At 37.2% G+C, this 121,896-nt stretch overlaps 2 protein-coding genes across 3 annotated transcripts; both read right to left on the bottom strand.

Moving 5' to 3' along the window:
- Positions 1-3,813: 3,813 nt before the first annotated feature.
- SCFD1 (sec1 family domain containing 1) lies at positions 3,814-56,625 on the bottom strand. Its single transcript, XM_064460192.1, has 25 exons — positions 56,520-56,625; positions 52,228-52,298; positions 51,371-51,459; positions 50,277-50,367; positions 49,332-49,454; positions 48,017-48,104; positions 43,878-43,967; positions 42,664-42,719; positions 41,615-41,700; positions 39,745-39,844; positions 36,266-36,405; positions 35,762-35,852; positions 35,331-35,404; positions 33,013-33,094; positions 25,920-26,016; positions 23,481-23,551; positions 22,482-22,561; positions 21,845-21,907; positions 20,750-20,825; positions 18,520-18,573; positions 14,020-14,072; positions 11,274-11,307; positions 9,949-10,014; positions 6,092-6,160; positions 3,814-5,130 (listed from the first exon to the last, which is right to left on the bottom strand). The coding sequence occupies exons 1-25, from the start codon at positions 56,548-56,550 to the stop codon at positions 5,107-5,109; spliced, it is 1,899 nt and encodes a 632-aa protein (XP_064316262.1). The 5' UTR covers positions 56,551-56,625; the 3' UTR covers positions 3,814-5,106.
- Positions 56,626-57,325: 700 nt separating this feature from the next.
- On the bottom strand, positions 57,326-80,899 carry G2E3 (G2/M-phase specific E3 ubiquitin protein ligase). Of its 2 annotated transcripts, none has more exons than XM_064460189.1 (15): positions 80,792-80,899; positions 77,238-77,287; positions 76,118-76,215; positions 74,071-74,172; positions 73,338-73,462; positions 71,457-71,622; positions 70,654-70,760; positions 69,495-69,611; positions 68,097-68,221; positions 67,859-67,991; positions 66,072-66,382; positions 65,208-65,389; positions 64,881-65,053; positions 62,387-62,586; positions 57,326-61,769 (listed from the first exon to the last, which is right to left on the bottom strand). In XM_064460189.1, exons 2-15 carry the CDS (start codon positions 77,266-77,268, stop codon positions 61,525-61,527), a joined length of 2,115 nt encoding a protein of 704 aa, XP_064316259.1. In that variant the 5' UTR covers positions 77,269-77,287; positions 80,792-80,899; the 3' UTR covers positions 57,326-61,524. The 2 variants fall into 2 exon arrangements, with proteins under 2 accessions (XP_064316259.1, XP_064316261.1); XM_064460191.1 differs by lacking the exon at positions 80,792-80,899 and adding an exon at positions 80,337-80,545.
- Positions 80,900-121,896: the final 40,997 nt, after the last annotated feature.

Below are 121,896 nucleotides of genomic sequence, written 5' to 3'. Positions count from 1 at the left end.
TATGAGCTCTACACAAAAAATCGTGTGCTTGCCTGTGAAACCTTTTGTGTCATAATACATCATCTTTGGCTGATATCTCTCCCTCATACGGCTTTGTGACCTGATCTGATCGTCTTTGTTACGGACACATAACAGACAACACCGATGCATAAAAAAGTGAACAAACAAGTAGGAAGTCACCAATCATATGGGACTTATAGATGGAAGAAAATGTTGCCCTTATTCAAACTATTTCATATGGTGCATATCTGTGGCCTAGAAAAAGTGTATAAACATCGTTATTTGCATTTGAAACAGATAAAAACTGTCTGTGTTGATTTATGTTTTAAAAAGTCTTTTGAGAGGTATATATCCGATTGAATGCTTGGATTCTATTTTTAAAGCGATTTAATGCTATGCTTGCATTACAATAAACATTTCAGAGCAGAGCTCCTGATGTCATTCATGTACAAGGTGCCAAATCTGGCATCTTATACAAGGTGTTGCAATGATTCTCCTTGTTAGAGATACAGTAAGAATGGAGAAGGCTTTGCCATTGTAGCTGAATATACAAATGGTCCCAATTCATTTCAGGGAGTAAATTAAACAACAGCTTGGTGAAATCCACCACCACCACCAAAAAAAAATAAAATTATTTGAGCAGACCTGTGTAATTTTAGTCCCCAAAATTAAGTAGGAGTAACCCCACTATTTGTTAGAACTAAATCTTCAGTATAATTTCAAAATCTTTTGAAGGTCTATATGTAGAGGGAAGATATAAATGTATTTGGGAGTGGGGCGGTTTTAGCTTTAGGAAACACTATGGAGAATTGTATTGATATCGGGTCATTACTCCTAAATGCAAAACAAAACCTCCCAGCAAATGTGGAAAGAATCCACACCAATTCTTGTTAAGGGAAGCTACATGCCTCTCTGGCACTTTATTGTCATCCAGGTTAATTTTCATCCATTTATTTTCATGATACATACATAATACAAGTAAGATTGTCGAGCAGTAAATAATAGTTACATTGCATGTCTATGCTGAGGTGCTGAAAAGTAACTTTCTTTAAAAGCATTATGCTAGATTTGCTAGATGTATTTGGCTAGATTGCCAAAAAATGGGAATGTATGGGCATGAGATGGGAAGACTGAAGTAGGACTCGGGCCCGATAGCCCTCAGGCTTTTGGGGATGTGTCTGGTTTCACAAGATAAAGATCATGCCTGCATTGCCAAACCAAGAAAGGCAGCCTATGCGATTATGAGAAGGAGCGGGGATAAGTTCAATATAACATTTTAAAAATGTAAAATTGGGTCCTGCTTGGTTTTCAGAAGGGGAAAGGCACTGGCAGATACAGGGAAAGCTACGAAGGTCATAATTAGAATTTCAAATTCTTGTGGCAATTGAACTACCTAGGGGTTTATAATTCTAGAAAGAACATTATGATGCATTGGTAGATTAAATATGCAGACTTTTGGATGCCTTTGAGGGAGGGCATGCGTGTCTCTGACACATGACCACACTAAGGAGCAGAATATAGCTGAATGTTGCTGAAAATTACTTGAGATTTCTATGTGGAGTAGGGTCACTAAACCATTTCCAAACAAAACAGATGTGGGTCAAATTATCTACTGATTCACTGCAATAAAATTATTTTCTCTCATCTCTGAAGTTATAGAGAAATCATTGTCACTGTGGCTAATTTCTCTGTCGCACTGGAACACTGAGCAAGCTCGACTTCCGATGAGCCAGAGCCAGGCGTCAGCAATGAGTAACAACTCATGGCTCATCCAACCAAAGAGAGCGAGTAGGTCTCTCCACCGACTGTTGGTAAACAAGGGATAGGAGGTTGTTTTGGCCCAACACCTTTTATTTCAGATGTGAAGAACTTAGCTGACAGTTTTGAGGTTAGTTCTTATGTACCTACTTACAAACCTTTTACTCTTAGGATTGCTCCAGTCAACGCACTGGGCTCACCATTAAGCAAGTCCATTTTGGACTATATCATTTAAGTGAAAAGGAAAGTGCTGCACTTTTTTCAACTCTAGTCATGGCGCTTCATATGCAGGGTAGTGCCAGATCTGCAACGGTGAATGACAGCAGCCTTCCCGTTATCCAAAGTACTGATGTATTTTGGGAAAAAGCTGCTATTTTACATTCCATTCAGATTGATGTAAACACTGTCAATTGTAGCAAAGTTTTCTCCTAACATAGGAAAGAAATACTCACTTGTATCAGATAGCATTATACCAGTAAGGGCATTTAAATCAAGTAGTGGTCCCCAGGGGTTTCTTTCTTCCTCATTCTGATTATTTCTTTTTATTGTTACTTTTTAAGTGGCCAATTCTGAAAAACAAAGGCACTAAATTCATCATTAATTCACAAAATAGCCATCTAAATATTCTAAAACCTTCAAATTAAAACAAAAAAGCAAGTGAAGGGTTACTGTTTCAAACTGTGAAGTACTTCTTAAGTGACAAGTATTTGCAAACATTTGTAAGAGTTGTCTGTACTTCCTGACAGGCAGACGTGCCAATTTTCCACAGCTGAAGACCAGACTCCTTGTTTTCTTCCTGAGAACAAGGACAGCACTTGAAACTCAGCCTTGTGCTGCTTTTTCTTACCTAGCTGGGAAGGTAGATCCTGAGACAGAAGCTGGAGCTGGAGTGCTGGAGGCCAGCGCTGCCTGCCAGTCCTGGCTGTCCGTCAGGCTGTCCAGTGCCGTCAGGCCAGTCAGCCCTGCCTGAGGCTTATTAACGAAGTGGAGGCTAGGAAAGGTCCAAAACTCCCTGGTCCTGCATGCAGCCACCTAAACTATTGATTAGCAACGTGAATGCTGCTGGTACTATTTCACTTAAAAGCCTTGCTGAGCCAGGCATAACCCCCCCTTTAAGCGCAGGCCTTTGCAGGCCCTTTGAGGATGTGAAGGGCGTAGCGACAGATTATAAATGGAATAAGCTTGCCAAAGCGCCAGCTTACTTTTAACATTGGTTGCCTCTAGGTAAACCGTGGAGAGCCGCCTTGTACAACCTTCTACGTTCCTAATGCCACAAGAGGTAGTCGGGGAAAGGGCCACGTAACAAAAACCAGCAGGCCGTAACTCAGGTTGTGTCAGAAGGGAAGCAGCATAAGTACACTGTTACGGAGACAGCGTGGTAAATCTGAGATTTTCACGGTAACAGACAGCTTTAGGACTACTAATACAACAAAAGCAGAAAATGAGTTTGCAGGGAAAAGAGAAGAATGTTTCAACTACTAAAATTGTATTTATTCTTTTTTTTTTTAAACAAACAAAACCTGACTTGACCAGTGCACGCTCACAACAGATCTGACGATCCAGCTATAAAGCAGGGCACAAATGAAACCTGTCTCCAGAGGCAGTATAAAGACTGCCAATTAAGTTTTTGAACATAGCCATCAAAGCAATTTCTGCTCTCCTCACATAGTTTACTGAAACTTTGCAAATTTTGTAAGCTGTGTTTTAGGAGTGCTTCTGTTTTAGCTAGGCAGGGTCCATCATATCACAGGCTGCCACAAGATCTGGACAAGAAGTCAGCAGATTTTTCAGGAGTCTACTGTCAGCTGCAAGGTTAAACCTCTTTGGAGAGGAAGCACAGTTTTCTTGGGGATGGATTATTTCAAGCTCCTGGAATGAACTCCCACAGGAAGCAATAAACACCTTAAATGTCACTTTCTTTTCCAAACGCACTTTGACCTTGTTTTTACTAACAAATATAGTATATATAGGGAACTAGAATAACAAAACTGCATTTGACACAGTGAGTCCTTGCTGACTGAAGTATGGGAGGGTGCTCATGTACAACAACTATAATTAACACCACAATAAATATATTTATTGACTTGGCAAAGTTAGAATTTTATAGTAGTAATGTGGAGTAGCTTACAACACTCAGCTGAGATAATCAAATAACATTATTACTCTTCGGATACATGGTCTAGATTATGCATAATTTTTATTGTCATACTTCTAAGGAAAAGACCAATTGCATTTCTTGTATAGATGTGCTGAAAAAAATCTAGCTCGGGGAAAAAAACGTTGCTGAAAAATTTACAGTAAGCCAGTAATTCTTATGATCTCACAGTTTGTTAGTAAATGCACAAGTGTTTTCTTTTCACTTTTTGAGTATGTTAGGCCTGATTTTTGAAGACATGTTATTGCTTCACTAGGAGTAGTGGTGTTTTCAGAGGGGACATTTCTAGAGGCAGAGACATAAATCTATGAAGAAATTTTGTTACCTCCTCTCAATTCCTGTACGGGCTCTCCAGAGCTATCATTACTGGCAAACTTAATTATGCCATGAGATCCTTTAAAGTACTAAACCACCCCCACCTAATGCAGTTGTTAAAAACTGTATTTTAAGTATGTGACTAGAAAACAGTTAAGAGCTGTTCTGTGAGTATGACTTGGTTTCTTCCCAGACATAACATTCAAAGCAGTTACAATAAAAAGTGCAGAAGAAAATTATTAAAGATTTTACAGTTTTACAGTTTGAAACTGTGACTATGTAGGCAAGCAATTTTCTCTTAACCTTAAGAGAAAAGCTAAATTACTGTATCAGAAACTTGTACTGAAGGTAGCTTCAAGTACATCTTTGGACCATCAAGCAAAGACTCCACAAATCTAAGTACATGTATAATGACTTTGGTAAAATAAAAGGGTAAGAACTAGAAGTAGTAGTTCTCTTGCAGTAAGAGTATTTGTCTGTGATCCTAAAAGACAGTTTTGTCCTTTTCAATTTTGTTAAATAAGGATAGTCTGGCTTTCAACAACACATCTCCTAAAGACAGACTCGGTCTTTTCTTCAAGCTATTGCTTTTTTTACTGTAACAGAAACTATATGTAAGGACTTGAAAATGCTATGCTTTTCAGCCAGCTCTGTCATATACCATAGCTAATACTGCATTTAGAATACAGTAATGTGAAACTGACCCCCACCAAAAATATAGCAGGTTTTAAGGTTTATTTCTGAAATGTTAATATACACCATATTAATGAAACGGGTTTAAGTTTTAACATAATGACAAAATTGTAGATATGAAGATATCTGAATGTTGTAACAATTCTCTGTTGTCACACTGCCATCCAGGTAACGGTGCTTCAGTCTTATTTCTGGCCAAGTTGGGACAGCTAAACATGAAGAGACAGAAAACCATTAGGTTGCTAATCTTATTCTTTCAGTCAAACTAATATCCAGTTCATACAGTATATATTTCTGTCTATGAAATTTGTCTCTTACACCAAAATGATGCTGGTCATAGAGTATTTAATGCATACTCTCAATGGAGAAGATCTGAGGTTCAAATCTTAAAATTTGAATAAATCTCAGAGGGAGAGGTGCAGCCTGCGCGCTCAAGTCGACAAAAAAAGTTAATTAAGCTGACTGAAGAGTTTGAAGCTGATAAGTACCCTTTATCTCCTTCAAGTGCAACAAGAATTAATTTAGTTCTTTAAAATGTAGTTTTGAGTAACAATTTATTCTCATTTTAGTAGGAAGTAAAAGCATAGGTGGTGACAGCTACTGAAGGCCTGTTATTTACTGACCACCGTGAATAATTTTGATTTTGCATTTGTATTGGAATGAGGCACAGAGAAGTAATGGTGATGATAATATTTTTAAGAGCACTGAAAGACTGATTTTAGTATAGGTATGGACAACACCTAGCTCCCACTAGGCCACTATTATAAATAGCAATATTTAGGACAAAGGTTTAAAAGATCACGGCTGAACAGCAGTGTTTTACTTGTCGAAGTTGCTAGGATAGCCTGGAAAGACTATCTACTGTTTGTGAAAGTATCGAGAACTGAGTCTTTTTTTCAATAGGATTTATGTTAAGACAATTATTATGAACTTGTTCACCTGCATTCCCTGTGATGTCACATTGACAATACAGACTCTCAAAAGTTAATGAAAAGTAATGACTCCAAACACCCGTTTCCATGAATTGACAATAGATAACAAGAACATGCATTAATCTTTCATAAATCAGTTTGGTTTTTTGTAAAAATCCATGGAGAGATGTCAAGGTAATTAAGTCAACACACAGTTATAGAAGTAATAAATATTACAGAGGTAATCAAAGGTACCTACCTGTTTTATAAACTGTGTAGCATTAAAAAGTTCACTGCAGCCATACAGGACATGTTTGCCTTGTTTACCCTAAAAAAAAAGAAGACGGGAAGAAATCTAGTATTTAACAGAGTAGCAGAAGTGGTTTTAACTAATTGTATTAAAAAAAAAAAGTCTTGATGATGTTGAAGTCCTACACATTTGGCTGGAAAAAGGATAGTTGTTCTACCAGAGAGCAAAAAAACATGTAATTAGACCAAGGTGGAAAATGGGAGACCAGAGGCAGAAAGTAAGTGGAAATACTGGGGCATTTTACACATTTAAACTTACTAGAACATTAAGTTCTCTGATGTATCTACGAAGCCATGGGGAAACTAACCACCTCACTTGAGCAAACCCTACCCTGTAAAATAACTGGGCACTGTGCTAAAAACAGTAACACCTTATTTACTGTTTCTGTTGTGTTAGAGCCTGAAAAGTTCCATCTGTAAATCAATCATTCCCATATGATGACGACGCTAAAGCCAGCATTTTTTTTGTAAAGGGATTCTGAAACAAAATATTCTGTTGATTTCAGTCTGATGCATAATAAACCAAGTTTTCAGTTTAACAGTATTCGCCTGGCAGTAAGGCTACCAAAGTGCTATATCGGCATTTTGGAAGTGAGAACCAGTTCAATACATAGTTTCAGATCGCTTTTATTTCAGAGTTGGGCTAATAATCCCATGGTTCCTCAAAGTTCAAGCATAGGCTTGAGAAATCTGGTTCACTGACAATTACCTTGCATTTTCCTGTATTAGTTAAGTAAAACCTAACAGGCCTGGCTTTGATCTAAACTGGGATTTTGACAGATTCCAATTCTAGCAGTATGACTGAACAGCATTTGTTTCTGTCTAGTACAAAATAAAAAAAATTATACAAGTAATTGTGAAATGGGACTGTTGCCTTCTGGGCAGCTCCAAAAGACATTAATGTACACTTCCAGTCTGTCATATATGTTCTTCTAGAAGTGTAACTTTTAAAATGTGTATGCTTTTAATTAAAGTTAATTACTTAGTCCATTCAGATAAAGAGCTAGATTTCCAAATAAGCAGTTTCAACTTGGCTCCAATAATTAACAACCGAAGAAAAAATAACCTCAGTATTCTTCCAAGTCCAGTACTTTTTAATGACTGGAAAACTATGCTGGATTTAAATTTCTTCTTATAAATGATAACGTCTTTCACAGGTGGATTGGAACAGATTATTAAGCAGTACCTTCCTAACCTTCTACAAAAGGAAATTAAAGGACATGCTAAATACTTTTCTACAAAACAGTGCGCTAGCCTCCTCTCGGAGGCTCCCTATGGCTTGCGATTTTGATGACACACTTTCAGCATGCTGAATTTAACTGTGCCTTAAAATAAATATATTGGCCAAATCTGCCTTACTGACATTGTAACTATTTGCTTTTTCGTGATGTGAATTAGTCTGTTCTAGCACAGAACTGCAAATAACTGGATTTGAGGGTTCCTCTTAATTCTCCTACAAAAACCCCAGAATGTCAAAGCTGAATGAACATTGCTTCCTGTTTTAGAAAGTTTTAAAATACTTTCTCTGTGCTTTCAGAGGCAAACTGGCAAAACAGATAGTGCTTAGAAAAATAAAGCAGTGAATAAAATCTTTGTAGTATCTGCTTTCAAGAACAGAGCTGTTGATTTTTCTCTTTTTATTCTGGAGGAAGACTGACTGAATATCAGAATAATTAATAAGCTACATCTGTTGAAAGAACAGATGCTGGAAGCGTACCACATGGAAAAGCAAATTTTATTGGGTAAGCCTGTAAGAGTCACCTGGGAGAGCCAGACAAGTCTCTGGGGGGTGGCAGGCAGAATTAAGGTGTTCATTAACCTTTCTTGTGTTTTGAAGAGCAAACAGCTAAGTGGAGTAAAGGTGAGGGAGTCTTCCCTCTTGGGAGGTCATCTTCCACTGTTCAAGTGCGCAGTCTGGTTGGAGAAACATACAGCACCCTTCAGTTGTGACAACTGATGGAGAAAACTTGTCCATGTGTTCCAGAAGAAAAACCATGTCCACTTCTGGCTCTCCAATAAGATCTAACAGTATCATTTCTGTAGGTTTCAGTTTCCTCTGCCCGCTCCAGCTGTCTACCAGATGACCTCCTGTTTGCCCTCTTACTCCTCCGAAACTCCAGCTTCCTGCCACTTGGAAGGGCTGAGTGTTTAACTTGTCATCGTACAAATGCTCTCTATATGCACCTATATACATATATGTATACACAGCAAAGCTCAGCTCTGTCAGTATGCAGCTACATATCGGAGAAGCGTAGTAGCCTCTGTAGGATTCAGGGGCTTATTTTAATAGGAAGTAACAAATATACACCACAAATACCCATGCATCTTTGGAATTGATCTAGCACCTGAAGTGGCTTCGGGTAAACTAAGGAGCAAGCCAAAAGTTTGTCAATGTGCTCTGCTACAGGCAGATGCCCCACTGAATGCTATGATTAGTTATCAAGAATAGTGATAAGTGCTAAGCTGAGCCTATATAATTTCTTAACTACATTCCTCTTCCTCTCCTTTTCCCTATCCAGACCAGCTCTGTTCCAAAATGTCTGCCTGTTAGAGGGGGAAAACAACTCAGCTCACATGTTCTGACTTAACGTTCTTCAATATTTACCTGGACATAAAATTCTCAGGTGCTTGTTTTGTAGAAGTGTTTTTCAGTTACTAATGCTCCATATTTATTCTTTTGTGTCAAAAGCCTCCATCCAGTCTACCACAGGACAGGATAATCATACCATGAATGAGGTTCAGCTCAGGAAGGAAGAATGGTACGTTGCTGCTCTTAAATAATTTATTACCTACTTCAAAAATGTTATCAAGGTTCCTTATGTAATTATTTTTTTTTTTATTTCTGGAAAGCGCTTGAATCCCACCCCTGCCCCCAAGAACTGCAATGATGTAGTTACTTTTCTCCATCCCAATTTTTGGTATGCATGAGTTTGCTGCTAGGCTGGACAGCTGGAAATAGAAAAACTAAATCTGTTTTACCAGCATTACATAGTTTGTGACATATTTTCTTCTTTGTGCACATGACACCTCTTATGATTTCTACACAGAAGCAAATGATGCAGCATAACAAGAATGAGCTTCTATTAACTCATTAGAAGTTTTCACTAAATGTGGGTAAATAACTGCTTAGATATTGATGCCAACCTGATCTTTGCTTTGACAGATAGCATAGTATTTGTACTATGCTGGTTTCTGAAACAACAGACTATGCTCAAGTAAGGTTGTAAAACAACATACTGCTAGCTGTAGGCCTTGCTCTGAACTGACTTCATGTTGCTAAGTTGCATACAAAAAAAGCACTGAGGTATCTCTTTTGTGAGACTGATGAAAACTAGAGAATTCTGAGCAGTTTCTCACTTTCGAGGCTATGATACGCTATAGCTGCTTTATTTAACAACAGCAAATGAAAACTAGTAACAGGACTCTAAAATAATATGAACAGCCAAACTGACAGCATTTGATGTATCAGTACAGAAGACAGGTTAATTCAGTTAGCTACATCTGCTGACAGTTTTCAACCATGTTAGTGTGTACGAAGACAAAATAAAGCAGAGTGCAGTTTGTTTACTCAATTCAAAAGTGCAACATGAGCAAAAATACCATAAACAGTAACTCCTTGTTGGTCTGAATTAATAATCCATATTTTCTACTGGTTTCTTATGTACTTTTTCCCTAGACTCTGTGTTATAATAAGGATAAGTCTAAATTCATAGACTTAATCTTCTCAATACTCAATGTTTCAGAAAACCTGCTAAAACTGGTTTCTATCAGTAAGTTATAGACTATAACTGACAGAAGTGCACATACCTTTATGTAGTCAATAAGATTTTGATATTCAATATAGTTGCCTCCTCCAACCACAAACACTATTGCCTAAAAGGCAATAAACGCACAATCAGAGTATGCATTCAAATTCTTAACAATTCAGTAGTAAAATATATATCAAATCATTAAACCTACAGCAAAAATCATCCTAATCACACTGCAGTCTAATAAGAACTGGATACAGAACCACTAGCTTCCTACCTGAAAGAAGATAATAAAAGAGTTTTAGTAGGATGCAGAATAAGAAGCTGAGAGCTTTTAACGTGTCACTATCTTCTACTAAGAAATATTTGAAACATATGCTGTTTCAACATGTTACTTTTTTGTGCAGAGATGGCTCCAGTGTCCCTAGGAACAGTTAAAATATTTCCATGGATGCTGAAGAAGTAATTTGGGACACAAATAAAATACTTCTCTTATAAAGGAAAACACTTTTTCATTATTTTTCCCCCTCCCACTTCCTACTGGTAATAATCTATAATATTACAGGTAAAGGTCATCAGTATGTTCTGGGCTATGTTTAAAAGAGAACAATTAATGAATAGGAAAAGGAGACTTAATACTTAGATCATTTTTGTTAACATTCACTATCCAAAATTGTTTGACTAGACTGTATGAATTTTATACAGACTTTGTTACTACTGACATTTTTGCTATGATCATCTGCTAAGCACGTATATGACACCACATGGTACTTTTTTTGTTGAGGAGGATAATTAGGACATTTCAAGAGAAATCTGAGACATTTGTTTATTGCCAAGGCAAAGATTTTGCTTATGAAACTTGGTAGTAAGATCAGATAAGTAAGACTTTTAGTATTTGCAAATATTTATGTTGAAAAATACTGAAAGTTACTGGCATTTGTATAAAATGACATCATTTGTTGTTTTGCTCCTTTTCTTTAAGTGCAGTGACTGTTTAAAATACCGTCACTTAAATTGGTGGCCAACGCTGCTGTTTAAGGCCAGACAAGGGATTAAATCTAGAGAGCATTCTAAAGATCTGGTATAAAAATGGGGGTTTAAAATTGCTGAGTACCCAATTATGATATTAATAAATCCCTGTAATTACCTCCAGAAGAATTTTCTACATTTTTTCTCCAGTATTAGTTAATGCTTACATAGTGCTTTGAAGATGAAAAGACTTTTTCAGAGTAACAGCTAATTATAATTAATACTAGATATAATTAGTTTAAGTGGTTTTTGCAAACAAGACCTCTCGTTTTCTTAATCATGATCATCAGAAATGACTGGTGCTTCAAGATTTTTAACACATGAACATTGAAAAATAATTTCTATGTGACTTACCTCCTGGAATGGATTTTTATTTCTTGGAACTGAGCTATAAAAAGAAACACAAATCAACTACAACTTCAATTTTATTAGACCTTAATATAAACATGCCAAATAAGTATCATGTATGCATCATATTTATGGAACACTATATAATATTATATAAAGATAGAACTAGAACAATAATTGCCTTTCTGCACTCATTCGCCAAGTATTTTATTTAAATGAGTTGTTATGGAAAATCGTTCATTCTACAGGACTGAATGCATGAGTAAACAGCAGTTTTACTTCATCAGTTTTAAGGTTGCTGTCTGAATCATAAGCTTTATGACAACACTTCTTTTACAGCTTAAAAGCTCTAACTATAGTGCTGCTACTAGGAGCAAATACAGTGAGTAAAAAATTTCATCAGCATTAGCACAGTTCATGACAATTACAGTAATCCTGCCTGCTGGAACCTTAACCAGGCAAGCCAGGCAGTTTGCAAGGCCTGCATATATATAGTTACTGGTGCTTCAAAATCCCAGAAACTACTACAGGCAGCAGGTATGTGTTCTGCTGCCAGGTGTCACAGCAACAACATTAGGATTAAAATGATTTAAGGAGGAAGAGGTAAGTTACAGTTTGGGTGGTACAGACTCTTCCTCTCCATTTGAATATACAGTCCCAGCCACGGGGAGGCAGGGAGAGGGGAGAAACCCCCTTTTCTGCATCACCTTGCACCTTCAGGAGGAAGGGAAGAAGCAAAGAGAAAGCTCTGAAGGGTCAGTCTGGCCTCCTGCCCTTTGCTCACATGCTACCACTACCGTCCTGCCCCGTACTGACCTGCAACCCCAGGCTGCATCTTATGCTCTAACACAGACTAAAAGCACTGCATTATTCTTTTCAACTCACCTTTTCCCTTATTTCAAGAAGTCTTCTCTGAGTGATCAACAATCGACTCAACACAGATTCCAGTATATCATAAAAATAGGTTTTAAGAGGGAATGGCTATCTCTAAGATGTTGTTTTGATCTGTCATAAAAACTACTGACTGCCCGTAAGTAGAACCGTTACCCCAATTCTCTTGTCATTTGAATAGGATATAACAAATCCACATACATTTTGTCATCCTTTCAGAGGGCAAGGCCTGTTTATACTTGATGTAGGCTTTACACAGGATATAAAGATACTGTTTTGCTAAGACTGAATTACAGTAATGCAGTTCCTACATGATTTTAAAAATAGCAAGTATAAACGCCAATATTTCTTAAAACAGAACTGGGTTAGAAAAAAAATTAGTAACTTTTAAATATAATTCCATTAATTATGCTATTTGATGTAGTTATTTTAAGCTAGTAATATTCTGTCAAGCCAGCTAACCTATGTTTTTTTATCTTCTACATAAATAAATAGGATTAGACAAACCCCTGTATGGCTATACTAGAGTTTTGCTGTCATGCTCAAATATGATTTAAGGAATATAACTTGAGTTTATATACAAAACCCAAACAAACCCCAAACCAGAAATTAAAAGTTCTTCCCTGTGACGATTATCACAGCTACATACAATGGCACGCTTATGAACTTCTGTAAATGCATATCTTCACACTGCTTAAAGCAACCTAAGAACTACCTACAGTGGGTAAAAACGCACATTTATGTGAGAAAAACCCTTCGACTTTAATCAAACAAATCTTAGCACTTTTGCACAAAATCTTCCAAAAATGCTACAAAAGCATAACAAAACAATGAAAGTTGCAATTACAGTGAAACATAAAATACCAGCAATTGTCTTTTCTGGTGCTTTCAAAATTTACTTATCTTTGAAATTATATAGTCTGTAATAATACTTTCCAATAAAACATATATTTAATCTGAAATTTGTTTCCTATTACTACTTCTGCTGTCAGGAATATACTTTCCAAATTTCAAGAATAGAGGAAGCAGGGGCAGATTTTAACGCAAATAACTAAAACCAAGTCTGGACCTACTTTATCCATATTCATCCTGTAATAAAACCCTGCACTTAAATGAGCCAATTGTTTTCTCACAGATTCAATGACAATTATTTTTAGAAGGTATGTTCAAATTAAGTATCTTCTCTGTCTGGGATATTAGAGGTGAATTTATCAGCCACAGTTATTGGTCAAAAACATAAAGCAAAAGATATAAATTTATAAACCTCTAGCGTAATTTCCCCTCCTCTCTTTTACTGGCAAAATAAACTACATCCCACTCTCCCTTCACATGCACATGAATATAAAATGTACACCTGCCTATATATGAGAAAATGCAGTCAATTTTTACTGATTCTTTTTTGCAAAGTTATTAACAAATTACTAAAGAAGGGTTGCATTCAAATTAAAATTTTAACTGTTTAAAAACAAAAAAGAAATTTTGTTGCAGTATCTGATGACTATTTAACTTAAGAGAAAAAGCACAAAATTTCAAAGAAACCAAGCAGTACAACTATAAAGAATTCTAACATTTAAAGAATTCTAACATTTATTATTGCTAAATCCTAGTACACATTCCTGTGACGGAACAGATATAAGTATTAGTGGCATGTTCAGTCACTGGAACAAAAGATATTTTTTTTCAGTGTTATAAAAATTTGTCCAGTTGATCCAACTACCTGTTGTGAATTCCTTCAACACCAACTGTTTTGACTTGGAATTAATGATTAAAATTAATTACTTGTAGTCAGCATGTAAAATAAAACCCGATTTCTTACATTAGCTTTTTCACAGGGTACAAGCAAAACTCCTAGAGGACTCACCTGTCACTGCCTCGTAGCATCTTGGGGTCAAAATACCGGTAGTCATCCGTCTCCTATTAAAAAGTACATTTTTATCTCAAAAGATTGGAATTTCAGCTTACGAATTTCTGCTTGTATCTATTACATTAAACATCATTCAAACCAATGTAATTTCCTATTTAGCAGTCACATTGTTCAAAATTAATTGTGGTGTCCACTAATATTTATAGTATTTGTACATAACTGAACCAGTACAGAATAAACAACTGTGAGAGCGCTATGAAGGGCGCTACTGAGCTTTGTTTTTCTGGTTCATCTAAAATTCACTATTACACACTTTCCAAAAATCGCACTGGTTGCATAATAAATCCCAAAAGAAAGGCAGTATGCAGAGTCAAAAATTAAGGTGTTACCAGCGTTAGAGGAACATCACATGGTTAGTTACGAATGCTAAAATTTTCCAAGTTACAGAGATTTGCTACTGATTTAATATTCTAAAACAAAACATTTCTATGATAATGAAGGCTAAATAATAGATAGATGAAAATCTGCCTCCCTTTTCATTTCATGATTTATGACTACTATTAAACCAAAATTAAGCTCTAGAAATGAGTTCCACAAGAACTTGAAGTCTGACTGGCTAAACTATACAAAAATGTTTTTTCCTTCACACAGAACACTGAGGCACTTTCAATATTTTTGTTGGCAAAAAGCAGAATTTTTGTCAATTGTTACGGGTGAAAAACAAAACTTCTCAGTAACTCCTTCTGACAACTGCTTGGCTTTCTTCTGTTTCTATACTACATTTCATCCAGGTACTGTGAAGTTCAGTTTGTGGATAAACTGCATGCAGGACTACGGCTGATTTCATCTGGGTGCTTACATGCAAGATCTCTGTGTTTTGATGATTCTGTAGAGCAGAAGTAATTCTTCTTGAGTAGTAGACAGATTATCTGGGGAATTTATTAGAGCTCACAAAGCATAACTATCTCTAATACTACAAAATATTTAGTATACATGTGGTGGTTACACACACAGAAAATAAATCTATTTGATATTAAGGACTTTTATGTAATTACATAAAATAAGTCTCTTATCCTCAAGTTTGGCTTTTTCAAAAATTTAATTTAGATCTAATTTCACATTGAACCTCTGTAAAATGCTTTTATACGCTCCACCAGGAATTTCAACTGCATTTGTAAAGTCTGCCAGCATTTTTGATTTTGGCAGCCTCGTACATAAAGGTGGTGTAGAGACTTTGAAGTAATGAAAGAGCTGGGAATGGACAGATATTGGTAGACTGAAACTGAGAGGTATTTGAGAAGCCTTTAGCTCAGATAAAGAGCTGCGGCTTCCCTGCTTGGTAGAATGAATTACAGATAAATGCCAGAACTAAAATCAGAGTTTTAAAAACAGCGTTACAAACATTTCCTCCTGAATGTATTACTGCTGTGTATTTTCACTGTGGGCTTCTGTAAGTAGACACATGAAAAGTGGTAAAGCAATAGAAATGCGATAAGCTAGCTTTTTGTTGTTGTTGTTTAAATACACCATTCCTGCTGAAATCAGTTCCAAGGGTGCAGGGAAAGAAACCCTACTAGATTTTATTTGCTTTAAGAAACAGCCAATAAAAACAACAGAATAGCAGTTTCCTTACACACAAATGAATTTGTGACCTCCCCAAGCAATTCAAGAATAAAATCTGTACTTTTGACATAATAAATTTAATTTTCAAGTTTTCAAATTAAAATGGGAAAAGAAAGTCCTTGACTTTCAGTCTGTGTTTGTTTTTCTGCAGAAGCTAACATGACTGTTTGGACTAAGGAAATCTATTTTTAGAAGTTTTTCTTGTAATGCATGAAAGATAATCACACAGTATATCCTAAGCCTGAAAGATACCACATTTACTGAAAGGGATGATATTAAAGGTTTACTTATCAAAGACTGTCCTTACTCGAGAATCAAGCCATTTTGTGGAAGAACCTCCACAATTCTACAGTAAGTGGTGGTCAATTCCATACCTATGGGCTAAAATTTGTATAGACATGACAATGTGATATTTTGTGTGTGTGTGTGTTAGGAATATTTAAGGTTTTAATCTCTAGCAATATCAAACCAAAGCAACTCTGTTATTAGACTTACGAACAAAACATTCCTTTATGAAAACATAATCCCAAAAGCAACTGCTTAAAAACCTGCTTTGACCAATAACTGTTACTATTAAAGAAAAACAACTTCATCAAGAAGAAGTGTAACTATAGTTAAACAATCTAGACAAATCTAAAAAATTACAGGGTGGTATTATTGCCCATAAGAACTGTTCTATCTGTTCCTGCTTCTGAAAAACTTGGAAAACACAGGTTTAGACTCCTTTGTCCTTCCTGGTAGCCGTTTTTGCAAGACAAAAGAAGCAGCAGGGCCAAGTAACACACAAAGTGATTCACAGACAACCCTACAGAGTTTTGCACAGCATATCATTCTGAATAGGTTTAAAATTTCAACTGACAGTATTTGCGAACGTTGGTGGTACAAGTTGTACATTTCGTATATGTACTTTGTTGTTGCATTTCATATTTAGAAAATAATATAAATAATTTTAATAGTTGTTTGACTTCTCAATAATCTGTTCTAATCCTGCATTACAACTTTGGTCTGTATGTACATTTCATACACTGATCACTGTGGTTAGTAAGATTCAATGAACTATGAAGGAGATTTTTTTCTGTGTGGTTAAAAAAATAAAATCTTAAGCTCTTTTTTCCCCTCCCTTTGTATTTTTCTTGCAGTGAAACAGTCTTCTATTCTGGGGAACGGAAAAGAGCCTCAGTCATCAGAAGATGAACAGAGGCCACAGTGGTGTATTTCTACACATTTCCCTTTTCCAGATACAATTTCACTTCTGTTGATGGTACAGCAAGACTAAACATATTCCACAATGACTCTCCGGCTTGCTCCTCTTAGCTGAAACTTACGCAAAAAGTTGCTGTCCATTTTCCTGCGGGTTAGGAGGATCATCCTTTAGGGTTTGCCTGGTCTCCTATGACTTGAAAAGCAGGACTCCCTGTTTTGGGCCATGAATTCCAGTCTCTGACACAGCAGTGAAACACAAAGCCTCTGTCTGACAGACTGGCTCAATCTCTGCTTTTTCAAGTGAGAAGATCAATGTTTTCTCCAAACTATCATAGTTTTCTACTAAGTGAAATGTGACAATATTGTCAGCAAAAAAACTCCATATGACTTGTAAACTTTTCCAAATCAATCCCTAAACTTGTAGCCTGAGGAAAGTAGTGTTTATTTAAAAAGAAAAAAAATTATTTCATTTTTCACCTACTTGTAAATTATATGACGTTTTTAATCTCAGCTTTCTGTATTGTGTTCTGAGTGACCTCTACTGGTTGACTAGATAAAATTAGCCCTGTACATCGTTCCAAGTCTTGCAAATAGGGATAACAACCCACTGCCACTGAAAACAGTGTCATTTTCTTTGTTAGGAGAAAGCAAATTTTCTGCTAACAATTGTGTCATGTATTATCTATGAAGTACAGTTTAAGACAAGACAGGATTACTTGCATGTTGATCATTTCCATATTTTACCACTATTTATCTCGCTTTACATATAGGTAATACCTGAAGGTGAAAGTGGACTACGAAGAATGTTTTAAATCCACTAACCAGTGTGAGATATTACAATTTTATCTGCCTGACGCTGATGTCATTAAAACAGGAAGACTGATACGATGTGGCAAACATATTAAAGCTTTCTAAGTGACTGTTAACAGGTGATTTTTCAGAACAAATTTGTGTGCAGGATAGTTGTATGCAAGAGTTCTGAAGAAACAAAATACATAGTAAGAAAAAAGACTGCTTTGACTATACACTATGTGTAAAAAGGACTTAGGGCTCTTTTTAGCTGTAAATTCTAGCAAGTGTCTTGACTAGCTAAGATTTAAGTGTTTGAAAAGTTTGTAACTTATGTAAGTCTGAGTAAATTTTCACAGAAACAAGGGGAAAAGAGGACATTTCTGACACAAAACCAGCTCTGCTTGCAAACTGAAAGACTGCACAAGTACTGAAATGTTTTCCTCTAAATAGCAAGGCTTCAAAGGTGTCAGAAACGAAATTTTCTCTAACAAACCTCTCTATAACGACTTTACTTCTGAAATTGCACTCTTTTAAAAAAAATCACCTTGATGCAAGAAAATTCCAGCCCACAGTTTAACTTCTAGAAATTTAGCAGCAACAGAAACTCAGTATAGCACTACAGTAATAGAAGCTCAGAACAGGAAAAGACCTTAAAACCACTAGTTCCAGTAAGACATAATAAATTGTCGTTGCATAGAAAGTATTTTTACACAAAAAAAATCTTATGAAGTAGTTATGAAAATGATTCTACTCTTGAGATACAGCATGATTAGATTTAACTCCATTATCATGAAAAAAAATAGCCACAGCATATTACATATCATGGCCTCAAGATTTCATTTGTTCCACCTTTTTCCATGTGAAGGCAGTTATACTCACAGGGTTTGACTTCATCTCCATAAGGTTGTCCAATATACGTGTGACTGGTAGATTCTGTAAAACATAATGTGAAACTAATGGAATGCTGAAATACTTACTAAGGATTATTCACAGGGCACACTATTATTTATGAAATAGCTTAAAGAGCATTTGAAATACTACTTTAAACAGTTTTTCTATTTTGTAAAGGTTGAGCATTTTTATCATCACCTAAATTGCCTTTCTGTAGAGAAAATGCAAACATCTGAGGAGCATCTAGCTAGAGGATGAACAGAAAGTGCAAAAAAGTGTGAAGATAGGAACAGGGTTGTATTTAGGTATTACTGATATATGCAGACATCTGATGATGTATGAACTCTTATTAAAAAATACTTTGCAGTTTAGGGAAAGAATTTGAAAGCTGAAAATGAGAATTAAAGGTGTGATGCTAAAAAAGAACTAATGTTGTCAAAGAAATGGGTAAAAAATGCAATCCTGGCAACAAATGTTTAGATGAACTGGAAAGGAATAAACCAGGGTGAGATTCAAGATGACTTTTCCTGATTTAAGATGGGAAATATTAGCTTGGAGAAAAGATCTGAAGTATTAAACAGTCAAACCACTTTAGTTGTAATAAACTGAGGGACAGTTTACATAACAAAAGATTTAGAAATGTGTCTTGTTGACAGAATATATCAAAAAAGGACGATCTACAAATAACACTGAAAAACACTTAGTAAAAAATCAACGTACATCCCCAAATGACCAAATGAGAAATAAAAAGTTAACTTTAATAGAAATACCACAGACCTACATCAGGCTTAAAAATATGAGGAAGAACAGCATTTTACTTGGCTACCCCAAAACGCCTGGAGAAGGAATTAAAAGCCAGAAAAAAAATCCTGAAAACTTTGACATTGTGGCTTCTTACTCACTCAGAACCCAGAACAAAGCAAGCATTTTTGTCAAGGATAAGACTAACTTGTTAAAGCCACACATGTTAAAAGAAATGACAAAATGTTTAACACAAGAAAAACAGGAAGTCTCATTTAAAATATAATTATTATCTATTGTTACAAGTAATGGTTTATCTGAAGATCTCTCTAGAATATAACACACAGGCAAGCTCCATATTTAAAAGTTTCCTCAACTATATTTCATGACACAGCACTGACTTGTAACTGTGCGATGCAATTTGTATCTAGTTACAGTGGAATTCCCACAGAATTCACTTCATTGACTACTCTCAAAAAGCCAGAGAAACAATTTTTTAAAACTTTTATTTGATAACTGATACTTTTCATGCATAAATTATGCGTATAACAGGATGACTAAACAATGGTAATGATTAGGTTAACTATGTCAAAAAGATGCACATTTAATTAAAGATGAGATTTCATTTGATTTAGTTCTGATATGCTGTATTTCTAAATTCAATTCTGGTTCTTCCACTAATAATGATAATACGACAAACGATATTTTTCTTAGAAATTTTCGTGTCAAAGTATTACAGAATTAAGATTTTTAACTGTAAATATTTATTATCATCTGCTGAAAATGTGTATTGAGGAAAACAATGCGTCCTCTACAGGGCAACAGGTTTCTGGGAAGCACAATTCAAAATTTCAGCTACAATGAGTTATACAACCAGTGCCTTTTTTTTTTATTGTTTTGTTTTCTTTTGCAGGGTGTACACTGAAATTTTCATGCAAGTTATGCTCAGAAATATTTTCTAAAGTTAAGTACATATTAGAAGGTGGCCAAGTCATTATAAACACACTTTGATTTTCAAGATTGTGGTTGCTGTACATACTATACTGATGTGGGAAAACAGGGAATGCTTGAATTGTAACCAAACAGAGAATGAACACCTTCAGCCTTGCAATCACTCTGGAATAAATACATTTAACACATGCTGTTCTATATAAAGACACAAAGGGGTTTTTGTGTTTATGCAGGTCTAGTCTATTTCAAGTATTCCACAGCTGCTCTTCTTATAATGGTGAAATCAGCCTTAATCGCACATATTGGAGTCTAATTCCTTACAAATGGAAGTATTCAAAGAAAATTTGAACATTATTTGTTACTTGTCTACAACTGGAAGCTACAATGTCATAGATATACCCACCAGCAGAGGCTGATGGTTTCTTCTTACTGTCCAACTAATTTGACTAAGAGAGAGGTACTGAAAGTTCTTTTTCTAAATGTTCACAGTCCTCACATGGTAGACTTCACTAGTTTTTAAACTTACTTGTTGCTTCAGTACCAAGTTCTTCACTCCTTCCATCACAAACTGTGATCCTGTATTCATAACACGTGAAAACAGACTGCAAAACAAAATAAAGATGATGAGTAAGACCTTCTTTTAATATGCAGTCTTAAGCTTTATGCTGACATCCAATTCCTATTAAAGTCGATGGGACTTAAGTACCAAGGCATTCAACTTGTCATGAAATATATTCTTCAAACCACACGGCAACCAAGTGTATGGGAATACACCTATAATCTAGCAGTCAGATCCTCACCTATCAACAGAAGTCTTGAGTTCTAGTCTTTAATCCATTGAACAGTTTATTTTACAACTGTGCAAGGATTTGAGTGCTCCTTTCAAGCAGTTGTCCTAATTACCAGAGTTAACAGAGATGCTCAGTGTCTCCAGCCAATCAAACAGTAATTTTTCCAAGTGAGACAGCACTGGAACTCTCTCTAACCATACTGTGACACATTTTCCTTATGGCAGTGCATTCCTGATAGTAAAGGGATTCAAATCCTCTCAAGCATGGAAAGACCCAAGTTCCATATCCTGTACTATGTATGGGACAGATGTACCCTTAGCACAATCATTATCTGTTCATTTCATGTCTTGAAATAAATAACTACACCTTTCAACAAGCAGACAGATATCCAGCCCAGGACATCCTAATGAAAAAGTAGTGTTCTTGCATCCCTGATGGTCTCCAAGCCCTGGACAGAATCAGTTTTGAATACACAGGGATGTTCTTATCTTCTGCCGTTGACCAAATAAGGCTTAAAATGATGGCTGTCATATCCATTTCTTGGTGCCGAATTCTTCTTCTATGAAAGCCTGTACATTTAACGTGTGGGTGTAGATATCACCATATTAAGTTACTTTGTGGATTAGGTCACAGATCCCTTTATTTTCCTGTGTGTAAATCCTATGCACTGTTAAGAGGAGATGAGTGATTGTAATTGTCTGTAACTTAACACTTTTTACAAATAGGGAAATGTTTTATTCAGGGCCTTGTACGGCAATAATCACGCTTTCAGTACTACTAAAATAAGCTAAAGGAACACAAAGGCTTAAGAAACTTAATCAAAAGCGTACCCCAAAGGTTTAGCTGTAGTGTTTCCATAGCTGGTTGGAGCCGAAGCCATCTTAGTGAAAGCCCTGTGAAAGCAGGGAGAGAAATCAAATGCTTATCGCGTGGCACATACTGCTGTAGAATGTTCCACTCTGGTCATCTGAAAGTGAAAACAACTTCTGCTTCTCAAACTCTTTCAGAAAGTAACTATTTCTTACATGCATCTCTCCTGTCTGTAATTACAATAGTTAAGGAACTGAAAGGAATTAGGTTTTATACTTAAAAGACAATGGCTTTATTTTGATACCATGTAAAACTAGAATAACAGATAGGCAGCACGGCCCTTTGGTATGAACCAAAAAAACCTGGAGTCTGTACTAGTGCAACTTCTAATTTAATTCAGTAAATTGTTTTGGTCTTGGATCATTAAGTATACTACTATCTGTCATGTTCAATAGTGCTCTGGCATGACTGGAGTTTAGTTTTAAAATAAGATTTGCATGTGTTATCATAACAATGACAGCAAAAAATTACACCAGAATGAATTTTTGAGGATAATTTATGATGTACCAGAAGTAACACAATTCTTTGATGACAATGGTGAGTTCTGTAAAATTACCTAGTTATAGCCTCATGTAGGAGAAAAAAGAAATTACTTACTTCCATTGTTTTATGTAGCTCAAAGGAGCTAGATTACAACCTGCATCCGTCAATGCTTTTTTATACTGCTCCAAATCAATCTGAAATTATGGAGAATTGCAAAAGGTTGAAACCACTCTTAACTCTCTTTATGTGGAAAGACAAGATATCCTTATCTAAACATTAAATAAGCAGTGTAAAGTTATAGCATTGACCAAAGTTAAGAAGTACTTATGGGTCTTAATCCTATCTCCTACCAAGTATGAAAATGTAACTTAAAATGCAATTTGCTGTGAGCATCTCTCGTTAAACTTGACAGTATTTATGGAATTAAATCCTGTGCATTCTCAGATATGGGAACAGTTTTTGTATCAGCATCTTCAAAAAACCTGACTGAATACTGGTTTCTGTAGAATACCACAACAGCAAAAAATAGAAATGAAGAGGAGTTAATATATATTTATAAGGATACTATCTCTTTGCCTAACCCAACATATTTTTTTTACCACATAATATTTCTACAGTATAATAAAAATCTTTCTTGAAATAATCATTGTAAGGTCAAAAGAAATACTAGGAAATTGTTTCCTGGATTATTCAGATACTGGCACAAGAAGCATTTCTTCTTTATTCATCTTCTGGTCAACTGACCTGTCTATTTTTGAATATACAAGGACAGAGTGAAAAGAGTCATATTAACATTTTGTTTTATCTACTGCTATTGAGCAGTGGAGCAGAATAATAGGAAGTATGCCAAGAAGTGTCATGCAGTAACTCTGAATTATATATTTCAAAACAAAACTTTCCTTATTAGTCACTCATATCCTTTGAAATAGTAGCTAAAGCTTTGTGAGCAGATTCCCTGATAATACTACAAAATTTATTGTAAGTTTTAACATTTCCTGGGCATTTCATACTTTGCTTCAGAGAGAAGTAGAAATACTTATTTAGTACTGAGAAGATACAGAAAAATCCTGTGTGGTACAATTTGGTGTTGGAAGCTGTGAAGAATACACATACCTCTGAAGGTGCCTGAGCTGAGCTTATGTAATAGATAAGAAATAACCGCATTTTATCTTCTGGAGTTCCCGCTGCAGTGAAAAAGAAAAATTAAAAACCCTAAAATTGTAACTATGCCGCTATGTTAATTGCCCGTCAGTAATAATATATCTGTACATTCAGACCTTTAGTTATGACAATAATTGTTATCTATAACCATGGTCTTGTTCAGTGTATAAAATGGTAGAAAGGCATTTAGCAATTTTATTAAAAGTTGAGTCAGACAGGCTTCCCTTTTCCTTGTAGGGAATATTATTCCTCATATAACATACTAAATAAGTTATGCAGTAGCATTATGTCTTATTTTATGTGGGGATTGCAAGTATTAGCAGGGAGTAGATCCACGAAATAGGAGATCAGAGAAAAAACATAAAGTCAAAGTCACAGCACATTATTTTTTTAGCTCTATGATTTGTTTATGCAGCTCTGTGGCTGGCTGTACTGAAACACTTGAGGGCTGCAAAAGCACTTATGTGAATCTTTGATCGGGGAAATATGCCATACTTGCAACTTGTCTTCAGGAGGGGTTTCACCTCCTGAATCACCTTTTGTCACACCACTTGCTGGAGAAGAATACTGCTACAAATTCTTGGGTAGCATTATCAATGGCAATCAAAATTAATCTCTGCCAGATGAAGACGATGATGTGGCCATCTGTTACTTAGACTACAACCTACTATAATCAGATTTTGAACACCATCTACTTTTTTCTAGAAAAGAATCACTATTAGTAAAGACCACAGTTTCAAAGGAAGATTTCAGAAGTACACCTTCTCAGAACAAACATTTCAAATTTGTAATCCAACACTTCATTAAAAAAGCTTGATACCTTTTGATATAGTGTACTATTTCATAAAAATGCACTTACTTGTACTTTTGGGTAAGAAAAAGAGAATGTTTTCTGGTTTTTTGTCGTCCCCCCCGTATGGGATGTGGATCATGTCAGCAGGGGATCATCTAACCTAATTTGCAACTTTTTTTCATATGTGAGTATATATTTAGTTTAGTTAAGAGTAAGCACTGTCATAATGAACATTTACGAGTTGGTACAATTTTCTTCTGGGAAATAAGTTATATTAACCTTTACCAAATACCAGTAAGCCAGAAGATCAAGAACTGAAGAAACTTTGTATTATCTGAACCAAAAACCAGCTGTCAAGGTGGATACCCATTTGGTGTACACCTGAGTAAAAAAAGTACTTAAACATTCTAAATATACAGTGTCACTGACTTTAGTTTCTGTAACTGACTTGGAAACTTAGTTTCTAGCTTGTTTCAGTACTTGGCTGATCACTAAGTTTCAGTTTCAACTGGAATCTACTGGTGCTCTATGCCATTTCCCTCGCTGGGCCTATTTACCATGTCTGCAAAACCCCTGGAAGGTCTGTGCTCACAGGACAAGCTACACGACACATAAGCATGCAGTAACAAAACATCTTCTTAAAGAGCATGCTGGGAAGAGAGCAAGAACCCACGGTCTCTAAATGCTTGAGGTTTGCCAATATACTTGCCAATATGCAGACAGGGCAGTGGTTGTAACTCAAGTTTTACAATCCCGCTCTGCAGGTTATTTTGTTCCTGCTGACTGGTATGAGATCATACTGAAATCGGTCAGAGGGTTGTGACATACCTGAGGTTGTGAGGGGTTGAAGTGAGAGTTGATATTATGATATTATGAAAAGCTGAGAACCCATTCTGGTTTCAACCTTTTACAGAAAGACCCCTAGTGACTCCTGCTAATAGAGAATCTAAATATCAGCCAGTGTGTAAAGCTTTGTTATGTATGAACCATATATGAAACAGAAGTTGGGATGCACTGCCCTTAGATGATGAAAACAGGCACGCCACAGCTGGGTCAAGGCATGCAAAACTTCAGGCGAGTCTCTCAGTGAACTGGCCAATTTACGTCTTGCTTCCCTTCTCTACACGTTCTTCCATCCATCTTTTTCCTCACACAAGCAAGAGCTAACTACGTTACAACCCCTCAACCTAACCAAATTCTATGAAACGCCCTTTTTCATTCTGTTGTGAGGTATGCGTGTGTTACAAAACATGCAGTAGGATTCTAAAGAATCATTATTGTTCAGACAACACAACTCCATGCTATACTAATAAATATTGGAGAAGCACAAAAGTTAAAATATTTTGACCTTCGGAAAAAAGGACTTAGGAAAGGATTGTGATGGAGCTGCACAAATTGCCAATATTTTGGATATTACTCAATCGAAATACTAAACTACTCTCTAGACTGCTACTAAAAATCAATAAAAAGCTATTTTCTTTACAAGTTTTATTTATAGCTTGCACATAAGCTCTTTACCAACCCTGAAGTCCCAACAGGTATGGATTTACTGTATAACTTAATAAATTTTATACCAAGTTCAGATTTGAAGTACTCACCATCTGGGTCAGAAATCATATCCAGAAGAGATTTATCCAGAGTGGATTTGCTCATTATTTTTTCCTCATATTCAAAATACACATCCAGCTTTCGACTCTGTTTAAGTATAAGTGTTAGGGTTAACATCTTAACACTGTGAAGGAATATGCATTTCCTTTTTAAAAAGGTATCTAGTTTTAGTTATCAACAGTGTTTTAAAAAAATTTAAAAAATAAATTAGCAGTAAAAATAACATGCACCATTAAATACCTTTATTAACTCTCAGAAAATTGATGCTTATGTATTTCTGATATTGGAAGTCAAAATGCAAGTTAGGCAAGGGATGTCTGACATGCAAATACTAAACTGGAAGAGGAGCTTTACTTTTAACTACGGTTTTGCTATAGCTGAAAATGACATGCCATCATACGTAGTGTTATGCTGTAATCGGAAAAAATAATGTTCAAGTGAATATTATGTCAAATTTATGCTGCAACTCCAGTCTCTCAGTCAACAAGGCAACGACTCAATGCAGATAAATGTGGGAAATTCCTAAATATATTAAGGCATCATCCCTGAGAAAAGTTGGCAACTGCCAGCTTGGGCTGGTACTGAAATAACTGCCTCAGATGAAAGGCTTGCAATAATTTGTTCACACCAAAGATGGAGGACTCCATAATTAGATTATCTTGCTAACCCTGGAAAAGAAGTCTCTCATACAATGACACACGTAGACCATGCTGTGAAAATCCTTTTTTAGGGAGGAAGGCACAGGGACTGCACAAAATTAATTCAGCAAAAGCTTTATGGAAGACATCACATGGCCATGCAATTAATCACTGCATTGCAATACATCTGCACGAACAGCCAAGCTTTGCACTTCTTGACCATCCTATCACGAAATTACTACCTAAAGATAGAAAAATGCATTCAAGAAACTTATTTTTAAAACTGCTGTTACATCACAGATCATCACGAGCATTTGAACATTAAAACATAGCATCACAACAAATGTTACAACTACTCAGCTTAAAAAACCTTAATATGCAGTAACTAACTAAATCCTGGTGTTTGGACACATTGAGCTATATATTGGCTCAAGGAGGAGACCGGCAGGGTGGATCTTCCCCTCGCTGTCTTGGAAGTGTTTCAGCTCCACATCACACCCATTGAGAGACTGAAATGACATTGCCAGAGGGAGGCAAGAGACACCTGGGCTTTTTTGGGGTTAAGAGATTCAGGAAATTTTGCCTGATACTGCTGAGGCATGCAAAACTGCTATGGCACCTTCTAACCCAGTGCAGTGATTGTTGTAATGACAGCAACATAAAAACTGTGTAAGTCTGGTTTTCACATGCTTTTGAATTCTACTAAAATTATTGCTGAGAACACAAATAAGGAAATGGGATTTTAAAAAACAGTTATTTCACCACTCCCTGAAGTAACCATTTCACCTTCTGAGTATTGTAAGTTCATCAAAAAAGAATTAGAGATGAGAATACAAAATAAAAGAAGAGTCACAAGAATATTTTAATATTGAAAGCCTTTGGCAATCAGCTTATGATGCAGGTAGCTATATAACACTTCTATTTCTCATTCACCAACTACTGAACTCATGGAGAACATTAAGAAGAGCAGTTACTTGCAGAACAGCAACTTAATTTAAAGGCTTTGTGGAAGCTTGTAATTACAGCTTATAAAGTAAATTACCATGAAGAGTGCTCAAAAAATGACCACTTGCTACTTTCAGGGGCAGAAGAATGTCTTCTGTTGTTTGTCATAGTGATTATGACTACATATAAGGTGTATGAAGTGACAAAGAAAAAAGAGCTAGAGCTGCTTTGAAGCTGTGTTTACCTTGAGCTCATGTTGAAGCGTAGTTACAGCCAAATTTTTCTAGTTACACTACTGTAAAACCTTGGATTAATCTTGTATTTAGCCAAAGTTCAAGTGATTATCAGTAGCTATGTTACAGTAGGTTAAAGTCTGAATAGAACGGAACTACCAGCCTTTTTCCATGTCCTACTTCAGATGCAATTTGGTATCCAGCACATCAGACACATTCTGCAAGTTCAGTTCTACAGCATCGTGGAGACTATCTTCTGCGTTACAGTTTCCTTACCGCTCTCTGCTGCAATGTTTCTACTCTTTCCATTACAGTAACTTGCTTTTTGTGTTTTGACTACATTTGTATCTTCCTACTTGGAGCTAAATCCAATGTTTTTAAGCTTAAAATATTTTTCCCAGACAAAAGGCATCAAAAACAAAGGACTGTCTTGAAACACATAAACTTCAACTCATTAAGATAAATACATTATTGTTGAATTTGGCAATGCCCATATTATGTTAGCTGGTGAACTAAGACAAATTTATTCAGATGGCATGTAAAAATGTACAACAAAATTCACTAATTCACTATATTTGTTTACAGATCAACTTTTAAACAGAATTACATAATTCAAACATGAGATACTTTCAATTGTAAGAACAGATTTACAGTTGTTAACTTATGTGGAGCGCAAACTAGGTAAAATTCTTCTCAACCCTGTGCAATTTTATGACTGTTTGACTAAGACTGCCGAACAAAACAGACTAACCGCAGGAAAGAAAACTCACTGGTTGTATATATTTGCTATACTTTGAGCCTAAACTGAATGGTACATGTACAGTCACTCTTTTAAAAAATTTTGGACAATGAAGTGTGAACTTAGCACTCGTTGGGGGAAAAAGAAACCCCAATCTGAAAATCCTAAAACTTCAGGTCCTTTATTTCTATCCACAGTAGGGACATCAGAGGTAAGCAGCAATGTAACATTTTCGAGACTCTCTTTTTGATGAGACAAAAGCACAAACTAAACAGAGGGATCAATATGGTGAGACTATTCAGCTGCTTCTTCATTAGACAACTAAATGGAGGTTATTAGCAAAGACGCTAATTAGGGCAATATTTTTCTTATACTGGTTTACTACAAATTAGATGGACACCTAATCAAATTTCATATGGACTACTGGATAGCCTTAAACACTACTAGTTACCTTTTGACAGATTTCCCAGATATGCCACATCAATGAGACAGTTACTTCCTGAAGAGCCAACTTGTCTAAGTAGTGCTGATAAGAAGCAGATCTCCCATTTAATTTAAGCAACAGTAATTTTGCTCACTCAATGACACACTCACAGACATGCCAAGAGGAAAAGCTGCAGAATAGGAGCTAAACAATCCTGTAGATTCAATAAAAAAAAAAAAAAAAAGACAGCAAAGAGGTTCTTACGGGTGCCAAACTGGCAAGTAAAGTGAATAGAAATAATAATAAAAACCAATAATAAAATCAAGATGCATTTACATTTACAGTTATTCCCTTTCTGCCTTCTGCTTTTGATTTCCTACTATGACATCTTGTTCCACGCTAACCTCATTCAGGAGACCTTTCTGGCTGTCAATTCAGGGACAGGACCTGTATTGCAGTTAAAGTGCTACACTTCAGACTACATTGCCTTTTTTTAAAAAATATATTCGTGAAAGCTTTCAACTTAGCATCTTTAGGAACAGGCTGTTAATAAGCCAAAACTTATTTTACGAAAAACTACTGAAGCATATGGGAATCTACCTGAGCACTGTTACTCCAAAATGAACACAAAATTCCTTCTTTTTTAAGCAGAGAAGTGGAGTCAGGACCCACTGAAATCTCTTAGAGGGTCATTTTTGTAAGGACTTGTTGGAGGCTCTCCTATCCTCTTTACAGTACAAAGGTTCTTCCTTTGAGAAAGAGAGAACATGCAGAAGAAGAGAAAAGAAATTTTGTAAGAAGTTACGGGGAGGAATTTCTCACAGATACTGACAGAAAACAACCAGAAATAACAGCCCCTAGAATGAGTGAGGTTGATCAGGTAACTATAGCGTGCTCCTATCACGAGGAAGAGAAACTCTGGGAGAAGGCTACAAGTGGCAGCTACAGCCAGTTGCCTTCGACTGAACTGCACAGAATATTGCCGGAAAGGTCACTGTAACTGAATTCAGAAAAAGCTATTGTTTACTGGAAAGTTACTCAATTATCAGTTCTGAACTATAAAAAAACCAGCCTGGACCACTGTGATAGATATTTCACAAACACATACTGCTTCTGTTCATGTGGTAAGAAAAAATGTAACCTCATTTAAAACAGAGTGGTTAAAACAGTGGAATTCCTCTACAAGATATGAATTTGATAATTTGAAAGATTATTGGCAATCCAAGTCATTGAAACTATCGGGCCTTGAGATCAAGCAAAATTGGACATACATGATAAGAAAATTATGTACGAATTAAGAAAAAAACAAATCCTAAACCAAAAAAGTATAAGTAATCTAAGACAGATGCAGAATATTCTGATTCAGATAATTCACTTAAAAATCTGTCACTTAAATTCATATGTACAGAATTCTAGCAAGATGTTATCTAATCTATCACCTCTCTAATTAATAATTTTAGAAAAGTGTACATGTACACATTTTTATATGCCATGATTTAACAAACTTCAGTAATCCTAGTATTCACATTAGAATAACATGCAAAGATAAGCATCTCTTGAAACTCTAAAGCAGCTAGAAAGATAACCATAATTCTAGTCCTAAATGTTATCTGTTGGGTACAGTCCTTCAGGCACCGGCTTCTTCAGAAAAAAAACAATAAATGCAAAACAAGGATGCATTTGTTCTAAGCACTGACAAGGAATACTTTATGCTTCACTTTGTGAAAAGAAGTGATGCATTCCTTCCACTATTTCACTAACACTTAGATATGCCAGAAAACTGCTAGGACCCCTGAGTATGGGATTAATTTCTGGTTTCCTCTTACTGTGTCTTAGAAAATGATCCAAGAGAATGTGGAAAGCAGCTGTAAACTGAACACCAAAATATGACCACAAGAAAAATTAAATTCGCTTAGTGTATCTAAAGCAGGTTTCATAGCATTCTTTGCACTGATTCTCATAAATGTAGTGAAGAAAAATGCTCTGATACTTAATGCAGTGACAAACCATAACGGACAATGCAAACAGTCTATTTTGAAATATGAACGTGCTTTCAGATTATTTTAAGAGTGAAAATACAGAATAGTGAAGAGCAGCATGGTGTCTCACTAGCTCCTCATGACCAGGCACTTGCCAAAAAAAATTCTGACTTATCCTGATCTGGTTTAATTATTTAACTTTATAAAAAACCTATTAACCACAGCCTCAAGACACCACCAGAATTTCTTTAAAAAGTACTGGCTGAGATATTGCCCTTTCTGAGAGTATTTTTGAGGAATCCGTTAGGTAGCATATCATCCTGCATGTTAAAATTCCACAGCTCGAGACACTTTTTGTAACATTGCTGAGTGAAAAGAAGGGAGAAAACAGACAGGATAAAGCAGTTGGAAGAAACTGCTACATTCATTCAGTGAAAAGGCTTTAACGTAGGTAAATTCCCAACAGAAAAAACCATGTGCTTCTGCATTAGCTTGAGTGTAAAATGGTTTCCTAAATATCTAGAGATGAAGGAAGTGATTCTTTCTAAATCAAAAGATTATACATATGCACACACCATCAATATATTGAAGAAACTGCATGCCCATTTGTCTCACAATCTTCTTTGACAGCTATACAGTAAGAAGGTAAGGCACCCGAGCACTTCACAATACCAGAATTAAGAATCATTTATGGAGAAATGGATCACTCTGCCTGGGAACTCTCTAATAGCAGGCTCCCTGTCGGAGGAGAGAGCTTAAGGGCTAGTGGAGTGCTATAGCAGAGGGACCCTAAGGGATTTCCTTCCACCTCTAGGTAACATGAAGGTGTGTCACTATTGCCTAATGGAGAACAAACAAGACACTGGTGATCAAAACTGATGTGATTGCCATTCTATGTCCTGCTCTGAAAGTTGGCTTCTGTCCAACAAATAATAGATAAAATACTACTGGTGTAGGCCTACCATTACCATCTCAGTATCTTTCTCAGAAAAGTGAATTTACAGAAAAGGCATCAAATAAAATATCGACACTGTCAACGTCTATTTTTTTTTCAATGCTATTAACGTACTGCTTTTAAATTGCCAGATATGAAAATTGGCACGCCTAATACTGGAAAATCACATAAGTAGCCCCTATAGGAATGAGCCAAACATAGAGACACACTTATATATCTTCTCCAATTTTATAAACATGTAAAATTTATTTATTCATTAAAATTCAGAATGAATCCTTTGTTCATTTATAGTACTTTTAAAAAAAATCAGTAGCTGTAATAACTGAGGACAGATCTTATGCACTTTACAAATGTTAAAGGTAGCTTCAAAACACATTGCCTTCCACGAGTTCTAAATAGTATGGGGTAAAATTTTCTAAATATTGATTTTCAGTGAGCCTTGGTACTTGAATCACTTTCAAAAACAGAATTTCAGTGTTTCTGAAAGCCTTATGTATCATTTCTGTTCTCACACTGTGAAAACAGATCCATCTTTCAAGCTGTCCTAGTAGTAACCATAGTCTTTACTTGATACTGAAACCATCTGCAAGTTCTCTGATACAAGAGCAGCAGACAAACAGAAAAGATGACAAGCATCCTTCTGAAGTGCTTACATTATGCACAAGACATCTGACTGCATCCCTGCTGGAAAGACCAGTTTAGTAACTTGCATCATTATCGCCACACTTCTGGGTATCATTTTCGTTGGTGAACAGAAACAGTACCCTTCTGACAAACACATACAGAACAGAAAATCGCTTCAACTGAAGCCATAACTTGCCATGACACATCTCTAAAGTTAAGTGAAAAGATTCCATCATAAACTTATTTTGGAAAGACTTCAACCACAGTAAAGGTTGCAGCCATCATAAAAAAAATAAAAGAGAGTATACAAGTAAATTGGGGGGGGGGGGGGGGGGGGGGGGGAGGGTTTACTTTGCTTTCCATGCAGTGGCATTAAAAATTTATTCCCTCTCACTGTTCAACACTAAGAAATGTTATACAGTGATTTCTGTTAAAGGTAGCACAATTGAGAAGGCTCACTTTCTTATCTAACTTCACCTGCACAAATATATTTCTCCAGGTAAGGAGCACTACTGATAAAAAACTGAAGTTGGAAAGCAATCATACCTTTATATGCTCCAAAACGGCTGTTGCAACATTTGTATGAAGATCAATGAGCCTCTTCTTTTCCAGAAGTTCTGGAAGAGAGCTGAAGAGATTAAATACAAACTAACCTGCTGAGTTGCACAGTTAGTTGAATTGGGTATTGTATACAGTCAGTACAAAAAGATTTATAGAATCCTAGAACCACAGAACAGTTTGGGTTGGAAGGGACCTTTAAAGATTATTAAAATCTAAAATTATAGAATACAGTAGGATTGGAACTATGTATAGATGATAATGATTCTTATAACAGAAGGATGTTATCCACATGTAATGCAGTAAAACAGGTTTTTACCTTGACTAGCAAAATTGTACATATGTGGGTAAATTAATATATGCCCTGCTTACCTAAACAAATACTCTGCTAGAATTATGGCTTATATAATCAACATTTAGTTCATGTATGATACATATAAAAGTGTCAATATCTGCCAAAAATATAATATGTCAAAATTATCAATATTAAATAATAATAATACCCGTCAAATAAACACAGAAGCTCTGGATGCTCTAGAGTTTGTCACAGGTGCTTCTGCACAGAACACAATTCTCTACGCAGGATTCAAGACTGAAACCTTTTCTTTTGTGAAATGGGAAACTGGTGAAATTTACTTTGCAGAAGACGTGATACTTAAGGTGTTGTGATTTACATGATTCTCACTCTGGCGCTTGGGCATCACATGTATCAAAGACTGCTCAGGGTCACATACTTTCACATCCAAAAGCACCCTGGACAGCTCGTGTCTTGCTCAGTTTAATAATAAGCAGATGAGAAGGCTCTTAATGACATTGACTGCATGTCCTGAAGAACCATGAAGTTAAGTAACCATACATTATTTCCTCCTTTAAGCAATTATAAAATCAATGTTATCTACGATGACTGGCCACTAATAACCTTATAGCTGGAAGGTTATTGTGAAGGATTGCACTTAAAAAAAAAAAAGGGGGGGGGGGGGGAAACAAGACAGCAGATCCTCTATGTTAGAACCTCTTGTTTTTAATTACTAATAGATATTCCAAAGTTTTCTAGAAATTGTAAAGCCTGAGACAACTCTGAAGGGTATTTTCTTCATGCTAGCAGATAATGGACAACAAAACAGCAAAGCCTAGTCTAACCCTTCCAGCAGAAACATGCCTAAATGGAAGATCTTAACGGTACTTGGACTTCTCAGCATAATCCTAAAGATGAGAGCTGGAACACTGCAATAGCAGTTTTCCGTGTTACACGCTTTTCTGAAGGGGAACAAGATTTTCCTTAATAATGCCAGATGACAGAAAACAGTTGTATAGAGGCTAACTGAACATGAAAACTTAACTGATGAAGCTTTAGTCATACGATTATTTTTTTTGCTATCAGTTTAAAGCTTTTGATGCTTGTCATTTTCATTCCTTGCTGCCTTAACCTGAAAACCAGCATCTTGAGAAGTACAAAACTCTAAAACTTTATAGGGGAAGCTTGGAAGCATCTCCTCCCTTTTTTGAAACTGTCTGATCCATCACACTTCCTTTGTAATTCCAATCAAATTCTAACCAGGGCATAGCATACAAAATAACTTCTGAAACTCAGAGAGACAACTAACTAATGCAGAGACATGCTGGATTTCACAGGATGCTGGGCATATCACCCCATCTATCCTCAGAATAATTATGGTTCCTTCTTCCGAGTAGGTCTTAGCAAAAGGCAGCAAACTGAACATCTCCCTTCTCCAACGCACCAGTGGAATGAAAAACAGATTTGCAATGAGGAATAAGTCTAATTCTCAGGCTTTCAGTGTCATCCATGGTGGACAGATCTCCAAAAGCAGGAAAGTAAGTTTCTCATGCAGAATTCTTAACGGCTATAATCTTGCCAACAGATGTTACACTAACTACATTAATCAAAATGTAGTTAATTACACACTGTGCAAAGCAGACATGCTTCAGAAAGTGGATTTGACTATCAGTTTTCTTAAGGAAAGAAGGCAGAGCTAGGTATTTGGGTCTTTCTGGTGGAAGAGCGTAAACAAATCTATGATACACTTAGATTATTCAGCTTTGCTGAAGAAACACTCCAAAGCCACGTGTAGAAGGCTCACACACACATGCTGTGGAAGTTACACGTGCAACCACTTGTCTAGGACACTGCATTAAACTTTACCAGAATTATAAAGTATTTAAACTCTATTAGTGAGCCAAATAGCCTACTTTTAAAGCTATTTATTTCAAAGGATATTAAAAATGAAATGACAGAATTAGAAAAGGTTCCCAATTAATTAAACAATAATGCATTATTGATTACTTACCTGACAGCTGAAGTCAGCTTAGCTGTATTATCAGAAAGCATACTTATTGCTCCTTCATCCTCCCCTTCGATACCCTGGGTTTTGGGAAAGGGTTTGGAAAGAGGAATAAAAATATAGTCATAATAAATACAAAGATCACACATGCAAATACAGTCAGTACATTTAGAACCCATTTTCTCATAATGGTATTATGGTTTACAGTTATTATGGAGGTTATATAAATGTAACACCAGTAAATCCAAGAAATGGAACCTTACCATGAAATATGGTACTCCTAATCCTACTTTAAAATTGTATTATGCCTAAAATTCAGTGTGTGCTGATAATTTCTGTGGGGCGGGGGGGGGGTGGTGGGGTGACAAGAGTGGGCTAAGCATCTCTACAAGTCCTGTCATACCTTACACAAAGTACATATAGGTGATAAAACTTACCATGATACTTTTAAGTCTTTTGACTTCATCTTCTTGGGCTCTGTAGGATTCCAGTTCTTGCTGAACAGACTCAGCTACCTCTGGAAAAGGACTAATGCAATACTCTGCATTAGGCTCAGTTAAATCAACGAATTAAAATGTTAGAAGCAGACAGGCTGCATGATCAAGATGATCATGAAAATGTTTTCAGAAATACCAGCACACAAATCATACAGCAGTATCAAATCAGTGAAAATAATGACATCTTACTGCAGGTTTACTTAAACTTTCTATGATGTATTCACGGTTTTCAATATTTTTATGTAATTTTGATAAGAACAATTTTGTGCTCTGTAACAAAACACTATATACAATGAATATTGACAATGAATATTGACAATGAACACTCCTTAAAAAAAAACTTCAAAAATACTTTCAAAGAAGCTTAAAAATAGAACTAATATGAAGAATATTCAGAATTTATATTGGCTAAATTAATATAAACTCTGTACCGATACAGCTTACCTGCCCTTATGCTTTTGCCAGAATTTATCAGATGCAGTTAAATCATAGGACTTCTTATTTTTTTTCTTAGGTCTAGCACCTGCTGGAGAACTTTCCATTCCACTTGATTCTTCCAAGTTAACTCTATTCAAATGGAAATCCTAAGAAAAGAGAAATCTTATGTAAATATTTGACAGTTTTTAATTATTTGAGTCTCTCATACTCAACCAATTATCTTCTAGAGTATTTTCTAAAAAAATATTAACACAGCTATTTATGAGCATTTTGTAAGAGGGCAGGAAACACTTTACTAACTAACCAGATAATAACAACAGTAATGTAAGAACTCCAAAATTACTCACACTGAAAAAACACCAAACAAACAAACATTAAGCAAAGACATCTGATCATCTCACACGCAAGCAATCTTCTGCCACTGAACTCTGAACACCGTTTTCTGTATGGAAAATAAATTATTTAGCAATAACTGAGCTCTAACAGCTGATGAAAACTTTAAAGTAACAAAAGTTTGTGCATTGCAGACAAACATTTCTAAGGCTGGATTTCACTTATACAACTACAGCAAATGTATCAAAGCTGCAAAGCAGCTCACAACATCAACAACAGAAATATCCACTGTGAGGACTATTTAGCTACACCTTCACAGCTCTTTACCTATTTTTTAAGCACTAGTGAAAGAGTGAGTGCATTACAAAGCAACAATTTGCAACAAAGCTGCTATTTCTCATATAGCTTTTCTTGTTCCGCAGATGCATGAATGTAGAAACTACATCTTTTTGCTAGAAGACACAGTTATGCTCACGTGTCAGCAAACTGCTCCCTGTATGTCTTCTGGTTATCTCCCCCATTACTTTTGCAATGGACAACTTTGTGTTTTCTGCTGCATACATATTCTCTCTGGTTTTCAACAAAGATTAACAAGTACTCCACTTGCTGGCTTTATTCTAACCCTTTTCAAGGACACTTAAAATCTCAAAGGTGCTCTTTGCTTGGCAAATAATGATAAAGAGAGTCAAATCTTCAACTATACAGAATCTGCCACAAATCTTTTAGAACAGATATTTTTTTCCAGAAATAAAACTCTACTTAATTATGTTCATTACAATATGCAGAACTAGATCACTGTAAGTGAAATTGTCAAATAAAATTTAAAAATATTTCTAGTTATCCCTTGGCAGAGTCCACACTTAAAATGAAATACTATAAATGATCCATGCCAGAATAGAAACAATACCATGTAGCTACTCAAAGGAATCACGCGCAATGAGCACAAACATCATCTTACAAGACACGTTTAATGTTTCAGCAAAAAAATATTATTTTTCAAAGGCATATGTTCAATAAAAACTTAAAGAAAAAAGGAATAACTTGATTAAAAACTCAGCTGTGATTTTTAATGGAGATCTATGTTTTGGGTCAATTTAACTCACCAGTGACCTGAGTTTCCAAGTTGGTTTTGGCATTTACAAGTTTTACCAAAATGTCTCCTACTGATTAGTGTTCTAAGTGTGCTTTCACCTCCCCATTTTGTCTTTATAAGGCTTTCTATTCATGCCTCCCATTTTTCTATATCTACTCCTGAAAGACTTTTATTCAGAAATGAGAATCAATTCATATAAGCCTATTTATGTGTAGAAACACCACCATTATAACCTAAATGGATGCAGCACACAACTTTGTGGCTTGGTTAGCATTTAGTTCAACACCCCACAGAATTCCTGGACTACTATAACTGGGAGCTTAAAGGAAAAACAATTTATTTGAAAGTAAAATTTACACAATCATCACCTTGGTAACACTTTCACGGTTACAATTTATGGCCTTTTAAAAGGCTATTGTGGTTATTTCAGAAAATATGCTCAGTACATGAAGAACCTGTCGGGCTTGCCTGGTTTTGAAATTAAACTTTTGCCCTTGATGTGAAATCACAGGCCACTTATTTACAATTTCACTAGACAAATTTATAATCCTATCAACTCAGTGAAAAATTAGATGCAACACGCAACATTTAACAAGTTGTTCCAGAGAAACTGCTGAAGCCTGATGCAGTAGAAATAAATACCCAGCGACCCTCATATCATTCCACTAGTGTTATTCTAATACCCCTCCATATTTGTAGCACTAGTTGTCCTCAGCTTCCACTACAGCTTTGATCCCTCTGCATCTTGATTTGCCCAAGTCCTACCCCGACACTACCTTCTCTACCTAGCAGCTGAGTAGGAGGCAAGTACATGGAGCTTTGCATGGATTTACTGTCTAGTAAGCGAGCATTTGCTGATTAAATGGTCGGCAGGTAACAAACTGAAATAAGTGTAGACCTTGTGCAACAGCATTTACACCTGTAAAAATTCTAATTCGGGTTTCTATCCCCTATTCTTTCACTGAGTTTCAAAAGAAACCTGTCGAATTTCAGTACTTCTGTTTGCAAGGCTCTAGCCAGTTCAACAATTATTGGAGAAAATACAGTGCAAACCATGTTTTTTTCATATATGCCTTTCTTAAAGAAACCAGGCCAAAAATTGTGTATTTGTAAAAAGCACTCTTAAACTTAAGAGGAAGGGACTTTTCATAAGGAACAAACTACATAAAATAGAATTTACAAGTGTCCTAAAACATCCCATTAGTGCTAAAATATTTTCATCGTAGCAATGCAAGTTTCTGGTCAATGCTGTCTGTATGACTGCACAGTTCACAGCCAACTTTGTATACAAACACATATGTGCACGTGCATAATTTACATATTCCTCTAACAGTCTCAGTAATAAAACCAAAATATTTCTCGCAGCTAGATATTGATTTGCATGACTAACTCTACAGTAAAAAAAAGCCTCCAGATAGTAATTATTCTTAGTCATATTATCTTCTATTATTTATTCCATAACAATATACAAAATGCATAAATCTTAGGTATCGTATTTGTTTTAATCAAGCACATTTCTACTAGTGGTTTTATAAAATAAACTTCAGGAAATAAAAGTGGTTTAAGGCTATCTGAATTTCCAAATAATTATTTAAAAAATCTAAAATAGATTCCTCACAGTATGGTCATATACCACTTCTATCTCTATATTGAACACCTACACCACCTTGCGGACAAAACCAGAAATAGGTACCTTCTGAAATTCAAACTAATACTAAAATGGGTTTAAAAACTCACTTAAAGCATTTATTTTTCAGAATTGAATTGCACTTAAATGAGTTTGGAGTTTACATAACAAAAAAGGTCACAAACTACTGAAGAAAAAGCTAGGTTTGCTGAGTTATCTATCTTTTGATATTATCAAGTTTTCAACTTTTTAAGCATTTTAGAAGTTATTGCTGAATAAACCTTCTTGAGAAAATCTTCCAAGTTGTTTTTTCCTAATCAACTTCTAACTAAGACAGAACAGATTTTGCATTAAGAGAGAATCTGGTGTTAAGTTTAATAACAAACTGAGAGTGAAAAAATAGTTTCGTAACAAAATCAGATTTATTCTTACCAGAACATCATGCACTAAAGCTTGGTATGTCCAAGTATGATGTAGAGGAGTTGCTAAATCTATGTTTCTGTCAACAAGGACTAATAGGGGCCTTTGGAAGCTGAAAAGATGACACTGTATTAGTACCTCTTTAAACATGTTTAGAACACCCCAGTAACATCCTGAGTGATATCAGCCACCTTTTATGTCATATTTCAAGTAAAAGCCAAATGGCCTACTGCAGAGTTCCTCCAGCCTTCCCCAAAGCATCCGGGGCTGATCACTGCCAGAAATTCCATGAATCACTGTCTTAGTAATGATTAAAAAGATTATTTTATTTAGTACTAAGTGAAATTACCAATGCATAAATATTGAGTAAAAGTCAGTAACTAGCCTTTTAGGCATTAATTAATATCTCTTCATGTGGATACACATTTGAGTTCCAAACAACTGTTTGAGTGGGTAATATTCGACCTTAATCCCCATTATAAACCTCAAATATAAAATCTCTCTCTCAAGGGTTTTTAATTTCATTTTTCTCTTTGCTTGCATATGAAGTCAATAAAGAAAAAAATTATGAACTGCTGAGATTCATTGTGGTAATTCCATCAATACTCAATTTCGTGGAAAAAGAATGCAGACATACCTAAATGTCTTGTGTTATAGCTACATGAATAATTTATAGTGAAGACAGGAAGGCTATGAATTGACAGAATACTACTGCAACCATTTCCCTTAAGCACATTAACCCTCAGTAAATGCGATGGCTAAATTACACCACATTGGAACAGAGTAAAAGCACGTTAATTCCATGCTCTGGATTTCCCTTCAGTAAGTATTTTCATGTAGATATATAATCTCAAGAGACTTAGTCACCGATTCTGAAAACCAAACTAAAGATCTGAAGCCATTTAATTGGTTAAAGATTCCTATGTTTTCCTCTCCTTGCATTTTGATATTCTGAGGTCAGTGATGCTATACTGTCAGGAAAACAAGGCACCCCTCTGAAGGAAAAAGTGGTTACAATACAAATGAGGGAACTGATATTTCACAGCTATTCTCTCTCCTAATATCTTTCAGTCTCATTCCATTTTCCCACCCTTGATATTTTTTGTGTCTTTTATCCAAGTTCTGCTCTTAACTTGAGATAAAAATATGATGAATACTTTAGATCCAGTCAGGAGACCATAATTGATTCCTTCAGCTACAGTCTTCCCAATACACGTCCTCACCATGTAAACTCCTCCAATATGCTTTCCTAAGGCAGCCTGTGGAGTATTCAACTATCTAGGGGCAATGATATACATGGGAAGCAAGCATCCACAATGTCTCTTCTCACCCCTCTTTCCCCTCAAAGGATTCGAACGGTCACGACTTAACAGTCCTTAACTATCCAATTACCCAAGCGGTAGTCCTTAAGCAGTCCTCCCCTGGTAGATGTAGGTATCAGCTGAGAAACACTTGCTTTTGACATAATTACAACTGATAACTGCTCACAAGTGAGAAAATGTGTATTTCTTTCTTTTTAATGGACTAAAAGTTGCTAACAGATATGTTCAGACATCCATCTGCATATCGTGGTCCTGTAGACTGAGTGTATTTGCAGGGCCTTGGCTCTTGCTGGCTTTGAGGTTCAACGAAATTAGCAGGTCCAACACATAATTTTTGTCTTGCTCTCCTACGACTGCACACTTATTAGCTATTACTTTTCCAACCGGTTGTGATAAGAGATTGGAAAACTCCCTTAAGAGTATATAAATTCTTTTAATATAGAATTTTTAACAAATTTTTGTAAATACAGTTTTTGGTACAGTGGTGACTTATCCTAATGAGATATTTCAAACAACTGAAATACGAAAAATAAAAATACGTAGTTATTACTAACACCTACCTGAACTGGCCAGCTCCAAGTGTGTCACCTGTAAAAAGACTGTTTCTGGCATCTCTTAGATTTTCTCTGAGCTTCTTATCTAATTTCTGAAGGGGGAAGAAAAAAACCGGAAGTTTTTAGCAGACCAATGGTTTCCTAACCTCTTTATATGATCAACATTTAAAGATTTGTTGTGCTGTTTTTTGTAGTTCATAAATGTCTTAGCTGCAGGAAGACTAGGTCCACTGCACATAGGAAAGAAAGAAATTTCTTATTTTCTCCCTCCAGCCAGGACTACACAGAAGATGCTTCCTTTATGTCCACTAATCTCCTCCCAGGCAATTAGCACCCTCTCCCTAAACATGCAAATAGAAAATACCTGTAGGAGGCACCAAGAGGGAACTACAGCGGTAACAGCAAATTGGGGTGTCAGAAACTGCCACACTGTTTCATAAAAATGAGATTACCCTCTATGAATGCATGCACACTGAATGCTTAGGTTTAATCAGTATTAAGGCTTCACTGACAAAGAAAGATGTGAAGAAGATGGAAGAAATGAAGCACAGTGGCTCCTAATGAAGACAGCGCTGTACAGTTTATAACTGTGATGTAGTTTGGTAATTTCATCCCCACTTGATGATGAAGTTCAATGTCAGTTTAGTTCAATATAGTAAAAACATCTTGTACTTACAGGGCTTCCCAGTAAGATAGATAAAAATTTCTTACTAAGACACACAGAAAAACCCAGGCCAGACAGCCGCTTTAAAAACTGTGTAGATATAGCTTAATGGTAGTAATTATAAAGCCTGTCAGAAAACCTTTATAAACTCTACATTAGGAACGATTATTGATGTTTAAGTTTCTCATCAGCTGATTCCATAATATTACAATTTCTACAGATAAGTACCATGGGACTGAAATCAGAAAGGAAACTGATATATCTCCTTTCCAGTTTTATTTCCTTCATAAGGATACAATGATACTAGATCTCTGCCTACTATTGAGAAAAGTAAACAAGCTGTTAGGAAAGTTTTAACACAAAGATACTTGTTTAGAAAATAGTTTCTTACCACTGCTACCATTTCAGCTGCAGTTCCTCTCGAGCATCTGATTATAGGAATAGCTCCTAATAAAAGATATATTGAATTCTACTTGCATTATAATTTTCACATTATAAATTAGTGTACTTTTCAAAAAACAAATTTTTAATATTTTTCTGAGATTGAATTTTTCAAGTGGACAATACAAACTTACATTAAATTTGTCTCTTGCAGTCTTTATGAAACAAAAAATACTACATGGAAATAGTAAATAAAGTTTTACAAAAGTAAAGTGAATAACTCATACAGGAGTTTATGAGAAGTATGGTGCACACTAGAAAGATGGCTAATTTACTATGGATGGCACTATCTATCTCATATAGAAGCATTAAAACTTAGTTTCAAAAGGTTAGAAGTCTCTTGAAAACAGTAATAATAAATACTACAAAACCACCACCACCACAATACATCGGTTACAACTCACTGCAGGGCCTTATTACTCTCAAAACCACGTTTTCCATTGGCTTTCAGGTTTCAAAATCTTTAGCTACTGTCTCTCACTTATCTATATAAATATGAAAATTCCAATATCATAGCGTTCAAGTGACTGAATAAAAGAGATTTAATTTGTATCATGCTAACACTTGAAAGAACTCAGTAGATCCAAAGGAATCTCTCTTCAACAGACTGCCCCATAGCAATCACCAGCTCTCCTTGTAGGAATGCTCTCTCAGACTCACTGATTTCATCACTATGAAAAATGTATGAGCTAAGCATCAAGAAAAATAGGTAAATTTAGTATATCTTCTTATTCCCTGAGTTATTTCAGTCAGATCTTTGCAGGGTTTGTGTAAGGTGTTTTTTTCTTCTGTTTCTGTGGGTTTTTCTTTTTTTTCAGAGCTACAAATCCAAACTCAAAGCACTACTGATCTTCATGGCAAACTCGGATTTTGTAAAAACAGTGAATCCAAACCCCTGCATTTCAGTATTCTTCTCCCATTGCTACTGAAGACTGAGACTCAACTCCTGTGTAGGATAGCCTTTATTGCCTTTTGCAGTAATGTATAGCAATAATTTGAGCAACATCATTAACCCACCCTGCAAACTATTAAGATTTCTGTCACAGATCTAATTTGGCCCTTAATTTGCTATATGAAATTACTAAACTTCTAGGCAACTCACTGAATATGGATCTTTTCTAAAAGGAAAACATATGGAAAATATGCTAAAATTTGAGAACTTACCAAGTGTAACAAAAAAACAGAAGAGACTATCAACAATAGTGTCCATTATAGTTTCCATTTCTGTGTCCGTTATATCTGGTCGGTTAATGGCTAAAACAGTGTGGAAAAGAGTTAAGAATAGGGTTAAGGAAGTTTATGCCACTTCAATACTGAGAAAGTGATCCTCCTCTTACCTAATGGCAGTTAATAGCCCCTCGTAGCACATCCATTAGGTTTTTTTTTCCTTTTTTTTTTTTTTTATTAGCAAAAAATTGGGAGAACTTCATTATTGCTAGCTGTATACGGTCAAGCACTACACAATCTTTTCCAATTATCTCTGACAATGCATACTGTAACTTCTGGATTGTGTTAGTATTGCATTACTAAAAACGTCCTAGAAAACCACGTTATGGAACAGAAACGGCCATCCACTTGGAAACCGTTTTTCAGATACAAAATCTTCAAGAAGTACTTGTGTAATTTAAAGAGTATTATACTATGCAGTTAGCTGTATTTAAAGATTCCAAATCCCACCTTTTGTAACGGAGATTCCTTTACTCTTTAAGTTTGTTGTTTTTTGTTTTTTTTTTTTTAATTTACTGTCAGTCTCTAGGTTAGGAATAATTCCCAAGTTCTAAAACATTTCACACTACAGATAGAAGGATCTCCCTCACTTATTTAGGTCAGAACAAGAGACATGTAACAACATTTCTATTAAATAATTACCACTAACAAGAATATAATAGTCAACAGGAAACATCAAACCTCATCACAGGTCTCAAGTCAAGCACTACCTCAGGACTCATGCAATAAATCCCATCCTCCTTTTTTTTTATTTTACCTTTAAAAATTTCTCACATAATTACCCATCTTATACTCTTCCTTCAAGAACAAACTTCAAAGCTCTGTCAGGACATTAATAAGCCTTCCATCCCAAATTTATGCATGGCCAGCCATAATCATTCCCTAACTTTAAAGGGGCTTTTTTCTCCCGCAGCTTTTGTCCTCTAAGAACTTTAGAGAGATGGATTATATTAGCAATTTCTATCAGCAGCTATATTTAGTAAGCCAAACTTTTTACTAGGCTGCTAGGATGACAGCAGCATTAGAAGTGTCCCCCTCAGCATTTTTTTTATTCTGAGTTCAAGTTTTTGAAATATCAGCACCAAGAAAGGCAGACTGTTCCCAATATCTGTATTCTTCTATAACGACAAAGCTTTGACATTAACTGCAACTATCATTCTGTAGTTATCTCCACTTAATGGTCTGCCAGCTTAGAGTGGGCAAATAATCTTATTTTTACTCCCTTGTCTTTCTCAGTTTTAAAATTTAATTCCCTCCCTATTATTGTTTAACGTACTCATTTATGATGTTCCAGTAATCTGCATACTGTCAGTGCTTTCTAATTTTGTGTAACATGCACATTTTATGAGCACATTCCTTTTTTTTGTACCATAGCAATCAACACAAATATTCAATATTACTGCTCCTTAGGTCAATCTTTGAGAAACTCCATTAATAATCTTTCAGTAGAATCTGTCATGATTTCTATATATTCCTCTGCCTCCACTGTAACAAGCTTATGTGGGTGCACCTATTACGGAAAAGTAAGCTTAGGTCTTCTACATTTACTTGTTGTTTTAAAAAACTGATCCAAATTTGGTAAAGAAGCATCATAGCATCAAACAGGATGCCAGGAACGTTGACTTTATACCTATATAATCCATTTACTCTTCCTTCTACAGAGTCATCGAAAAACAGAATCAAAGGGAGCCTGTGGGATTACCTAGTCAGTCCTGTTGCCCAAAGATGAGTTAAACCTATGTTATTTCTGTGTCTAAAGCAATTCCCAGAGCCTTCCAGTCATGAAAATGCCATAACGTTTATAGGTAATCTATTCTAATATTTCACTATCTGTTATGTTAGAAAGTGCTCCTAGTATCTGACCAGAAACTTTCTTGCTGCAATTTAAGCTTACCACTTCTTCTCCATTATTACTACATGGACAGAAAAAATGTGTTATCTCCTTTCTGGCTGTGAAAGCCTTTTCCATAACTGAAGAATGTTACCATGCTTATTTGTCCTGACATTACCTCTCTGTAAACGCAGTCAAACAGCCACAAAATCAGAAAACTGAAAACTAACCTTTTTTCTTATATCTGTTCTTAGTTCACCCATTCAGCCTCATGCGTGCCCACAGATGGCAGTACTGCTGCAACAGCAGCAGCCATCCTTCATCACCATCAGATTTACATTGATTTATGTAGATTATGAAACTATATGCAAACTGGCCATTTCCTGCTAGGGTTACTCTCCAAAGGCAAAAAAAGACCTTCTTCGCCCCTGCACGTGCCAGATCTAGAATTCCCACAGAGCGATGGATTCCCTCAGCGCTCTAATGGAAAACTAAACACTATGGGAGATTAGATTTCTGTTCGATCAGCTTTTGGAAACAACCCACGTCTAGGTTGGTTTAAACACAGTGTGATGCCACGTGTCATGTGGCAAATTTCAGCAGCCCAAGAGGGGAAAATGAACCACATTGAAACTGATGGGTGTGAAACATTTTCAGTCATTTTAATCCAAATTCCTTGTTAGCTAGCAGGAATCTTATGAGAGCCAGTCAAGTATCTTTACATACACACAAACACATCACAAACCAATTATTACTAGAAGTCTTAAACTCAGGTTTTAGTAAGAAATATGTGAGTCTGCTTTTCAAACAAAAATGCCCTTCATTCTGACAATGGAATCAATCCCCAGCATGAAACAGAACTCAGTATTATGGATCCAGTTTAAAAGAAAGGTACTGACTTTGGAAATTGGGCAAGAGAGGAGAAAAATTTCATTGCTAAATGTAGGGATACAGAGACTTCTCATCGCTACTTGGTCACTAGTGAGTATTCTGTGCATCCAAATAAATCCAGAATTAACTGTGTCACACTCTGTAGACACTGTAACTACACTAAAGCAATGAGGAGCTGCTGCTAAAAAAGGTCTATCTTGTCTCTGACTCACACACTTCTGCTTCCCTTGCACTGGATTTGTAGGTTACACAAATGAGCTGGTATTTTCTATGGTATTTTCAACTGAAAAAATACTCAGCAGCTCCAAGATTACTGGTTCTGATGTAAAAGGAGGAGAAGATGAGGGAAACTACAGCAGGGGCAGCAAGACAATCCACCCTGTAATAGTTAGCTATTTGAGTAAGAGGGGCGGGAGAGGTAGAGTGATAGTTCTCTGTTGATTTAGCATATTGAATGGGTCAGGGGAGCACCATGTGGACAATTATGACAACTAGAATACGTTGTCTTGAGCTGCCGTGGCACCACAGCTGTAGAAGTAACTGACCTAAGGCAGCCACTTGGTTTTCCTGCTAGGTTCCAAAACAGGTCCAACAGAAGTCCCAAAAAGAAAAATAGAGTTCCATGAGGCTGACTTCTTGCAACTCTGAGATTTTACCAAGAAACTGACATGCTTGGCTCACATGCTCGCAGAAGCAATCAGCATTTCGGATTTTCTAGAATGCCCTTTCCCAGATTCTTTCCTGCGTTACTCCAGCCCCTAATCCTAACCATCTCCCCTTGCACACCCCCATGTTTTCATGTCTTGAATAAGAAAAGCGGGTACCAACTGGTCACTGTCTAGAAGATACAAGAAACTCTATCAGTTACAAGTCATCCTTCTTGCTTTGCATTCCTTACAGTAATTTCCCAACTGACAATTCACAAAGAAACAAAATATATAATTCCTCAAGAACTGTAGAAGGGATTATGACTGAATGCACAGTGGTACCTAACACAGCAGCCACCCACAGCGCCTATCTGCATGTGTAAACATTAAATTTCTCCTATATTTCCTATATTATTCCATGTATCATAAGCCCTACTATCCATATATGTCTATAATGCAGTTTTGCTTCACTAAATTTGTTATTTAAAAATACTTACTTTTCAATATTACAATAGCCGTGTAGTAACAATGCTGAAATTAATATCTAAGAGCAGTTTCTGTAATGACTTTAAAGTACACATCTAACAGATTATCCTGAATTCTAGCAGATCAAAGCAAAATAAAAGCACTGATTGGTATTAGCTCCAACTTCAAAGTAAATTTCAACTTTAGACATTCTGGTATAATTTTATACAAATTTTACTTACCACGATATGAAACAAGTTCTTTGTTTTGGTTACATAATACGAACATGTCATCTTCTAAAGTAATAAAATTAAGATATTGATCAAACACCTAGAAACCAAGGAATAATGGTCAGAACAGTCCAGAATGAAGCATAAAAAAAACCCCAAAACAAACAAAACTATCTGTGATTTGCTACTTCTTTTTGAACCTTTTACAGAACTACCTATTAAAAGAAAGAAATGCAAGATATAATGTATGAATTAAAAGGACTGTGTAAGGACTGAGTGATAACACAAAACATCAGAGCACTTGAAAAGCGCTAAAACAATCCAACTTGAAGTATTTCTGTGAAAGAATTTTTAGTAGCCAGTCATCACTGAAAAAACACATATGGAGGACATTATAATATTATAGGTTTATTTTTCATTAATATGAAGGACTACAACATAAACAGTGCTGAGCTCTCAGGCAGGAAAGGGGAAAGAGGACAATATCTACACAACGAGAGACTATAGCTCACAAAGTCTAATTGTTCATTCCTGTACATTCAGGAAAAAATTAAACCTCTCGATAGCATAAACAATTAATGGGACATCACAACAGAAAAATATATTTAAGAAAGTTTGCTCACAGTGCTACACCAGTTTACTCTTGCTGAAGACCTAAGGCCTAAACAATACTAGCAGTTTTCATTTCATTTCACAAGTTTCTTTCTCTCATGCCAGTAGTACTCCCCAACAGGAGTGAGAAAAAGTGAATGTATTTAAGCATATATGAAAATAATTAGTTAATAATTTGCAGGTTTTGGTACAGGCTTTCAACATAAATAAGAGGGTACATACCTGACACCTGCCTTTAAATCATGAAGGTATAGGAGTGTACTGAGTAACAGTGTGTATGTACGAAACATCCACCTCTGCAGTCCACTGCCTATTTAAAATGACAACTGCACTCATACTGCACTTTTTGTGTATTTAGGAGCTAAAAACTCAACCCCATTTTATAGGCACTGGATGCACTCACTGAGCTGATGAGATCGTGAATACTCCGAAACTACTGTATTTCCCATCTTATCATTTAGCACAAAGGTCTTGCAACCCTGGGACCTTTGACTAAGCTGAAGTATACTACTAAGCTGCATTACTGAGATGACTATGGATTCCCTTCCCCCCCCCCCCCATTAAATCTATGCCTGACATTGCATCTAGCTAAACATCTATTTTTCGCATGATTCGGTCAGAAAAGCTGTGTATGGCACCAAAGTGGCCATGTAAGAATGCAATAACACCTGTTATGGTAGCATCTTTAACATTAGAGACTGGAGGATTTTCTTACCTTTGCCACTTGAGTTACTGCATTAGCACCTATGGCAGCATTTGCAATATCTTCCAGTTTACTTCTTGAAATGGCAGAAATAAAGTTTAAATAATAAGATTCATAAAGCTGGTTTCGAAGATCCTAAAAGGAAGGAAAACCACAGCCTTTTTCCTGAATAAGTACTAATATATTTCTAATTAAGAAACATTTTTACTTTTACTATGTGGTGTTCCAATTTTCCACAAACTAAACTTTTGGAATTGCTTAGCTGTCTGTTCACACAGCCCTGTACGCAGTGTTTTGACTGCATAGCTAGATGTAACTAACCTAACAGAGAACTGCAAAAACCAGGAAATGAAATTTAAGCTACCAGATAGCAACTACTACTCCACACCTCACCGCTGACTAGAAGTACCCTTTGCTCTTCTTCCTTCTTTTGATGAAGATGTCAACCTTCCATCAGTTCCTCCCAGATGATGAAAAACTGAGGTTAGTCTAGCCCAACGCCCTGCTCAAAGCAGAGTCAAACAGAGCAAGTGCCTCAGGATTGTGTCCAGCTGAGTTTTGAACATCTCCAAGGATGGAGACTCCACAAACTGTCCAGGCAATCTGTTCTAGCCTTTGGCCATCCTCATTAGAACAGCTTTTTCTTATGTTTAAATAGAATTGCCTACATTTTGATTTGTGCCCACTGCCTCTTTGTCTTTTCACTCCCAAATCTCTCTCTCTGAAACACAGAAGACATATTTACCCTTCTACTTTCTGGAAAACTGAAGTTTTGCGTGTAAAAAATTTGGGTAATATTTTTATGACAAATATGTGCTATTGTATAAAAAGTGCAAGCAAAGATGTTCAGACACGCACAAGAACTAGATATAGAACGGTCACACTCTGGTGAGTGCAGATTACTTCGCTCTACTTCTGTTGCATCTACTTACTTGAAACATTAAGCATGCAAGTTACCTGGCACATTCTGTCAATATTTTCTTCTGTTGGCATTACGAAATAAACAGCTGGAACATCTGGAATAGCATCCCGATCTGAATGCAAAAGCCTGAAAGGAAAAAAATACATCTCTAACATGTTCTTCATCTGATTGTGTAAAATTATAAAAGTTAAAGAAATTATTTATTTAAACAGACACTTTTAATTTTCTTCAATTTCTCCCTATATTTAGCTGGATTTTACCAAGAATAAAACATGAAAAAATAGCAAAATCGTATTTGTATAATTTTTGGCTGAATATATTAATATAAGTTTACCCAAATCTTGGGAAAAGGCTTCACAAATCTTCAAAAATAGATTAATCCATCCAGAGGAAGGCAAAATACTGCATCCACAGAGTTCATATACCAATTATCAGTAGTTGTCGAGACAGCAAAACCTGCCTGTCTCATGCTATTAAACTTGCCTTTCCTGCTCACTAAAACAAAGACAGGCAAGGTGCTTACATGTTTCTCTCACATTTCTGCTGATATGTCAGTGTGTTAAGCTCTGTTTCCATTTCTAGCCTTCACTTAGTAAAAGTTAATAAACCTTTGAAAAAAATAAACGTATCTTCAAGGATCCTCCATGACTACTACCACAGTTAAGGAATGACAGTGAACTGAATAATTGAAATCTGGAGAAAGAGAAATGGGAAATCTGTTAAAATAAAACTTCAAGATTCTGTACTTTTGACAAGAGACAATTAAAATCTATGGGCAAAATGACAAGCAGAGAATATGCACAGTCCCATGAAGCAGTTTGTGTCAAAATAATTTTAAGATATATGAATACAGAGACAATTTTACAGACAGATTCCCCAAAACACCTGTTGGATAATTCTTATTTTCCAGCGAGGGCCTCCTCTACTTTGTAAGAAGTCTTACTGAGCAGTGTTTGGAATGACCTTTCCATTCCCTGATTCTGAACAATACAACCTGATTTCAGAAACCAGTCAGAGTATAATCTTTATTTTAGTAGTTATTCATAAAATGATTTTCAACGTTTTGTTTGTGATTTTGGAGCAATAATAAAGTTCTTTTGGAAAAAAAGTCCTGATGTTTTGTACTTACAGGTGCAAAGTGATCCCCATATCTCTCAGCTCCTTCACTGACAGCAAAGGTGAGATTATATCTTGGCCAAATCTGTCATAAATGAGAACCTGAAATAGATACACATCTTTTTACAAAGTGGTGAAAAGCGCTAACCTAACCTGAAAAGTGCTAAACATTTACCCATTTATAATGCATCATTAATCTGTTATGGACTTCCGTTGTGCTTACTAATGCAAAAAAAAAAAAAATAATGATAGAGGGAAATAAATTCATCGCTTCCACCTCCTGGAAAGTGTCAAACAGGAATCTGCTATCATAAATTTGTTACTGTAGGTGCAGAATTCCTCTGACTGCATTTGGGAGGAACACCAAAAGGAGAAGTGGAGAGGAAAAAAAGGAACTAGCAAAAAAAAAAAAGACAATAGAATGGAGGAAGAGACAGAATTTATGCTTTGTAGCAGCAAAAACTTCTCACAAAGTACTTTTTAAAGCTAACAAAGGTTGCTTGGGCTCAGTTGTCCTAAATTTAACACTGTCAATAGTTCTTCCCTTTCTATGGGCTTCTTTCTGACTCTGTGAGTATCAGGTACGTTTCTGCCAACAGAACCTAAGTATATTCCAAAAATATCCTCCTCAGTTGCTCATTAAAATACTGCCTGAAGAATCAGTCATTGGGTCTTCAAGCAGCCAATATCTCAAATATTATTTTTCTCAGCAATTCTGATACTGAATTCTGTATATTCATAACAGACAGGAAAATTTATTTTGTACAAGTTAAGAACACAGAGGAGATACTAGAGTTAGTTAAAATTTGAAAATCTGAACTTATTTTGAACACTATAAAATCCTCCTATTCTTGATCAAATAGCTCTTACCTTCCATACTGGTTCTCCTGTGCTGTTTTTAACAGGAGGAACATTGAAGTTCAGCATGCGTTTCAAAGCCACTGGAAAACAAAGCAGAATAATGCTTTACTCTCTTTACACTTTAAAGATAGAGATTAAACACATTACCAGGTTTTGATTATATGTTTCATTTGAGAGGAAAACCATCATAAAATATAGATGCAACAAGTCATATTTTCATCATTTTTGTGCAGCTTTGACTGACAAGTGGCACATGTCAGTTAGAATTTATGGGCCCTGGAACACACGGCAAAAGGAAAAGCAGCAAGTCCCAAAACACGAAGAAAGGATCTCTCTCCTTAGTTACACAGGCTACGTTCTGTCACAGTTTGCCTTAAAAATAATTCCAGTATCTTCCTGAAGATGCATTCTGTACAGCAGGAATGAGTTTGTTTTATTCCCCTGATCTGCTTTTCCTATGCCACAGGACCAACAGTATATACACAAGCAAAAAATACCTTTTCACCTGAGTAAAACTGATACACATTTTGAAACATTTTCAGAACTCACTGGAAGAAATTGCTGCTTTAAGGGGTACAAAAATACCCCTAATCTGCAGCAGGAAAACTCTCTGAAACCGGAATGAGTGTTCATTTAACTTCTCATTCAACACAGAAACCAAAGCAGATTCCTTCACCTACCTCTAACGAAATACTATTTGCATCAGTGTAAGTTAGTGGCTATTCACTTCAAACTTATAAGCAAAATCATCACAAACCTTTGCAAAGAAGAAAACCTTTCAGAAGTCAGGGCAACATACACCAATTTGCTCATAAATGGAGAGCAGCAGAAATGATTAACTTCTAACTCTTCAGCTGAATGAGGCTTGTGAGCTTACTCAGTGTAGTTCCCCTGGGCTTTACAGTATCACAGGACAGCTCAGGCTGGAAGGGACCTCAGGAGATCTCCAGTCCCCAGCTCAAGCAGGGTTACTTGTGAGGCCAGGCCAGGATGCTCAGGGATTTATCCACACAAGTCTTGAAAACCTCCAGGGATGGAGATGCCACAAACACTCCACGCAACCTGTGGCACTGACTGCCCCTGTGGTGAGAAAGTTTTTCCTTATACCCAGTTTGAATATCTCGCTTCAATTTATGCCTGTTGTTCCTCACCCTCCTGCCATACACCATCCCAAGGATCTCAGGTACCATCTCCGTAGGTATTGGGGAGCTGCTGTTAGGTCCCCCCGCAAAGATGCCTATTCTCCAGGCTGAACAAGTCCCAGTCCTGCAGCCTCACCCACGCAGGGCAAGTGCTCCAGACCCTGACTGTCTTGGTAGCCCTTCGCTGAACACCCTTCCTGCACTGGTAGCCACAAACTGGACATGGTACCTAGATGTGGTCTCCTAGGGCTGAGTAGCAGAGGGATAATCAATCCCCTCGACCTACTGGCTGTGAACCTGTGAATGTGGCTCAGGACGCTGCTCTGTGGGGGCACACTGTGGGCTAACGTTCACCTCGCTGTCAAGCGATAGCCCTCGCAGGTCTTTTCGGCAGAGGTGGTCTCCAGTCTGCCAGTCCCCTGCACTGTTGCCTGTACACTGCAAGGGGTTTCTCCTTTCCAGGTGCAGGAATTTACATTTGTGATTGCTGAATTTCATCAGGTCCCTGTCGGCCCATTCCTCTTGCCCATCTAGGTCCCCCTGAGCGGCAGCTCTGCCCTTGAGTACATTAAACAATTCCCCTAGTTTGCTGTCACCTGCACACTTAATGAGCATGCACTTTGACACTTCCTCCAGGTCACTGATAGAGATTTTAAACAGGACAGGTCACAGGACAGACCCATGGCATGCTCCAGTTATTACCAGCCTCCAGGTATAGTACATCTGATTAACCACAACCCTCGAAGCCTGACCAACCAACCATTTTTTTACTTTACTTGCCTATACCTCCAGCACACAACATCCTAACCTGGAAATAAGAATACAATGTCAAAGCCTGCCGAAGTCCAGGTAAATGACATACTCTGCTCTCCTGTTGCCTAAAAATCCAGTCAGTTTATCACTGAAGGCAATCAGGCTGGTCAGGCACGATTTACCATACATAAGCCATGCTTGCCTTCTCCTTCATGTGATGAGAAATATTTGCCAAGAGGATTCACTCCATGATTGACTCCAAATGACTAAATGACTAGCTCCATTTAGCAATGATCCAACATTTTTCCTTATTCATACTTTCACTACTAATATCGCAGCATAAGCTCTTTTCATGTCTCTTGGCATCTGCTGCAAGTCTCAACTCCAGCTGAACTTTGGCTTTCCTAACGCCATCCATCCATGCCCAGACAACGTTTCTAAAGTCCTCCTTCGCAGTCTGTTCCTGCCTCCTCCTTCTCCTGTGTACTGTCTTTTCAAATCTCATTACCTGCAGTGAAACTTGACCATGGGAGGAAGCAAGTTAGCAGTGAGTGCTGGGTCCCCCTGGAATCCAGCCCTTCACTTCCTTAACACTTCTTTTTTTCTCTCTTTTTTTTTTTTTTTTTTTTTTTTAACCACGGAGCAAGCTGATTACAGACTGCTCCTGGAACCTTCGCTCCCTCACTGCCAGTGACACCTTCCATATGTTTCAGCCACACGAGCAAGCTGTATAAAGCTGCATGGTTATGTATTTTGGTATTACTGGATCTGAAGCAGCTGCTTTGTAGAGTTTACCATTTAAGTTAAAACTCAGCATAAGCTCTCTACTAAGGAAGACAGCAATCAGACTAGTGATGTGCTGCCACAATCATGACAAACATTCAGCAAGCCTCCGGGTTTCTTTTTTGTATTTATATTACCATTTCATTTTTGTTTGGGCTGAATACTCTCTGGGGCAAAGATCGGGTTTTTACTGTGCTTGCACAATTAGATGCTTTGACTGGTTATGAACCAGGATAAAGGTCACAACAGATGGTGCATGTACATGGTAATACAAACACTAAATGATAATAAATCATCTCCTTTTTCTGAGTATCTTTGTTCAATCTACTTCTTTGCAAATAACCTCCCCCAATGGAGGAAAACATGGACTCAGTGGTAAAGGCTGACTGAAATAATCAAGTAACAGGTGAACCACAACAGAAAAGAATAAAGCTGTACAGAATAAGGGCTCAAAGGCAGTGGACTTTATCAGAAAAGACAAGAGAAGTAAAGGATTGCAAAGGAACATCAAATAGCATTATTAATGGTAGACGGCCACAGGAATGAGATTATAGAAAGTAGACTTCTGGTACAAAAAGAAGATGGAGAATACAAGTCAATATTTAAGGTCTGCACAGAAACTCAGATTCTTAGGCAGATAATTTCAGCCATTTCACCCAGAACCCTCTATACCACCAGAAAGATACTGCAGTTACCAAGGAGAAGGTGACAAGATTACAGCTCAATCTACTGACAGAAACTTCGGTAAGCAAGGGAAGTAAAGGACTATGGAGTTGACATGCTCTATGCTTTAGGAGTATGTTCAAAGGGGTGGCCCAAGGCTCCACAAGGCAGCATCAAGACAGGGAAGAACGAGTCAGTTATGAACTTGTAGTAATGTGTAAGGGGGGACTGAATAACTAGCCCTTTACCCACAGAAAACCTCCTGCATAATCAGCTGTAGTCGTTAATCTCGTATTCTCATGTCTTGCGGGTCAGGACACGCTCCGAGGCACCTGCGCCGCCCTAACAGGAGCACCACAACAGAAGCTTGGCTGTTTCACCATTACACGATACTTCCCGTTGATCCCTGCCACGGGCAGAAAGGAAGCTGAAACGGAGGGCGAGCACCCGCGCTCCCGCGGCCCCGGGAGGAGGGAGGGCACCACTCACGTCCCGGCCCGCGCAAGCCTCTGCCCGGAGGCGATTTCCACAGCGCGGAGGCGGCGGCCGCGTCTCCCTGGCCCCGGCGCCGCCCGGGCAGGCGCACCGGCCGCCCTGTGCCCCACAGCGGGGCCGAGACCCCCGGGCAAGAGGCCCACAGACCCCCACGTCCCCGGCCCGCCGCTGCCGAGGCAGCTGAGCGGCGCCCCAGCCCCTCCGCTGGGGGTACAAGGAGGGAGAAGGCCGCCGTCCCGCTGCCAGGAGACCCAACCCGGGCGAGGGGACGCGAATCCGGAGGAGGAGGCGAGGCGGCGCGGAGGCGCCCGCATCCCGTCCCGGGGCCCCGCTGGGGGAAAGGGCGACGGGGGCAGGCAGGAGCCCCCCGGCCGCGGGGTGCGGCCGGCCTTGCCTCCTCCCTCCCCGAGCCCCGGGGAGCGCAGCTGCCGCGCCGAGGGACGGAGACGGCGGGAAGCGGCTCACCTGTCTGCTTCTCCCGGATACCGGCCGCCATCTTCCTGCCGCGCCAGCCCGGCCGCGGCGCCCCGCCCCGCCCACCGCCGCGTACGCAGCCGCCGGAGGACGTGGCGGCCCGGCCGCCGGCGGGAGGCGGGTCCGGGCCGGCCTTGCGCGGGCGCTGCCGGCGCCGTCCCCCACCCCCGGCCGCGGCGGCAGCTCCTGGGGGCCTACAGCCAGCCCCCGTTCGGGGCGGGGGGGGAGGCTGTGCGCAATAAACTGCGTTTTAGGATTTAAAATTTGGGCCTGTGCTTCGCCCCAGCTGAGAACACAGAAGAACAGGTTCAGACCTTTCAGACAAGGGTCTGGTGCTGCTCTTCTCCACCTTTTTCCCCGAGCAGAAAGTCGCATTAACAGTTTTTACTCTACTCTCAGACTGAATTTTCAAGAAGAGAGAACGGAAACAGTCCCTGGAAAATAGCATAAGCATAACCCGAGCAGCTCTGCGGCACTTCAGTAACTACCTCAGAAGGACTGATGCTCCAAAACCAGGCAGCTGGCTACAAATGAAGTCATCGAGTTTTAGTAAGTTACTGAAAAGGAAAATACTTAAAGTTTGCTTGTTTCTGCCACAGGTAGCCTATACCAACCTGAAATTCTGCGGTGGGAAGAGCCCTGCTCACCCCAACTCAGTTCTGCATACAAGGGGATCTGGGTAACCATGCTATAGCTGAATACAAATGTCTACATAGGGACACAAATGAAACCAGAGAACACAGTGACAACACTTCTAGAGCTAAAACCCATTAAATTACTGAAATAAAAACACTGAAGAAAGCTACATATTTATTCCAACAGAAATTTAACCCTTTATTGCACTTTGAACATAAACATAGACTTATTTCCCGCAGTTATGGATTATTTCAACACTGATGCTACACCTGTGAAGTATAATGTTCCTCAGAGATGCAACATTTCAGGCACTGATCTGCAGTTCTAATTAGAGCTAGAAATATTTACAAAATTATACTTTCTTGCATAATATTCTAATTACCAGAAGTTTAAACAGAACATTTATGGAATACAAAATCAGAGGGTTGCATTTTCTTTTTAACAGACATTAATATTTTGACAATGATTTTCCAATACAGAAGACTTGAAATCTCAGAAGTTTTTGCATTTTAGTTTTTCTTTTATCCAGCTAGTGATTCTCTTCCTTAAGTAAAACACGATAAAGCCTGAGCTTTAAAACGCTTTACCATATAATACAGAATCAAGATAAACTTGAAAAATGTATTTTGTAGCCTCCAGAGTTACAGTTTCTTCTATTTGAATGAGAAGTTTTTATACTATTTTCAAAATGCACATGAAGAATGTGAGTGTGAATTAATGACCAATGCCCTGCTCTACATTTTAAATATACCTCTGAAAATCCTCAAAATCTTCCAATCCCAAGACTGAACATCTTAATGAAAAAACCCAGACCTGCAACACACAATGATTTAGACCTTAACTATAAACTGATATTAATTTCTTCTCCTTTTGACTATATTTCACTTATAAACCAGTTAAAAATACTAACAGCTTTGTCTAGTAAGCATCCTTTACATGGGTGAAAGCAAGTCACAGAAATTTCTTCTCTCTTCGTTTTTTCAAACATAGATCTAATACACTTGAATTTTTTTTAAATTGCATGTGCTTTAATTAAGGAGACCATACTAAACCCACTAATCTATATTCTATATTTGTTTAACTAGAAAATGTTCACTCTAGAAAATAAATAGCTTATTTGATGTCCTAATTCCAGATGGAAGCTTAGGGTTTGATACAGAAACTGCGAGGTAAAGTTGTTTGGCCAAACACAGTCCAAGAGGACTGCAAAAGTTCTCTTGTGGCCCTAACAAATCTTGTAGAAGATGTAACTTCTATAAAAGTATATTTAATACACAACAGCTAATGTATATGCTATTATTCTCCGTGTATTACAGAAATATTGAAAGTAAGCAACTTCCCTAATTTCCACATGTGCCTCAGGTTAAAGTTTATGTAAAATGAAAACTACCCAATAATATTGCACTTCAGTGACCAACTATAGCAATATTAAAAACCTCATCATCATTATTGCTACAGAAATTCGTCTTATGGTTTCCAAACAAGAGACCTTTCTGTGTTTTGGTGGATTGGAAGTCAGCTTATTCAATGGATTTTGAATGAACAGTTAAGAGTAAATTTAAGATTGGTCTATATAAATAAATGCTGAAAGCGAGAAGAGAGGAGGTTCTTCTCCACAGTAGCATTTAGGAACACAATTTGAACATATCAAGGATTACGTTGGAATGTCTAGACAGCGCTGATCAACAGGAAAGACAACTTGTCCCAAATGTGTACTCATCAGTATTAGAAAATGGGAACAAGGAACAAGTTCTGAATAAGAAAAATCTTTTCAAACAATATTAGAGACTAGAGGATTTTATGAATTCGATGTTTTGATATAGCATTGTATAGCAGATAGTTTTAAAAGTTAACTTAAGATTTCTCTTAGAACAGATAAATAGGTTAGTTCTACCTTTATATAACACCTAGAAACTACAGAATTCAAAAGTAATAAGCAATAAAAGGTGTGAACCCTATTTTTCTCTCAGATACTTTTTGAAGACTTACATTCACATTACCTTATTATTTCTTTCTCCGTTGAAGGTTTTAAAACACAGTTTATTTAGTTCCAAGTCTAAACCATTTCCCTTGCCACTGCAGGTCCCAAAAGTTCAAGAATTGTCCTTTAAAGTTATCCAGACTCTGCTTGCTACTTTACACCACTCATTTTTAAAGTATAATACTCCATCTGCAGGGAACTCATTGCTGTATTGTAAAAATACAATCATACAACATGAATCCTTATTTGCAAATATATTTGCAACAAACCACTTACTTTATAATGGTAACAGACCATTCTGAAGGGGAAGAATATAAAGAAGTTATTGGCAGTATGACATTCAAAAATTATGCAATGACAAACTTGGAATATTATCGGAGAAAAAAAAAATCAGAAGAGTATGAGAAAATACTTAGTATATAAACAAGTGAGATGGCATTCTCCAAGAGCTCATACATTTATTTTAAAAGGGACTTTAATATGCTCTTGGCTCAGAACCAGAAAAACACCACTAGCCCCGTCTCAATTTCAAATATTCTTAAATTTCTAACGATAGGACTTTGATGAGATAACATTGTTTTACCCATTTGAAAGTAGTGAGAAATGCCTAATCTAAGTCTTGCAATAATTCAGTTAGAGACTTTGAAATAAATAAAAAAAATTAACATAAAAGCTGCATGTACGCTTTTGCTACCCAGTGATGGCAATAAGTTTCTATAAAAAAAGATTAGCACCTCTCCCAAGATCAAGAAAGAAAGAGAAGCTGTAGCAGTTTAAGAAGGATTTCAAAATATCTGCATATTCTTAAATGAACTGTGTAATTTAGACACCCATCTGCGTCTTTGTCTTTATCTCTTTATTGCATGGCCTCAAATTTAGTGAGTCTTGACTGCCACTTCCACAGTTCTTGCATTGCAGTACACTGCTATGTAATTAGCATTTAGTAATACAATTTGTTAATTAGAGGAATCCTTGCAATGAACCATAAACCAGAATCTGCAGCCAGATTAGTTTGGATTATTCTTTTTGAAGCACCTATCCATTTATAATTGACTGTGGACGTATTTTCTTGCCAAGGCATTCAAAAGTAAAGCAATCTGCTTCTCTTTTCAATTAAACCCAAGCTATATTAATAAAAAACAGTGTGTGATTACTTTTCAGTACTTTGAAGAATGTATAGCACAACCTATGTTTGGGACATAGTATAGGTAGTCAAACTGACGGGAGGGGAAAATAGTGATTTCAAGAGAGACCTGCATACATTTTAAAAAACTGTACCAAAGTGTCCTTTTAGTTTCATAGTTTTAGTATGTGACATTAAAGTGTTACTGTGTAGGAATTTCACTACTTATCTTATATGGCTTAATGGTGTTTACACAAATACTTCAGAATTGAAATATATTTTATACAGCTGAAGTTGCTCAGAATGCACCTACAATTGAACAGGAAGAGTTTACACTAAAAGCTAGAGAAGTGTCAGGCACCGACAAGCCTGACAGTAGACTGCCTTTAGTTTAACAAATAGTCTTAGTGCATATCCCTGTGAGAATACTGACTTCCATGGAAGACAAAGCAACATCTTCTAATGAGCAACAAATTCTTACACTTTCATACTCAACATTTAAGTCTAACTCTTGTATTTCATCTTGAAATACCACTTATTGTTGCATATTCAAGATTTACTTCTAGTTTTTACTATTTTGTCTATATGTAGAACTAAAAACTAACGTATAACAGTAGAATGCAGAAACGTGTGCAATTTGTTTAACAACAAGAAACTCAAGTTCAACCAGATTTTGTTCTTGTGCCTTATTATTCTGCCTAGGTTTTCTCCAGACATTATATTTTAATGCACTAACCACAATGACCTTAAAACTCCAAATTTCTTAGTTTTCATAGGTTTGTATGAATCATCAATATAAAAAACAATCACTGAAAAAATATACATGGAACAACTGAGGAACTGCATCAGAGTTTTACTTGAGACAAAGCTGTACAGCAGTTATCTTCAAAATGTACCTGATTTGACTTTGATAAATAAGCTACTGAAGTATGTAATACAGTCAACATACTTACCTGTGGGAAATAGCTAGAATGTTACAGAGTTTGGTAACCTTTCATACCTGTCTACAGCAAAAGCAGACATTTAAAGTACTTCTGCGAGAGATTGCTGATTCTTAAAGCCAAGTTCAAACAGGAAGATGATTCAACAGATGAAGCATATTTTCATTTGAAAATTGTTTTCCATCTTACAGGATTACTACTTTTAGCATATCTTTGGGGGGAAGTAGGAAAAGGCCGAGAGCTTGCTGTCCAAAAATACAGTAGCAATTTGCAAGCAGATGTTCCTGGAGAAAATTGAAGTTTCCAACATCCAGTTTAGTAGCAAAAATATTCTCTTTCAACTCTTAGTGTGTTTCTGATGGTGAACTCCATTTTATCTTTAAACTGCTCGTATGTCTGTGTTATAGGGAGCTCTAAGCAATTAAGGAGTCTGTTTCCAACGGGATACACTATATGCAAAAATTTAATAGTAGGTTCAGGATCAAAACCAATGGGCGGTATAGAAAAAGAGCCTGTTACGAAGAGCAGAATATCCTCCAATGTCACTGCAGACTCACCACCTGAAAAAACAGGATTAGGTTGTATCATTTATTGCCTATTACCCATTAACCATTATCCTGCATGTTAAGTGTTAGAGGAAAAAACCCTGAAATCAGGAAACCCCAGGTCAATATGCTGAATGAATGTGCAGTTTTATGGCCAAATATGAAAAATTTTAGGAAGAAAAACCCACTTGGGTTAGTTTTGAAAAAATCTTAAGCAAATAGAAAAAAAAACACTTCTGCAAGAACAGACCACTGTTTTCTATTGTGTTTGAGACATGCTATCTAATAAGTTCACATCAAAGCTGAAGAGAGGGGATTAAAGGGTTGTGCGTGTGGAGTTCTGTTTTGTTGGTTTTTGTTTGGCTTTTTTTGTTGTTTTTTTTTTTTAATTCATAGGAGTTCCAGTACCAATCTTTCAGATATTTACTCCTTTCAAGTTTGATTGTAATTGGGCAAGAGTTTCAGAAATTATAATTAGTAAGGAAGACAGGGAAGGAACAATTAGGAACCAACAGTGTCCCCCAAAACCTTCATTTATTTACCCCATTGAACTCTAAAAACCAAATCCTCTATATATATCTGCAGCTAAATACTCTGAACAGGGAAGGGGAAAAAGAAAAAAATTTACTTACGTTCCACATCTTGCAAATAACCCATCCAAAAATCAACACTTTCAACTTTATTTACTTCTGATGAAGAATGGATTGTAAAGAGATCACAGAGAGTTTCTGCTGAAAGTCTTTCAGGTTTGTGGCACAATATACTAGAGAATGCATCCGGATGCATTTGCATTTTCTCTAGCACACCAAGAGTTTTCAAACCTTGCCTAAAACTAAGAGGGGAGAAAACAAAGAGAGCAAGCATGCATCAGAAAGCCAGTAGGTAACTAATTAAACTCTGCATAAGGCTGTACGACTGGACATAATAAAGTTTCCCCATCTGCAGTCTCCAAGTCTTATCAATAAGGTGTACATAGTAGTCCCATTTTATTTTAAGTCTTGGAAAAATGTGTTTACTTCTCATTTTAACAATCTAAGTGTTTCTGTGGAACTTTTTAGGCAGATGAAAGAAATACTAGTGATATGTAGAAATTAACTTTTATTTCCTGGTACTGCATACTTGACTGTATGTGCTTAGTTGACCTTTAACTTTTATGTAAGAACATAAGGAATTTCTTTCTTACAAATTTCCCTTTAGAAAACACACTTAAAATTCCTTTTCCCTAGGCAAAATGAGGTGTCTTGAAAGATAGCCTTTACTTAGCTTCTGCTGTCTGCATGTGTTTACATGCCATTATTTCTCCCTGTGGCAAATGCAGATAACAGCATCCTGGGCTGCATTCAGGAATCATGGTGCCAGCAGATCAAAGGAGCCACGCTTGCAGAGTGCTGTGTCCAGTTCTGGGCTCTCAAGTATGAGAGAGATACGGACATACTGGAGAGAGCCCAGCAGAGGGCCACTATGATGGTTAAGGAACTGGAGCATAACCCTATGAGGGACGGCTGAGAGAGCTGGGAATGTTCAGCCTGGGGAAGAGAAGGCTCAGGTAGAAACTCAATGTGTAGAAGTTATCTGAAGGGAGTGTGCAAAGAAGTCAGAGCCAGGCTCTTTTCAGCAGTGTCCAGTGACAGGACCAGAGGCATTGGACACAAACTGAAGCATAGGAGGTTGTGTCTGAACATTAGGAAACTTTTTTACTGTGAGGGTGACCAAGCACTGGTAGAGGTTGCCCAGAGAGGTTATGGTATCCCTCCTTGGAGATATTCAAAAGCTGCCCGGACACGGTCCTGGGCAGCTGGTTTAGGTGGCCTGGCTTGAGCAGGGGGTGGTGGACAAGATGACTTCCAGAAGTCCCTTCCAACCTACACACCCATCTGATTCTGTGATTAACTAAAAAAAAAATTAGTTAAGAAAACTAAACCAAACCAAACCAGCTCTACAGGTTGAAAAAATTTCATTAGTTACTGTGTACTGGATAACAACATTTCAATCAACTGGCTTTACAAATTTAACTACCATGTTAAATCAGAATTAAAATTTTACTTTTTTTAATCATCTTCTCTTAGGTAGATAGGCTGAATGAGTAAAACCCAGAATAAACATGTTGAAAGTGTAGACAACGGCGTGTAACATTAACAGCTAAAGTGACTAACTCTTAACTTACTCTGTCCTTGATACTGACAAGCAAATTCTTGCTCTACTCACTTTTGCACATTTTAAGCCCATCTCCAAAAACGCACAAAACCACATTTTCCCATAAACAAACAGGCTACTTACTACCTTTCACTTTTTAAATTACTAGTTTTAAAATACGATATGGATTGGTCAAATATGTCACAGAGGGCCTTGACTGAAAGACTAATTACTCTCAACTTTGTTAAAAAAACCCTCACATTCAAAATTAGTTTTGCATAGCTCTTGGAGATTCAGTTGATTCAAGTTTGTCAAAGATAACACCATAAATGTGTTGAGTATAAATCCAACTATACTTGTTAGAAAAATTAGCATCCAATGCCTTTTTACTGAGCAGATGAAGAATGAAAATTGAAGTAAGGTCAGAGACCAATCACAAAAGTCAATGGCTGCAACTTTCCCAGCTATGTGAAGTCGTCGCTACCTCATGGAAACACCAATGCAATGCTTACATTCTAAGTAGGCCAACTTACACTGTGCACATCATCACCCTCCTAATGGCACACACAAACTCCCCAATTAGAACTCTAGAAAACTCATTTAAATTGTAATCACATTTAACACTTCTAAAATGTAAAGAGTCTAAATTCAAGTAATTGTGAATTAAAAATGAACATAAGCTAGAGAAATTTTGTAGTGCAAAGTTCTTTGTCATGCTGTAGTCTACAACTGTGAATCTGCCATCTTCATAGCTTTGAAAAAAGAATGTGACCAAGGAGAAGTGGAATGCAGTGGATACGTAGAGAAATAATTTCAGTCTTTCAGTTTAACTAACTAGTTAACAGTTGCTACTTAATCCAATGAAAATTACAGGACATTTCATTGCTTTAAGTGGAGAATAAGTAACAACATGTGAAAATTAGTTTCAGCAACATATTTAGTATTTCAGTGATAAAAAAATCAAGGAAGTTTGAAAACTCAAACTAAACAAACCTTTCTAAGGGTGAAATAATTCTCTTGATTACATGATGGATCAATATATCATTCACCAGCATATTCTTATCACACAAAGCCGTTATAGGTCTTAAACATCCAGCAGCAGCAAGGAGCTCGTAACAATCGTGTATTGTAGACTGTAGGCTCGACAGATTATTTGCATGTTTTATCTGTATCAGAAGATAAAAGTCAGGTATTACATGGGTGTATGTATATATTTTAAAATAAGTTTTTTAATTTGAACTAAAGTTATATTAAATAAACCCCTCTATCTCCAAATATAATCTTGAACAAGAATTTGCTGATAAGTTTAGTTTTATTTACCATTTTTATTGTTTGTGCTACATCAACATCAGCAACATCTTCCAAAGCTGGCTTCACATTCTCTGGACCATAGACAAGACAATTGAACAGTGTTTTGGAAAAGAAACCAGGAGATGGGCCACCGTGAACTAGAGAAACTGCAATCATTTTACCAGCTTCAAAATAAAGATTCTCTCTTATGGCTGCAAATGAAACAAAATATTTACTATATATACATAAAAAATAATTTGTGATCCTCAATTTCTAATTAAAAAAATCTCATAATGCAATTCCTTCTTACTTTAGGATATACAACAAATGAGATCTGCCATCCCCTGCTGGTTGAAACAGTAAGACCAGTACTTTTTACATAGGAGTACCATATTCTTTTACTCCAGCTCTTCAGCCACTATCAAGGTTTGGAAGGAGATGCTACTTCCTCTTCCACTTTGTACCCAATGCATATTTAATTCTGAAGCTTAAGACCTCAAAGAAGCTAACTTCTGGTCTTCAGGGAACATGCTATCAGAGATAATATTCTAGAAATCTGAGTAAAGGAAAATAAGTAACAGAACAAGTGAGTCAGGAAGAAATAAATTAACTTGTAGAGAACGAATATACTAATTAAAAAGTTCCAAGTCTAATTATATGTTGTATTTTTTTCCTTGGTTGTCATCAACTTTTCCAACTAAACCAATGTGGTTTTTTGTAATTACAAATCCACACCCCACCCCCCTTTAGAATTGGAAAGCAAAAAAAAATTCAAAAAACAATTTCTATCCATCAGGACTATAACTGTGAACTGACAATCATACTGGCTGAAGATTTAAAAACCTTTCAAGTTAAATAGTTCTTAATGTATTTTTGAACAAAGCATTTAATTACCTTGAAAATCAAGGGACAAGTTCTTTGCAGAAGAGCCCTCAAACAATGATGAATTCTGAAGCTGAAGCATTAATAATTGGAAGAAATGGTGTTTTGATGCAGCAGAAGTATCTGTCTTCGATCTATTTTTGCAGTTGGTGAACTTTATTTCAATGGTGTTTGTAGGACTGAAGTGGCGCTGTCTAAATCCTTTTAAAGCACTATTCCAGATATTTTCTGCATTGATGTTAAGCCTTGTACTTTTTGTATTAACTTGTAGCTTTAACTCCTTCAGTATATTAGAAACTTCAATTCTTTGCTTTCTTAAATGCCTACAAGAATATTGCACGTATTTTCAGATGAAATCTATGATTCAGAATTAGCAACAGTTCACAGGAAACATCCCAAAATCTATTAAGAAAAACACCTCTTTAAACACTTTGGTACATTTAGGTATTGCCTAAATTATATCAGTAAAATATTTGGTGTAGATGCTTCAAATTTTAACTCTGTAGTGGCAAATTTTAAAGTACCTCTAAGAACTAGAAAAAGCAAGTAGAAATAAATACTTTGGCATAAAATGAATAGTTATTTTCCTAATCCAATTACACCAACATAGTGCCAAACAATTCTCACGCCATCATTCTGCATTTGAACAATGTGAAACAAGTGAGAAATTTAAGAGCTTACTGTGTTACAGATGTTTTGCAACCAAAATACACTGTCAACTAATCACTAATATTTAATCTTTGTCACTATAATTAAAAATACATTTGAGCACGAGAAATGTTGCAGTTATTTAAAATAAGACACTAGTCTAAGACCCCTTCTTTGCCTTCTAACTTGCAGCCAAAATTATTTCAAATACTCTACCTACTAGAAGTAATTCCCTCATCAAAATTTTTACCACATATTACAGGTAGAATTCATGAAGTACAACATGACAAAGAATTTTGTATCCTTAAACTGATTAGCCTACATTAAAACATGTTATTTTACCACTGATTTCAGCATAATCATGAGCTATTCTTATGGTGCAAATGCAAAAACATTGAAAATTCAGGACATGTCTAATTTGTAGAAAGTAATTAAGATTCTTATGTCCCCTTTTCTATATAATGGCTAGCCATGCTCTGGTAAGGACAAATAGGTGTTTGAGTTTTGATCCCCATACTATCTAAACTAAAAATTCTCAGCATCATTCTTTCCTCCTCACCCCACTCTAGCATTTAGAAACAGCAGAAGCCTTTATCAAATTATGACTTCAGCTCTTCAGTGTACTTATGCCATTCTTCCAGTGACTATATACACACAGAGAAATATATATAGCCACTATATATATATATATGTCTACATGCACACACCATGTTCTGGAGGAAATACAGCATAAAGCCACATGCCAGATTACTCTTCAACGTCAGAAAAACAGAAGCAAATACTTTCTCCTCAGGGACCAGTTCCTGTTTGACATCAGAGGAGATAAGGGCATTGTCACTCTGTTGGATGCTGGAAGTTCTAGGTGTGAACAGGGTGACAAATTGTTCTGGCACATTATCTTTGGTGATGTATAAGCCGAAACAGTATTTTCAGAGACACAATTGAAGAATGCATAAATACTTCTTATTTGAAAGTAGCAATATCATTTCCCCCAACTTTTAGTACTGAACTTCACTCCAAATTTATTAAGTCTTCAATTTAGTGTAAGAAGTTTCTCAGGCAGGATAAGCCATGAGGAGATTGTTCTCCTCATGTTTAAGTACTATTTTATGTTATAATCAGTTTCTGCCTGAAAACAGAAGATTACGCACTGGAGAAGAAAAGTGCGTGGAGATCCAGGTGACTGCCGAGGGCACTTTGGAGATGGCTCTTCCAGCAAACATGTTGTCCCATCTGCCTTTTCAGAGGTAGCCAAAGAATGCGTCTTCCGTTTCCTGTAGTTCTCTGTATGATTAGATTATATTAATTTAGTGAATTTTCTAGCTGTAAAATACATAGTATTCAATTTTTTTTCATTTTAAGAAGTCACTGTCACATTCATAACTTTACCTGATTTTGCAAAGATACTTCTGCATTCCACGCACTCCCAGTTTTGCTCCCATGATTTCATAGATGAACAGGCCAAATGAGTTCCACGGGAGCCACAACACTGACAACGCTTTATTTCCCATTTACTAAAATAAAAAACTTATGTATTTAGAATTAGACAGAAGAACGAGGCTAGTTAAAACAGAGATTATTCAACAGAAAGTGCAATCCAGACACTAAACTAAGCATAATTTATATCAATGTGGTATGGCTGTATATAATCAAGGGGAATTTTCTTCAGACAAGATGTACTCACAATTCCTGGCTGCGACAAGAAAAAAAGCTACCCATGTTCCAGCACTATGTATTGAATGAAGCTATGAGTTAGTGTGCTCCCCTCCTGTCAGTAGCTTGCAGCCAATATTTTCTCCCCATGTTGCTAGCCAGCAACATCCTCTGTATTTTAGGAGAATCCACCATTCAGCTTTTCCAAATGGTAAATTTTTTTAAGGAGCATATCTGATTATTCTTACACATTCTGAATAAGACTTTTCATTATTGACAGTGTTTAAGTATCTGTTAGGTCTTTGTCTAGATTTCTTCAATTTTGCTTAAACTTACAATGGAACAACATGACTGATATTAGTTCAAAAATTAAGGTACAACTCTTAAAGGCAAAGTAAATCCCGGGGTACACACATACCATGAACCAAGCAATGTTTGGTCAAATCTGTGCAAAGCAAAGTTAATGTCTACAGGGAGTAACCTCAAGGTAGAGCCTCTGACAGCTTTTAGTATATTTACACCAATGGAAGATGTAAGTTTCAGAAGCACACAGACAAAACAAGAAAGAATGCAGAAAATGAACTTGTTAATCAAAAACTAAACAAGTAGTAGAGCAGAATAAAGCATTTTACATGATCACTCAAGCATCTCATTAAGCTATCAGCAATATTCTAGCTGCCATTTGCATGCAGAGGGACAGCTCACAGCTAGACTGATTTTCAGGTAAGTCTAATACTTTAATGAATTTCTTGTAAAGGTATTAAGCATTCTAGCAATCACTCAAAGCTTAATTCAACAATTTAGTAAAAGACACACAACATTAGTTTAGGCACACGCTATTCTACATGTTACGTGGATGTGCAAATTCTACTTCCGCTCTGTATCAAATGAGAACAAGGACAAGGTAACTGATAATTGGTATGGTTTTCTTGGCTTTTATAACCTGATTAAAGTAGAAAAAATTAGTATTGAAATATTTTTGTTATGGGGAGTAAACCAAACATTTTTTTGGGGCATGGTGTCTTGGCTTGACATTAAAACCTGATGCTGAAAAGTATTAACCCATTTTAAAAAAATCCCAAAACCAAAGAACTATTCCATCCTAGGTTATGCTTTCCTGCAAAAGTATCATACCTATCAGGTTCATTATAGTCTCTTCCTTCCTTGCAGAGACATCTTTTAATGTCACAGTGTTGATAACATTGCAATAGGTCTTGATACGCATTCTCTTCAAGTTCCCAGGATGCATCCCTATAAAGAAGGCAGGTAGTCTGTTATTGCAACTCAATTTCTGATTGTTTAAATGGGTTACTTGGTTTTTGGAAAAGATGTATGTCATAACCACATGAAGATATTTCAATTATGTAATGTTCTAGACAACAGCTAGACAATGGAGAGTGGGAAGAAAAAAGTCTAGGAAGAAAAAAAAATATACAGACTTTTTCTTGTGTATAGTTACTTTGATTAAAGCATTTATTCTTCTTTGCATGGCCTCAGTGCATGCTTGCTCTGTTTCATGATTCCACTTTCCCTCTCACAGCAGACATGGATATTTGTTTTGGCAGTCTACTCAAGTTACCACTGAAAATGGTCTCATGATGAGTAAGTCAGAATTCTCCAGGCCAGTACGGCAAAGTTCATCAAGTATTTTGACTCTTCTTCCTCTCCAAAATCTTGAGCTTCTGTCTCTGGAGGAAATTAATGGTAGTCTCTGAAGAGACTAATAGTTACTAAAGAATAATAGTTTTAACAAAGAATCATCATTCTGATCACTTTGTCTTACTTTGAGGCCCATCAAATGGTGGAAACTGATAAAAAACAGCCTGGAATTTTAGAAGCAGCTGTTACACTAAACATATCCTTAGCAATCCCTTGGGAGAAGATGGAAGCTGTATAGCTGAGTATTCAGTCAATTATAATACTGTATGGACAGAAATTCAGATCATTTAAAAACCTGGGCACAGAAAATACACTTCTCAGCAACCTCTACATTAATGCAAAATCATTGTATTTAAGAAGTGTTTTGACAGGTCCTTGGTTGAATCACGGCATTAAAAATTACTTTTCAGAGCTTCCTGTTTTATGTTTGAGATTACTAATTTGGCCTTTGACGATTTTTATGCATAACTAAAAAGAAACAGGCTACTCCTTACCAAACCAAACAATTCTACAACTGAAGGTAGAACTGAGGTTTCACATATTAATATATGTAGTTCTATAGAATAAATAAATAATGGTTTTAACATACTATCAAAGTTTTAACAGAAGCACAATTATTTACAAAATTACTTACTTTTCTGGAATGTGTATGCCCATTCTTAGCATTTCTTTCTGAAAGTTGTCCTTGTTATTACATACTGTGCACCTAAAGAAAAATATCCCAGCACTCAAAGCTTGATACTGTGTCAAGAAAAAAAAAAACAACAAAAAACCAAACTAATTATTGAATCCTTAGAATGCCAATGAATAATGCCTTAATATCTATAACCATTACATTCGTGGATACTGTTCTGACATGGATGTTAAAGCTGATACCAGTCATGATGTCCCTGGACACTGAAGCAAATGGAGAGCATTTTCTCTTCCTTTAAAGGACAAGAGCTGACATACTAGAATCAGGTTCATAAACAAAAACACAGTCCTTTTCAGTCAACCTCTCCAATTCTATAATGAGTTTACAAAAAGAGCCTTATTACTTTTTCCAGCTCTGGACCTAGGCAAAGAGAACTAATGATGGATAGATGACATTCTTAGCATTTAGATTCCACACAAAATGACTTGCAAGATGGCAACTACCTAGGCTGGACTTCAGTTCCTAAAAATAAGTAAAGGCATGAAGTGTATCACACATGCAGAAACATGGCAGGGGTGGGGGGGAGGGGCAGGGAATTAACAGCATAAGAAAAAATTCCTTCATGTAAGACACTAGCCTACAAAACAAAATTTTAGCATTGTCCTTCAAACCTAGTATATTTCCATACCTACTGGCTACATTAACCCTAAGCAATGTTACACAATTTTATGCAATTACCCCATTGTTTTTATACGCAACAGAAACGTGATCTCCATGGACACAAAGAGAAGAACCTGTGTTACCTGCAAGCATTCTCGATGAAACCAAGCGTTTTTACAGCAAGGACTCTTCAATACAGTGTACATTGGAAGCTGTTCAACCAAATCCAGGCATATTGTACACTGTGAAGTTCCTCTAGATTCTTTATCCGGAAACTTTTGGACTGGTTTATGTTCCCAACAGTAAGATCTAAAAGTAATAATTTAAGGTTCCCTTATCAAAACAACATTTTAAGAACCTTCCCTATAAAATTTGAAGATGGCAGTATGAAATCCCTATTATATCTGTTTTTCATGAATAAATGCTGTGCAACAAGCTAAAAAGGCAGACACATACTGGTTTGTGTCTATCTGGCTGGGATAGTTAATTTTCTTCACAGCAACTACTACAGGTCTAAGTTTTTGATTTGTGCTGGAAACAGTGTTGATAACGCAGGGATGTTTCCATTACTGCTGAGCAGTGCTCACACAGAGTCAAGGGCTTTTCTGCCTCTCACCCCACCCCACCAGCGAGGAGCCTGGGCAGGCACAAGAAGCTGGGAGGGGACACAGCTGGGACAGCTGACCCCAACTGACCCAAGGGATATCCCACACCATATGACATTATGCTTAGCATATAGAGTGGGGGAAAGAAGGAGGCAGGGGAGATGTTTGGAGTGATGGTGCTTGTCTTCCCCAGTAACCATCACACCTGATGGAGCCCTGCTTTCCTGGAGATGGCTGAACACCTGCCTGCCCATGGGAAATAGTAAATGAATTCCTTATTTTGCTTTGCTTGTGTGAGCAGCTTTTGCTTTACCTATTAAACTTTATCTCAGGCCACGAGTTTTCTTATTTTTACCCCTCCAGTTCTCTCCCTGTCCCACTGTGAGTAGTGAGCAAGTGGCTGGGGGGTGCTCTGCTGCCTATCAGGGTTAAACCACAACATATGCCAACAAATTATATATCTAACAGAGCAAGTCAATAGGACAACTGTAAGGAAGAAGCATGTTGCCAACCAATGGCCTGTAAATTACAGAGATCATATACCCCCTTCCTCTCAAAACTTCTTTTGGTCCAAATAATGTGTTTCCTGTCTTCAGAACCTCAAGCTCTTCCTGTATTTCAATGTTACCATGATGTTAAAGGAGCAATTTTGAGCTTACATATTGATTCTGTAGAGTCTAGGTAGCATGATGAATTTTATAAGTTAGCACATATTCAAAGAAATACGACAGCCAAGAAATGCAGCTCTAGAGGAAACCTTTCTGAAGAAGCATTATTTTCACACGTGCTTGACTTGATATGAATCATTTATTTAAGAAGTTAAAGTGCCTGCCCTACTTCATTCCATCCACCCTACAAGCTCAGCTTACAGCAGGTAAATAAAGCTGTTATCAAATGCACTCAAAAGTATTTTGACTACAGCCAAGATTCTGGACATAAGATAGTAAAAGAAAAATAAAATGTTTTTTAGAGATTTGATATTAAACCCATTTCTCCTGCAGTCCATGTCTAATAAGCAGATCTACAAGTCTTGTGATTTGAAACAAGACGGAATGGCATACAGTGTGTTTTGACTGCTGAGAGAGATAGGCACAGGAGGCAGACAAACAGAAAACCAACCCAACCATTTTGCAGTTTATTTCAGAGTTTAGGATTTAATGCTCAATTTTGTAAACAATATAACTGCTTGTAGAAGTATTAAATTATATTTTAAAAAGTGCTGAGAATTTATTTCAGAGGTACTAGGTATGCAATGTAACTGCTTGACCTTCACGCTTTCCACAGATCTGGCATTTTTTCTTAGATAACCCAGATATTATTTATGATTAACAGCCCATCCAATGAAAAGCCATGAGAAAACAAATCACCTCCTGGATAATGAATTGAAAAATCAAAAAGCAACAAAACTCTAGAACTTACCTGAAGTCTTCCATGAACTGGAAAATACATTCCTTTTGTATCCCACAAGGAAAATGGTAACTTCGTTTGCATTTGGGAGCTACACATCCAATTGAAGCACCCTTCTTCTTACAGATATTACATTTCTAGGAATTTGTTTTAGAAATAACAGAATATTAACATCTAAAGTCCAAGTAAAATTACAGGAATTAAACCAATAGAAAAATTATAAAGCGTGTAAGAAAGAATATCAGCCAACAGATAGTAACTATGACAAGACTATTGTGTTTTAGCTCTATTTAAGAGAGTAAAAATATATAGTTATTTCACAGATTTTGATTAGGTATTGTTTTATATGCGTGTTGACTTGTGACGCATAAGCCAAAATACAAGTTGTTTTACCAGTACCTATAGTTTAGCTGCATCTATAAAATTATATTATGCTGAGCCTCAAGCTGACTTTATGTCATGAGGTATTATGCACATGTAATTTGCTCTTACTCATTTATCTGCAACATACCCAGAAAATGAAAACCTGCAGAACTTTGCTAATATTTTTTTTGTCCCTTCTGGCTTCCATGAACCAATGGAAGTTACTTGTTACTTCAATGTAAAATTCAGATTCTTGAACAGATTCAGCACACTGCCCGTCCAAGAAAAAAAAAAGATAACAAAACAAACCCCACAGGCGATACTAAGTGCACTTAAAAGTTCAGGGTTTTTTTCATGTAAATACCAGAGACTTCATTCTTACCAGTTTTGCAGCTCTGTTTACTTCTTTTCTAATATCCATGATTAAGAATCCATCTACACCTTCATCTTCTTCCCCCCTCTGCCAAATGCCACTTGACATCAACTATGAAAACACATTAAAACATTTACCAAAAGATTTAAAATTACCTACACTGCGTTTGTCAATTAAGAAAGAAGTTTAGTCTAACAAAGTTTGTGTGCATTTTAATGATTAAAAAGCTGATCCAAAACACCTTATATTTTTGTCTGATATGACACAATAGGAACCAGCAACATGAAAATAAGTATTTCATAACATCGAAGTCTTATGTAATACAGTAGAGCCCAAAATGGTGTATTTTACCTTCCTTTTTGAATTATATGGACCATTCAGATAATTGTTAAGCAATTACTTTCAGCATATAAAGCTTCAGAGGAAGTAAAATTGAATTAGTTTAGTTAATGTGAATGACAATTGTGCTGTGGAGATAATGAAGCACAGTAGGAAGTATTTGTACTGAAGTGCAACCTAAGAGGAAAAGTAATTCACTTTAGAGGAGAATTAAATAAAAACAGAATCAAGTAACCAGGCAAGTCAGAAAAGCCTGATGATAACTTAATGTTCCTTAGTAAGGCATTAACATCACAAACTTCAAATAACTAAATAGTTTCACAACTTGATGTCTCCTATATTCTTTACAATCTCATTTTATAATTTCAACACAGTGCCATTTTCTAACTACAGCTTTATCAATATTTTACTCAAATGTAAAATTTTATACCAAAACCAATTAAGAACATATTTTTTTCCAAATGTGAGACATTTGGCAAAGAAAAATGAAACTGTACCACTAACTAGCCTCTTTCTAGAGGAGCTCTTTTCTGATATAACATTCACTATATTTAAGTAAAATCATGGGGTTTTATTTGTTTGTTTTTAAAAAGAAGCAGGGACCAAAACCTAAAAGATGACTGCAGGAAGCTCACCATTGTAAAATATCTTATACATTACAAGGCTCAGTGTTGCAAGCATGCCCATTCCTAGTTGTTCTGCTCCATCAGAAAAGAACTTTTCCCTACCATTTCATATGGCCTATGTATGAGGCAAAATTTTCACGAACAGACCTAAATTTCCTCACAGATGCTTAAAATTTAGTTAAGAAAAAAAATCTATCTTTATGTAACATCAGAAAACCTCCACTCTGCCTAGTCCTCAAAGGATTCAGTATCCAAACTATTAAGGCACCTGCAATCAACATAATCCCTTAAGAACTGGGTGAGAAAGAAAAAACTGAACAAAACCCCAAAAGTGTTACTAATATTCTTGAGACAATTTTTTTAAACTTGGAAAAAAATTTCAAAACGTATTTAACAAACAAAAAAACCAATTTTTTTTAAAAGTAGCCATTATTTCAAAGACCCACAAAAATGTAGCATTTGAAAGGTAAAGTATACCTTTAAGAACACTAATCTTGGAAAATGTCATGTCAAATTGTAAGCTTTTACTAAATAGTGATAGTGTAGCTGTATATCATCGGTACGGTACATTATTACTAAACAGAAAAAATCCTACTTTTCAGAAGTGTTACAATGTCCTGTGTAATTCCAGAGAATAGCTCACAGCCAAACAAGAAATAGTGAGAAACAAGAGGGGGTAAAGAAAAAAAAAAGACAACTTTTCTCTGCTTTTTCCACAGGGGCAGAAATTTTACATTCCAAATTTTGAAACTACACTTCTCTTATAGAAGCATATATGGAGGTGCAATCAGTTCCCTTTCTCTTAACATATACCTTCACTGCTATGATAGGTTGGGAGAATTAACTAATTCATTTAAACAGATCATGAACAGGACTGAGCTTTGAATAAAAGCTTGCTGGGATTTATTTGTTTCATATGCTGCACCTGACAAGTACAAACCTTCAAGGTGACAAGTTAAAGCTCACAGTTCAAGCTTTACAACAAAACTGCTAAAATAACTGTTTGGACAGGTTATTACTATTTAATACTTGTTGCATTTTTTTTTCTCAGTTGAAACAGACAAGCTCCAAGATCAATACCACATACTTACCAAACAGTAATAATGAACAGTGAGATTGTATTCCACATAAGTCCTTTTTGCTCCATACTTTTCAGGGCAGTCATCTGTCCGTCCACAGAGAACACAGACTAAAATACAGAATCATGTTTATAATCACAGTGAATGTACTGGAATTACTATGGATCAGCTGTAGAGCAGTAACTTCCATCTCTTAACGACATGCATCTTGAAGTAGTTTACTGGATAAAGGACATTAGATAACCCTCTCCTTAATGTTGAATTCCATAGTAAGTACAGAAGGGGGTACTATTTGTTCCTTCTAGTTGCTAAAAAGAAAATACTTCACCAGTTCCACCTGCCTGCTGACTCAGGAGAGGGCTATTACCCAAGCTAAATTCACAGCAGATTGTGGTCCCAATGGAAGTGTTCTTCCCAAAGCACCCAAAGGTAATTATCAAATGACCTACAGTGTCCAGATGCATGTGAAATATGTAATCTAATTGTTTTTAGTATTGTACATAAAAACATCACCATATTAGAATCCATGAAGCCACTTAACTGTTACCACGTCAGTATGCAACGAAACCTTTGTGAAAAGCATGTGACCATATCAAGTCATGTGCTACCAGTGTTTTTAAAACATATGCTAGCCTCAAAACATTCAAGAATTCAAGACATTGGAGTCAACTAAAACCTTGTGGATTTCCCCATTTTTGCAGTTCCTAACCCACTGACATACTTCCACAGACCTTTAATATATTGCCTTCAATTCTCAATAGATACATATTTTCAATATTCTAACATCAAGAATAGTCATAGTAGTGACGAGAATAGAGGTACTACTTCAGCCTAAGAAAGTCTTGAATGATACACCTCAAACACAGCTGTGTGTGATTTGGCAGCTGAATTCCCAAGGTTACTTTCTTAAAACATCTGCAGAAAAGAGTATTTTTAAATATTCCAATTACAGCAAACGAGTCCAAAGAAGTTTATAAGTTATTTCTTTTTCATTCCCTGAGACAAGTGGTTCCAACAAAATTTGACTACTGAAAATCCACCTGTTCTTTGAGCCCAAATAAAGCAAGTTATAATTGGTATTCTATATGCTGATTAAAGATTTCTATAATTATTTAATAAAAACCTTACTTACATGGATTTTGAATGTCAATGTTTTTACTCATCCTGAGTTCTTCTGGCTGGCTGTCATGAAAAAAAAATGAGGTGATAAATACATCTAGTGCATTAACAATGACCATTATATATACCAACCTCAAACTCAGTAAAGTGAAAAAAAAAAAAAGGGTTCAAAACCAAAAGAATATTATAATTCAATTGTTATTGTAAGAGACAGGGGTTTCGAAAGCAGGATGCAAATGTTCAGAAAAAATATTTCCAGACAAATGAAACATGTAGCAACTTTTAACTATTTCCCCAAACTATCAAACAAATATTTTATTTTCAAAAGAGTAAATAAAAAAGTCCAATTCAACATCTAGTTAAATGTAGGCTTAATGGCACAGAAGAGTTTGTAGTTATTTTAAACATCAAAAGTAATGATCCAAAGACAACCAAAGAAGTGGCAGTGACTCCTGCTCAGATAAAGATTGATTTAACACGAGCAAGTTGGAAGAAAAAAATTAACTGGGCAGTATAGTGACAAAGTGACAAAACTATGAAGATAGTGATCCTGGCCTAGTCAAAGAAATACTGATCTAAGGAAAAAAAAATTAGGTGAGGAATCCAGAACAAGGACATGCATACAGGGGAATTTACACCATTTAGAACTATGTATTTTACATTCTCAAGTGGAGAGTAATTTACTTGGAAACACTGACTTAACCTGCATTTCTTTCAAACATAACATTCTTCTAAAAATTAGATGCCCATGGTACATTAACATGGATATACCATGAGCTGGCTTGTACTGCGTGCCAGACCATGCATCTTAGGCCACCTTGGAAAAAAAAAAAAATATGTGTTTCTTCACTGCACCACTACAATGATTATTCTTTCTTTAGTGCAAAGTACAACCCTTTTAGGAACATATCTGTAGATCTTTGATTTTGACTGTATGAGGTTTAACAAGGCCAAGGGCCGGGTCCTGCACTTTGGGTCACAACAACCCCATGCAACTCTACAGGCTTGGGGAGGAGTGGCTGGAGAGCTGCCCAGTGGAGAAGGACCTGGGGGTGCTGGTCAACAGGCAGCTGAACACGATCCAGAGTGTGCCCAGGTGGCCAAGAAGGCCAACAGCATCCTGGCTTGTATCAGGAATGGTGTGGCCAGCAGGAGTAGGGAAGTGATCATGCCCCTGTACTCGGCACTGGTGAGGCCACACCTCGAATACTGTGTTCAGTTTTGGGCACCTCAGTGCAAGAAGGACATTGAGGTGCTGGAGCGTGTCCAGAGAAGGGCAAAGCTGGTGAAGGGTCTGGAGAGCAGGCCGTCTCAGGAGCAGCTGAGGGAGCTGGGGTAGTTTAGCCTGGAGAAGGAGGCTGAGGGGAGACCTCATCGCTCTCTACAACTACCTGAAAGGAGGTTGTAGTGAGATGGGTGTTGGTCTCTTCTCCCAATTAGTGATAGGAGAAGAGGAAATGGCCTCAAGTTGCATCAGGGGAGGTTTAGATTGGATATTAGGAAAAAGTTATTTACTGAAAGAGTGGTCAGGCATTAGAAGAGGCTGCCCAGGGAGGTGGTTGAGTCACTATTCCTGGAGGTATTTAAAACACGTGTAGATGCGGCACTTCAGGGCATGGTTTAGGGGACATGGTGGTGTTGGGTTGACAGTCGGACTTGATGATCCTAGAAGTCTTTTCCAACCTTAATGATTCTATGGTTTTTGACATGCCTTATCTGAGGAAGCTGAAGAAAGCATTACATAAGTTTTGCAAGACAAGAATCACAGCTGATTGCCTGCAGATCCATGCTTGACCTCACACGTAGGTGGACAACTTCCTTCACACATGCCAAGTGAAGAGGGAGGCAGCCAGCAACGGATCCAAGGTCCAAACCAGAAGCCTGACAGACTCCGAGCTATCAGTTTTGGTATTTACAGTTTAGATTACTGCCAGGTACAGGCTTCAGGAACAAACCTCAGGTTAATCCAAACTATTGCAAATAAAGTACTGCAGCGATTTTAGGAAAGGGGTTGTACTTAAAGAAAAAAAAAAAAGGGAGGCAGAAGTCTCAGGCATAAGGCAACTGCTCTACACCGTTGCACTTTGTTAGAGAACTGGAGCAGTTGTACACAAAAGTCCCTTGCCAGAAAACGGTCTAAAAGAAAATCAAACAAACAAAAAAAGCAATGCTGCAAACAAATTAGTTCAAGAGTCTCTTAAGAACACACCGACAGTCAAATAAAATAACTGGTTCCGGTTTTCCGAGAAACACACTTCCCTCTTTCTAAATTACAAAAATTAAATGCACTTAATCAGGAACAGGAGGAGCAAAGGACAAGCACGCAGCTCACATGTATTCCCTTCTCTTCGGGATTTCCAAAGAACGGTCACTACCAGTTTCACAGTCTTGACTAGGTAGTAGTAGGGTAATATAACAAAGAAACAATCGGTATATAACAGCACAGGGCTAGATTTTCACCTCAGTGTGTTGTAAAAATCCCCACCAGGTGGGGAAAGCTTATACGAGGCTAGAAACAAGAAAAAGCACCTTCCTACCTTTCCCTGGCTCCAGCAAAACAGAAAAAAAATCGCAACCCTCCCCCCAGATTCCTCCTACTTTTCTCAAACTCTTTCAGGGAAATGAACCCGGAGTTCAAATTTGCAAGTTAAAAGACATACAAGAACAACCATTGAGGCACCCCGCGTTAAGTCCTGCAGGGCTTTCTGCAGAAACAAAGCAATTCCGTATCAGTCTATTTGCAAGACAGGAACCCACTATCGCCCATTATTTATAAAAACAGAAGTGTAAATAAAATGTATCTACTTTGCCTAAACAGGCTTAAAAAACCCTCAGAGTGAATATTTAGGTTTTGCTAAGTTCTAGAACTCTTCGCTGCTCCACAACTTACGGTTGTTTTAATAGTTTTGTAACTAGAGGATGGAAAAAAAAAAAACCCAAAACCAAAAGACCGCCCCAATAGGCGAGGTTTCAGGTGGACGTTTTCTCTAGCACAGGAACAAAGGAGCCCTCCAGGACCCCTCCGCTCCCGCCGTACGTCCCGAACGCGCGTGTGACACCGTCTCCCGTTCGCCTCCCGGTTTATAACGCAACGCCGCGCCCTGAAACAAACCCGTCCCGCAGCAGCCGCCCCGGGAGCGCCAGGAGAGCTGCCCCGGCGTTCCGCACGAACCCCAGCGGGTCCGGGTCCAGGTGCCCACTTGCTGTCTCGGGTCTCACGCGGGTTCAACCACGGAACCCGGCCGCCGTCCGTGTCAGCAGCACGGCGGCCAGGGCAGCTCCTGCGGGGACACCCGTCCCGTCCCGCCGCTCGCCTCCCGCAAGCGCGACGGGAAGAGCGGGAAGATTTCCTCCCAGGGGCGCCGCCGCCGCCTCCTGCCCCCAGACAAGGAGGCGGTTACGGGTCATTCCCCCGCCCGGCGCCCCCCGCGGGGAGGCAGGAGCTGCTCCGCCACGGCAGCTCGAACGGCCCCTCGGCGGCCCCCGCGCCTCCCCAACCACAGGCGGGCAGTCCCCGAGGCTAGGGGCGGCAGGGCAAGCCCTCGGCCCGCCGCAGGCGGTACTCACCCCGCAGGCTGCCCCGCCGCCGCTCCCCGGCTCCCAGCCTCTCCACCGCCCAGCCGCCCGCGCTAACTGACAGACAATTCAAACCCCAACATCCGCCGCCCTGCCGGAAGCGGGGCGCCAGCACCCCTGCCCCGCCCACCATCCCTCGCATCGGCGCTCGGCTGCGCGGGGCGGGATTTGTCATCCTGGAGATCGGTGCTTGATTGCAGGGGCTGCCGGCGGCGGGACTCGGGGCTGCGGCGGCAGCTCGGCGGGCGGCGCTGCGGCACCGGGGGGCGCCGGGGGCCCGGGGCGGCGCCAGGGCCGGGGCCGGGGCCGGGGCCGGGGCCCGCCGCCTCCCTCCCTCCATCCCTCCCTCCCGCGGACGGGCAGTGCTCCCCGCGCTGGTATCTCACGGGGCCGCCCGGATTCTGGCGGCACCGCGGAGGGGGAAGCCGCCGCCCAGAGGCAAAACCCTACGGACGGCCGCGGCCGGGGCGTAACGTGCCCGTCTGCGTTGGTAACCTGTGTCTTGACAAGGTGCGGGAGCCCCAGACTGTTTACCCTCAGCCCCCCCAAACTCCGTAATACCAGGCAGTCTCTTCCAGAAGGCCCGTTTTGGAGTACTTCCCTAAGGAAACAAGGCGGGCTGCTTCTGAGAAATCCACTTGTTTTAAAATTACTGCTTTCACAGCTTGTTCTCGAGGAGGCAGAACAATCCTGCTGTAAGGCTGCAGTGCTGACCCATTTTTCCTACAGCTGATGGGGGAAACCTGCTTGGACACAGCCATGTTCGCTACAGAAGCATGGAGTTTCTCAACTGAAAGCTATGTATTACATGTTCACGCTGATGTTTTGCCATCTGAATGCGGCTGTAATGGTGGACTGCATCAAAAAGAAGCTCAGTCCAGTGGGCTTTGGGGCGTAGGCGAGCTTTCCGCTGCCCGCTGCTGTGGTCCCGGTGCCCAGCCGGTGGGAATGAACGCTAGGCAGGTGTCACCAGTGCAGCACCCACCAGACTGTGTTGGTAGCAGATCTCCCACCTCACCTTTCCCGACCAAGGCAGGTCTCTCCAACACCTGGTCCAGACCTATATTCCCCCTGGTAACTTGACTGTCAAGCCTGGACACCCAGGCCCAAGCTCTCCAGAGTAGGGCCCAGACCTCTTACCCTGTTTGCCAGCTACCTTGGCTTGAGGTTTGTGAGCAGCACACGCAGACAGAACAGAGAGCTTAGCCAGGAATGTGGTTAGGACTTGGCTAGGTAACTGTTGACCAGCAGCTTGTTTTCACACGACTGTTGGCTCACTCTTTGTTTTCCTGTGCTTGTTCATCCTCAGTGTACCTTTATCCCACCCTTTCCCCATCTTTAGCCTTTCCCCTACAAATCCCATAATGCATTTTGCACAACCATGCAAACAATGTAAAATATCCCATAACAAGTTTGTTCTTTCCTGAGACACTTGTGATAATCTTCCTCCCCCCTTATCAGTTAGAAAGTTCCAGTTGAATCTCCTCAAGACTTTGAGTGGCTCCTTCAATGGCCCATCAGTGGGGTGAGATTTCTGACCTTTGGTATTGTCTCCGTTAGCTCTTGTGTTTGTGTATCTGGGGCTTAATTACTTCTCCTGTCTGTTGTCCAAATCTTTTATGTTAAACAGCTGTTAATCAGATACCCTCAGAAAAAAAATTATTAGTCCACATACCCTTACAGCGTGTGCTCCTGAAAAAGAAGAAGGGTGTCTCTGGATGTGAAACAGAGCAAAAGGTAGAGATAGATAATTATTGGTAATTACTGGTTTGCTTAAAAAAAAAAAGTGATTTTTAACAAACATGTGGATGTCCCATTTAATCTAATAACAAAGCACCTACCTGCTATATGGAAAATCCAGAATAGATTCCATCCTCCTATGTGGATTTGAATCTACAGTTTCAAGAAATGTAGAGTATCATCCTTGTCTGTGCCCTCTCTGGCTTGCTGACTATTCTAATATACAAAACGAAGCGTCACACTGCCGATGGGAACGATGAGCTTTAATGTTGTCTTTTGAGAGTAGGGTTAAACCTTGGTCTGCCACATTCTGGATAAATGTCCGAAGTAATGGTCTACTGAATAAAGAAATAAAGAAATATTATACCACCTCCATATTTTGTAATATACACCATTATTTCCTTTGCTGTGTGCTGATAATTTCCAAACAGAATATTCCATTTTGGATTAGCTGATATGTTCTGTTACGTTTTTCTTAATTATTATTAATCAGTCAGAAAAAGCCTGAACATTTTTGTTTTCTTTCAGTCTTTGTCAGTTCTTCAGGTAGCCCTACCCAGAAAGGAAAAAAAGCTCTAAAGGAAGAATTAACATTTGAATGTATCTGAGTATTCTGCTGGGTTTTATGGAGGTTATTTTGAATGAGACAGCGTCAAATATTTTTCTTTATTTATGTAAAACTCTGACAAGCAATAGCATCCTCCTCTAAACATGTGAAGCGTGGTAGCCTGCCTAGAATGCCAAATCACATATAGAGATGCTTAGTCATGGCATAGCTTGTTATGTTTTTAGGACCTAACCACGATGGCAGCACTTAATACTCGATTTGCATGGTTATATATTAATAAAATTAAAAGAATAACTAAACAAGTCCTTATTCTTTAATTGTTTTAGGAGAAAGGTGGCCAGCTTACTTTTTTTGTTTTCTTTTTTCAGATCATGTGCTGTCTTGGTTCCTTTATTTTCATATAACCCTTTGAGAACTACTAGCTCACTGTTTACGATAAAACACAAGAGTTTTTTTTCCTAGTTCTTCGTAGATCTTTTCTGGTCCTTGTTTGAATGTTTTGATCTGAAACCACTTTTGACTGTTCTCAGTGTCCTTTGAACTCAAACATACCACCTCTTGGCAGCAGGAATTTCCTCACAAAACAGCAATTTCAGGCCTCCTGGTACCAGGTTGCTCAGATAATAAGCAGGTATGTGAGCAGCAATGGTTAGGGTGATATTTCTCCCGCTGTGAGACGGTGTGGCTTCACCCCGCAGAGCTTGTCTGCTGCCTGCATTGCTGTGTTCATTCTGGGTCAGGAGCTTGATGTGCCTATATAAATGCAATACCACTCTGTTCCCCTCCTTGGCTTTTCAGGCAGGACATAAGCTAAATTGCTTAAAATTTTTCCTTCCTGAGCTAAAAGTTTACAAGGTGCTTCTCTTTTGATGTATCTGAACACTGCGATCCATGATCAGCACTCTGCCAAGAGCAAGGCAGTTGCGGTGGGTGGATGAACCGTGGGGGAACAACCGTGATATTGAGGTGAAAGTGATTACACACATTGTATCCGTTACCCTTCCCAAAGTTGAGAAAGCACTTAAAATTACCTTTCTACATATGATGCGCAGTTGTAGTTTATGTATCTATGGTTTTTTACTTGCTTGTTTATTGAGATTTTACGTGACTTTAGAAACTTAGAAAGCTTTTCCTTTTTCATCCTGCAAATAACAGGCAGGAAAACTTCCACTTATCACCCCATGCAAATGACAGACTCAAGCCTGTGGGTGTAAATGTGCTGTTTTGCTTGAATAGTTTATGTTTTGTTTTATGTTTGAAAGTTATATTTAAATGTCAGTTAATACTTGCCTTGCAGAAAGCATTTTGTAGAGTCATTAACTGCAGATTGTGGGTGATGCTGATGATACTTTATGAAGTATTTGATTAAGATGCGAATAACCAGCCACAATATCTTCAAAGGGTGAAATATATCCTGTTTTCAAAAGGACAGGAGAACACTGCCAGGTCTTACATGGCTTCTTCAGCACTCTGAATTCGTTTTTGTAAAGAAAAGTACTTTTGTTTTAGAGACTTCTAAAAATGCCCAGAGAAAATGGTATCATTTTTGTACAATAGGTAGCTTTAAGGACCATGGATAGCTGTGAAAAGGTTTTGGTATTCTACTGCTGATATCTCGCAGAAAATTAATTTTTCCACTAAGAAGTAACAGTGGATGATGTGAGCTTTGCAAAACAGAATCCAGTGGACAGAGCAGGGAACTGAGAGATAAGGAAGCATTGGTTTTACGACTATATCCTTGAAGAAGAACTGAGAGACTGATAAAAGGGAACATCCTGCCTCAGAAGATGCCAAATGCTGGGTGATAAAGTGTTAAGTCAGCCAAAACTGCAATAACTGGGGGAAAGGTAAAGGCAGCAGGGGGAGATCACGACCACCTACTCAGTTCAGGACTGAGAATACCTGCCTCCACTCTGTAAGGATCGTGCATGCTAATTTACATAGCTAGTGAGACTAATTAAAATACAGCTAACCAATAACAGATGAGATTATAATTATTGGCCAGTGAAGATGAATTTATGTGGGTTTTTACTAATCATGTAACAAGATAAATACCTTGTAGTTTCCTTGTGCTGTGTGCTAGCTTTGTGGAGTTACCACCTAGCACCCATCTTTGTACAAATATGAAATTAATAAAATACCTCTGCTCTGTGTGTATGATCCTGCTTTTGGGAAAACACTGCCACTTAGTTCTTTGAAGGTCAAAGCCTTTCTGTATTTCTCATCTCTTTAAAACAGTTTAAGGTTTCTTGAGATGTTCATTTGAGCATAGAAATATTTTACATAATTTGGGAGATAGGTAGCCTTGTTTATGAAATTCCTAACCCACCTCAGGCAAGGATCTTATCTATAAAGGTTAAGCAGAATATGAAATAATTTCTTTGGATATTTAAATAAAATAATTATTTTAAAGGTGGAGAGGGGTCATTCATTTAAGGGATGGTATTTTCTATTTAGTCTACTGTGGAAGTCTTAACGTTTTATAAATAAGTAGAAGTAAGCAAACTTAACTGAAATCTATTGAACCAAAGTACTTCAGTCGATAGACTGCTGTCAGCTTGCTTACTGGGCAATAACTAAACAAGTCCGTGTCAGTGCAGAGTGAAACAGGTTACCAGGATGACTCAGATGAGGGAGCAGTCAGTGGATGCAGGAACAGAAATTTCTCAAGCATCTCAAAATTAACCAAAATTGTACATCAGACAATGGCTTTTTTTATCTGCAGAAGGTTTCTGTCTCTTCCCTCCCTGGCATGTTACTTCTGTTAAAAGCTCATGGAGAACCCTACTGGAGAGGTGATGAGTACTAGTTTTTATTTTTTAATAAAATAAGACTTGTTATTGCTTTGCTGATCTTTAATGAGGATGTCAGAAAGAGCCTTATTTTGGAAACAATGGGAACACACCCCTGAATTGTCATTGAGGGTTGACTGTCATTTAGAGTTGACTTTAAATTCCTTTCACCCAATATCCAGTCAACCATAATTTCTTTTCCTTTGATACTGGTGCTCTGAACATCATTCACGACTAAGATGGATAAGACTCTCATAATGTTTACAGATAACGGGGCAAAGATTCATACACCAAAAAGGCAGTGACAAAAGTAAGGTTTGGGGTTTTTTTTACTACATGTTTTTTAAAGACCTTTGAGTTTAAGTGTGGCAATCAAGATGCTAACTTTGGCTTCTCAGACAATGGTAGATCATCCTTCAGTGCGTGCTGCAAACGCTTTTTTTTCGTCAGACCCAGACAACACAGGAACACCGCTCCACTCCCATGTGAAACTGGTGATGTACCTTGAGGGAGTGCGTAATTGTCCTGCGCTGCACAAATGCCTTTGAATTAGGTATGAATGAAGTTCCCAGCTCCAAGATCGGGAAGATCTGTTGCAATTTTGTTGGTTCATAACACTAAGTCTCTTTTCAAAAGATTCAGACACTAATATAGGAATTTCACTATGAAAGATTAGTTCTGGAGTCTGACAAAAGCAGAAGAAAAATGGTGAAGGCCTTAGTGAACTCTCTGCTGACTGTACTTCACTTAAGTAAAAAGCAGGAAGGTATCAAGGGGTTACAATACCTACATTTTGTTTGCCACAATAAAGAGCCTGGGAGGGAAGGGCTTATGCAGTGCCCTCATGGAGTTTGTGGGTAGGTGTTAGGAAAATGCCAGATGAGCTAACACAAGCCAAGGAAGCATTATTCACTGATGACAAATGAGTCTTGATTTTTGTATTTATTACTGATGATTTCTTTTGTATTTACAGCAAAAGGAAATTTGATCTTAAACCTATTTAGTATTTCTTCTCAAGCACTGAGATGAGGTTAAATTCTTAGCTCTGAAATGGCTAGACAACCTGAAATCTTGATTGTTTTAATGGTTATGATATATTCTGCACCTGAATTCAACTGTGCTACTCTTAGGTAAGCATTCTGTGTTTAATTTACTGTGTCCCTATTCTACCGAGGAAGTCCTTCTTTGGAGAACACAAATCTTGTGTTCTCAAGAACACACAAAAATTTGGTTGAGGCCTTGTCTCCTAATTGTTATCTCATCGCAGAAATTTAGAGCTGAAATGCACTACCACAATCCATGATTATCCAGACTTCTTCTGCAAATTACCCAAGATCTGAAAGTTGGCTAGACAAAAGATTAAAAATAGCAGGAGATTATTTAGTTCCTTGAATACATTCTTTTATTGGATCATTATCAAGGGAGTACAGCATTTATTCTTTTCAAATATGCAAATAGTTACAAATAAAGAATTTTATTATAAAATTGATAGTTTTTAAACTAGAAGCAGGGAAAATTATTCCTATTAAAAAGTCTGTTATTCTGGTTAGGCATTTTTCCTTTCTCCAATGTGTGAGTGTAATAGGAGAAGAAGGTTCTAGTATACAGCTGTAAGACCATGGTATTGGAACTGTGCACTGGGGACCAGTTCTGGGGTATACTTTAAAAGGCAAAGAGAAAAGTACCAGTACCTGACATCAGTCTTTTTAATTCATTAATAAAGCTGTGTTTCTTACAACCCTTTGCTGCATCACTTGCCATGAAAAATATAGTACTGTATTTGTTACAAGTTCTGCATTTATTGTGTTGATCTACATACTACTTATGAACTGTCAGAAGAAAAGTGAATGCTTGCTCATGTCAACTACTCATACCAAATTATTAGTTAGCTTCTGTAGAGGATGTAATATATCTTCAATGACTGATCTCTTGCTAGGCTCCAGTTGGCTCATATATGAACACCTGAAGTCGTCCTGCATCTCCATCACTTGAAAATTGGAAAAGAACTTTTCCTCTATTTTTTATTTTGGTAATCATGTCTGAGAGATAAGCATCCTATGAAATTCCAGCATCTTTAAACTGTTTAGCTACTGAGTAACTCTCAGTTGTCCAGAGAATTATTTAAAGATTCTCTGTTCATCCACAGGTGTTGACAAGGACAACATGTAGAATGCGACTTTCTCCTTGAAGCAGTATACTGAACACTTGTAGCATTTTGGGAGCATGTGTACTAGTAGTCCAGAATTCCTTCAATCCAGTGAATTTTCATTAGTACTCTTGTCAAAGGAAGATAGGTTTGAGTGGGATAGGGCTTGGCTGTACAAATTCTGTGAATCAACTGTGGTTGATTAAAACCAGCAGAGGTTAAGTGAGCTTCTTTATTGACATGTACTATTTATACCGCTTTTGGAAAAGAACTCTGGTTGCTGAGTTTACTCACTCAAAATAACCTTTGGATAATTTCACCAATGAATGCTTTCAACAATCAAATTTTAGCTCTGAAAGCACAGTTCACTGTAGTGCTAATCCTTTGCTCAATGTCCTAGGTGTTATGGCAGGCTATGACTGACAGGGTAGTGATAGTCAGATCAAGCTAGAGTTGAACCCCAATCATCCTGCTTGTGGAATGGTGTTTATTTACATCAGTAATTGATATTTTTCTCATAGCTGTGGACCAGTTCACAATTTCTTGATAGCTTTCCAAATTATTAATTGGGAAGTGTTATGTATTTGACTTTACATAGAACAGAACAGTATTTGGGATATTTGTGTTGCCCTGTCATGGAAACTCTGGAGATGAATATTGGGCCTCCTTCCTGAGGTCCGCCATATTGCTTGAACAGTATTGAACAGTAAAAATAGAAACAAAAATTAACCTTGTTTGATGTTCACATTCCCCCAAAGCTCCAAACCTTCACAATGTTAAAATAACTTCTGACTCTAGTTCCTTTGATTGTGATTGCTGTGGACTTAATTTTCCTTTCACTGACCCTGACTAAACATGCGGCAGCCTGGTGCATACTGCTTTCCAAGCCTCTCAAAGTTCACAAGCAGACTTATATTTTAGTTATTATATAAACAAGAATATCCAGAATTACTTCATCTGGATTAAATGCTTTTGAAGAATGACAGTTATTGCCCTGGGCACTTGAAATTCCTTTTCTTCTACAGAATAAGGTAGATCATTGTGGATTAGCAGTGTAAATTTCGTCATGCCATTCTGCCACCTTGGTTCAGTTGTACAGTAGTGGGGATTGTGTAAACAGGTCAGGTTCTGAAGTCTAACAAGTTTTATATCATCTCAGCAAGCGGCAAACGTGCTTACTTGTAATGGCTAAGCTGCTGGCTGCAGTGATACGGCTCCCTCCTCTAAGTTATAAAATGAAAAAATACCATTTCATTTCATATGTCATCACAGAGTGCCAGTCGCCACCAGTTTGTCATTGATCTAAGCCAAAAACGTCCAAGGAGAAAGACACTGCCTCCCTCGCCCTGGTTCTCTGTGGGGGAACCCTGAGCTGAGTGGGGTGGCTTGGGTTCTTTTCCACATTCTGGCCATAATTGTCTCATTTCCCCCTGTCTCAGCTTCCCAAGCTGAGATACATGCACTTTCCCCAGTATGAAAAATGGCGTTGACTTCATTTCTGAGCACCATTCTTGGAAAAGATACAGGCATTACTACCAATTGCTTTTTCTAAGATTAAAATTTAAACGCTTAAGCATAGGTTTTGAAATGGATTTATTTCAATACTATAAAAAGTCTAAAGGCGTTTCATATATGAAAGTGCATTGCTGTTGTTATCTGTTGTTGTTTCTTAAAGGGTAACCAGTTAGAACAGAAGCTTGGAATAGAGATCCCTACTGAAGCAGAGTTGCAAGTGAAAATTACAGAAAATCACCAGTAGATGGAGTCAATGATTTGCTAAATTATTCTTCACCTTTTTTGATATAATAGAGTTGCAAAATTATTATGATCACTGAGTTGTTAAGTGGAATATGATAATTTAAGTAGCTCACCTGTATCTTGTTATAATTACATTATCTGTTCTTTAAGCTTTACAATTCTATGATTTTTCAACTCATCTAAAAATATTTTTTACAATTTCATGCTGAATAACAATATTTTAATCGAATTCTTTATCAGATTTACAACATCCTGTAGCAATGATCACATTCCCTATTCAGGTCTCTAAGTTGTTCTTATGATTCTCTTCAATCCTGTCATTTCAAAGGGTAAGTTCAATTCTAGTGGTTTCATCCTTTTTATCAATTATAAATTGATAAATAGGGTGAATTGCCAGGCTAATAATTTTTAGTTGCTGAAAGCAACTTGGAAATCATCAACGATCATGAAATGCCAGTTGTTAGAGGTAAACTGTGCTAAATTTACCAGCACAAAGATTCTTCTGTCAGCATCTGCAAACTTCACCTTAGACCAGGATTATTTTCCTTTCAAATGTAATCCAAGTGAAACTGTAATATATTTTTCATGATGCATTGCTTAGAATAGTCTAGCTTCCTTATCTGAAGATAGCTGGCCAGCTAAAAATTTCCTTCATTTTTATTCCATAAAATATAACTTGTCTTCACCAAAGAGCTGTCCAGATGTGCCATGGGCCATTACTAACGTGTCACTTTTGAAGTTGTGCAGAATATACAGCCATTCTCAACTTCTTCATTTTCTGAAATTTTTGCCCTGCAGGCAGACCCATTTTGTTTGTCTTTTGTACAAGATAAAAAAGGGAGAAAATAATTCCTTTCAACAATGTTGCTCTTCTTGGACTACAAGTACCAGCAGATTTTTAGTAATTTGTTGAAGAAAACCACTTAATTTCTGGCAAAACAAGCACGTGGCAGTACTTAAAAGGAACTCTTTCACTATTTAGTGAATATAATCACTAGTTCAGAACTCTTCTACCAGTGCTGGATCTCTTCTAACACAGCTCTTACCTTACTTTGTTTCTTCTGTTAATAACAAGAAAAAAAGTAATAAAAAGAAAAATCTCATCTTATACGTAATGTTTGTAGGCAAACTGGTTGCCAGTAATTAATGTTACTAGGCAAATGAGTTAATGGTTTCAGAGTATTACTTTTACCCAGCTTCTTAGAGTATTCATTTATACTAATAAAGGAATTATTAATGATGCTGAAAATAGAAGATAACAACTTTTGATATGTGTATTAGTGAAAAAAGCACACAAACAGGAAAATATACATTATTTAAATACTAGAGGTAAAACAATGAGAATATTGTAACTTTAAAATCTGTTGTTGGTTCTAACTATACAAAATTATAACCATTTAAAGAAAGCGGATGACTTGCATCTTATTTTTAATTATCCTCATCAAAAGGTGGTTCTGAAAAAAAGTTAAGAGGTTTATGTGAATCCCTTACTCACTTGCTTTTCATCGTCTTGTGTTTAGTGAAAAACATAAAACTGATGAGGAAGAAAAGAAAAACAGACTTTTTTTCAGCCAAAAGCCTGTGCTTTGTTGTATATCTAAAATCTGAGCCCTATTATTCCTGTATAATATTACTGTAGAACTCAAATAGTCGTATTCAACCCTATCTATAGGTGGCTTTTTCTATTCAGGTTGCTGAAAGCCAGACTGAGAATTTATCTAAATTCTGCTAATTATTTTTGGTCAAGTATTGTCCAAAGCACAATTATTTTGCAGAATAAATTCATGTTCTTTTAATCAACTACTGCTGTAGGGCCATAGGTTTAAAAATATACCATACAATTACTTTCATACATAATGATGTAGCTAAGATTTTAATAGTTTGTGGTGTCTTTTCACATCTAAACAAGTAAATGGGTTTATGCAACAATTGTGTTGAAAAAAGGTCACACACTAACAAATGAAATGGAACACATTAGAATAAGCAATTTATATATAAGCTTAATTTTGTAAAGTTTACAGAGATTATTTTTAAATCATACGTAGGCTCAGAGTCAGCTATATTGTGTACCTGAAGTTACAGTCAGCTCTTGAAATAGTTTGTTTCACTATCCAATTAATTTCAGAACTATACCATATGGATTTGACGTGCTTGCTTTATGCATTCATAGCTGTTATCAAGAACTTTAATGGCTTACCAACCCCCACCTATGAATAAAGCTTTTTCCTTTGTAAAACTGAAAGGATGTGGCAGAATAGAAGCAAGAAGAGTTTTTACACCTCCTCTTGTCAGTCTGAATGATTCACTAGTCATGGTAGGCTGTATGCTCTATATCAATACAATTAAATAATCAGTACCTGTAAGTTAAATCACTTCTCACACCCACTAGTAAAAATATGACAATAAAGCTATTTCCATTATGGTTTTCTTTTTTCATTGAAAGTAATTACATATAGTTTAGAGACTACAGCTACAAGGCATAAAAAGATACCTAAAACTTTTTCTCTCAAGGTAATAAACTAAACAGAAGAAAAGATACATTTCTGTAGATGTACAGTATGTAATTTTTACAGGGATAAGACACTGAGAGATGGTAAAGTATCTTGTTTATTTAGTTGTAGGCCCTGTAAATGTCATTAGGATCCTAGACAAACAGTATTTTTGACTTGAGAATTAACTGCATAATGCAGTAGTTATAAAATGAACATATAAAACTTTTTTTTTTTAAAGTGAAGCATTGATTTAACACTTAAACTCATTCAGTAGGAAGTAGGTTCTTATTCTTACTATGAGTTGCGTAGCTAGATCTTCTAATAACATTCACTGGGTCTTGACAGCTGAAAAGCTCTGCTAATTCCATGTAAAATCTGTGGTCCCTATATTAGATTTCAGTTAGAAATCTAGGTGGCAAAATGAAAGGTTTTTGCTATCTGTTCCCAGGGTTCTTTATCTAAAATGAAGTTATTACCAATGTGGTAGCTATAGTGTAAGAATATTATTATGATTAATAAAAATTAGTATCTCTGAACTTGTGACTGTCTTAATCTACTCTGAACTATATCCAGGCACTATGAAAAGTCCAACTCACTGTCTTTTTAATTTGATTTTAACAGTGCCTTAAAGAAATAGTGAGAAAAAAATAAAGTTGATCTCTACAGGTTTATGTTCTACAATGATTTGTGCTCTAGAGGTGGACAGGCCAACCTTGGGCTCTCTGCGTCTTAGAAATGCAGATAAAAGGTAACTCCTACCTTTTGTTGTATTTGAGTAATGAGTACCTAAATACTGTAGAGCTGAGCTCTTTTTGGCACTGTCAACACCAGCTTACAAAACAAAGCATTTCAGGGGAGCTCTAGGTATGAAATTTTGATGTTCAGCCTAAACAGACAGAACAGATCTAGCATTAGTATTTTGAGGCTGCATGTAGCATTCAACATACATGAAAGGAGATTATCTATATTATACCTTGTCTTTTGGTAATTTAGGTGGTCATTTTAATGGAGGGAGGATAATGAACACTTAGAAGTGATGCAACTGGCCATCAGTGAAGTAAGGCTAGAAGAGGAAGCATCTCAATGTGTTTTTGTTTTTTTTTTTTAGGAAGGTTTCATTTTGCCTTGTAAAGTCTTATATATGCCTCTGTCACCCTGGAACTCTACCTTTTTACTATGAGAAAAGATTTGAAGTCTTCTTTGGGGAAAAAATTCAATTTTGGCCTTTTAGACTTTCCGTCGTTTTGCCAGATTTAGGAGGAGCATAAATGCCTAATTAAAAGGCAGATGAGTTTCTGTCTCAATAAGAATTCACATTGAAGTTTCTCAAGCAGGGGAAGTGTTATATGAAAAGTTACAGAGCAGAGCAAGCGATTTTGAGGAATGCATCTCGATAGACTCATTTTGTTGGCTTGCAGTGAAATGGACTGCAGAATTTATGTACTGGTTTTGGAAATAAACTTAATTTGGTATTTACCCACAAAACTTGAGCAAAGTACCTTTATTTTATAGTATAATGCAATGCCATTTTAGAATGTACAGTATGTCTTCACTATTGATGGAGGCATAGGAAGTGGGGTGGCCACACTGGAAGCTTTTGGGAGAAACAGCGTTATTAGTATTGATATATTATGGAAGATGTACTTGGACTGCAAGAAGCTTTTTTTTTTGGTTGGACACCTAAGGCAACAGCAAAAGTTAGTGCTGATATTAAAACTGGCATTTTTATTACAGAGTTCACAGATAATCTTAAATGAATAGGCAGAGTTAACCTATCTGAGAGATAACTGCTCGAGGATGCCTTCAGACTAGCCAGATAGTGCAGCACTGGTTACTCCAAGACTGAAAAAATGCTGTCCCCCTGCCCTGCCCCCTCACATTTACTGAAGCACTCTCCTGTTACCTGTCTTTTAGAGAAGTCTAGGTGCCAACTGGCTTGCATCCATAATGCCTTCTGTGACTTAAGGGCCAACCATTCATGTACACTGAAGGCCTTCAGCATGCCCTCGAGCCCTTCCTGAGCCCTTAAGGTCCTGTGACATACCATGCAAATAGAGGTATGCTGAAGCGGCCTGTGTTCCTCTATAAACACATGTATAGTGGTAGAAAGAAACAGGAAGGTAGTGAGAAGGAGAATGCTGAGAATTTCTGTTAATGTCTACCACAAAAGACACCTGGTGGTATTTCAGAGTTCTCTCTGCTGAGTTTCTTACCTGTGCTTCCAGGCTGGCCGTGAGATTCACAGGAGTTTTGTCATCTGCTGTGCACTGACCATACCAACTGGGACAAAAGGTCTTGCGACGAGCAGACTCATGAGAATGTGGGGGATGGCCTGGGATGCCACAGAGAAGGCTATTCCCACGGCTGAACGCTGCTTCTGACTTTTTCTTCTCTTTTTTTGTGTGTGTGTGTGTGTAAAAGTGGTTTTCCCAAGATGGACACTGATGGCTAGGCTACCCTTTGATACACCCTGAGAGAAGGCAGGAAAAAGAGATCTGCTCAGTTCATCAGCTACTACCTTGCAGAGTAGATTAACAGGTACGAATCGTACTTAAGACGTGCAATTAACCCTAATAACGTCTATTGTGATTGGGTAGGGGCATTCGATATGAGAGATTGCTAAAACAGGTTATTTAGAAATGCTGGCAAGATTTGCTGGAGCGGAGGCTGCAGGGGGTTGGGGGCAGGGGGCATGCTGCCTTTCAAAGCCACATGCTGGAGGGGGATGTGAGCTGCAGCTACGATGATCGGTTCAGGTCATGCACGTGAAAGTTTGGCAGGCCCACTTCCAGGCCTGAGCATACGTTTTCCTTCATTTGTGACCATACTGCATTCTGCACTGACGTGGTGCATCCCCCCAGCAGGTCCGTTACACCTGTGGCAGCACGGGTAGTCCAGGAACCAGTCCTAAAAACACAAAACAGGCAAGGTAACAGACTGTAATTAGTGGATGTTGTGAATGCAGTATTACAAGCTGGGCAAATGGCAGCAGGTATCTGTTTCTTTTATGAGGGCAGATCTCTGTAATGTCCTGTTTCCCAGAGTAGCTGAAATTGAACTTTGGTCTTGGGACAGTTATTTAAACACTTGTCATGATTTTTCCAGTATTAGCTGTAAGCCACGTTTACATCAGTATGTGACTCATAACAATTATTAGATCCTTACTCACACAGCTTAGTGAGTGCTTTGCTTATAATATTTAAGTCAACTGTTTCCTTTCTAAGACAGAAAAAGTACTGTGAAAAATTCTGCTATGCAATTTGTGATTCTGTTGTTAGGTCTTTGAAGTAATTCTCCTAATTTATTTATATATCAGGTATTTCTCCTGATGCTTGCCAAAACTCCAGGTACGTCCTTATATGTTTGAGCCACAGTTTGTATATATCTCTTTGCCTTTTGTTTATTCAACAGTTAATATAAGCAGAAGGATACAAATTAAGTTTTTAGCAGGAGTGGTGACTGATTAGTTTTCCAAGAGAAAGACATCAATGGTATTATATATGGTTTTAAGATGCACAGCACTGGTGATATTTATGAACACATGATAGGTGTGCATAAATGAGTATGTTTGTGTGCATGTAAAGTGGCATTTTATTGAAGAATCTGAGGTGGGTTGTCATGGAGATTAAAAGCTTTGAAATTCTATTCATTGGTATTAGTTGTGTTTGCTTGGTGTAAGGATACTCATCTTGCTGCTTTAAAATTTTTGTTGTAAAAACTGCTACGCTTTTACCTGTATTGCAAAGGCTATTCTAGCAGGCTAAGTAAATAAAGACCTGATGAGCACATTCAACTTAAGGAAAATAAACCATGATCTATTTTTGATCAACATTACAGTTTCCATTTCTCTGCCATTAAGATGCATGTCTTTTAACTGTGTAGTGTTTTGGGATATTTAGAAGGTGTCAGAAAATTGTCAACTCCCCCAAAACTTCCTACCCCCACCAAGAAAAAAATTAAAATTCTGGTCACTGGTAAATGAAAATACTTTCTTTAGATGGAAAAGATATTTTAAGTGAACAGAATCAAACATGTCTTGCTAGCATTTGCTTTTACAGTATTATATATATTTTCATGGTTTTTTCTGTATAAAAAGCTAGGAAATTATAGTGCTTTTTCCTTAAATAAATAGAATAAAAACTTATAGACAAGTTTACCTTTGAAGAGCATTGTTTTCTGCATATCATCATTGATGTGTTGCAGTTAGTACGGTTGGTTTTTTAACCAATAAATCAATGAAAACACTGCAACAAATGCTGCATACGTACACAACATCACACACACTCTGAATGAGTAATACAGTTTTCATAACAGACTTGAAGTGATGATTATTAACTAGAATTATATATATTTATATTTAAACTGACACTACAGAATTCTTTTGAGTCTTGACAGATATGTGGAATATTTAAATGGAGTAATTATAGTTACCAGACCTCCTGGGATTAACCTGCTGGAAAGAAAGTGACATTTTGCAAAGAGAAAAATGAATTTATAATGTGGAAAAAAAGCTAAAAATGAGGTTATGGTGTGCCTGTTTATAACCATTCAGGAGGAAAATATGTTTACATGGAGTCACTAATATGCTGTAGCGATATACTTCACTTACACTCAATTATAGAGGGGCTTTGAGTATAACTTATTGGGTTCTATGTTACCTGAAATAGAATAAGCCATACTGAAGGAAAACTTATAAATTATTTTATTTTTGGTTCATTTGTGTTTAGGAGTTGATTCTGTACTATTTTTATTTTCATCAGGAATAACTACTAAATTCAACATGCTCTACGATAATATAGAAAAAATATATCCAAAAGAGAACAATACTAACCTCTCCCTCTCTGGCGCAAACTACTTTTGCATAAATCACACCGTTTTGCTTATAAGAGGGACCTATTGACTCGGGCACACTCAAATTTTCAATCAGAGTAGTTTCTTTAGTGGTAAACACTGCCTGTTGAGCTCTCCTGTACTGGAATTGAATGGAAACACAGAATCACCACATAATTTATGTTGGAAGAGACATTTTGAGGTCATCTGGCCCCACTCAAAGCAAGACCAACTTAAATAAGGTTACTCAGTACCTTGCCTGATTGACTTTTGAGTGGTGGTGATGCCACAACTTCTCTGTGAAACCTGTTCTGCTGTTTGTCTATGGTGAAAATATTTTTCCTAACATCTAATTGGAATTTCCCATGTTGCAGTTTGTGTCCATCACCTCTCATTCTATCATTATGCACCCTAGAAGGAGTTTGGCTCTGTTCTTCCATACCCTCCTAGTAGGTAGTTGAAGACAGCAAAAAGATCAATAATACCTCACGTTTTCTTGTTCTTCATAAGGCTGAACGAACTCACTTCTTTCAGCCCCTTTTGTGGCCTGGTGGCTGGCTGGTACAGACAGCCGGTGTCCATGGAGTTTCTGGTTGATTGCTGAAAGCAGAACTAGAAGAATTAAGGATTAAGTGGGAGGAGGTTTTTTCAGAAGAAGGAAGTGACTGAGTACGAGAGAGATCAACTGTTCCTTTAGGGACTTGTGAAGACCCAATGTCAAGAGTATGTCTAATGCAACAGATAATGAGCTGGCGAGGAAAACTAAGCCACAAGAACCTATGAAATCACTATTTAAGAGACACATTACATTCATGGGTATTGAAGTGACCTTAACTTATGATCTGCCTAGGTACTATGATATATCTACAGCATAAACAAAAGTGAGGCATAGTGTATGACAGCTGTATCTTCCTACATTATAGAATTTTCATTTCATCACAACTTTTACATTATATACAATAAATACAATTTAACATATTTATCATGTTTTCTCACCATCCTTCAATTGGTCAGGACACCATAAACAAATTTCTTCTCCAAAATGCTCCAGGCTAATAAATTGATAATGCATGACTAAGATGAGGTGAAACTCACACGACTGTCCTTCTCTTTCTGTTATGTGCCATTTAGTAGCTAAAACCTGAAGTTACTACCATGGCTTTTCCTGAAATGACAGTTATTAGCTAACTTCAACTTCTATTACTAGAAAAAAAATATGCTAGTCACTAATATCTTTTTAGCAGCAAAATTTTATCCTCTTTTTTCCCACAGCATGGTCATTCAGCCTTTGCTGAAAGCTACACTTGCCCAGAAATAGTTACTGCTCCTATGCTCTTTGGCCTCTTTCTCCCCTTGCCCAGGCAGCAAAAGAGGTTTTAAAAAATATCTCTACACTGTAAATTGCTGCAATGAACCACACAACTTGTTAATTAAATATAAGCATTTCTTTGCAAAACATTTGTCCAAGTATTTTTTGAAGGTAGTCACATGCAATTCCAATTATAGAATGATTACCCCTTCCCTGAGGAGTAACCATGGTAAATGAAGAGTAAATAAAGGAAAAAAAAAAACCCAAACATGCAAAGTCCCCTTTAAAATATTTTATTCTGTTCTTAGACTATCTTCTGTCTTCATCAGGGTAGTGTCAGCACCTTGCAGTTGTGCATTAAGCTAAGTGTATAATGAGCGCTTCATTCTCTTTCTTAGCTTCTCCTCAAGGGGGAGAATTAAATGTGGTGGAGTTTTATTTTTTAATTTTTTTAGAAGATTGGTGCAGAAGGTGCCTTAACTACAGAAAGTTGTCAGAATGAAGGACTCAGGGGACAGAGAATTACAGAGCAGAACATTATTATGTATCCTAGTAACTATTCTTTTAATCCTCTCTCAGCCTATACAAACACAAAGGGGCAGAAGGAGAAATAAAGGCCTATCTCCGTTATTTCCCGAACCTGTATGTGATTCTACAAAGCAAAGCAAGCATTGAAATGCTTAACTGCTGGGAGCTCTGCTGGACAGGGGTATCTTCTTGGGTGTGTGGAGGAAGGCAGGTAGGTAGTGTCATCCCACTTGCAAGCTGTCCTAGGGGATTTCTTTTCAGGAGCTACACACAGTAGAGCCAAGCCATTTTGGAAGCAGGTCTGCGACATAGGTCTTTGCTATTCAAGGAGAATGTACTACCTACGAAACAAGGGGTGACAGGTGTGTTTCTGAGATCCTTGTGTTTGAGGCCACTTTAGTTCATCATTGGAGATGAGAAGCAGTCCAAGTATGGGAGTTAAAGTGTTGAAGGCTGCATATAGTTCTGCAAAATGTCTGACTGCCCAGCACCTATATATTAAAGAAGAAGCTTTAATAAGATTTCTGTCTTTTCCTGTATTGCGTCTTTTTCTGTATTTTTGCCTTTTGGATTGTCATTGTGAAGGAAAAGTAGCATTGTAGCAAAACTAAGTAAAATCTTTAGATAAAACTTAATAGATGTCTCCTTTTCCCCACTTTATTCTTTCATGTTTTGCTGAATATCGGGAGAATAAAAAGACAAGGAAGAGAGGGAAATATTTGCCTAATATGAAAGAGGGAGTTACAAAATGAGCATTCAACTTGAAGAGAATGTCAGGGAACAACAGTACCTTATACTGCACTCTGAAAAATTGTAAAAGTACAAAGGTTCATAACATATTGTAAAGAAAATTCTTTAGAAATTGCTCTGTTATCTTGGAGGTAACAGACACACCATATGCTGTGTCTGGCAGTTGCTATGGCAACTACTTTTAAAATTTAAGCTTGGGGAAACTATTGCCTAAAATCTCCATGACTTGGGGCCAAATCTTGCATGATGCTGAGCACCAAGGGAGAGTAAAAAAAGACATAAAGGAAATCTTAAAATATCTTTCTCACTAGCTTTTGAAATTTTATCTTGAAATACTTGTTTCAGGAGATTGCAAGCCCTGGACTGATGAGAACATTGAAAAAGGATGAATGGGGTGATCACAATATCTTAAATTTAATACTGTGCAAACTATTTGCAGTGAAAAATAAGAAAAACCTATTTGTTCATAGTGGCGTTTTACATAAAAATTGTGAAATTTGTCTGAATGTAATCTTTTTGTCACTGTTTTATGTGCTTGGGAGTTCTTGCCTAGAAGTCAAAGAATAGTAAAATTCTTGAAGGAAGTAGATGGGAAGGTAATACATCTTAATAATCTGCCAGTACTTGTTAAAAATGAACATATGCAGATTTGTTTCTGTGGAAAAGTAATTTCAAGCTTTGAATAATGTTTGCACTATCCCACCAGCAGCATGCATAATGCACTTCTGAGGCAAAAGAGGCTTAAAATATCGAATGAGAATGCTTCTAAGGAAAAATCAGTGCAAATAAAATTAAGAAGATTTTATTCATCTTAATATAAAAAGGTTTATTAGGCCATGGTGCAATGAATGCTATTATGAACAAGTTCAGCACCTTGGTAACTAGATTTCTGTGATCAAGCTGCATCATAAATTCTCTCTTGCCCACATGCCTTCTACAGTGCCTCCTAGAGGAGACTGCAAAGGTGGACATAATTTAGCCAGAATACAGTAGTGGTGTTCTGTAGCTCTTAACAAAACTACCCATACAAATTGCACAATATGGCCTGGAGTCATTCAGTAATGGTCTGATCCAAAACCACTGAAATTGGAGGGATTCTCTGTGTGGATGTCCCCAGGCTTTGTTTCAAGCACTGCCTATGCTGCTAAACTTATATTGAAATAGATCAGATTAATCATTACCAAAAATGTCTTATGTTTTGAGCACACATCATGTAATGCTGGTTTTTAAAAGTAAATTATTATTTTTTAAAAATCGTATTAAAAAATCTTAAATTATATGAGATCCTTGAAGGATAGTTTAATTGGTCTCAAGGGTATTTATGTTGTTCAGTTAGGTCACACTGGGGTAAGAACTTTCTCTCAGTTCCCCCTCCAAACTAACATACCCTGAGAGCTATTATCATGTGAGTCTGGCTCTCATAAGCTGCCACAAAATTGCCGGTGCTATTATTCACCAAGGAAAGAGTTTCAACTTCAAACCTAGTGTAGGCACTAGTCTACTCAGGGTTTTTGGAATGAATTAAATTATTTATGCTGTAAAGAAAAATATATGTTTTAAATTCACCCTGTTCAACTACATGGATCATTATTCTGTCTTCCTCACTTTGTCTGGTACTCACTAATGAAGGCACCTTAATTTAACTTGTTGGAACATTCTTTGATGGACAGCAGCAATAGAATAGGTTACACTGACTTGCAATTAATGTGACATTGACTAGATTATGTCAGTGGCAAATACACACCCTATCTAAGAAATTATTAGTATGTAGGGGTCTGAAATGAGTAGCAGAGGTTGGAAGAGAGTGAGAAAAAGGCTTTAATTTTTGGCTCCCAATCCCATTCAAGTTTTGGTCAGGGAATCGTAAAGGTTCAGGCCTGCACTGAAGGAGCTTGGCAAAACTGAAGGAGCTGGCATAGCCAGCTGTTAAAATCACAGCTGTTTTCTGGACCAGCTATTAAAAAGGGGTTTAGCAAGTTTTGTTCTCGGCTGCTACTTCCTCTCTGGGGAAATGGTGAGCAGCTCCTTCTCCTCTGTTCCCTGCCCACCGGGTTTGGACCTGAGAGTCACTGCCACATCTGTGAGAAACACAATCCTTGCTGAATGCTTGGTCCTGTCCCTGCCCTCTGGCTCTACCCCTGCATTGTCTGGCCTTCTAGAAATGTCTAATATTTGCTTGGCAGCCCATTTCTGAAGGGGATATGCTTGATTTCACCACAGATCTGACAATTCTGGATGCCACGTTAAGGTATTTGCTTGCAAAAGCCGACCTGCTGCTGAGTATATATTAAGGTGCTGATGTTCACAGTATAGCTGATAGCTGGTGGAAATGAAATAATCTGTATTGACACACTTGGAAGTTTCACATCTTTTTCCACTTAACATGCTAACGTGATAATTGCTAGACTGATGATTTTTCCAGTGACACGTCTCCTTTTGTCAATATTTAGACCTGTGTATAGAAAGCTTATCTATCACACTTGGCTAATTTTCACTTAATTTAAAAATAAATGGAACATGTTTAGTTTGCAGGGTTAGCAGAACAAAAAGAGGGTTTTATAAACATTTTTCCTGAAACATTCTTTGAAGGGTAGGAAAAGATAATGACAAAAAGGATACAAAATCTGGCTCAAATGAAGCTAGATTCCATGAAACAGTCAATTATGTTAATGCTTAAATAAAACTAATTGAACATTGAAGTTGAGACTTCACTTCGCTTACCATTTAATGCAAATTAAGACAAAACATAATGCCAAATAAAAATAGCAACAAATACCCAATAAAATAACAGTAGCACACTCTGGGAGACAGACAAATTTTTAGCCAAAGTGTCTCACTGGACATCTGTTCATAAGGTTTAAATATTGAATCCCAGGGCTTTATTATCCAAAAAATTAATTCAGCTAGGCTTCCATCGTAGCATTTTTTTGCTGCGTGTGCAATGACTTTCACTATTAGTGATTAGGCAAGAATTTGCCAGTGAAGGAACATAGGCAGTAGTATTTTGAGTATCCTGAAAGAAGTGGAGAAATGTATTAGACTTAGTTTTCTTTAGCTTTGGTGCTTTTTGCAAAGCTGATCCTTGGGAATGAGTGGGACCAGACTGATCTGCAAGAATAGCTATCGTGGGCCATGGAATGAATCACTTAACCATTACTTTGAAAGGTTGAAGTCACAACATTTCTTCTACATGCAATTGTCATTCTTGCTGTAGTTCTGTTTTCACACCAGTGTCTTGCAATTGTGTTCTACCTATTGGCTTGGAAGGTTTATTCTCCTATCTTTAATAGCAGCGCTTCTGTCAAGAGGAATTGTGTTCACCTACTTAACGCTCTTATTCTGTAACACTTCTTCAATAGTTTTGCTTTATTGTGGTAAACACTGATATTCCAGTCACATGACGGACAATTCAATCATGGTCAGATTTTACTTAGTCTGAACAGTTGTGAGATTTTACTTGTAGTACAGGTGTTTCACAGGATTTTCAGTATTATACCTATAATATATCATAACTTGTGGATGTCATTAAGTTAGTTAAGTTTGTTATTTTTTTTTCCCCACCTTTTTCTCCAGATAATGAGAACCCACCTTTGGGTTTTGTGTTTGGAAACTTCTGTCTCACAATCTGAAGGATGGCTAGTATTCTAGAAATATGCCACGGTGCATTTGCAGCATGCACCTACACATAGAAGAGGCATAATTCATACTTTTTTCCACCAAGCCATCATCATTCTTAATCCTCCTCTAACGTTAATCTGTTTCCAATATCACAAGTATATCATCTGAACAAAAATTTTGTCTTGTAGATCCAGGTAGATCTTGAAGATCCAGGAAGGAATCTTTTTCTGCATGACCGTGGTCATCGCAACGGATTTGTCTTCTAGTTACATGGTTATTAATACACTTCTGCTTTTCTTTGCATTGTGTGGTACAACTTGTGCTGAAATGTGGAAACTGACTGCTTTCACTGCGTGTCTGACGCAGTGCTTCTTTGCTGAAAATCTCTGAAATTGTTTCCATGTTTCTTAGAACAAATTTGGTCTTTGTCATTTGACTGTAATTGTATTTTGTTTTAATGCCCATTTATTAATCTTTATTTAACCGACATTATTTCACATACTATCTCTCAGTAGATGCTTTTACTTTATGCTTCAAATAGTTGCAGTTTCTTATGAAGTTTCTCAAATAGCTTGTCTTTGATCAGATATCAGGGATTCTGTGTGCAGCTTTTACTGGTTTTTCAGCTCCGTATACTTCACCATTATTGTGCAGGCCTTTAAAATCAGAAATGTAGGTAAGTGGAAAGAAAATGTGCATTTGCAATCAATAGTCTTGTTAGAAATATTCTGAATGATTCTGTCTTGCAAGCCTTGCAAGGGACTTTGCAAGTCTCTCATTCTGCTGAAAGATTATGTCATAGCTTTCTATAACCTGCAGACACAGCCCATTATCTGATTTCCTGAGTGGTAGTGCTTTTTTCCAGAAAAATCTGGAAATATTGCCTTCATTTCTTCCAATTCTCAGGTTCTTATCCAGACTAAGATATTCAGATGACTTATTTTTTCCACACACAAAAAAAGACAATTCACCCAACCCCATCAATTAGAAGTGTCGGAACATTTGCAGAATGCCGGTTACTTGAAAAGGTCAGGATTACAATAGGTTTGTACCCTTTCACGTGACGGTACCCATAAACTTCTGTAGCAATAACACTAAACTGCATCCCACAGATCTGACATTGTTAACTTTCAGATTTTATCACAGTCTTGTGATATGTGACGCATTTCTGTATGTTTCAGCTGCTAAAATTTTTTGGATAGAGGAGAATCTGAGGATTTGTTTTGATAAAAATATAATTTCCTAGACTTCAAGTTTCTCAGAAAAAATTTAACATATGATTAGATTTTCACAAGAGTTTTAAAAATGAGAATAATATTCTAAAATGTATTATTAAATGCATATTTTTAAACTATTATAATTTTGGTCCCAAAGCAAGGGACAGGGAGTGTTTTATGATGCTTGACTGCTTGTCATTGATAATGTTGTGAACGAGGGCACGATTTTGCCAAATCCATCCCATTTTTGGAACTACCGAATTTCTGTATGGGTTTGTTCTTCTGTAGGTGTGTTTGCACAGAAGGGGAACATTAGGACTCCGGTAGGGAAATACATAAAAACCGCAGAGACTAGCTTTGCCTTAAGACCAGGCAGTGTTATAATCACCCTCCACAGCTTTGGGAAACAAGAGTCTTGGTTCTGCATTTAAATCTGTTTGGCAATATGCACTATGTCTCCCAGCCACTTGGCTATTTGTAGAATTTGCTGTATTCAGGGGGGTTTGAAATACTTTAAAACAAATTCAGCTGAATGGGGATCTTAAACCATTTCCTGATTGGTGTGTCTTCTAGCCCCTAATGTGCCTTTCTAGGTCTTAGTTATTTCCTTTTCATAAAAAAATAATTGCTCTTAAAAATGTCTTGTTGGATTTCTTTTGTGAAGAGAGCCAAACTGAGGAGCTCTAGGCAGATTAACTGGACTGCTTCGTTTAGTAGGCTCTCTGAGCTTTGAAGAATGCTTCAAAAGTATGGAATAAAGCTCTTTTTCTTTCTATTTTTACATGGGCTAACAACTTCCCAGTCTTTTAATTTGCTGTCCTGTTGCATTAGAGTTCATTATCTTTGTGTTACAGTTTAGTAATTCTGTCTGAGTTTCTATCCTTTCTCTCTTCTGAGTCCCTGCTGAAACTGGCAATACAAGTAACACAGCAGAAGCTTGTATATAGACAGAAGGTATAATGAGAATAGCACTTCTCGTGGGAATTAAATGCTGCATCACAGAGTTTCATTTGCAAATATCTGCAGTGGAAAAGCATGTTTAAAAGTGCATTCAGATTCACTGTTTGGAGTCTCTTCTGTACTCTGCACTGTTCACATTGCAAAACAAGGGATGCAGTCTGAGGCTGGTTGAGGGTTAGGTATGTAAATTTGGAGGAAACAAAGTCGGAACATGGTTTTAAGGTACAGTAAATACAAAAATGACTTTAAACCTACAACAGAAGCACAAAGGAATTTGCAAATATTGGTTGATACTACCTTCACTTTACAAATGAGAAATTCAAAGAACAGAGACTTCAAGTGACTTATCCAGTGTTATTTTGCCAGATGGTGGCAAATACAGGTCTTCAAATGACAGTTCCCGTGTGCTGACTTCTCAGGGAGATTACCACACTGGCTTTGAACACACAGATTATATTCTGAATGGGAAACCTGACCAGTCTTGCACCAGTCCAGAAGGAGTCTTACAACATAACAATATAGCTGTTGTCATAACCATATGTAGTTACAGTTACTAACTGGAAAAAAAAAAGGACATACTGTGTGGAAAAAATGATAGTGGCTCTTGTATGAGATTCGTTCCCTTTGGCCTTCAAAGGAACTTCCATCAACTCCTTTGCATTTTTAATATGAAACTTGGGAAAAGCTGAAAATGTCAATGTAGGTATTTTTCCTTTTAATGACAAAGAATGCAAAACTTCCAGAAAGGTAATCTTGACTTTCAAAGAGATCTTGTCAGTTCTGTTGATGTCAGTATCAAAAGAAGTTAATAATTATCTGAAGAAAACACATTTCTCTAGCTACTTTCTTTCTCATACAAATTTTCTCAGGTTAATCACAGCAGCAGATCTGCAGGGGTATGTACCGTGCACCTTCACTTTTGCAGCACATTGTCTAAATGCTACCAAGATTCATACAGGCAATTATAGCATTATACCTTCTCTGGCATGACTAAACTTATGTTTGATAGGCTGCAAAATGAAAAACCTAGTAGTTATCTTAAAAGTATATTTCTTGTACAGCGTAATTATACCAATGGAGTGGGTTGTCTTTTTGCTATCTATAGGTCACATGTTTGGCCATGTTGTGTATCATTTAGAGGGGACTATAGCAGATGTTGAAGTTGAACAGGTAACGTGGAAAATTGTGAGTGAATTTCACTTCTGTATGATTAGTGTTTATTTGAGACAAATAAACCTCAGCTTTATCATTAAATGTCATGAGTTCTTCAGCCAGAATGGGCTTTATTCTGTGGAGTATTGGTCCTGATTTTGATCTGTACAGTGCTTCTAAGAGTGTTAACTTGTGAAGCCACTGGAGGACTTCCCAATGAGAGTTTAATTTTTAACTGAATTGCCATCAAGATCAGTTCTGAAAATCATCTCAAGGATGAAAGAAATAAAAATGCCTTACTGCAAATGAAGCAGCGATCATTTTTTCTTTTCTATAAGGAATAAAAGAAATTCTAATACAGTAGTGCTCTTTGGATTCTCTTTAAAATTCCCTTCAGAATGCAATAGGATAAAATCTTCTACAACTTCCTTTGGTTGGGATTGTGCAGGATGATTCAGACAATAAGATCTTCAATTCTGCTCAACAGGAATTATCAGCAGAATAGTGCGCAGCAACATTTATTCATTTATTTATTATGTTACATTTTATAGAATTTTTTAAGGTCTTATAGCTTAAAAAGGCATGTCTTTTGTCCATTATGTTTCTTTCAAAGCTGCATCTATCAAAAGTAAAAGGAGCTTGGAAATGCTAGAAATTCAAAATTTCTCACATACTAATTTGTTCTCCTTTGGATTTTTCATAAAGACAAATCAGGCAGCACATTTCTGTGCCTTGGTTTCCTCAGCTGGAGAAGGAGGGGGGAAAAAAAGAAGCTGTGCTAACTCCCACATATATTGGGAGGATAAATGCATTTGATAGGCTTGAATGGAAAACTTTACATGAAGATATTTACAATAATCAATGCGTTATTTTGTCTGGCCTCTCATCAAAAGAAACACAGGGTTAATTCTGGAAGCTAATTCTTGGAGCTATGCTGTTGTATAAATCTAACCTTGGTATTATTCAGTGCTATGTTCTAAAAAGCACCACACTACTCTTTTTTTTCTCTCTCTCTCTTTTTTTTTTCCCCAAATAGTACTGCACCATAATTACAATTGCCGTAGAGGCAGGAGCTAAGCAATTAAATTCCCCATAGGTGTCGCATGTAATTGTTCCTAGCGAATCAGAAGATTAAACATGGCAACAATGCACAGCACAAGATAGCCTAAACTCAGTTTTTCCTGCAGAACTGCAAATAGTAGCAAATCAAAAGACTGTTCTCCTTAATTACCACTGTATGAGGCATCATGCTAAAAGCAGGCTCACTCTGTAATGTTTTCTATACAACTACAGTATGTACATACAATGCAAGCCTTTATGCACCACCTAATAGACAATATTATACACACAATTATTGCTAACTTTCATTTTACAGGAAGAAATCACTGGTGAGCCTAGGACATTGGCCTCTCAGCTTCCCCAGCAAGCAATGTGTTGACTAAACTAAGGGAACAGTTTTACTTCCTGAAGCCAGTAGAGACTATTTATACTTAAACACGTTTCTTCACAACTTACAGCATGTTGTATTAGGTGAGAGTTTGCGAGCTGGATGGGCTGCAATCTCTGTGAGGTTTGCAAGCTGGAGCTTGTGGAGCACTTCACCAAGTTTACACATTTTCTCTCTCTCTTTATTCTGAAATCAGCTACCCTGCTGATCAGAAGTCCGTTTGGGACTTGAATTCAAGTCATGAAGAGTCAAAGAGCTGAAACAGTAAAAACAATGTGGGGTTTTGGGGAAGAAATTGTCATTCTTGTACATTAATGTAGCATGGAGCAGTTGGATCAATATTTTTTGTTGTTGTTCTGAGCCAAAATAAGTATTGGTACAAGCTGAAATATCTGTCATTATCCTCCCTACTGCTTTTGCCAGGATTTTATATAGATTTGCGTCATTATTTCTTTAATCAACTTTTCAAGTCCTGTAAGGCAGCAAGCTACCCCAGTAATGCGTTTCTTCCTATTGTAGGTTAACTGCTTGTTGAGATTTCCATTCAGTTGGAGAAACCATCTTGCTCTCTGACATGTTTTTACTGATTATCAGGGTTACTGGATACACTGTGCACTGAATTTTAATTGGCACCAAGCTATATATTTTTAGTGAGAAAAATGGGAAGTGCTTTTCATGAAATCCATGGGAATTCAAGTGCTGTCTTTGAGGAGAAACTGATTCATAAGATTTATTGATTCACACATCAGAAGCAGATTATAAATCAGCCTTCCCATTTATGAAATATTCACCTGAGGCATAAAAAAGGAAAAAGGAAAGGAAATTGTGAAAATCCTTATTTAAACATAAAATTATTCATGTTGTTATAGCAAGTAGTATTTTAATTACCGTACAAGGTCACCAGCTGGCAAGTGGATTTTAACTTCCAGCATATTAATCTGTTTTTATCTATGAATTGAAGTAACTCGATTGTACTAAAAAAATTACTCCAAGCAGTTGCATTTTATAAGAGTTTCTTTTAGCAATATTAGTACACCAAATAACAGTTTGGATTTTTTTTACATTAATAAAATGCATTGCTGGAGAAACAAAAGTGGGGAAAATGAATTTATCAGTAAAATGCCTGAAGGACGGAAAATTAAATAAGCTTAGGTAAGCAGATTTGCACTGTTTTTAATACCATTAACCAGAGAGATGCGCAGTTTTAAATTTTAAAATGAGTGAGTCAGAAAGAAATACACTTAAGTTGGAATGCATCAAACATTTGTTAATTATGCCACAATAGACAATCTCATCCACCTAGGAAGCCTAGTTGCTACCTTTCCAGGCCATAGTTATGAAATCCATTACTTCATATTCTTGAAAAGACAGAAAAAATTGGGTATTCCCAAAAAATCAACACAGTCCAGTCAGCTGGGGGGGGAAAAAAATGAAGTCGCTAAAGCAGCTTGTAATTCCACATATTTGCCACCAGTTAATTAAAAGGTAATGCCCATAATCCACATTTTCATTGGTAAAAGGCAGGTAAAAGGATAAAGAGAATCATTAAGGAAAATACTGTAGCCAAGGTAACACCATGTTTTTTGTGGAAATGAGATACACACTGTTGAGACCATTTTATTAGTGAAGATCACTCTACACAAAATAAAAATTTTTATTATAAAGAAGTTGCATCTATATTTATTCCTTTAGAAACGTTTTAAAGACTGCAGAATGAACCAGCCTGAAGATGAAATGCAATGTAGATTTTTCACTGATTTGCATGAGGTGATAAGCCACAAATAATGGAAAGAGGAAACGAAAAATATACTAATGAACATGTAGCAATGAAACCCTCTCAATGACTCTCTCAATGCCTGAGTCTATTTTCCTTCAAACATGGCCTGATTTGTAGTTGTTTGCACAGTTATTAATAGTTTAATTTTATTAGTTCACTGCAGAAAAACCTGATTTACATCTTGTGCAATTAAGTGATGAGTCAGGCTCAATCACATACTAATCTCGATTACTCAAATGCAACATTGAAGGTGACCTCAATATGTTTTTGACATTGAACTTACAAAAAGCGTTCTGAAAAACAAAATTTTGTATTGTGTCTCAAGAAAAGTAGAACCCAAAAGACAGAACTTCACTGCCTCTTTCAAAATTGATGGGGTGACCAAACTCTGATTCCAGTGGTACTGTAATCAATGAACTTTTGGTTTTACATTATTGTAAATTTTAGAAATGTAGCCTGTAGCCATCTGGTGAAAAAGGTAATGTTGCAAATACAGAAAGGATATTTTAGGATGGGAAATAGTCTAACTTGTGTGCTGAATAGCTATGTGGGAATTTGCTGCAGTAATTACCCTCCTATCATTAGTGACAAGTAATTGCTATAGCAACCCCACTGCCACCTGTCTCACACACACTCTTTCTCTCTTTCAAACACACACACGCGCACGCACACATACACACTCTCTCTCACTACATATTCATAGTATTGAAACAAAAGCAGAAAAGCCAGTAGCTTAATGTCATTTATTGAATCACTGTTTTTTCTGATCAACAAAAAATAACCTCTTCCTCCCCTGCCAACTCCTCATAAATATTTATTAAAAATAAAACGTTTGTGTTGTAGAAAATAGTGCTGTTCAACCAAAGTATCTCTATTCAACACTAATTCTCTGAGGGAAAAAAAAGAGAATTCTCACAGCTTGATTTCTTTTTTTACTTTATGGCGTACACCAGACCTGAGACTGATTTCTCAGATATGGATATGAATTCTAACAAAGGCAACCATCTAACAGAATTAAAATTGGTTTGATATTCACAATCAGGACAGCTGAGATTCGTTCTTTTTCATTTAGACACATCTAAACCCACCATGTTTTCTGCAGCTTTCTGTCAGCAGCAGGTATTGCTTTATTGCATACAAGCACTTACGATTTGTACACAATATTTTTATCTTGTTGGCAGTAGGTGGAGACTAAAGAACAGGCTGGCTATCAAGGGTTCACCGTGGCATTGTCTAACCCTGGTTCTAGTCTTCTATTTTGCTACCGCTCCTGACAATACCAGTGGAACCAGACTTTGAAATCTTAAAACAATCTATGAGAATGACAGTTTCTTTGCATTTGAAAGTACCAAAAATTCGCTGTTCCCTATGATTAGGCAGTGAAGGAAGAGGGGAGAACTGTTGCTGAGCCTTTTCTTCTGCAGCTTATGAAATACCAGCCTTGCACCCGCAGTTGCAAGCATTCTTCATAAAGTGCTGATCCTGCTACATCAGCATAGGAGGTAAAATTGGCTAACAGTTTTGTCACCACTAGATGTCACCAAAACACCAATAAACAGGGTTTAGAAGTGCAAGTTTAAAAACACTGGCTCTCTCTAACCCTATCACTCAGCATGTTCTAATGTGAAGATGAAATAAAACAGCATTTAAAATATGAAAGCACAGTAAGGAAATGCAGGAACAGCACGCCTTGACATAAGCTATTTGTGTCCCGAATGCTTATTGCACCTCTTTTGATCAGAAGACACCATTCATATTTGGTTCTTAATATATGTAATTTTTCCTAAATAAGACACAGATTTTCTCATTCTGCTCACTCCATCTAAAAATAACTCTGTCCTACAGTTCTTCATGCTGCCGAGGAAGAGAAGGGAGATGTCTAATGAAGTACAAAGGCATTCAATTTTTTCAGATAAACAAATCATACAGAATATTATTCCAGCGAAAAGCTTGGAAGCAAAAAGTACTATGTAATATTTCTAGGGAAATGAACCCTATTGTTTTGTTGAATAAAAAAATTATTTTAAAAATTCAGATCAACTGGGTAGTAGTTTTAATCTTAAAATGACCTTACAGACTTTTAATAAGGGTACTAAAGGTATGTGCCTCCTTAAATCCACTGAACAACTCACTGCATCTGGTAGCAATCTGAATGCTTCACCTATTTAGTTTAGAAACTCACAGGAAAAAACCTGCTTCTGATAAACTCACCATTTATTGTGGAATGGTTGGCTGGTCATGTGAAGCTCAGTAGACTTCAGCTTTCAAGAAGGAAAACCATGTGCTGTCCCTTACACTATTTGTATCATCTATTTCTGATTAAATTATTCATTCTTTTTCTGGTGTTCTATCTCAAGACAATATGGCCTGTCAAAATACAGGGTTTGCAAGCAGAAAGTAATATTCATTTCTCAGACATGTGTAGTCCTGCTGTGCTAAATCTTTAAGCAGTATACATTAATCCAAGGGATTTGTTGGTAAATTATGTCCTATATTTTGTCACCCATATGTCTCGAATTGTTCCACATATCCGAGGATTAAAGGGCCACATATATTGTTAATAGGAAATTTCTGCCTGTTAAAAACTGGGGATATTTAAAGACAAATTAACAACAACGACAAAAAAGAAAACTCGGCAGATGTAAAACTTCATAGTAAGAGCTATCTAATAGCTTATGACGAAGAGGAAACAAACAGTCCTTTTTAATGTCCATCAGAAATAATACTGTGCTATAATTGAGTCACTGGAGAGAGATAACACACTACCAGTGCGCTCTTCACAAGTGTCAGGGCTACATTGAGCCCGTAACCAGTACCATGGCATACTGAGAGCTTCAATCTACTGTAGGTTGGGACTGTTTAGCATTTTACAGAAGGTGCCCATCTTCTTATGGATTCAGGTCCCTATTTTGAGTCCTTCAGGAGAAGGAATCCCAGAGATTTCCCCGAAGCTTACTCTTAGAAATGAACAATTCACTCGATTATTTCTGTGCTTAGTTCAGCCAACCAAATAAATCAATTTTACTTTCAGACATGAAGAGGCGTTTGCACAATTTACCTCCTGAACATCAGTGTGCAACTGAAGACAAAAACCTGTGACAGCATTAAAATCCAGTAACTGCTCAAGACTCACGTGTTTAATAGCACATGGACTTCTTATTTCTGTCCCTTAAAATTAAGAGCCTGATCTCTTCCTGATCCCACCCATGTAACATCTCCCAGAGGAGGAGGTGGAGCTTCCTGGGGGCCATTCTTGGAGACTACGCTCATAGCTTGGTTGATGTTTGCAAGAAAAACAGCAACAGTGCCTTCATATTTGCTGACTGAAACAGTATGTGCGGCTCTTAAGTCCATGGACAGAAAGGCTGGTTATTTCTCTAATGTAAAGGAAATAACAGAAGAAAATATCCAGTTCACACCTGACTCTGGGTTCTGCAGACCTAAGGATCATTCTATTAAAGTCAAAGCCCATTAGCAGTGTGTAAACAACATCTTAGACACTGACTGTTCATGTTGAATATATTTTTAAATGTTTTCAGTTCTCATTCAAGGCAGAAATGTCAACACTTTTGCCAGACAGTAAAGGGCAGACATTAAAGGGTGCTACAATCTTGAGGCTGCCATCTGGTATCTTTGAGTGCCAGTCCTGATGGAAAGGAAGGTGATACTTAAGAAGGATGACAAGGGAGAGGCAGTGGGAGGGATTGAAGCGGGGGAGGCTTTGTCAGGAATTTCTGTTGCTCTTTCACATTGACTTTTCACTAAAATCTTGTGCATAAATGATTTATTTTTTTTTGTTGTTCTGGGGATGAAAACTGCTGACCTCTCAAAATCTGCTTGGTATCTTATGAAATCTCAGTGCCTCATACATGTGATTCAAATACAAATAAAGGATTGATGGCATTTATAACGTCTTCTACAGAAGGCATATTGATGGGGATTCATGAGTCACAAACAAATTGCACATGTGAAAGCAAACTGTATTGGAACACATTGCACTTCCATCCAGAGGCTGTTTTAGAAACCTAAATACTACGGCTTAATCATTAAGATTTAACCCCAGCCGGCAATTAAGTGCTACCCAGCCACTCACTCACTACCCCCAGTGGGATGGGGGAGAGAATCAGAAGGGTAAAATTAAGAAAACTTGAGGGTTGAGATAAAGACAGTTTAATAGGTAAAGGTAAATAGGTAAATTTAATAGGTAAAGCAAAAGCCATGCACACAAACAAAGTCAGTCAAGGAATTAATTCACTCTTTCCCATGGGCAGGCAGGTGCTCAGCCATTCCCAGCAAAGCAGGGCTCCATCATTCGTAACAGTTACTTGGGAAGACAAAATGGCATCATTCTGAATGTTACCCCCTCCTTCTTCCCCCAGCTTTATATGCTAAACATGATGTCATATGGTATGGAAAATCTTTTTGGTGAGTTGGGGTCAGCTGTCCCGGCTGTGTCCCCTCCCAGCTTCTTGTGCCTGCCCAGGCTCCTCGCTGGTGGGGTGGGGTGAGAGGCAGAAAAGACCCTGACTCTGTGTGAGCACTGCTCAGCAGTAATGGAAACATCCCTGCATTATCAGCGCTGTTTCCAGCACGAATCCAAATCTTATCCCCATAGTAGCTACTGTGAAGAAAATTAACTATACCCCAGCCAAAACCAGCACAGAGGGAAAACTGTGTTTCAAATGGTAGTGGAACATATTCTCTGACACAAATGGATGAGGAAAGTTCTTTTTCTTTTCCTCTATTGCCAAAAAGAGAGAGAAGCGCCACCATCCCAGTATGGTGGCAAATCTTGGAGAATCCAAAAGAATGTAGATTGCATTGTTTCCTCCCCACTGGACTTACGCTGAAAGGGAATTCCCAGGTAATTTCCACATAAGTAGGGATGCAGAAATCAGAATCTATTTTATATTTTCTGTCAAAGATCAATGGTTTAATTTTCTTTTTTGTCCAACCTCTTCTACCCTTAAAATATCAAATCTACGTTTACATCCAGAGACTTTTGGTGTGATGACAGATATTTGGAATCACTTTGCCTGAAAATCAGTAATTATTGGTCAGATATGTGTACTAAATATTCATTCAGCTAATGAAGGTCGATGGTTACCAAAAGGCTAACAGCATTCTAGAAAGTTGGTGTGTATTTTGAACTTCTATCATTCATCATGGTATGGTAGACCGAGATTCAGAATACACTGTACTTCAGTAGACTGAGACACTTAAAGGAATACTAATGTATTTACACTGGTGTAGCTGAAAGCAAAGATAGCAAATATAGAAAGCATCGGACGGATGTTACTTCTATAATTCAGATCAAAATTATGAGACTGGCTGGTGCTGCAAAATCAGCCATTAAATATCGAGGTTTCCATTTGGAAACATCACTCACAATGTAAGTTAAAATATCTCCCAAGATAGGTCATGTGGAAAATGATGCCAAAATAACTGGTAAGTCAGTAGCAATCTGCGGATTCTATCTCCTTGCAGACTGATCATATTTTTAAAGTGAAAAACTGGGGTGTCGTGTTCAAGGGTTCTCAGGGAAACGTTCTGGCACAGGGAAAGAGAAGCTGGCCAGGAATTCAGGGGAAAAAAAAAAAAAAGGGGGCACTCTTCATCTCACTTTCAGTGCTAAAATAGAAAACTGGGACACTTTGTAGTAGGACAGGTTGGGATAAATTTTTATCACTGTGTCACCTCTTCCCTATCTCCACTCTCAATTTCATTCATTCAAATCTAGCTCAAGTCTTGCCCTCTTATGTCAACATGCACACTACCGATTCTATACATTATTTATTTTTCTTCTGCACTCAGTTACAAGAACACAAATCAACCATTCTTAGCTCAGAATCTCCTATAATTTTCCAGTCATTAGCTTAAGATGTCTAAGATGACTTAAGCTCTCTTTTCAGAAATACTTCCCCATTTCATGTTATGATCTCCTTTTCCTCCTGTCTGATCATTCTGCACTACGGACCAACAGTTCAGTGCTGAACCTTCCGTCACCTAACACTTTGAGGCTACTACTTTGAGGGTACTACTTTTCTCTCTTTCCTTTCCTACATTCCCTTCCAAGATCAAAGCTTTTCCTTTGATTGAAAACGCACCTTCCTTTATAATAAAGTCCACACCTTACCCCTGCGTACCCCTTGTCATGCGCTACCTCTTACTGAGCGAAAAATCTGAGTATATAGCTTTAAAGACAGTGGTAAATTTTATATTCAGGGAGGACACCTGTGTTAGTTTCAAACAAACTTTGCTAGCTCTTCATTATCTCCAACCCTCTGCTGAACTACTGCAATATCTTTCACAATATTTCATCAGAATCAATAATTATCAGATTTATAGGAAGAAGAACATACAGTTTATTACCAAATTTCAATATCTTCTTCAGCAAAAGATAGTAAGCATTAACAAAAGAATTATCCTCCAGGAAACCTGCCTAGAGCAATAATGGTAGAGGAATGCCAAACAGTTTCCCCAATGATAACTTGGAAAATATATTAGAATTTTAAAAGAAAGTAACAAGCAAGCTGTCACAGTAACAAGAATACTATCAATTTATAAGTGGTCATTCATTACAGGTGCTCAAAAGCTTGGGTTAGGAGTCTTGGAAGTCTAAGAAGAGTAGATTACTTTAGAGTAGAGTCTATATACCCCTAGATTAGACTAAGTAGACTTCTAGAGTCTTAAGTCTAAAAGTTTGAATTTCGGGAAGAACAGATGATATTCATCAAAACTGCAGAAAACATTGATTCTCAGACACAGACACCAGCTCTTCTGCAATGGTGTAACAACCATATGAAAAAGGAAAACTGTACAAAATGGAAAACTTTAATGCTTTGGAATTCAATGGGGATAAAAGCCATTCAATTTTAGTATGCATTACATCTTTACAGGCTCAGCACCTGCGTAGAAAATGCAGACTATACAGTTTTAATCTGTACAGTGGATGAAAAGCTGTAAAAATAGGAATTTAATTCTGTCAAAATTATTGTGACTTTCATTCTATAAGTTTTTTGTCTGCTGCTTCTATTATTTGATAGGGTTATCAGATTTTTAAGGTTCTGTGTTTAATTTGCATTCAATTTAAGAAAGTAGTTGTCCTACAAGTAAGTTAGAGGTTGATGAAAACTGATGAATATTCATCCCTGCTATCTTATAATGGTATAACCATTTAGCAGGGAGAACTTGTAGGCAATTCTAGAAAGAAATAAATTGTAGAGATAAATATAAGCTAACTTGAATACAGGTGAGTTAGTATGGTGAGGTTGTGAAGTCTCTGTCTGTAGAGATAATCAACACCTGACTGGACATGGTCCTGAGCAACCTGCCCCAGCTCACCCTGCCTGAGCAAAGGGTGGGACTAATGACCTCCAGATCTCCCTTCCAATCTCAGCCATTCTGTGATTCTGTGATCCTCCCACGCTAATTTCTTCCACTAGCTAGAAAAAGCCAAGTTTTCCTACTAAAACTCTGTTGTTGCAAAGTGGGATATACAGGATATATCCTGTTTATAAATATGATCTTGTTACCACGAGGAAATAAACTGTCTGTTAATTTAATTAATTAAAAAAATTAAAAACATATCTCAGATGAAAGAAGTAGCCCAGAGGCCAGAAACGGAAATCTTTGATGTATAGTTATTATCTCAGTCTTCAACATAGGTCCTTGCATGATGCTGTCTAAAAGTTTCTGAAAATGATGAAGACACTCCACATTTCCAGTGGGTGTAGTAACAGCAAAAACAAGCAAGCAGGTGAACTTCCTGGATAATGCAATGGAAATAGCACCTCTGTGCCCATCTGAAACTTCATTTAACTAGCTAACATTTATGGTCAGTCTAACATTACAGTACTAAATTCATTCAGAGGCTAAATTGGCTTATTGCAAGTGAAAACAGTATTGCAAGCATGTAATTTCTGAATTTGACTCTAGGCTTAGATACTTTGGTGGAATATAGGTCATTTGAATCTGGGCCTTTAAGTCTATCTATGTAAGACACATCAAAACAACTAAAAATTCTGTATTAAACCCATAAGATTAATAACTCAAGAACTTGTAAAATAATTCTGCCAGTATTAAGGAAGTTTGTACAAGAAATAAAGTTTTGAAACAAATTAAAATGATCAAGTTTTCACTAATGTTTAGCTAATTTGAAAGAGTTTGGACATGATTTTTCAGAACATTTTAAATAACAAGCATAGATCCAACTCATTTCAGTCACAGCTGTGATCGCTTGGCACTTCTATGTATCTGCCAAGGATGACTCAAATAGGTACCCAGAAAATGTGGCCATTTTTAGCAGCCATTAGCAGCCATATGTGAAAATTTTTGGTTTAAGTGTCTCGATTACCATCACATTAGAACTCTGTGGTAGATTCAGTTCTCACTGTCACAATCCAAATCCGTTAGCCTTCACTTACCATTTCCAGACGTACTCTGCTGCTACAGACTTTCCTAGTTACAGGATGGATGAATCAGTTTTCTTTTGGTCATTATTCTCCCTCACAGTTTATCCTTGATATGATTCCAGAACATAGGGTAGTCTATTCAATTAGGCAAAATGTGAAACATTTTTTGCAAGAACAGATAAATGAGGACTACAGACTAAAACACACGTGTGAGGGCTGAATTAACATAGCTGAATCACCTTAATTCCTGGGTTTCCTAAGTTTTGAGTTTTGCACTGCAATTATGTACAATTTCTGATGTTTTGCCAGAAAACAAAAAGCAAAACTTAGCTGCATAGTAACCATGTTGCATCTTGTATATAATCGCCAGCACAGAACTTTAGTAGTATATCTGGGTAAACAGCTGCTAAGTAGTAGGCTACTGTCTTTAAGCTGATGTTACATCATTTTTCCAGTCTGCTTCACAGGTATTTTTCTCACAGCAGAATAATTCTGGAGCAACTAAGTGGGAAATAATACAGTTACGTTGGCAGATTGCTTCCCTGTAGCTAATGAGCCTGTGGTCTTAGCAGGTTTGTTAGAATGGATGCAGTTTCGTGCTGACATGCGTAAACAACTTTTGGACACTCAACTGCAAAAAGAAGTTTGGTATGGCTGTCTTTCATGATATTACTAATATTTTATAATATATCGCAGTGATGCATAACCTTTCATGCATGTTTACAAAGTAATGACATGATTGTTCATGCTTGCATGATAATTAAATGTGTTGATGTTTACAGTTAGATGTAATAACATAAAGATGGTCTGAACATTTGCCAATGTATCCTCTATCTAGATCCTTTAAAAAGTAATGTACAGTAGGGACTAATTAGGCAACTAATCTTTATGGCAATTTACAAATGGTCTGTACGATACACACACAATCAGACACTCATATACACATGTACTTAACTACCTAAACATAGTTAGGTGGATAAAGTCAGTACATTTTTGGTATAAATGTCTTACTTCAGTCTAAGGCATATTATCCTTACAGAACACCTCACTGGATTTAAATTGCAATACAATGTATGTAATTGTGAAGTATTTTATAATAAAGTTTACATTATCTGACATTATGGAAAGAAATTTTTCTTTGTACTGTGATTTGTACGTATATTTTAGACTAGTAGCATGGATCAATCAACTCCTGTAGAGGAATGACAAAAAGGGTCATTTATATGTCTGGCAGAATTTGCATAAGAATAGATGGTTTTTGTATTTTGATAAAGGTGTTTCTTGTTTGCTAAAACTGAAAACCTAGAATGATTTTTTCTTGCAGTGACATTAAAAAGAAGAAAAGGTTGTAAGTATTGTCGCCTCTGAAAAACGTACAACACAATCTTTAACCATTGCAATTAACCACAATTTCCGTGCAGAAAAAGGATAAATCATGGGTTATTTAAATATCCACAAAGGAATACTAATATATTTCTCTTTTCAGATGTTCTTTGGGAAAGCTTGGTTTAAGTTTTAAGTTTTCAAGAACTGGGGATTAATGTGGCCACTGTACATTTCTGAAGAAACAAACAGTTTATTAAAACTGACCTGTAGGAAACTTAAACACAGCAGGAACTTAATAACCTTTGTTCATTGCAGCTTTACAGAACCTAGAAAAGGGGACGGTGCATAAGTACTGCTTAACACATTTGATATGTTACAGTTGTAAAACTGTAACCATGAGCAGCTAATCTAATTTAAAAAAAAAAAACAGAAGTGATTATTAAGCTTCAAGGGAGCTGTGAACAAGTGTTAGTGATTGAAGAATATGTGGGACTTCCATTCAAACAGTCAAATTAAGTGATCAGCCCCTATTTAGGAGCCTTTTCAATATATTTTATACCCCAGGGAATCTAGATCCAACCAAGAGCCATGGCCTGTGGTTGCTCTGCCTACATTTGCAACAGCTTGAGGTATGCCATCTCACATGGCTTAGGGAAATTGCTGCCAGCATAAACCAAATAATTCCCTCCCTCTGGTCCTCAAGAATAGCTGGAAAGTGTAATCTCTCATTATCAAACCTTCTGCTTTATTCTGTCCTGCTGTAGCTCAGTGTCATTGGCCTTGTTCACAGTCATCGCATCTCTGTCACAGATACATTTTTTTAATGTGACAGAACTGCATTCAGTAATCATGAGCTTGACAGATATGTATCTGTAAAAGAAAAAATATGGAGCGTAAATTTGGAAAGTTTTAATCAGTTTAATGCAAAAATGTATATATTTTTGCCCATGTAGGTTCACATATTACAGTTGAATAGATAAAGCCTTGATTATGACATAACCCTATGTATTCTTAATTTAAATAATAAAGATGGCACCCTACTTGAAGATTCCTTGTATTCAGTGTTCATTCCCTCCATTCTAATAATTCCCTCAAACATATTAATTTCAATAGCTTCAAATTTAAACTGTAAAATCAAACCTTGAATTTTAGATTTGTCAGGAGCATTACTTTATTGCTTTCTTATAAGTAGGTAAGTTTATCAGTGTAAACAGATTTCACTATGAATCAATAAGTGAATGCTCATTTGCCACTGTCATAAACCAGCCCAAAGGTGCACTCGATCTATTGCATATTATTCCAGCCAAGAACCTTCAGTTATAATTACTTTACCTTACTCAAATTACTTCACCTGACTCTAATTAGCAACAGGGATGCCCTGGTGCACTAGTCTCACAACAGCTGAGCAACCTGGAGACATTAGGCTTCAGGTTTTTTTCCCTGTTTTATAATCCTGTAATTCATCAGTTTGTAGGTGAGAGTCTGGGTTTTTCCTCTGGATTCACTGCAGACCGAGTTAGGAGGTATCTTGTGGACTACATGCAAAACATTGTGGAATGATGGGATGAATGTTTTCCATGAAACTTCATAAAGCTACTATTAAGTAAGAAGGGATGGACTGCTGAACTGAAAGCATGCAACTACTCTACAGAAAACTTTGAAACTTCTGAGGGATGTTGTAAATCTATAAATCCTAAGCGATCTGCCCAATTTATGCCTATTTGGACTGAATGATGATATTCAGTGCTGAACTTTCACTGCTGCTCAAACTGACAGGGCAAGCCTACAAACAGATGAAAGCCTCGTGATCTTTTGTTGACTGCAAAAGCTCTCAAGCAGATCTCATTCCCTCCTGGTCTGTAGGAATATACTATGTTAGTGTAATTAGTAGAAACAGGGTCTTGCTTTCTGAGTAGTAGGGGAAAAGGCTGAGGACATGATCCAACATCCTAGACTCATTAGAAAGGATAGAACCAAAGTGCTGTTACTGGAAAATCTGGGGAGAACATTGTGTTCGACATTTTATAGCAAATCAGAGGCAGAATCAAGACTGAAGTAAAAGTTTTCTGAGAGCATTTCTATATCCAAACATTAACAATTTCTACATAAGGCAATTTACACATATTTCATCTTTTCTAGTAACTTCTGTCTAAAGAGTGGTTATTAGATAATAACATCATGTAAGTATAATGCATAATGATGAGAAAAACAGGAGGAAAAAAAAAGGATATACCTGAATTTACATACCTCAAAATATATACTGAGAGTTGCC

This window comes from Phalacrocorax carbo, chromosome 9 (assembly GCF_963921805.1).
Source record: "Phalacrocorax carbo chromosome 9, bPhaCar2.1, whole genome shotgun sequence".
Lineage (NCBI taxonomy): Eukaryota > Metazoa > Chordata > Aves > Suliformes > Phalacrocoracidae > Phalacrocorax > Phalacrocorax carbo.
The sequence above is the reverse complement of the archived record's forward strand: the minus strand, read 5'-3'. Positions and strand labels throughout refer to the sequence as shown.

Excerpts from the sequence above, each read along its gene's own strand:
- SCFD1 (XM_064460192.1), bottom strand. The coding sequence starts at position 56,550 with ATGGCGGCCGGTATCCGGGAGAAGCAGACAG. Across the intron at positions 41,701-42,663 it reads CAGCTGAAATGGTAGCAGTG|AAATTAGATAAGAAGCTCAG; the intron begins GTAAGAAACTAT and ends TTCCCCCTTCAG. Across the intron at positions 14,073-18,519 it reads TGGAGATGAAGTCAAACCCT|GAGACGGATGACTACCGGTA; the intron begins GTGAGTATAACT and ends ACTTTTTAATAG.
- G2E3 (XM_064460189.1), bottom strand. The coding sequence starts at position 77,268 with ATGAGTAAAAACATTGACATTCAAAATCCAT. Across the intron at positions 74,173-76,117 it reads CTGTTCATTATTACTGTTTG|TTGATGTCAAGTGGCATTTG; the intron begins GTAAGTATGTGG and ends GTGTTTTCATAG. Across the intron at positions 65,390-66,071 it reads CTTGTCCCTTGATTTTCAAG|CCATAAGAGAGAATCTTTAT; the intron begins GTAATTAAATGC and ends TTTCATTTGCAG.